Source organism: Parasteatoda tepidariorum, chromosome 2 (assembly GCF_982258835.1).
Source record: "Parasteatoda tepidariorum strain Cologne lab strain chromosome 2, Ptep-v5.0, whole genome shotgun sequence".
NCBI lineage: Eukaryota > Metazoa > Arthropoda > Arachnida > Araneae > Theridiidae > Parasteatoda > Parasteatoda tepidariorum.
The window spans coordinates 33,916,793-34,060,971 of record NC_141756.1 but is presented as its reverse complement, the minus strand read 5'-3'; the positions used below and the strand labels follow the sequence as shown (position 1 = coordinate 34,060,971).

The 144,179-nt window shown below is 27.6% G+C and overlaps 5 protein-coding genes across 7 annotated transcripts; 3 read left to right on the top strand and 2 right to left on the bottom strand.

Moving 5' to 3' along the window:
• Nucleotides 1-35,784: 35,784 nt before the first annotated feature.
• LOC107453768 (protein-lysine N-methyltransferase EEF2KMT) lies at nucleotides 35,785-44,337 on the top strand. Its single transcript, XM_016070711.5, has 8 exons — nucleotides 35,785-36,181; nucleotides 36,272-36,400; nucleotides 38,900-39,010; nucleotides 39,671-39,748; nucleotides 39,841-39,896; nucleotides 42,166-42,404; nucleotides 43,943-44,080; nucleotides 44,163-44,337. The coding sequence occupies exons 1-8, from the start codon at nucleotides 36,095-36,097 to the stop codon at nucleotides 44,264-44,266; spliced, it is 942 nt and encodes a 313-aa protein (XP_015926197.2). The 5' UTR covers nucleotides 35,785-36,094; the 3' UTR covers nucleotides 44,267-44,337.
• A 2,504-nt stretch (nucleotides 44,338-46,841) lies between these two features.
• LOC107453750 (cytochrome b-c1 complex subunit 1, mitochondrial) lies at nucleotides 46,842-69,226 on the bottom strand. Its single transcript, XM_043047483.3, has 14 exons — nucleotides 68,921-69,226; nucleotides 66,955-67,173; nucleotides 65,271-65,400; nucleotides 63,402-63,600; nucleotides 63,175-63,254; nucleotides 61,698-61,810; nucleotides 60,884-60,988; nucleotides 59,461-59,499; nucleotides 59,285-59,379; nucleotides 55,693-55,758; nucleotides 50,190-50,306; nucleotides 48,734-48,791; nucleotides 48,578-48,653; nucleotides 46,842-47,078 (listed from the first exon to the last, which is right to left on the bottom strand). Exons 1-14 carry the CDS (start codon nucleotides 68,981-68,983, stop codon nucleotides 47,014-47,016), a joined length of 1,425 nt encoding a protein of 474 aa, XP_042903417.2. The 5' UTR covers nucleotides 68,984-69,226; the 3' UTR covers nucleotides 46,842-47,013.
• A 107-nt stretch (nucleotides 69,227-69,333) lies between these two features.
• On the top strand, nucleotides 69,334-89,708 carry LOC107453762 (uncharacterized). The gene is made up of 4 exons (XM_071177911.2): nucleotides 69,334-69,395; nucleotides 76,481-76,749; nucleotides 81,892-85,127; nucleotides 86,965-89,708. Exons 1-3 carry the CDS (start codon nucleotides 69,347-69,349, stop codon nucleotides 81,952-81,954), a joined length of 381 nt encoding a protein of 126 aa, XP_071034012.1. The 5' UTR covers nucleotides 69,334-69,346; the 3' UTR covers nucleotides 81,955-85,127; nucleotides 86,965-89,708.
• On the top strand, nucleotides 85,416-115,782 carry LOC122270380 (uncharacterized). Of its 2 annotated transcripts, none has more exons than XM_087157188.1 (3): nucleotides 85,416-91,493; nucleotides 92,833-93,737; nucleotides 97,141-115,782. In XM_087157188.1, the coding sequence occupies exons 2-3, from the start codon at nucleotides 93,734-93,736 to the stop codon at nucleotides 97,524-97,526; spliced, it is 390 nt and encodes a 129-aa protein (XP_087013314.1). In that variant the 5' UTR covers nucleotides 85,416-91,493; nucleotides 92,833-93,733; the 3' UTR covers nucleotides 97,527-115,782. The 2 variants fall into 2 exon arrangements, with proteins under 2 accessions (XP_087013314.1, XP_087013315.1); XM_087157189.1 differs by lacking the exon at nucleotides 85,416-91,493 and adding an exon at nucleotides 91,504-92,581.
• A 1,582-nt stretch (nucleotides 115,783-117,364) lies between these two features.
• Nucleotides 117,365-143,976, bottom strand: hrg (poly(A) polymerase hiiragi). 2 transcript variants are annotated; one of them, XM_043047484.3, is made up of 22 exons: nucleotides 143,744-143,976; nucleotides 139,727-139,924; nucleotides 139,358-139,424; nucleotides 139,203-139,284; nucleotides 138,905-139,014; nucleotides 136,660-136,713; nucleotides 136,203-136,314; nucleotides 135,336-135,425; nucleotides 134,943-135,081; nucleotides 134,739-134,811; nucleotides 134,078-134,198; nucleotides 132,701-132,785; nucleotides 131,164-131,217; nucleotides 130,875-130,988; nucleotides 130,630-130,730; nucleotides 129,868-129,937; nucleotides 129,706-129,778; nucleotides 128,845-128,937; nucleotides 127,402-127,584; nucleotides 123,468-123,608; nucleotides 119,851-119,973; nucleotides 117,365-118,624 (listed from the first exon to the last, which is right to left on the bottom strand). In XM_043047484.3, exons 1-21 carry the CDS (start codon nucleotides 143,749-143,751, stop codon nucleotides 119,893-119,895), a joined length of 2,049 nt encoding a protein of 682 aa, XP_042903418.1. In that variant the 5' UTR covers nucleotides 143,752-143,976; the 3' UTR covers nucleotides 117,365-118,624; nucleotides 119,851-119,892. The 2 variants fall into 2 exon arrangements, with proteins under 2 accessions (XP_042903418.1, XP_042903419.1); XM_043047485.3 differs by lacking the exons at nucleotides 117,365-118,624; nucleotides 119,851-119,973 and adding an exon at nucleotides 120,156-120,344.
• Nucleotides 143,977-144,179: the final 203 nt, after the last annotated feature.

The window sequence follows — 144,179 nt, the reverse complement described above, 5'->3', positions numbered from 1 at the left end:
TTTGGGCCAGTTGTCATGGCAAAAAGTTATGCATTTTTTGGATTTTAGATTAACACCACGGTGGTGGCCTAGCTGGGTCGTTTGACTGGGGAGCCGGACTTGGGAGGTTCAGCAAATTCGGTGAGTTCACTAGATGGAAATGATTAAATGCGTATGTCTTTACTTTTATACTTCCCGAGTAAGTATAAAAGTTAAACTATATATGTAACTGCAAATGTTGTAATGCAAAATTTTAAATTTCTTAATTTTTTAGGAAATCCACATTGTTTGGATAAGGCCATGTATAAATTCAAGATACCTTTAATGCAAAGCTGAGCGATACAATTGCAAGTTTTTCAGAAATGTTATATATACTGATATTGACATTTACGTTCCATAACTATGAATTGGGCACGAAGGAAATCAATGATGGGTTAGATACACTGATCTATACAAGTTTCTTTCATGTTAAATGTTATAACATTCGGCTAATGATCGATTGATCTAATTGTTGGACACACAAGCTATAATTAAACAAAATGACAGCTTTTTTTCTTTTCAGTTAAAAGTACTGAATTAGTCATTAAGAGACTTAATTTGTACTACATAACAATTTTTAGATGCAGGAAACTACATATAATAATATTTTGAAAATAACAAGTAGATAAAAGCCGTTTTACTTATTTTGTATGTTGCCATCAATTGAGCGGGTCTCTATTTTTGAACAACGTTATTAGTAGAACGCTAGATTTCGCAGTTAAAAAAAATATATATAAAATTAAGGAATATACTCATAGAATAATATAAAAATGAACAAAGTCCTAATACCTTGACCTCAAGATCGAAAGAGTGAAGTTGTTTATATTACATTCAAATATTTTTAATAGTATGCTGTGAAGAAAAATCATGTAATTACAACAAAAAACTAACATAATTAAAACTATCAGTAAAAGGAAATCACTTACAATTTTCTTGCGAATTTCGTTGTCGATTACTATCAAGAAATCCGATGACTAAATGAAAGAGCCGTTAAGATTTAAAAACAAATATTTTCTGTATCATTATTAAAATACATGGTTACATTGTTAAAGCATACGAATATCGATACAACATATTTTGACATTTTAAACAAAAACGAATTCTGGTTGAAAAAAAGAAGCAACAATGCTTGTTCGTGTTCTTTCACTGTTTAAATAATAGTTAATTTAGCAATAAAATGTGTTGAGGTGGTTGAATAAAGACAAGGTACAAAAAAAAAATATGGAAACGATAAAATACCACAAGAAATACACATCGACTCAAAAATTTAAAAATACACTAGTTAAAATCATTTAAAATGAGGAATTCAAATGCACAGAACGTCCTCCCAATCTCTGCCCCGGAGGTAGTGTGGGGTCAACTTCAGAATCTTAAAATTATACCCCTGTTTTTTATTGCAGATTTGAATTTGCTAGAAAAAAAACAGAGGTGACTCGCAAAATAAGTAAAAGAATACAAAATATTTAATTCCACGAGTATAATAACAGAACTTTCTTTGAAAGAAACGCGCAAGGCAGCAGAAATTTTCAAAAGAAAGAATAATTGAAGCAATAAAGAAAAAAGAAAAACAATGGAAATAAAAATATGGCCACCGAAGCCGACATCATCAGGGGGTACCAGCTCCGGAAGCCATAGAACAAAACCTTTTCTGTTTAATTTTTTTAACTCTAAACAATTGAGAAAAACAGGGCGAAATTAAAGTCTTAACTGAGCAGCCCCAGTTAAGCATTATATTAATCTGTTTCGCAATACTTAACCTTCCCTATCATTTTTTTCTTCTACTGCGCATTTTAATAGAGGGCGCTGTTTTCTTTTATTTCAAATGTGTCTTTTACATTGAGTGTGTTTCAGAAAATTGCTGTTTGACCAATTTAATGTGAGTTTTCGGTTTTTCAGTTTTGTATTATATTTTCAAGATTATGTACGAAATTTCTCTTCTGATTAGATTTTATGTATTGCTTGTATTTTTCCAGGACTTTTGCAAAGCCTTCGGGGTGTTATTTCCATATATGGCAGTACTTTTACTTTCGTTACTTGTACCGCCGGTACAACTAAAAGGTACGTACTTTTACTTGTACTTCGTTACTTTTTAAATTTAGTACTTTTACTTGTAATTTCGGTACTCTTTCAGGGAAAAAGTGCAAGTATTTGTAACGGAAATGTCGAATGAAATCGTTCCTTTTTTCTAAAACTCGGTAAGCTTTCTAAAAATAAGAAAAAAATAAAAAATAAATATTTTTTTAAAAAATGCTTATGTTTTTTTAATTTTTAAAATTAATGCGCAATATATATGCATTCGCAGCTAACTTCGTGTTCAAATACCTTGACCTTTTAAAATTGTCATTCCTGAAAGGGAAAAGACGGCTCTTTTGAACTGCGAAAGGTTTCGTGATGTGAAATCGCAGGACGATTTATTGTTTGCTGCAGGTCTGGTACCTTGCATCAAATTTAATTGGTCTGAAGAAAAAGCTAGGGAGGAGGCTACAAAAAAAATTGGAAAGAATTGACCAAGCTGAACACCCTGCTATAACTAATAAAGTAACAGAAAAAAACCCAGGGAATCTTAATTTTCTAAAGCTGAAAACATCATGCCAATCACCAACGACAGAAGAATTTATGGCATACATGAGCTCAAATGTCGAAACGGAAAGCATATCAATTTTGAATCGATATTCAATCGTAAAAGAATTATACGTGAAATATAATACTGCAGTACCTTCTAGTGCTCCCGTGGAGCGCTTATTCAGCGTGGCTAAGCACGTTCTAAGAAATTCTCGCAGCAGACTCAGTGACACCACTTTCGAAATGCAATTATTTTGTAAAATGAATAAAAATATTAATTAGCAAGTTATTTTCAGTCATTTTCGAGTTTTAAGCATTTATTCCATACATTTTAAATAAAAAATGTTGGATTTTGTTATTACGTTTTTCAATTTTCTTTTTGAACTCACTAGTAATACATTTTTGTCTTAATACATTTTTTACTAAATACATTTTTACCTAGTACATTTTTTACTAAAATTATGTTTATGCCCGACCTTGTCAAACAAAGCCCAGTCAAATCTCTAAGAACTTCAGAACTATTTGTGCTATTGAAAACTATTATAATTACTATTTTAACTCTTGAAAACTCGAAGGTATTAATTTAGCCACTGATACTAAAATTCGTTAACAAATTTTAATTATTCCGTTAGGCAGAAATGTTCGGAAAATGATTTTCTCGCATGACTTCAGCATTAGCCATTGTTACAAATAAAATTGTAGACTATTCTGTTTCAACTTATACTGCACATGCAATTATTTTTTACTAGCTCAAGATCACAAAGCTATATGAAACACCGTGTTTGCTTTGTTCATGTTTGTGCTTTTAAAACGCGTTTCTATAGAGTAAAACAATTCAAATCAATGGTAATTTAAATAAATAAAAATAATAAACTAAAAATTAAAATCAATAGATAGAATTTCTTTTTCGTGCAAATCCATAAAAAGTTTGATATTAAAATTATATTTGATTTTAAAATTATATTATACGATTATATTATAAAATTATATTATAATATTCTTCCGAATTTAAATATAAATTAATGTCCATAGCTTTCAAAATTATTAAATAAATAACAACAATTTTGCAAAAACATTAAGGAACGTAAGAATATTATTCAGTAAAATTTTAGGTTACTTTGAATTTTCGATTTCCTAGAAATGTACTTTTAAATCATTACTTTTTTTGTTTAGTACTTGTACTTTTACTCGTTACTTTTTAAAAGTAACGTTGCCATGTATGTATATATATATATATATATATATATATATATATATATATATATATATATATATATATATATATATATACACTACCGGTCAAAAGTTTGCGAAAATTTTGAAATCTGCAAAAAAAAGTTCTAAATTCAAATGTTCATAGAACTGCGAAAAATCATTCAAATGGCATGAAAATTTGATATGTTCTAATGTGAACTCTTTACAGTTAGTTACATATGATCAAATTGCAATACTTTGTTTTTTGCGAACTGAATCCACCTTTTCATCATGAGTTGTTTCTATGGTGAAAAAAGTTGTTAAGTTTGAACAATTGCCAAACTTACAAAAAAAAATTTTTTTTGTACTTTCTGTTAATAGAAAATAGTTATTTGAACAGTTCTATGTAAGTCCTCAAAATTTCAAATCGATTTGATTTTTTTTGACGAAGTTATAGAATTTTGAAAAACATGTGTACTTTTCTCGATTTTTAAGCATTCCACATTTGCGGTCCTTTGGTCTATACATCTTCGACCAAAGAACTTTTTAATTTTAATGTTTTCTATATTTTCAAATAATTAATATTGATTATAAAACAAATATTCTTATTTATTATTGTAATTATTGTTACTACAAGGAACTTATTATGAATATAATTAAAACAATATCTCATAGATGTCACATTTCATCTAAAATTTGTTTGTTCTTGCAAACGATGCTCTGATATTTGAATCGAAGTCAGTTATGGGACATTTTACAACAGGAATGGAACTCTATATCACTTGAAGTGATTAATGGTTTATTAGAACGAATGCTATGCATATGTAAGGCTATAATAAAAGCAAAAGGTGGATGGTTCGAGGTATCTAAGATTTAAATGTTAATTTATTTAATTACAAAATACGAATAAGAATATGTTAAATATTTGACCTGTTGTAAATAAAATAGTTTAATAAAAATGCAAATTTTTTATACTATTGTTATTATTTTTTTAGAATTATTTATGTAATTATTGTTATAACTTTTTAATTTAATTTAATATAAAGTAAAAATATCACAACAAAACTAATACAGGTAAGCAATAAATATAAACAATAAATATAAACAATAATAATTACAATAATGAATAAGAGTATTTGTTTTATGATAAATATTAATTATTTGAAAATATAGAAACATAAAAATTAAAAAGTTCTTTGATAGAAGATGTATAGACCAGAAGACTGCATATGTGGAATGCTCAAAAATCGAGAGAAGTACACATGTTTTTCAAAATTCTATAACTTCGTCAAAAAAAATCGAATCGATTTGAAATTTTGAGGGCTTACATAGAACTGTTCAAATAACTATTTTCTATTAACAGAAAGTACAAAAAATATTTTTTGCAAGTTTGGCAAGTGTTCAAACTTAACAACTTTTTTCACCATAAAAACAATCCGTGATGAAAAGCTGGATTCAGTTCGCAAAAAACAAAGTATTGCAATTTGATCATATGTAACTAACAGTAGAGGGTTCACTTCAGAACATATCAAATTTTCATGCCATTTGAATGATTTTTCGCAGTTCTATGAACATTTGAATTTAGGCCTTTTCTTTGCAGATTTAAAAATTTTCGCAAACTTTTGACCGGTAGTGTATATATATATATATAGAAATTATTACTTGATCAAGCAATTACAATTTTATGCAGTAGATGTTTTTAAAATAACTTGAATTTGACCACTGAAATTTTTGCTTGCACTTATAAACAAGATGTAAGATGTATTTACCTAAAGTAGAAGAATTTCGGAATTCCTCTATCAATTAACTTGGTTTGAAACTCAAAACTTTACGAGATGAATTTCAAATAAATTAGTATGCCGTAAATAAATAGAAGTTGTAAACATCTTAGTAACCAAAAGAAATAGTTTTTTATTAGTCACACGTCCATCTTAAACTTATAAAGAATAAAAAATAAAAAAATTATATAAATCTTTAATGATTAAAAAATCTTTAAATTTATATATATCGTTTGCGTTTCTGTCTGAGTGTCTCTCTCTTAAAACACCAGAACGGTTTGTTCTATCATTCTGAAACTTTAAAAAAAAAAGCGCCATTGTTAGCCCTCGATCCACAAATTTTTTTGTAATTTTCAATTCAGTTCTGTGGAGAGATACGAGAAAAATCAAATTTTACTGATTGGTTCAGCATTAACCATTGTTTCAAATTAAACTGTAAACAGTTCTATTTTATTTTCTTGTTCCCTGAGAACGGGCACCAAATAATAAATAATTAAAATTGGAAACATTATTACTTTATCTATTGTGTTATGTGCATAATGTTTTGTTTTATTGATTAGGGGTGGAGCTTCTTAGCTATAATTAAATACGTTTCCACCAAAAATAGCTAGGTGATAAAGGATTTTATTTGTTTTACACCTGATGTGGTTTTGAAATGAAAAAGGAATTCCTTATTTCATTCTTACATTACCTGCTTAGTTAGTATTACAAATAACACTAAAAAATTTGCAGTTTTTTTATTTACATGCTATTGTATTACCGTTCCATATTTTATCGGAACGACAGCTTTTTTGTGAAATAACTATAATCCTTTACCAATCATCGGCAAAAGTAAATTAGCAAATATTTAAAGGAAATCTTACATTTAATAAATCTTTCGACAACAAGATCCGATATATCAGTGATTTTATTATTACTATTTTGATATTTTATATTAATAATTGTAAAATAATGAGATATATTTAATGTATTTAATGATTTTAAATATTAATGCCGCTTTTAAATTTACTCAATTTTGTACCCCTTTTCTAAATATAAGACAGAACTTGATTTTAGGTATTTGTTTGAGCCTTTTAATAAAACATCGAAAAACCTACAAATAAAATAGAAAAGTGTTTTAAAAAATGCATGAAAATGCGGTACTTTGCACACACTTCGTAAACTTTATATCTTTAGTTGAACTTCAAAAAGGAAATATTTGATTTGAACAGCCCTTCTTTGAAATGTTTAAAATGGTTTTGTTTTACGAAGCTCCAAATGTTTGCTGGTGAAAAAGCTTAAAGGAAAGTCTCAAATATCTTTTGAGACCAACTGAGCTCAGAACACGAGTCATAAAATTTTCAACATGTTGTAAGAATAAGTGATTTACGTAAATGCAAACTAATTTTTTTTTATTACGTTATTTGAGTTGAATACACACGAAGTATTTCAGAATTTCTGCCCTGCTTACTTTAAGCCCTAAGAGATGTGTAAAAGAAACGCATCCAAACATTGCTATCTCCAATGCAGTTCGACCTTCCATTTAAATTTTTATTGACACGCGCATTTCTGTTTCATTACTTACAGCAAATCTTTGCAAAGCATCAAGGTATTTGAAAAACCCCTCTAAACTACTTTTTTTAAACAGATATTCAGGTTCGATGTTTAGTTTTATTTTCCCATGAGTTTAAATACAGAAAAAAATTTTGAAAATTAGTTTTTTTTATAATGCAGTCGCGAGCGTATTAATTAAAACAAAGAAAAGCTTTTATTTTAAGAAAAGAAAGCGTTTTGGGGTCGAATTAAAGGAATTTAAGTGTTTATTTATTTCAAAGTAAAATAATTCAAATATCAATTTCATTTTTTCTTTTATTCACCGATCATCATATTTTCTCTAATCATCATGTAAGAAGTAAACATTACATAGTTTAATTGAAATGCAATGAGATAAACACTAATTCAATTGAATATGCGAGCGAAAAAGAGATATAATTCTCGTAAAAAAAATTTTTTTTAAATAAAAAAAGCTTTTGCGATACCGTTAAATTTAGAAACACATATGACATAAAAGCATTTTTAGAAAAGTATGTAAATTCGTAGCTTATTAGATTATTAATATTTAAAAGTGAAGATTTGTAAAGATCTTAAGCTTTATTTAAGAAGAGAAATAATATTTACAAAAACTTTTCCCTTCTATTTGCGTTTGTTCCTCAATTTGAATAAATAGGTACATTTTATAAATAAAGCTTTTTAATAAAAAATTTGTTTAATGCATTATCTTTTTTGTTCAGATGCATTTATGTAAATTTTTGTAATGTGGCTTCTTACCCAACAAAATCATTTAAATTAAATCAAATACATTTCTAAAATAGCAGTTTCTTCCTCACATTTTAAGATACAAATTATGTATTTTTTTCAAAGTAATTTGCAAGTTTTAGAGATCTCATAAGCGTGGAGAGAAGTTAATAACATCCCCGAGCATTCATCTTAACAGGAAATCCGATAAATACTAAGGATACAAAAACTTTAATTACATTAGCATTACTTTATGTTATTAAACTTTTTAATAAATCTCTTGGAAAATATTTTATAAAATATAATAATATGGTTTTTAAGCAAATTCAATAATGTTTACAAGGCACTAGAAAACTAGAGTGAAAAATCACCTATAAAATTAAAATGTTCTTTTCATATTAAAAAGATATTTATAAGCATTTTTATTGGACGTAATTAATTTTTTATCTTTAAACAACAATTTCTGAGTAAAGTTACATAAAAATTTATTTTAAGTATGAATTTAGATTCTAAAAAACATAGATCTTGCAAAGTTTTTTTTTCTACATAGTAAGCAATGTTACACTTGTTTCATGGATATCAAATCCAGAAATCTACCTCAGGCAACCACGCTCCTCTACATTCCAATCCATTTTCCCCACTTCTCTTAAAATGCTTCTAGCGAAAGTTATTTATGACTTTGCCATGTAACCAAGACATGAATTAAAAAATTAAGCTAAATGACTTAATAAAATCATTAACAAACGAAACATTAAAGGGAACAAATATAAAATACGATTTTTACAAATTCGATTGTTCTGAAAAAATATAAAGTACCAGGACCGGAGGTTATTGATGGAATCAGCAAATCGAGGTTGTTGTAAGCAGTTTGACTGATGCATTGCCTTGTTTTTGTTCGTTTGATTTTGGCAACTTTTTATTATTATTTATATAGAAAATATATCAATAGAAGTGTTCTTTTTTTCGTCTAAGTTTGTCTTATGTTATAATCTTTATTAAAATATTTCTTTTTCTCAAAATGATCTGTTTATTTACAATTGTAATTTAATTTCAACACGTTATCAGCACGAAGCTCTGTGTAAGTAAACATTAAAAATTCGGATGTAAGAAGATAGGCAGTAGAATAGCACAAATCGTCACCATGGAAGATTACAAATTGAAGAAGTTAAATGGTGAGAATTACCATGCATGGGCAATACGTGATCGCGCACTGATGGTGCAGAAGAAATGCTGGGAAGCAGTGGAACCCGGCTACGGCCTTACAGAGATGTCCGAAAGTGAAACAAAAAAGAATGACGAGGCATTAACCCTAATGTTTTTGATAGTAGAAGACACGTTTTTGGATGATATCGGCGACTGCGCCAAGGCGAGGGACGCATAGGTTGTGTTGAAAGATATGCATAGTAAATTTGGATTGCTTTTGTTTTGCAGTTGATGAAGGATTTCTTCAACATTTCCTTGAAGCCAGGTGAAGCAATTCAATCATATTTGACCAGATTGATTGAAATACACCGAAAATTGTCGAGTGGTGGTTACGCTTTCACCGACAGAGAAGTTGCCCTCATCATGTTAATAGGTCTGCCAAAATCATACGAAAGCTTAATCCTGAACTTAGAAAAGGACGAAGATAACTTGACAACAACCATTGTGAAGTCTAGACTATTAGTTGAAGAAAAAAGAATATATAGAAATGTGCCAAATGTTTAAGAGCAGGAAGAACGGGCACTTCACACAAGAAACTATAATCAAAAAAGACCAATGCAGACAAACACTGTGAAGAAATGGACAACAAAAAGAAACAGCGAAACAGCTGCAAATTCGAAGAAAACTGTCAGGTGTTTTAGCTGCGGAGAATGGGGTCACATCTCCAAAAATTGTGAAGAAGCACAACGAAGAAATCAAAGCAGTGCCAAGACTGCTATAGATTTAAAAACGAACTGGGCCTTCTTAACAAATAAATTTAAAGCTGAAGACTCAACAATCTGGATTCTAGACAGTGGTGCTACAGAGCACATGACGTCAGACAGAAAGAAATTCGAACCGTTAACTGATTACACCTCAGTAGTAGAAGTGGCGAATTCTGAAAAAGTTCAAGTTACCGGAACAGGAAACATCACTATTTCAGTTCAAGAAGATTCTACCAAAAGCAACATTAATCTTGCAAATGTATTGTATGTACCAGACTTGGGCGGAAATTTGCTGTCGATTGGCAGGATTGAAGAAAAAGGTTTTAAGATTGAATTTGGCCATGGTGAAGCAAAAATACAATCAGAAACTGGTGAAATTGTTTTGAGAGCTAGAAGACAGGGAAGACTATATATTATAGGAGAAGATTGTCCTGCAGCGTACATTTCAACGATCCAGTCGAATGAACTCTGGCATCGCAGGCTGGGACACCCTTCCCCAGGCACTTTGAGAAACATAATAACCACTAAAAGTAAACAAGAATCCAATCTTGAAACAAACAAGCCATGCTCTGTTTGCATTTAAGGAAAGATGAAGCGCAAGAAGTTTCCAAAATTCTCAAACACACGAGCTAATGAAACTTTAGAAATTGTGCACTCTGATGTAGTAGGAAAGATTTCACCGCCGTCACTGGGAGACTCAAATTACTTTGTTGTGTTCACCGATGATTTTTCTCGTTACTCTACAGTGTATCCAATCAAAACTAAAAATGAAGTCATAATGAAGTTTGATGAATACAAGAGAATGGCTGAAAATTTTCACAGCAAGAAGATAAAAATTTTGAGAAGTGATAATGGAGGTGAGTTCAAGTCACAAAACTTTGACAACTATCTTATTAACCATGGTATTCAAAGGCAGCTAACTGTGCCGGAATCCCCTCAACAAAATGGAATTTCAGAAAGGATGAACCAGACTTTGATCAACATAACCAGATGCCTTCTCATAGAATCAGGAGCAAAGCCAGAATTCTGGACTGAAGCTGTGTGCACAGCATCTTATCTCCGAAATAGACGCCCATCTACTGCAATTGGAAGAAGTACGCCAGAAAAGTTATGGTCAGGTAAAGAAACGAACTTGGATCACTTGAAAGTTTTTGGATGTCGGGCCTGGAGCCATACACGCTCATTTCAAAGGCGAAACAAATTTGACCCAAAGGCTATAGAATGTACCCATATGGGTACCCAAGTGGTATTAAAGGATATGAACTCTGGGATCCAGAAAGAAAAAAGTTTTTTTATCAGCAGAGATGTGCTCTTTGAAGAAGATGTGTTCCCTTTCAAATTGACCGAAGAAGGACCCTATGAAGATAAGATATCCTTATTTATTGAAAATGAAGACACAGACAATATGAACTCAAGTGATGAAAAATCAAATAAACATCCAAATTCTGAACTACATGAAACATCGCCAGAAGAAATAGATCAGAATCCAGACACAAACGCCATCAGCCAAGATGAATCCCAAAATAATGTTTGTGGAGATCAGACTTACCAACAAGTTGAAATGACAGAGGAGTCCAACCAACTAGAACATGATCAAGAAGATCCAAATATTCAAGTCTGTCGAAGTGATTCTGCCAGAAGAAGCACAAGAGCTATTAAAACCCCTGTACACTTGCAAGATTATGTACTTTACAAGTCAAAAGAAGCATGTTTTGCAAATGCAAAGCAATTCCATAGGGACCCTGTAACATTGGAAGAGGCTCTAACATCACAAGAAGCAAATTTGTGGCAAAAGGCCATAGATGAAGAAATTAAAAACTTACGTTGTGCACAAACGTGGGAGCTTGTTAGCAAACCACCAAATGTCAAGCTTATCAGTTCTAGATGGATATTTCGGAAAAAGAAAGCTGAGACAGGAGATTGTGGTAAATTTAAAGCTAGACTGGTAGCTAAAGGTTACATGCAAATTTCTGGAATTGACTTTCAAGAAACATTCTCTCCCGTGGTCAAATTAAAATCTATCAGGATCTTATTGGCACTAGCTGTGGAATGTGAAATGGATATTCATCAAATGGATATAACTGCTGCTTACCTGAATGGTACTTTAAAAGAAGACATTTACATGAAACAGCCTGATGGAGCCATAGTGCCAGGCAAAGAACATCTTGTCTGCCACCTTAAAAGAAGCCTATATGGATTGAAACAATCTGGAAGAGAGTGGAATACGTGTTTCGACACCTTTTTGAGAGATTATGGATTAACACGTTCTAAAAGTGATCCATGCATTTACTATCATCCAAATAAAACACTTTACCTTGGCATATATGTTGATGATATGCTTATTGTTGGAAATTCAGAAGCCATAGACATGTTTAAACTTAAGGTTAAACAAAAGTTTAGAGCAAGAGATTTTGGAGAAGTAGGTGAAATTTTATCGATGAAAGTGAAAAGATATGCTGATGGATCCTTAACCTTAGACCAAACATCCTATGTAGAAGAAGTATTGAAGACCTTTGATGCAATCTTACTCAGAGGAGCATCAACTCCCTTAGACCCAAGTGTTAAACACTATAAGTTAACCGATGCTGAGTGGAAGGAAACTAAAGAAACATCGAACAAAATTCCATACAGGCAGGCAATAGGCAGTTTACTGTATCTTGCCTGTGGTACTCGCCCTGACATTGCTTATAGTTCAACTTATATGAGCCAGTTTAACGAAAGACCTTCTGGAAACCATTGGCGAAGTGTCAAACACTTATTCAGGTATCTTAAACAAACAAAACATCTTTGTTTGACATATAGAAGAACTCGAAAGAAGCTAGAAGTATTTTCCGATGCAGACTGGGCAGCAGATTGCATTGACAGAAAATCATTTAGTGGTTATGTGGTCATTCTTGGGGGTGTTGCGGTGTCTTGGTCCAGTAAAAAACAACATTGCACTGCATTGTCTTCCGCAGAAGCTGAATACCTGGCGATGGCCTATGCCACCAAAGAAGTATTGTGGATAAAGAGTTTACTGTTTGAGCTCGGTAAAGAAATGTTTGTACCACCTCCAGTACTAATAAATGTTGATAACCAGGAAGCTATGTTCATAGCTAAAAATCAAACTACGTCTGATCGGAGTAAACACATAGATCTTAGGTATCATTTCATACGGGACAATGTAGATCAAAGAATTGTCGACTTTCAATATATTAATTCACGAGATAATGTAGCTGACCTCTTAACAAAAAACATTTCGAAGAAAGTACTCAATAGTTTGAGGACTCAGTTAGGTTTTATAGAATAACTGTGATATATCTTATACTATAATACGAGGAATGGTTGCCAAGTCGAAAATCGCCCCAGAATTAATAAACTCCGGTAAACTTGGGGGTCTGGGGTTTTTGGCCACGAGGAATCGATTGGCGCCGGTTTTGAAGCGCTACGGTCGAGCAGTTCGGAGTTACAGATAGGATATTTTCAAACTTTATTAGTTCGCCATAATGGCTATAGATACTTTTCTCCACTCTTATAAATGTATGCTAATGCGAACCTTACAATTGAAATATTAATTTTCGACAACTTAAATCAATAATATACGAAGGAATTAATAATTTAATTGTAAGGTTCGCATTAGTTTACATTTATCAAAGTGGAGAAAAGTTTAACTTTTGTGTTAAAATCACCGTCAACAAAGTCCAACATTTCAACATTCGTCAGATTTCGAGCTACATTTTCAACATGCAAAACGCACCTCTACATGAAATTCTTCAAGGAGCCGGAATTTTGGAACAACAAGCGATCAACTCAATTCTACCCGCAAATGGACAACTAGAAGATACCGTCATTGTCTGAATGCTTCTCCATTACGCCGAAGAAGCTTACCCGACCATCAAAGTTGCCGTACTTCACCCTGAATTTGTCGCACGCTTCTACGTTACAACAGCGGATGGCGCTTATGAAGGAATGGCTCTTCTCAACGATATCAGCGACCAGAACAAGGCTTCCAACTATCTATACGGCGTTCAACAAGGATTCGACGTGCTACTCATTCCCATTCACAAGAGAGCTCAAATGGATAGAGGTGAGCACTGGATGCTAGGAATTTACGAAGCAAGCTATGGAGAACGTCAACTATTAGTCTGCGATCCAGTCGACAACCCGCTGCCCATCGATACTGTTTTGAGAAAAATACTGCGACACGTTTTGAATACCGTTGTTACGAATGAAAAGCTGAAAGGATGCATAGTGAAACCTCGCAACGCTTACAACCACCAAGATGACGCGTCTTCCTGCGGAGTTTACATCGTCTTTTATGCTCGACAATACCTCTCTCATCGACGCCTTTTCCTGGACAAGAATTTTCAAGAAGCGGATGAACGGAAGCAAATTTACGAATTAGTTGTGAACAGTGTCTTTAATTGTATAATTTTTTGTTATCAATTACATTTTATTTCCTATGACTTTTCAAACTTTACCTTTGTATAGAATAGTTCCCTTTCCAAACTTTGTTTAGATAGTTTACAATGGTGCACTTTAACCGGTTATCTTTTCACCAATGGTTTCACAAATTTTCTTATGGCATGTATTGTTTTGATAAATCACAATTGAAAATTTAAATCTTCGAGTTAGCTTCGATACCTGTTTTCTCCGAGCGGAGCTCGGTCACCCGCTGGTTATGTTTATATGTGTAGTGATCATTCCCGTGCCCTGGTTAGGGGGAGTGAAAAAATATAAAGTACCAGGACCGGAGGTTATTGATGGAATCAGCAAATCGAGGTTGTTGTAAGCAGTTTGACTGATGCATTGCCTTGTTTTTGTTCGTTTGATTTTGGCAACTTTTTATTATTATTTATATAGAAAATATATCAATAGAAGTGTTCTTTTTTTCGTCTAAGTTTGTCTTATGTTATAATCTTTATTAAAATATTTCTTTTTCTCAAAATGATCTGTTTATTTACAATTGTAATTTAATTTCAGCATGTTCAAGTCACAATTTTCTTAAAAGTTTTTATTCAATGATAATAAACAATACAAAAATAAGTAGAAAACTGATTTGAGAAATTTTGCAGTTTCTCAAGCTTTTTCGTTTCAATTGAAAAAAAGTCGGAAAATTTTTAAAAATACCTAAAGCAAAATGTCAAAAAACTATCTAAATTAAAAATTGCTGTTAAAACTATTTTTACTCATATATTTCCTAAATACTAATACTTTATATAAGTAATTTTAACATACGTAACAAAATTCCTCTGGGCGATGCGAAGCGCTGCCTTTTTTCGAATCAGACTTACTTTGTTACTTTTTCCTAGTACTCGAAGAAGATGACTAGTTAAGAGGAACTTTCTGATATTGAAAAGCCGTAAAGCCACAAAAGTAAAATAAGTTCCGAGTTTCGGGAAATCTATATGTTGTTGCAATGACAACACATAAAGAACTTGCAAACGTGGTTAAAACATTAATTGATTTTCAACTTTTCAAACTTTAAACTGCCTAATATGTATTAGAAAAATAAACATTAATGTAAGTATAAAAATTGTATTAGTAAAGATAATGTCACTTAGTTTGAAGTGATTCTCTGTTGTTGTTTTTTGCTTTTTATTTATTTATTTTTTTTTTCAGTTTTCAAAATAATTTATTTTTATAGTACATAGTGCGAAATCCAATCATTATCAATATAAAATCTAATAAATAAATGACATTCAATCGTTAAAACTTAGCAACTTTCTTTATTCAGTAAAAATCATGGAACAAAACTGACTAATTTCTTATATATTTTCAAAAGTACAAGCAGTCGCTCACGTGTCTCGACCGATTACTGTTAGAGTTCATGTTCATTAGCACCTGAATAAATAAAATAAATGATAAACTTTTTTCACATAGTTCACATCGTTTTTTACACATAGCGTAAAATTTATGTTTTCCCACACAAGCCTACATTATAACAAAATAGCTCTATGGAAAGCTGCAAGCCTTTGAATGAGCTATAAAATATTGAAAACTATTTTTAGCTGTTGATATGATTTGTATGACAATATTATGCCATTTAATTCAAAATGTAACAAATTAAACTTTTGCCTACGTTGCTTGATGGCACCTGCTATTCTGGACCATCAGTTGTACCAACCGTAAGCGAAAGGTTAATATTTTGATTAAATTAAATCTTCGGAAATACTTTCATTTATCTGCCGGCCGGACTGGGTAGGGGTAAGGGAACTAGCCTTTCATTAGAAAGGTTCTCGGTTAGAATACCGCGCAAGGCATGGATGTTCTTTCTTTTTCTGTCCTATCTGTCCTTACTGTGGGAGCAATGTTGGCCCACCTAATATGGTGTCCCTGAAAAGTGGTCAACAAATCTGCCCTTCAGACGCCTATATGGACGAAAGGTCATTCCCCAAGTGGGCATTTGAAAAAAGAAACTTTCATTTATCTCGAAATTATAGGCAGTTTTTCATTCAGTTTCGTTTTACTTCTATCTTATTTTTAAAATTACCCGTTCGAGAATCGGTTAGTTGCAACTCGAGAAATGATAATGCCAGATTTAATTGGATACTCGTGACGCGTGTGGGTCAAACCTGATTGGCTTTTAAACAGACTAAAGGCAGTTTAAATTCTAAATAAATGCCTTTTCATTTACTCAAAACACAAATTTGCAAAAAATAAGAATTATTCTCAAAAGTTTGTCTCGTTGATCTAAATTTCACAGAAAAATTACACTAAAGTAGCTTTGTTTTTAAACTCAAATTCTTGTTTCGTGCTACTATTGAAAAAATTTAAAACAAAAGAATTCTTTAAAATAATTTATTTCGAAGTCATCTTGAAAGAAAATGGGTACTTTTCAAAATAAGTACTTCTTAAGTATCCAGAGCTTTCGCTAGATAATTACAGATTACATAGAAGCACATTTTTGCCTACGTTGAAATCGTTGTGGTTTTCAACAAAATTGTTCCTTAAACGCTATTCTCAATAACTTGAAAATATGGCTTATTATTATGTTGCCTCAAGCAACAAATAATAAGCCACTATTATACGAGACATTAAGGGAAAAGGCTAACACAAAAAGAAAGAACATTATTTCCAAAATCATTGTTAATAATTTGTCTAAAACAACTAAAGAAATATTGCATATGAGTTTTTTTCTCTACCTATTTTCAAATTAAAATTATAATGATATTTAATTTCACGAGTCATTAATTCTCTAGTTAGTTTTCAATTGCATTTTATTTATTCAATGACATTGAAAAGTAAAATTCTAAGAAATATATATCTAACCATGCAAAAAACTTGATATAATTTAATCTAAATGTTAAAAACTTAATATTAATTTCCATACATGAGGGATGCCATTGTGAAAGTAATTCAATGCATTAATATTGAAATATTACTCTGAAATTGAATTTTTCGTTAAAAAGCGTTCCTAGTAATAGGTTTAGCCAATGATGTGGGATAAAAAATTAGAATAATAGTAACAGCTCGAAAACAAGATTTGATTAGTTTTTTCCACTAAAATTAATACTTTCTCATATTACAGAAAAGCAATTTAATGCTAATTACGAAAAATATCTACTTTTCCCATTAGCATAGAAATAGCTTACTTAGCTAAATCAGTTTAGTGTCGAATATAATTTGAATTTTATAACAGTAAATTTGAATTTTTCTGACCTCTGAAATATTCCGAAACTAAAAGATAACTTAATTTCTTCAGGAAAGCATACTATAAGCATTTTCGTAATTAAGTTAACAAAACCGAAAATCTTCTACAGAAGTTAGTCTCAAATATTATTTTTTTTTTTAAATGTAAGTTGTCATATAAATAATGAATTTATTCAAATAAGGGTACATAACCTTCAGCTATTTAATGTGTTCAGTTCATGTAATGAAATATTTCTTCGTTATTATATTTTCTTTTGGTATCTTCATTCAATAAACCTGAATCATTTTAAATATATACTACATATTTTAACAACCATTAATAATCTGAAAGGCATTAACTTCAATTCTAGTGAAGAAATTTTATTCAGTGACACAATGAAATGAATCAAAAGTTTTTGTGAGTCAAAATTCTGTAGAAATCTATTTTTCCAAAGCAATGCAAATTCAAAATAGCGGCTGTACAGCTTTTTTTTATATATTAAGCTTTTTATTACAAACATTTGGATGAAAAACTATTTTTTTCCTCGATTATATAGATGAATATCTACAAAAATACATTCAATTTTTATGCCAATTTTTCAAAACTAGCACTTTTGAAAAAAATAATAACATGCATAATTCCCAAAACAAATAATCAAAAAATTGCTCATGAGTTTTTAAAAAAATCGTACAATAAAATGAAATCCTGCGTAAGGGGAGAAATTTTAAAAATGCAGTTTAACCTCTGAAGGCCCAGCGTCCAATTTATTGGATAACATTTTACTCAATTACACAACACTTAATAATATTTTATCGTTTGTTCCCTTTTATGTTTGTGTGCCTTCACAAAGCTGTTGGGTACTCAAGAAGTGAAGTGATGATGTCTAACCATGTGATTTAAATCAGAATTAATTGGATACGAGTAAGCGACGTCAGGCGTGTGCGTCGAACCTGATTGGCTTCTGAATCGACAAATGCCGCAATTTTACCAATGATGACGTCACTTGCAAGTATCCAATTGTCTGTGTAAAAATATAATTGGTTCTAACTCTCGCTGGTCGGAATCCTTTATTGCAATGAAAAATTATAAGAAAGGTAAGAAATTTTATTTAAGTAATCTTTATCAGATTTTATTTAAGTAATCTTAAGTAATCGAAGTTTTGTGCCAACTATATATCTTATTATTTGAGTTTTGTAGGTTTTGTTTTGTCAAAAATGAGAAGAAATATACTTCAATGTGAAAAAAAGGACAAAAATTACAATTTTTCATTTTTAATGCAATAATTAGACGGTAATATGTAAAATATTCTTTTTCTAAAGAATTTATGAGTTTAGTTTCTTCTAAGCTGCATGTTTAAGTAAAATTCAGATTTTTCTACATCAATTAAAGATTGGTTTTCAGCAGGTTAAATCTGTGAAAATTTGTCCGAGTTATATGTTCAAATGACTTAAAAACTGTAATAATTAGAAAGCAATATGTTAAATATTCTTTTTTAAAAGAATTCATGAGTTTACTTTCTTCTAAGCTACGTATTTAAGTAAAAATCAGATTTTTTTTTACATCAATTAAAGATTAGTTTTCAGCAGGTTAAATCTGTGAAAATTTGTCCGAGTTATATGTTCGAATGACTTAAAAACTGTAATAATTATAAAGCAATATGTTAAATATTCTTTTTTAAAAGAATTCATGAGTTTACTTTCTTCTAAGCTACGTATTTAAGTAAGAATCGGATTTTTTTTACATCAATTAAAGATTGGTTTTCAGCAGGTTAAATCTGTGAAAATTTGTCCAAGCTATATGTTCGAATGACTTAAAAGCTGTAGCATTCAAAAAAATGCTTTTAAAGTTTTTTTTTTTAAAGGTACAGGCAATGGATTAAGAGGGACTGAGCAAAAACTCAAACTAGTCATGAATATATTAAAAACAAAATATGATAAGCTTTAGAAAAATGCTAAGAATTGTTCTATATAATAGCGAGTTACACTGAAACGCTTTCTTTTAACTGTGAAATCTTTCATTTTTCAAACTTAAGGTCCAAAAGGCATTTTTTAAAAGATATTGTTGTTTATTGACGTTATTATTATAAATATTTATTCAGTCACATTCAAAAGAAGTGCATATAATTTCAATTTAAAAATACTTTGTAAGAAGAAGATACGTGCTTTCCAATTTTTATTGAATATACTACGATCTCACATTCTCATTTAAAATTGTTTTTTTTTAAACCGTATCATATTTATCCCAACAATTTCTCAATATTTTCCCCAGTTTACCTACAATAAAATACTCTGAAAAAAGAGGAATATAAATTCCAAACTTGAAAAAGCATCTTATTCCAAATTTTGTTCCGTTCCTTTTCAAAATTCTATTTACTAGCAATCTTTTTGCACTTTTCGGAGCAAAAGCGATACGTGCCCGACTATGAATAATAAAATGGTAAAAAATACATTATCGATTTCTTTTCGGATGTTGTAATATATAACCGTGAACGGAATATTTTTTCTTCGCTGCTCCTAATAAAATATCATTATATTTATCAATATTAAACCTTGAAATTAACTTACAAAGTATACTTTCAGAAAACTTAAAATGAGTATAGAATATTCTTAATATGAAAACGTGCCACCTAGGTTATTAATTATAATAAATAATTGATTTATTGTTATTAGTATTATATATTAATATATTTTCAATTAAAATAACAGATATTTTGAAATTTTGAACTTCATTTGGATGTTACTAACAGACATAGAAATTACAAATTCAGAATGGTCTTCTTAAAATTTCTATTTATATAGGTAAGTGAAAATACACTGCTGGACGGATCACAAATTGCAATGTAGCATAACATTAAGTGAGACATGAGGCCTAGTAGGATAAAATATAGTTGCCACACTGTTCAGACATTAGAATAAAGAATATTCATTGTTCTGGAAAGTACAAAAGCTATGAAACATCTGAAAGAAAGAAAAAATTTCATTTGATGCTGCGTACGGAAAAATGGAACAATGCATCCAAATGTCAGCAGGCAACTTGAAGAAAGGTGCCAGTACGGGATATGTCCACTGTGGATTGGATGCAACATTCTACACGTCGTATCATACTTTGCACAACATTATCCAGCAGCTGTCGAGGCGATTTATCCCATTCCTCTGTCAGTGCACGGATGAGGGTGTTCTTGTTTGTCGGAGGATAGTTCAGACATAGAAATTACAAATTCAGAATGGTCTTCTTAAAATTTCTATTTATATAGGTAAGTGAAAATACACTGCTGGACAATTGCTAAGGACGGATCACAAATTGCAATGTAGCATAACATTAAGGGAGACATGAGGCCTAGTAGGATAAAATATAGTTGCCACACTGTTCAGACATTAGAATAAAGAATATTCATTGTTCTGGAAAGTACAAAAGCTATGAAACAACTGAAAGAAGAAAAAAATTTCATTTGATGCTGCGTACGGAAAAATTGAACAATGCATCCAAATGTCAGCAGGCAACTTGAAGAAAGGTGTCAGTACGGGATATGTCCACTGTGGATTGAATGCAACATTCTACACGTCGTATCATACTTTGCACAACATTATCCAGCAGCTGTCGAGGCGATTTGTCCCATTCCTCTGTCAGTGCACGGATGAGGGTGTTCTTGTTTGTCGGAGGATAGTTCAGACATAGAAATTACAAATTCAGAATGGTCATCTTAAAATTTCTATTTATATAGGTAAGTGAAAATAGTAGTTACAACAGATCACAAACAATTTCACTAAAGTATTATTAATTATAACAACCTAAAATATTTTATATTTAAAGTTATGAACTGTAAAAAAATGTCAGCAAAAATTTCAAGCTGCAATATTTTATTTTTTTATAATGAAAGAAAAAGCTTTTGAATCATTAAAATTGGTACAAAATTTGAACGAAATTGGTCGAATAGTTTCTGAGCTATCAAATTTTTAAAAAGCCGTATACTTAAATTTTTATTTCTCAAGATTTATCGACCGATTTAGTACACATTTTGAAGTTTTCCATTAAAATTACATTCTTAAAAATTATATTGAAATTTGTATACCTTACAATCAAAATTTTTTCGATTACTGTTAAATAAAAGATAAATAACTATTAAAAATCATTTTTGTCTAGATAAACGAATTTTATAATTGTGAGTAAAAAATTTTCGATTCGGTGGAAATGTTCTCGAGATACAGCGAAATACGCATAAAGTAAAATTAGCATTTAGGGGTCCAAACTTTCGACAACTCTCCTGCCTAAACTGTTAGGAACATATTTTCCAGATTGCTGATACTTCTTATATTTAGAAGGTCAAGAATTCATAGGTATCGGAAGAAAGGCACAATGTTTATTCACTGAAAGAACGTATTTGTGTCTAATTTCAATGTGTCTAATTAACACAATTAAGATTAAGAACTCGAAATCTGACCATAGGATCAAAAGTTATTCAGGTTGTTCACGTTTTATTTATTTCATTTCCTCTTTTTTTTTCTTTTCTTTTTTTGCACATTGTTTATCTTGCATTATGTTTCAACACTAAGTCTTTTTTTATGAGTAAAGTATTCGTCCTTCTTCTTTTTTTCTTTTTTTTTTATGTGGGTTTGGATTATTTTTATTACTGAAACTTCCAAATCTGTTAAAATCTGTCCACTAGATAGAAAGTTATTCAGGCTGCTCAAGTTTTATTTTATTTTACTTATTTACTTTTATTTTATTTATTTATTTATTTATTTATTTATTTATTTATTTGTACATTGTTCATTTTGCATTATTTTTCAATCTTCTTAATAGGTAAAGTATTTTGCGTACAGTCCCTTTTTCTCTTCTTTTTTTCGTGGGTTTGAACCATTTTTATTACAGAACCTTTGTGCCACTTGGAAAAATTATTTTTGTGCTTATTCTATGGCAAAACCTCAAAGATTATTTATTCCAGAGCCAAATATAATTTCAAAAGTTGAAAATGTAGCTCAAAAGCTATTTATTTCAAGAACCGCATCAAATATTTCAAAATTTAAGGTTTTTAATTTCATCCTTTCAATTAATTCTATTTTATATCCCATTAAGCGAGAGTTTCCAGAAGAAACTCTAATATAATCTCTAATAACTTGATAACTCGATGAGCATTTGGATAGATTAACAAGGAAGTTTTACTTAAGTGTATTTCAAGTTCCAATTATTTATGCAAAACTCATTCTAATGTAAAATGTTTATGAAAAACTCATTCTAGAACTCACGTCTTTAAATCTAAAATTTTAGCAAAAATGAGGGGGAGTAACAGATTGATATATAAATTTCATTTTCTTTTGAATTACAAGAAACAATTGAATTAAAAAGGAATTAGCAAATAATAAATGTCTTTTTTTTAAATCATGCTTGGCAATATTTATTTCACTCCTTAAGTCTTTTATTTTCTGCCCACAATCATCTGATCTTATACTGGTCCCACATCTGATCTTATACATTTGATCGTAAAAACACGGTTCCCTGTAGAAGAACGAAATCAAGCATCACTGGTTGCGATCAGTAAGCGGGTGGGTGACCATTTTGATCAGCCTGCATAAGGACTGAAGGTGTGCGGTATCAGTCCTCGTTAAACTGTTCTACCGTAAAGTGCTCGACTTTACGCGGAGGTCTTCGGGCTACCAAAGCAGGGTAGCCATCCTCTCCTCAGAGGATCAATATTGCGACGGCATGTCTTCGGATCATCTCCATGGATGTTTCCCAGGCAGTCGCCAATAGCCCATTGTGCAGCCCCAGTTCGACTTCAATTGAGTGCCTACCTACCAGATCTTATACTGCAACTTATTTTACATTGTAAATGCATGTGTTTTTTGTTTGCTTTTTTCCCTAATGAGAAAACAAAAAAAAATGCTACTAATAATTATTATTTAAATTTTAATTGTCATTTAAAAATGTGATAAAATTTGAAGCATGAAAAACAGTTATCAAAAACTCACTGTAGCGACAATCATGAGATTATTTCTCAAAAATAAATTGCTCATGCACAGTTCTGGTAATGGACTGCGAAACATTTTTCAGAAAGATCCAAAAGCTGCTGAAAAATTTATAAGATTAGTTGCTTTTGTAGCTTATCAATTTTAATCAAACAAGAATATTTTAGTTGAGGTACCTGAATCAATCTTGTCTTCAAAGAAATTTAAATCATGAAGAAAAAAGTAATTTTTTTTCCATGATACTAAGTTGATGATCAAACAAACAAAAAAAATTTTATTCAGTAAATCTAATTTTTTAAGTAATCATATTTTATTTTGACCTTATGAAAAAATCTCAAAGTAGAGAAAATCAGGTATTGGCACTTAACGCAAAAAATATCACTGTAGGAAATATTAAACAAGTGTATATAGGGCAAATGTAATATCGGGCAGTTGTCCTTAACCTTAAAAAAACATTCGTACATGTAACAGCAGGCAATAGCACTTAACTTTAGAAAACAATGTAAGGAATACCGGATAAATGAATACCGAGCAGTGGGACCTAACATTAAAAAACATTTGTTATGGGAGTATTGGTCAGGGGCACTTAACATGAAAAAAAGAACAATTTGAGAAATACCGATCAAATATATATACCAGGCAATGATCCTGTTCCATAAATAATCATCACCGAATATGAGATAGATAACTATAGCGACGACACGGGCAAGTAAATCATGTCAAATTTGTTTATGCTGAGGCTCCTCTATATATTGGTATATATAGAGGAGCCTGTATATATATATATATATATATATATATATATATATATATATATATATATATATACAGTGAAACCTCCGTTAAGCGGACATTCATGGGACCAAAAACTTTGTCCGTTTATGAGAGTTGTCCGTTTACGGGAAGGGCACCCTAATAACGAAATTTAACACCGTGAATTGTTTTTAGAATAATCTCAAAGATGTAGAAATAATTAAATAATATCTACAACGATACTGTAAATATCTACAAGAATATTTATTTAAACAATAAGAAAGATAAAAAAGAATATATAAAGAAGTTTGATATAAATACATAATTCTGGATGTAGCTACAGATAAATAAATATAATTTTCCTATTAGCATAGATACTCAAGTTAGACATATGATACCAAATAGGAGCGTACTGTCCTCAATCCGTTTCAATTATTAAGTTCACATCCCCTTACACCAACTTATCATTTGATAGGAAACATGGTTAATACCTTCTTGGAAAATAAACCTCCCATGATTCACAGAAAAAAAAAGTAATGCATACCTGTAAGTCATGAGGACATATGGAGATGATTATTCACAATTGATCAGCTATCAAGTGTCTGAATAAATGTTTCATTTATATAAAAAACCTCAAAGATTATACTTCTGTTCTCTTTCTTTCACCCCAGTTGTGTTAAATACAGTCTTCAAATTGATAAAAAAATTAAAGAAATTTTCAATGGGGAAGAAGCATTGCAAGAAGTCATTTGAACTTGAGGGGTCTCATAACCTGTGTGGTCCAGATGAAAAGATCAAAATATGCCGATGTCAGAATTATTTCAGGAGTGCAGTACCATTTTCTCTCCTTTCTTTACTAAGATAAGGCAAGGTGACAAGAGAAAGATTGATTTTTTGGGGGTGAAATAGCTTAACAATATTTTTAGTTATGGATAAGGCAAAAAGTTTTATTTACATGCTTTAAAAATGGTGAAAAGTTGCATTTTTTTAGCTTGCAATTTATTTTGAAAAAGTAGTGTCCGGTTTGGAGAGATAGAAAACAACGTTTCAGGACCAAAATGACTGTCCGCGTCCGGTTACGGGAGTGTCCGCTTTGCGGAGAATGTACGTAATGGTTTATTCATAGAAGATTCCCGGGGAATTAGAAATATGTCCGTATTGAGAGGCGTTCGTTTTGCAGGAGTGTCCATAACAGGAGGTTTCACTGTATATATATATATATATATATATATATATATATATATATATATATATATATATATATATATATATATATATATATATATATATATATATATATATATATATATATATATATATATATATATATATATATATACAGTGGTGGTGGCCAAAAGTGTGGACACTTTTTTAAAGTTTCATGTTTTTTTGTGTGTGCTTGTAGAATAATTTACACTTAAATACAGACGTTTATAGATCAAATTGAAGGTAATTTAATGTAGAATTTAATAATAAATACAGTATTACAATATCTGTATCACAAAAAAGGTTATGCAGCAAATAATCAGACCTATCTTAGATTTGCATTTTTTTAAAGTAATACTTACACAATCAATATTTAGTAGGATAATCCTTATTTTTTAAGACAGCTTCGCAGCGTCTTTTCATCAAGTGAACGAGTGTTTGGAGTTCATCTTTCGTAAACACATGGTGCCAAGAATCAATTATAGCTTCAATAAGTTGTCCTTTATTGGATGGACGTTTTTTTCGTACAAGAATTTTCAAACGTAGCCACAAATTTTCAATTGGACTGAGATCAGGGCTGTTTCCTGGCCATTGTAATATATCTATGCCTTTATTTTGAAACCATGCTTTGCATACTTTTACTGTGTGGCATGGAGCTGAATCCTGCTTAAAAATAAATGGTGCGTTGTTGGAGAAGAGATCCCTGATTGAAGGTATCAATTTTGGTTTCAGGGCAGTTTCGATGTATTTTTTGGCATTCAGGATGCCATCAATCACTTGAATTCGGCCCACACCATCTGCAGACATACATGTCCAAATTATGACATTTGTTGGATTTTTTGTAGTTGCTTCAATGCAATCAGGATGAAGCGCTTCACCTACTTTACATCTCACGTATTTTCTACCATTTCTTCCAAACAGCGATATTTTACTCTCATCACTCCAGATTACTTGCTTCCATTGATTTTTTGACCATTTAATGTGTTCTTTCGCCAACTTAACTCGTTTTTCGCGTTGCTTTTGGTTTAAATATGATTTTTTCCTTGGAATTCTAGCTTGTAGTCTAAATCCTGATAACCTTCTTCTTATTGTTCTTGAACTTACTGCAATACCAGCTGCATTCATTTCACATCTAATGGCATCTGATGACATTTTTCTATCTTGAAGGCAAAGCCATTTAATTTTTCTATCGGTAGTAGCACTGGTGCATTTTTTTCGGCCTGATTTGGCATCCTGAGCGCCAAAAAATGCATCGAAACTGTCCTGAAACCAAAATTGATACCTTCCATCAGAGATCTCTTCCCCAACAACGCACCATTTATTTTTCAGCAGGATTCAGCTCCATGCCACACAGCAAAAGTATGCAAAGCATGCTTTCAAAATAAAGGCATAGATATATTACCATGGCCAGGAAACAGCCCTGATCTCAATCCAATTGAAAATTTGTGGCGACGTTTGAAAATTCTTGTACGAAAAAAACGTCCATCCAATAAAAGACAACTAAGTGAAGCTATAATTGATTCTTGGCACCATGTGATTACGAAAGATGAACTCCAAACACTCGCTCACTCGATGAAAAGACGCCGTGAAGCTGTCTTAAAAAATAAGGGTTATCTTACTAAATATTGATTGTATAAGTATTACTTTAAAAAAATGCAAATCTAAGATAGATCTTACTTATAGTTACATAACTTTTTTTGTAATACAGATATTGTAATACTGTATTTATTATTAAATTCTACATTAAATTACCTTCAATTTGATATATAAACGTTTATATTTAAGTGAAAATTAATATATTCTACAAGCACACAAAGTTGAAAAACATGAAACTTTCAAAAAGTGTCCACACTTTTGGCCACCACTGTACATATATATATACAGGGGCGGATCTACATAAGGGCTCTTTGGGCTGCAGCCCAGGGCCCCGTGGAAACAAAGGGACCCAGTCCCCACTGAAAACAAAGGGCCCCAGTCCCCACTGAAAACAATAGGTGATATTTTGAATTAAAAAAATATCTCATATTAAAAAAAATAATATTATAAGGTTGGCAACATTATTTTTTCGCGTCTATTACGGGGGACTTCCACAGCGTCGCCTAACGCCCGACATAATTTTGTTTTTTTTTTCCCTCACTTCTGTTCTCGTCGTCAATGACAAACTTGTTTAGTTTACTAATAACTGTCTTGACTACAATAAACTCTCTGATCCCACTGAAAACTATATTGGTGTTCAGCAAGAGGACGGTAATACCGAGGCAGAAAGAAATTTAAAGAATATTAAGTTTGAGTTTGAGAAATATGTTGACGTGGGCTTGTGGCCAGAATTGCTAAATAATGATTTTATTAATGACGTACTCTCGCATGAAATGACTGACTTTTAAAATAAAGATCCGAAAAATATATATTCAGCTTCAATAAAGAAATAGAAAGAACAAAACAGAACATTTTCAAATAGGTATTTCATTAAGAAAATGAAATTTATTGTTTGACTTGCAAACTTTTTTCTAAAATCCTTTCTCAATACACAACCAGATTTTCTGATTGGAAACACATAGGAGCTTGTTTAGAAAATCATGAAAATTCTAATGAACATAAGAAATCAATGTTAGTGTGGTTGACACGTGAGGGCAACAAGTTAATTGTATCATTAAAAGACTTCGTGAACAACATAAGGCACCAATCAGATCAGAAGCTAAAGGATTACGAAGAGAAAGCTAAAAAATTAAGTATTAGTGTGGGAATAGACTACAATGACATAAACAAGAGACGCATTACTCCAAAATTTTCAGATAAGTCTACAAATAAATTCTCAGTACATGGTGCAGAAGAATTTAAAAGAGACACGCTAAACGTTGCTTTGGATAAGCTGATTATGGATTTAAACAAAAGGAGCCAAGTTTATGAGATGTATAGCAGGAAATTCCAATTTTTAATGGATTTGCAAGACAAAAATATGGAAAACATAGATCTGGAAAGTGTACGTAATATTGTTGATTATTATCCAGATGGCGTAGACGAGCATTTAGTGAATGAGTGCATTCAGTTAAAATCTTATTTACTTCAGTCTAAGCTAGAGTCTTACACCTCTTGCAGTCAAATTTTTATGCTAATTTATGAAAAGAAATTTGTTGACGTTTTCCCAAATTGCTACACTATCTTAAGGATTTTTATAACTTTGCCAATCACTAGCTGTGAAGCTGAACGCTCTTTCTCCAGGATGTCATATATAGAAAACAAATATAGGACAACAATGTCGAACCATCGACTAAATCATTTATCACTTCTTTCCATAAATTGGGATTTAACGAAGGACTTACAATGTGATGAGCAAATAAAGAATTTGCAGCACAAAAATGCAGAAAGGTTGCTTTATAATTTATATAACATAACTACACATAGCCTGTCAATTTCTTTTGCAATAATGTTGTACAGTTGCTGTTTGTATAGACAAATAAAAATGAATAAAATTATTTTATTGTCTTATTTTTTTCTATATACTTATCTACATCACTATAGAAAACAGTTTTTTGACAAAATGGCTATTAGGGCCTCAAAGTAGTTTCAGCCCAGGGCCCCACAAATTCACGATCCGCCCATGTATATATATATATATATATATATATATATATATATATATATATATATATATATATATATATACAGTCAATTCGCTATAACTCGAAGTTCGATAACTCGAATATTACTATAACTCGATATTTTTATGAGGGCCCGACCCTTTTATCTTCAATTTCATGTTAATTATTCTCGATTACTCGAATTTTACTCCCTTTAACTCGATTTTTTTTGGATCTTTTAAAGCAAGAAAAAAAATCTAGGAGCTGATATCTTGCCCCTTCCTTTGCAACAAACACACACAATGTCTTTCGCACTCTTCATGGAGAAGCTAAAGCTGTCCCTCTTGAAGTATGTGAACAGTGGTTAAATGAAACGTTACCAAATTTACTTCAAGCATGCAGTTAAAATGATGCTTTCAATATTGATGAAATGGGCTTATTTTTTAAATGTCTTTCAAATAAGACTATGATGTTTAAGGATAAAAACTGCTCAGGGGGTAAAATGAGCAAGAAACGTTTGACTGTTCTAGTTGAAGGAAATGCGCCTCGGACAGAGAAATTGCCCTTACTTGTTATCGGAAAATACCGAAATCCCCGATGTTTCAAGAATGTAAAAACGTATCCTTTGGATTACAAGTCTAACAAAAAGTTTTGGATGACATCAGTTTTATTTCAAGACTGTGTAAGAAAATTGGATCGGAAATTCTTCGCTAAAAAAAGAAAAGTGATACTGTTTATGTATGTTCACTGCACAGCGCATAGTGATCTACCTAATTTGAAAGCAGTAAACTTGCAGTTTCTCCCGCCAAACACAACAGCAAAGTTGCAGCCGATGGACCAGGGTATCATAAAGTGCTTAAACAGTCTTATCGTAAATGTCCTGTCAGAAAAATGATCTTAAATATTGTAAGCATTTGGAAGATTTGTAATTGATAAGCATTAATTATATAATCCGACAATATTTTGAAAGTCCAAACCAAAACTAACGGTAAGTCGAACTTCCGATATGTCGAAGTTTTTCGTCAGTCCCATCAGATTCGAGTTATCGCGAATTCACTGTATATATATATATATATATATATATATATATATATATATATATATATATATATATATATATATATATATATATATATATATATATATATATATATATATATATATATATATATATATATATATATATATATATATATATATATTCCAATCAGGTTCGACACACACGCTTACTTCTCTCGCAAGTATCCAATCAAATCTGATCCGAAAATTAATTCAGCGTAATAATAAATCAAATCTGGTAGCTGTACCATTAACACGCCAAGCCCAACCACGTGATTAGGCTCAACCGTAGGATTTCAACATTGATTCTTTTTTCCGAGTTGCAAATACCAAACTCCGGGCATGTGTAAATCATCTAATTATCTTTGTCTTATTTTCCCCGATTAACACAGTTATTATTACTTAAAAACGGCCATTAATGGACACTGACTATTTTCACTGCGTTAACTTTCATGCAGCCTATGAAGAGACCAAGGGTGCGTGGTATCAGTCTTCGTTGAACTGTCTGTTCTACTATTAAGTTCTGGACTTCTCCAGGCTACTAGAGCGTCAGACTACCAGAGCAAGGCAGCCATTCCCTCAGCAGAGGATCAAAATTGTGATGTCATTTCTTCGATCATCCTTGCTCGTTGGTATCATTTTCAGGGATGTTTCCCAGAAGTACTACTAGAGAAAGTGTAAAGTACTATTTTTTTCTATTTTCAAAACTTATATTGTGTAAGTTCTGCGAAAAATATACGATTCCTATTAAACTTTTAGGTCCTACCCTTATGAAAATTTAAGGTATATTTAAGGTTGATTTGTGGTATTTTTGAGGTATTAAGGTTGTTTTGAGGTATATTTGAGGTATATTTAAGGATGCAGAGAAAACAGAAATAAAAATTATACCTCGTAAAGGTTGTAATTAAGGTGTACGAGGTTGATTTATATATACTTCAGCCTGTTTTGAGGTTGTTTAAAATTCACTTCAAATCAACCAGACTGATAAGGTGATTTTTAAAGCATACCAGGTTTATTTTCTTACACTTGTAACAAAAGAGGTATTTTTGAGGTATAAAAATTTTTACCTTATTTCAACTATCGATAAAAAGGTATTTATTGAGGTATATGAAGTCATTTTATTTATACCTAAGCTTATTTTGAGGTTGTTTTAAATTCACTTCAAATCATCCAGACTGATAAGATGATTTTTAAGGTATACGAGGTTGTTTTTCTTACACTTGTAACAAAAGAGGTATTTATGAGGTATAAAAAAATCAACCTTATTTCAACTAACGAGAGTGAGGTAATTACGAGGTATAAAAAATATACCTTTTTTCTACTAACGATATTGAGGTATTTATTGAGGTGTTGAAGTCATTTTATTTATGCCTAAGCTTGTTTTAAGGTTGCTTAAAGTACACTTCATATTAACTAGCTCACTTCCCAGAGTTCCATGCGAGCCGGCAAATGGCGTGTGTGTTGACAATCGAAAGTCTATTCGAAATTCGGTAAGTGTGCTTGACATTTATTAATTTAGTTTTATCACTTTTAATCAAATATGCTTCAATTTTGAAACTTAAATTTTATTATTTTTGTTTTAACGACGCGTCCTGATCTTAAATAATTTAAGTTGGAGGATATTCTTAGAGGCTATCGTTGTAGGCTTAGCAATAAGAGAGAATAACCGAAATATTTCTCGTCACTGTTTAGGGTAACATTACTGGTGAATCGTTACAGCAGGTTATGCACAGTATATTTTATTGTTTGTAGTTCAGTCAAATAGAACTATTCTTTTTATTTTGCTTAAATGTATATGTTTTAACGTAGCAGTATGCACGCTGATTAATTGAGAAAAATGTTCACAATTTCTCTTATAAATAAATCATTGAAAATTGAAAGATTTTTAAAATAGCAATTTTGCTTTGAAATTCTACTATAGCTGTATGCTTATCGTTTGGATATTTGTTGCAAAGTTTATATTATTGTTTATATATATACAAAGTTTATATATATATATATATATATATATATATATATATATATATATATATATATATATATATATATATATATATATATATATATATACAAAGTTTATATATATATATATATATATATATATATATATATATATATATATATATATATATATATATATATATATATATATATATATATATATATTTACAGAGCTTATCCACAGTTCCCTGATATTACTGAGATGGCCTAGGCTGTAAATAGCACATGCGCGGCGGCGCAGAAGAAGAGACAAGCAAGCTACTGCTCAGCCTTCCCCAAGGATATAGTTCTGAATTTATACCTAAAAGAAAAAGTAATCTCTCCTAATAAACTACAGAATTTGCGTAATTATTGTTGATAACAATAGTTTGCTAGATATTTGATAATTGAAAACTAGTAACTGTACTAGCTCACTTCTTCATGTTTGATCACAAAACTGCTATTTTCATTACATGTTATTTTCTAGCATTTTACCCACGTTAATTATTTACTAAGCAGATTGTTATTACTTATTAGAATATTGGGCAGAATTAAATTAAATCCGATTTCAAGTTTATATGACAATTTGTTTCAAGGTTATGAGTTTTTTCATGCAGCTGTTTATGGTTCACTACTTCAAAAATGTGCGAATTTCGGAAATCTTAAATATTTTAGAAATAAGTCAGTATAGTATGCAATTTTAATCCTGAATTGAATAAAATCAATTGCAAATAAAAACATTTATTGTTGAAAGTAATATGCATTATTTTGAGTTTCATCCTATGGGATGTGTATTTATATTTAAACAAGTGTTTGTAACAACTAACTATTAGTTTTATTCTGCTCGGTATTATAAGTTATATAGGAGATATTATACTCAACTTATTTTAAAAGTATTATTTCAAATCATTCTCTCTTAGACATTTTCCTCACATAAAATTACTCGCAACTTTAAAATAAATGCTCCTTATCAGAATGTAATTTGTTCTATTCAATTGAGTGTAAAAAAAGAATAAAAATTGGTACATAACTTTAAAATTTTAATTTATTAAACGATTGTAGATTCTTGATTACATTGATTAAAAATTATTAAAATAACTATTTTTTAAGAAACTCTGATGTGATTGACAATAACATAAGTCCTTTTCAGAATCAGCGTCAAAAATTTTTAAAAAAAACTGCTAGTTTCATGAAGTCTGACAAAAAGTTGAAAAATATAGACTAGGTTTACTGAGTTTAAAGATTTTTAAAAAAGAAAGAGAAGGAAATCTAATTATTAAACTTACAAGTACCATAATGTTACAGATGTATAGAAAAATAAAAAGTGTTAAAATTGCATAATAAGATTGGAATTATACAGGGTGTTTATAAAGTCCCGGACCCATTTTGATGTTTAATAACTTATAAAATAATAAAGATAGATTAAAATTAATAACATTAATGGTTAGATAGACTCAAAAAGTTTCATGACCCTTGTCAATGAACTTCCACGTGTGCCCCCTTCGTCGCACGGAGAATATCAAGTCGATAGTCAATTTCACGAGAGGTAGCTTTCTTTTTTACAGAAAAGACAATCTCATCAGTCGTATACTTAGACATGTTGGAAAACTTCGTATTTCCACAACTAGAAGAGCTTCAGCAACAGGATGCAACAAGATGGTGCACCACCTCATTGGGGTATCATCGTTCATAGTTCTTTGAATGACCATTTTACAGGAAGATGGATTGGGCGAGGAGGTCCAATTCCTTGGCCACCCAGATCACCTGATATAACGCCGCTGGACTTTTTTGTCTTTGGGGATTTATAAAGGACAATGTTTACAGGAGGATCGTGTCGAACATTGATGGCCTAAAAGCCAGAATTACAACCGCAATAGCTTCTGTGGATGCCGACATGCTTGCCGCTACCTGGCGTGAAATTGACTATCGACTTGATATTCTCCGTGCGACGAAGGGGGCACACGTGGAAGTTCATTGACGAGGTTCATGAAAGTTTTTGAGTCTATCTAACCATTTATGTTATTAATTTTAATCTATCTTTATTATTTTATGAGTTGTTAAACATCAAAATGGGTTCGAGACTTTATAAACGCCCTGTATATTTGAATTTCTGTAAATGTTGTTAATGGTAATACTGTCTTCAGTGTATTTTATTTTGTGGCTGTGATACATGTCATGCTTTTTAGCTACGAGGATTGAATAGAAATGGCTGAAGATATTTATCTGAAAAGGAAAATTAATTTCATCCAGTTAATTTAAATCATAAAAAAAAAAAAATACTTTCTAATATTTTAAGACCTGCCACTATTATTGTAAATATGACTTTCTTACTAATTTATATTTTTTTTCCTTTTAGGTTCCAATAATTACAAGTTTCAACATGTAGACGGAAACAGTATTTAAAATAATTTTGTTGGTTTGTAAAAAAAGTGAAATTTCAGTTTTAAATAAAAGTACTTCGAATTTGAGCTGACTAATTATTTAAATTTGTAATTTTATAGCTTTAAAAATTCAAGCACCTTAGACAACTATCTTCTAAAAATACGAGTATGAGTTCCCATAAATAATTTTTACTAACTGTGGAATTTGGATAAGTGTTATTTTAAGATGATTTAAATCAATCTATTAAAATTATAGAAGAATTATGCATTTGAAATCTTCTTTTATAGCTTAACAAAAGAAGCAATTACTGCCGAAGATTTAATATTAAAAATTTTAGGTTGATAAATGATCTCTACTAGTGAAAAAAATGTAATGTACATTATTCTTCATATAATATATATAATATCTTTATATTATATTTTTTATATAGTGAGTTTAAAAATTAATAAACTAGGTGGTCCGTATAACACCTCACCTTCGCAAGTGTTAAAAAAAAACATCTTTGATTGATAAATTAATACTTCTAAAAATACAAAAATATATACTTGAGGTTACGAAATAATAACTTAAGGTAGAACATGAAGCACATGGCGCTAATTAAAAATAACCTTTCCAATTGTTGAAAATACACTTCAGGTTGATTTATAACAACCAGAAGTGTAAAATGGCCCACCTTAGGTTGAAAATATATACCTCGACAAGCATAAAATTATATACCTGAAGTTGAAGAATAATTACCTGAGGTAAAACAAAATACACCTGAGGTTGATTTATAACAACCAGAAGTCTAAAACGACACACCACAAGTTGATAAATATATACCTCTGCAAGCATAAAATTATATACCTGAGGTTGAAAAACAATTACCTGATGTCGAACAAAATACACCTGAGGTTGATTTATAATAACCTGAAGTGTAAAATGACACACCTTAGGTTGTTGAATAAATACTTCCACAAGTGTAAAAAAATATACTTCAGGCTGAAACATATATACCTCTGGAGGTATATTTAAGGTATATTTGAGGTTGATTTTGAGGTATTCATTTGCACCCTTTTCAACCTTTACGACGTATTTAAATAACAACCTCCTTTATACCTTTAAAATATACCTCGTTTATACCTCATTTATACCTCGATTTTTTCATAAGGGTAGTTAGGCTTGATATTTGTCCCGCAGTGGACTGATCGTTAAGACACGGTTCCCAGCAGATCACCGAAGTCAAGCATCACTGACTGCGGTCAGTGTGCGGGTGGGTGACCACTTGGATCAGTTTCGCGTAGGGACCGAGGGTGTGCGGTATTGGTCCTCGTTAAACTGTGTTACCGTAAAGTGCCCGATTTCGCGCGCAGGTCGTCGGGCTGCCGAAGCGGGGGTGCCATCCCCTGCGCAGAGGATTAAAATTGTGATGGCATGTCTTCGGATCATCCACCGGGATGTTTCCCAGACCGTCGCCAATAACCCATTGTGCAGCTCCAGTGCGACGTAAATTAACAACAACAACAATAGGCTTGATATTTCAAATAATTTCTACCTTAAAGCTATAAGCAAATCTTTTTCTTTGATGAACATTCGTTTGTAACGATTCATCAATTAATCAATCATATAAACAAATTTTATCTGCATCTGAAGAATTCTCAATCTTTTATTTAGCTTTTATTCAATGCCATGATTAAGTACTGCTTTTATGATATAGCGATTTATATTACATTTCTAAGTTAATTTCGTTTCTCAAGGAAACATCAATTACATACAAAGTTAGAAACATTAAATTATCAATTTTTACAATACATTTCAGTCAATTGGTTTAAATGTATGTTGAAAAAACATGTCTGATGCTATAAATTTCATTGAAAAATTGTATCTCTCTGTTTATAATGACAGAAAAATGATAAAAAAACATTTAGAAAATGAAGTGAGTAATGATTTTTTATTATTTCAACCATAGTATAAATTTTGTTGCTTTTGTCTTTCTCAAATTCTCTTCAATTTTTTGTTATTGTAGCTCTTGGCACCTTTATGTATTTCTGTTCAAGAGCAAATTTTAAAAGCTACAATCCTGAATCCGATTTGCATCAAGTATCCTCCTCCTCATTCCTTCAGGAAAATGTTTCTTCGTATACTCATTGATACGGTATGTTCAAATTGTTATTTATGTATGTTTGGTTTTATGGCCCATAGTTTCAATAATACGAAAGTATTTCTGTATATGTTTTCATATTTCATCCTGAAAAATTAAGTGTTATTAATAACTAAAAATATCTTGTTATAGTTTTTAAAGTATGTGTAAAGTAAAGTGTATGAAAACTTAACCCAATAGCTATATTAGTTGGAAAGATTTTCCTTTGTGTACTCAATGAAATTGGATAATAATAAATAATTTCCAATAATTTTAAAACTTTAGTAGTCAAGCATTTATTAAGTTTTTCACTTGACTGTAACCAAACAAATTGATATGTGGAAGGTTTGAAAATGTCAAGTCTCAAAGGTGTTGAAAATGTGCAATTTTTTTATTGTAATTTGTTTAGTATTATTTTTAATTTTGATTTGTTTTCTTAAGTTTACCATGAAATAAAAGTTTTTAAAAATAAAATAAAATAAACTTCCCGAGGTACTACATGTAAATAACATGTTTCTGAAAGCTTGTTCTCTCAGAAACACACAAATACACGTAAATGGTGTCTTAAAAAGTCTTAATAAATATTTAAATGTTAATATATTTCCCACCAGTTTTGTTATATTAAGCAAATTATTTAGCATCACACGACTATATTTATTATTAAAATTACTCAAAAAGAGTCAAGAGATTATGTAAAACAACTGGCAAAAATATTTGTAATATGTTCTTAAATATTGTATCAATCCTCCTTCCTGTCTTGCAAAGTCTTTAAAATACTCGTGTGTCTCACATAAGTTTTATAATTTTTAAAAAAATTATTCGACATCACATCATAATATTTATTGCTAAAATAACATATAGAAATAATAAAGAAAATTTATAAAACAAATGTTTAAAATTTTTCTTATAGGCTCGCAAAACTAAAACAATTTTAAATAGTCTGACCTTATAACTGTTGGTTATTAAAATAAATTGTATTTTTAGCTTGTGCCTGAACCTATTTTATCTTCAGGGAAGTGACCATTTACATTGTTCTAGTAAGACTTGTAGTAACTTTCAGATCACAGGGTTCCAATCATTGACTTAATATGATCTTACATAAATGTCTTTTTTTTACAGTTCCAACCATTCTTTCCCAACAGCTTCTTGTTTTATAAGTTTTCCTTTTAATCACCATATTTTATTTTTATAATAATTAATAATTTCATGCTACCTCATAGGTTTCCAATATCAGTTATTCCTTACTTCTTTATACTTGCTTATTTAGATTAGATTTTAATAATTGCGTTGCTTCACATAAGTTTTCACCACTTGAATTTTCTTTACATAAATATATAGTTTCATTAAATCCCTCACTGAATAATTCTATTATTTAATATGTGTTACTTAATGCAAGAACAATCAATGTCAATGCTTGTTGAAAATTAATGTAATCAGCTAAAAAGAAACTTACCTTTTTACCTGCAAGATTAAATATAATGAAAATTTAAATAAACAATCAGAAAATAACTTTAAATGAATCCTTGCTGATAAGACGATACTTTTGTTTCAAGGGAAATATTTGTGTACCTTTGTCCTTTTGGCAAAATGATTTATAATGATGTGATTATGTATGATGATATAACTTCTAAATTTTCTTGTTTGCCAAGAAACAAGCATTTATATGTGTATACAGGAGTAGAAAAAATAATGGAAACACTTCTATACTTATACATATTTTGATATTTCTCTAGCAATGATTAGAGAATCACTTCATAACTTCAGAAGTTTTTAGATCATGCAATTTCTCATACACATCAATGAAATTTAAAGCTTTTTAGAGTTTTGAGGGACTGACAGATTTATTATTTAGTTAGACAGTTATTTAGATTATAATATGCAATAATGACATAAAATTTCATACACCTAGATTAAATATTTATGGAGATATGGTCGTTTTTATAAATTTAAAAAAAAAATTTAAAAACTACTTTTTTTTGTCTCAAGTTTTTTTGTTATAGCTTCAAAAGTATTCAACAAAATTAAACAAATTTTTCAAAAAAATATAAAATTAATTACAAAATTATTGCTTTAAAATTTGAAAAAATGTCATTTAAAACTGCGCTAGATATTAGTAATTAAAGTAGTTTTTTTATTCTATGCATACGCAGGAAAAATTTAAATTTGTTTTTCTTAATTTTATAGTGGATTTTATTTGCCAACTAAAGTGCCATTTTGAATATCTTAAAAATTTGAAAAGTTTCAAGCAATTTTCTAAGTGGTTTTCATACTTTTTAAAAGAAAGCTCAAAATGAGAAGGGTTTTTCCACATATTTCATTTTGTACTTTTAAACAAGATATATAAAAAATTTGCACAAAAAATTTAAAATATCTGAAGTTAAATTATTCTGTTATTATTTCTGGAGAAATATTTTTAAAAAATGTATTAGTATAGGTATAGAAGTGTTTTCATTATTTTGTCCACCCCCTTGTATTTATAAATATATATATATATTTCCTTATCTTACATAACAGGTTGAATATCAAAAAGAAGAGTTCTCGGAAAAACTTTTAAATGAATATACTGAAACCTTGTCTATCTCTCAGGATGATGAAAAGAATATCAGTTATAATTCTTATATAATTGTAAGTGGAAAAAGTTTTTAATAATCTACATAGAATTGGATTTTGTTAATACTTTATTATTTATTTCTGAATATTATAATACAAATTATAATGTATTTAGCATTAGAGAAAGTTGGATATTTGTAATAACTATTAAGTGCAAGTCTTTCTTTTTTTTTTTTAAAAAAAAAAAAAAAAAAAACTGTTTTTGAAATATTTTTTAAGTACAAAGGAATTATTTTTTAAATTTTAACTTTAAAGTATTATAAGCTTAATTTTCTTTTAATTTTTATTATTTCCCTTATTATCTGCATTGGCATGTATCAAGCATTCAATAAGAAAGTAGGCCTTTTTTTATTTTTAAATTTAACTAGAAATTACTTTTTTATTATTCTAGAAGGAAGAGTGCTATCTTGTGTAATTATTTATAAATTAATTTGTTAATTAATTAAGTGTTTTACTCAAGAAGTAAAAAATATTTTGTTTCCCTTAAATTATATTAACAGTATATAAGCATGAATAACCATAACCTTACTATATTTATTTTTTGAATTAATAGTTTTATACTTTTAGAGTGAATGTTCTTTAAAAATTAATTAAAACATTTTTATATAGAAATTTATTATTATTAACAAAATATTATTAAATAGAATTTGATGTATTGTTTTTAACCTATCTTAGAATCCAAACTGTGTCATCACATTGCATGAAAATACCTGTTTTGTTGCTAAAAGTACTACAGGTCTTCAAACTTGGGAAGTATGTTTTAAAAATATATGTAATGTAAAAAATTCTGCTAATGTCTTATCTAACATCATACAGTTTGATAATATTTTATTTTTAAATTCTAGGCATCAAAGTATTTAGCTGAATGGTGTATAAACAATCCATCTCTTTTTACAGACAAGTTAGTTTTATTTTTTATTAAAATAGTTTTAAATTAGAACAACTTGCTTGAAGCAATTTAATGTTTGTTTAAACCAGGGTTAGCGATTTTTCCGGGAATATCGCAGAATTCACTGGTCTCCAGATCATTGGTTTGCAGACTTCTGTGAATCGAAAACTTAAAATCCGACGAAATGTTTAAACTTGTACTAAATCCCATGAACGAGATGTTTATATACATTCTTCCGCCAATTAGGTACGTAATTACGCGAAGAATTACGTTTCCGCTATTACGAATGACGGATATCAGCCATTTTGAATATTTGGAACTGCACTGAAGTTTGCTACTATCGAGATTCTTTTTCACGTAATTTTAATATCAAACATCAATTTTCGTGTTTACCTGGTTTAAAAGCGTTGCGATTCGTATTCCCGTGATTTAAGAATCGTATATCGCGATTCCTAATCGCCCACTTGGAAGTTACTCATTTTTAAAACCCGATATCGCGATTCCTAATCGCCCACTTGGAAGTTACTCATTTTTAAAACCCGATATCGCTATTCTTATTCACGCAAGTTTAAAATCGAATATTATGATTCAAATTTACGCATTTGTTATATCAAACTTAGTTTTTGCGCATTTATAAGTAATTTAAAAACTACGCATTGCGATTCGTATTCTTTCGATCTAAAAATTATGCATCGTGGTTCGTATTTACGTGATTTAGGAATTCAGTATCACAATTTGTAGTTTAGCGTTTTTAAAATCCAATATCTTGATTCATATTCATGTGATTTTAAATTCAATGTCTTGTAAGAAGCGAGTTTTTTCTTGTATTAATTACTATAAAGGTGTGATATTCTGTATTAATAAATTTAATTCTAAACGTTAGTTCAAAAAATTATGTAAAATAGGACACATATATGGTACATAAATCGATATCTTGATATCGATTTCTTGCACATAAAATTTTCAGGGTTTTTCGCTTTGTGTCACAATTATCCTGAATCACCCCTCAATGACTCATTAAAATGTCAGAAATAATCTCATGTGTTTAATACTTCTTGTTTTTATACTGCTGTCTTTCTTTGCTAAAATACCATTTGTCAGGGTCACAATGTGTTAAGAAGGATCCGTTTATGGAAAATCTGAGAAAATCATTCTAGTAAATTTCAAGTTTCGTCATCTTAACGGTTTGCCAAAGTTGCATGTATCCCCCCCCTTTTCACGCAAATGCTAACTCTGGGGAAAATATGGACAGCAGTTAGATTTGAAATACAAAATGTTATAAATTATTACTTGTCAGCCATAAATATTCAGTCTCCAATATCAAGCTGGTGAGTGAAAATTTTGCACCCTGGTTTAAACTTCTTTTTTTAATTTTGAATCATGGAAATAAATTATTCAACTTTTGTCATACCAAGTGTCCCAATTAGTACAAAAAATTTAGAAGATTGATAAAAAAAAATTGAATAGTACCTTTTATAACTTTTTTGCTTCAGTAACCAGGAATTTATTCTCAGCGAATTTCAAAATTAGGCATAAAGTTTGATTACAGATATCACTATCATTTAGAAAAAGCAATAAAATGTTTTCTTAATAATTAACATTTGAAAAGGTGAGAAACACTCTATGGACAAAGTGTACTGATATTCCTGCAAATATTTCTGTGTGAAAGGTCTGCCAAGCAGGAAAAAAAAATTGATTTTTTTTTTTCAATCTAGTTTCTAAAGCAGCAAGCAATACACTGTAGTCTTCCGTTTCACTTTATATGATTCAAAGTGTGGAGTATTTTTGAGAGACATTTGTTACTTCTTCTGTTTTAAGTTTTAAAATGAAATTTTCTACTATTTTAATTGTTATAATCTGAAAAAAATGTCGCAAAAATATAGATGAAATATTATTCAAAATAATATCAGTTTAGAAGTGTTTTCTGAAAGAGAAATTTTTTTTTTTAGTTGCTGTGCATACAAATTGAGAAACTTAACATAAAATCAAATATTGAGTTGTAATTGAGTGCTTATAATAGAAATAAAATGCCTATTTTAATCAGTAAAAACTATTAAAAATTAAATATAGTCTACTATATTTTAAAAAAAATAATAATAAAAATAAAGTTGAATTAAAAAAATTTATATTTTATAGAAAATTTGTCTAACACACTACATTAGATTATGTTAATATATTTGTTATTAATTATATTGTAACAAATTATTAAATAAATTTTTAAACAAATAATTTTAAAGTTTTTTTTCTTTTTTTAATAATCTTTTAATTCTCAATATTCTAGAAAAATTTTAGAGCTTGGTTCCGGCATTGGACTTTTGGGTATAACAATCCTAAAACTATGTCAACCAAAACAATATATATTTACAGATAAAAGTTGGGAAGTTTTGAATGTTCTTTCATCAAACATACAAATTAATGAGCCAGATTTAAAATGTGATATTCAGCAAATTCCACTTGTATGGTCCACAACCACTGAAAATGATGCTAAGAAACTGTCATCTGATATTCTTCTTGGTGCAGGTTTGGTTTTTTATTATTATGTATTATTCTGCAATATTTAAAATGCCCTCTTTACTCATTTAACTATCTATATTGTTTCATTCAGTTACATGTTATATTTTAACACAATATATAAATTGATTCTCCCTTTTACATTGCTATTATTGGGTATACACAATCTTTTTTTGAATAACATACCACGAAAGCCCGAAAATATCATGTTGAGAGGGCAACATAAGTAATGCAAAGCTGCCGTTGTAAAAATGTATAGCAAAATAGCATTACAAAGCAATTTATTAGGCCACATTTATAGATATGAAAGAGAAAAACCAGGAAATTAAAAAAATTCATTTACCATCAAAATTAGATTTTTAAACATGTTTTGTTTATATATATATTTTCAATGCTGAAAAGTAATATTTTTATTATTTTATTTAAACAAATTTGTTAAAAATTAAAAATATTCAATTCATGGCAAAAAAAAAGTATTACAATAGATCCCAAGCTTATACAGGAGTAATAGTTTAACAGAAGGCCAGTAAAAAGCATATTAACAGCCTAGTTCAGTTAGATTTTTCATTTACTTTTTTTTTTTTTGTCAGATTTTTCCTTAACAGTAAGACCAAATCAAAAGATCGTAGCACACATTAATTTCTACAAAAATATATATATATTACAACTTTTTCTTCCAACATTAAAATTTGAAAACATGTGTCTGCTTTTTAATAAACATGCATGCTTAAATAATGTGATAAATGAGATTTTAAAATAGATATTAATTGATGTGATTTATATATTTCATGTTGGAAAAAATAATTTAGTATTTTGAAATCCAAGAAAAAATTATTTTTACAGACCTATTTTAATTTATTATTCAAAATTTATAAAACTAAAAAAAAATTAAGAAAATTTTGATGTTTTATTATCTGAACAGTTGTGTAAAAAAAATCACGGCATGATAATTTAATTTTGAAAAAAATATTTATTTTTATTATATTTTTAAGTATTTTATAAAAAAGAAATAAAGTATATGTTTTCAAAATTACATGTTTAAAATAAAACATGTAATATATAATTTATTTATCATATCTAATACTGTATTGTGAAATAAAAAAGAACTTATATAATGGAATTAAAGTTTAGAAATTATTCAACTTGTTCTGTTTTATAAAATTTAATTGAAATTAAGTGGAATACCTAATAAAATCTTTTTACATTTTTGGATTATTAATACATATTTTGAATACCACTAAGCATAATCTAACACACAATAACATGAGATACCAGATTATTTTATATTATAGTTAAGCTAACATCATTTTAAGATACTAATTTCTGATGCTGATTTTAAAATTTAGAATGACAAGCAAAATTTAACAAATAATGGCTACTACCTCTATAAAAAAAGCTGGTGTATATTTCTACTTAGCTTTTAAGATTTTTCGTAAAACTAAAAATTTTCTGATATTGATTTATTTTATTTAAGAATATTGTTTTATTGGACCTTAATTCCTTTCATTTGTCCAGAAATGTAATTAAGTGTTCATTTGTTTTTACAGATTTAGTATATGACACTTCAATGGTTGAAAGTTTAGTACATGCTCTAAAAATATTTCTATCAAAAGAATCAACTTGCGCATACATTGCATCAAAAATAAGAGATCCCAATACAGATAAAAAGTTTTTGCGCCATCTTGGTAATAAGAATAATAAATCAAATTAATAACTCAATCATTTGATTTAATATGAAATTCATTGATTTTTTTTTTTTCCTTACAGATTTAGTAGATTTAAAGTATGAGGTATTGGAAAATCATAAAAAATCCATGTTTGTTTATAACCCAGCATCATCATTTGTACTCTATAAAATAAACTGTAATTAGAAATTTATACCATATGTAAATAAGTACTAAAGAGATAAAAGAAATTGCACATTAAAATACATGTTTTATCACTTGTTTCACCACTATGATTATAAATAATTTCTTGACACAGAAGTAGAAATCCTCATCTATAAATCCCATATTATAAAAAAGTATCCCATATTTACTGTAAATCCTACATGTTGAAAATTAGTACTGTCTATTGTTTTTTATCTAGTAATAACTTTTTTCATTTTATTGTACAAAATCCGATAATCCAATAGTAAAGAATATGTAATAACTATGTTTCTAATTATCAGAACATTGTGCAACATGCTACCTAAAATCATATCTGCAACTGACTGATGAGTGGCATATATGTGCCAATTCCCAAAGAAACTGTAAATATTGATGAGTGTACTTTTGGTCTTGAAGATGAGAGAGGAAATATTAAATATGTATCCCTTTTTATCTAAACTTATAATTTTATAATACAGTTTTAACATTTTCGCTGTCAAATTTCTTTTGAACGAATATTTTCAGTCAATAAGTGAAATAAAAGTAATATAAGTTTAAGAACATCCATAGGTCTGAATATTATTAAGGGTTTTGTTTAAAATATGTAGCTGATATGAAAATTTACAAAAGAGATTATCAAACAATACAGGGCTGATTGTGCTCCGGAAAAAATCCGGATTTCCGGATTTTTCGCTAACCGTGATCCAGAAGTTTCCGGAGATCAAAGATTCAGATATTTCAAAAAATAATTGATCACAAAAGTTTTTGGAAATCAAATTTTCAAAGGTGGAACTTAAAAACACAGTTTATTTTATTTGTTTGCATGGGGAGCTACTTTATAAGCTTATATTCAAGATTAATATTCATTTTTTATCAGTAAATAGCTATTATAATCATAAACTCAAGAAAGAAAGACAGATTGGTAAATTTTAGTTACTTCTCCAGGTTATCATAGGTATGTGTAAAATTTTAAGTATATTTTACTTAAACTAAGAAATATTGAGAAAAAGAAAGAAAAAAAAATGTTTAAATTTTTTCTAATTTATCGATTTAAACTTTTTTTTTTTTACTCAAGAAATTTTCCGGAATTTTGACTTGGGCTCACAAGCCCACTGCAATACAAGGTCAAAAAAAAAAAAAAAAAAAAAAGGAAATGTTAAGAACCTAAGCTAACATTTCTTCTCAGACATGATAGAAGAGGGATGCCACAGATTAAAATAGTGATTGCTAATTGATGCTTGAAATAAACAGATAAAGGCTTTATAAAATAAACCTAAAAACAATGCAGCAATTTAACTAAATGAAATATTTATTTTGATATAAAATATAAACTATTTCAGTTATACAATACATATTGAAATCCTGTTTTTTTTTTTTTGTTAATTTTTACTGTTACTGAAAATTGAAGCAACAATAAAGTATATAAGCTTATTGTCACCATTCAGCAGTGAAAAAATTTGATATTTTAAATGTTATAGTGTTGCAGAACTCAAAATCAATAGTGGGCCGCTGATCTGAGACTTTTAAAATGAATCTTGCACCAACATTAAATAATAATTAGTTCTCCGTGCTAGTAATGAATCACTGTCGATCAATTGTAAATGTATGCTGATTTAGCTTTCCCCTTTTTGTCTTAGGTCTTTGCTTCATCACAATTTTAAATAGTTAAAATTTTCTGTAATCTTTCATTTTATTTTACTTCAATAATTTTTTTTTAAATTATATTTAGAATAATACTCTACTTATGGTAAATAATTAGTATTTAACCTACTTATGAGACATAAAACTTTAATATGGAGCTTCATTGCATTTTTAGATATTTTATTGTTTAAATTTAGTGTCTCATGCATTTTTAAGTTTTTTTTATTATTAAAAATCAAATAGGGGCGTGGAAACATACCCGTGAAAATATACTGAAATCTTTTAATTACTTGTCCTTTGATACAGTAAATAAAATTTCTTAACTCTTAAAACCGTGTTGAATGCATAATGTAGTAGTTATCTCAAAAAAAACTAATTTTTCTAACAAAATCCTTCTTCTTTTTTTTTAATTGGTTACTTAGACTCTTGCTAATACTATAAGTCCATTTAAACAAGTTCTTGGATAGTCAGTAAGAAAATTGTGTGAACAATCATATAGTTAAAAATGTAAATCTCCTCAATTAAATGTGTTCTGCAACATCTAAAATTTGTAACAAAAAACATTTAACTAACATGTTAATTATTAATACTTCTCCATTGCTCATAGATTTTTTTTTTTTTAAATTTTAAGATGCTCTTTAAGTTAATACCCTAAAATTATGCATATCAACACAAAAGACCAATCTATATGAGTAAATGAAACTATTAACAATTTTTTTAAAGAGTGTCACTTATACAATTAAGTTTCAAAACTTTTTATTTTAAGAATGTAAAAACTATTTTGAATAATGGTATTAATGTTTAAATAGCTGATTAATGTAAAATTTAAAAGCAGTTTATTAGCTTCAAAAAATTGACACCGCTTTTGAATTTTAAAGCTCATATTAGCTATTTCTTCCAATATTGGTTTTTGAATCAATGTAAAGAGACATTGGAATATAAATAAAACACTTTATTTCTCTTTCTGAAAGGAATACCATCATAATCATGTTGAACCAAATTTTTACATTCTGATTTTGAGTGATTTTGTAAAGCACAATTAATGTGTATACATCTAACTGTCTATAAAAATCTTCAAGATTGGGTTTTTATATTTCACAACTTATAAATTAATATCTTAGCCAATACATATTAGATCGAACCCTGTTATAATCTGTCAATGCTTCAATGGGACCTAAAAAAGAAATGAAAAAATATTTACTATTATATGAAACACATTATAAAAAATATAAGTGTTTAACAAGTCAATTGATTTTAATTTAATTATTAAAAACATTTTAAAGCTATTAGTACATCAATGAAAAGGACTGTGTGATGCATTGAAAAATATCAATGTGTTCAGCACTGATTTGATGTTTGGATTGGCATTTTTTCCAAAACATTGGAAATTAAGATTTACTTGCTATATGTACATAGACCTTTACACCAGCAATAAAGAGCATTGTTCCCAATAGTGATTCTCCCAATCAAACATTGATTACTGCAAGCTAGCATGAAGACCATTTTCTTCTGATTTTAAGTAAACAGCCATTGCCGTGAAAATGACTGTTTGAGTAGCATGGGAAATTACTGTAATATTTTCCCATGTTTCTTCAATTGTGACTCATCAAGCACAGATATATGTTTAGTGACACGATGAAACCTGATGTGACTGCAAATAATTGAGAATAAAACTGTTGTTGAACCTCTCAATTATCGAAACATGATTTCTTTTAATTGTGCAAATCCTCTGATGTTATTTTTTTTTTTTGTTAAAATCATTCCAGCCTTTCATCGTTTTCAACTACTATTTTGCTAAGACATCCACATCTTTCATTATTGAGAAATAATAATCATTATTATAAAATCTGAAAAATGCAATGTTTATTTTTAAAAAAATTTTAAACTTTTAGAATTTTCTTTTTATTTTCATAAAAAATATTGATAATATACTATTAACTTGTTATGGGAGGACGACTCATAAGTTACGTGAATCTTTTGGTGCCAGCTGCTCATAAATATTCAGTCTTTCTTTATCTAATAAAGTTTATAAAGATTTTTATGCATGCTGACTCAATATGCATTTTGATTTTATAATTATATTTACTTAGACATAGCCTGAGGCAGGCTTATTTCTGTTGATGAATTATAAGTCCTGGGACTTAAAATGGGGCTTCTTAATGTTATTGAAGTAAGTTTAAAAAGTCAATTTACATGAAGATTTTATTCAATCTATGTTTAACATATGGATTTACTTTTCTATTAAAATAAATATTTTTGATCGAAAAAGTGTTCAGTGAAGCTTCTGCAATTAATTGACACCGTTAACTAAATAATTAAAATATATTTTTTTGTATTTAAATGTAAGTGGCATACACATTTATCAAATAGCTTAAAAGCAATGCCTTTATGTATGCTATGTTTGCTGGGAAAGTATTTTCATTCATTCATTCATTACAATTAAATAAATAGTAAAGCTTAAAAGATCACTCAATGACAGCAAAACATTTCATTAAGGTTGATTTAATTTATGAGCAGGGGAAAATATAAAAACCTATTGAATAATAGTATCACTGAGATATTTCTAATACCTTACAAAAAAAATTAGAATGATTAATGAAAAATATGTAAGACAAAATTTAAAAGGCTAATAATCTAAGTAGATAGTGGAAAAAGAAAACACAAATTACTTACCCACAGCAGCAATTGCTGGACATCTATTATAAATATATTTTGAACAGACATCTTTCATATGTTTCAATGACACAGACTAAAAAATACAATTATTTTAGTAATATTTTGCATAATTTTAATTTCCAGTCACTAAAAAATACCTCAATATGTTCATACCTCAATATGTTCAATCTTTTCAGACAATGGTACATGGCTCTTGTAATGAAGAACACTTCTGCAAAAATAAAGTATTTTTAAGCATATTCCTATGTTATGAAAATAAAATGCAAAACAAGATATCAAAAATGTAGATTATAAATTGTTTTAATTAAAAACATTGATGTTTTATAATTTTTTTGTTTGACCCCTTGCCTTCCGAGGAAAATCTAAAGATTCATCCCCCAGTGCCACCACTGGGTTCCACAGAGGTGTGCATAGTTTTGGTTTGTATTGGAGAAAAAGAAGAGGAAAAACTGTTTACTTTTAAAACAAGAAAAAACGAAATGCAAAATTTAAAGTATAACAGTATAATAATAAAAATATTTAATCGCAATTAGAGCCCTCTTCACCTGAAGTTATGTCACATTCGAAGTTTCTGACCCCGAAGATAGTCATCTAATTCACTTTCAGGCATATTTGCACAAAAAATAAAAACTTTTATAACTTATTTAGATTATTTTTATTGCACTTTAATATGCTTAGAGGTATTGTCTATAATTATTTTTTTTAAATTTTTAACAAGAAAAATCTAAAATTGCTTGACTTTTGATACCCTTGTAACAATTTAAAGGTTAAAACTAATAAGTAACACATATTTTTTCCCCAATATGTTAGCTTGCTCAGGGTTGCCACTCAAATCTGGAAAAAAAATTCCCTGTACTATTATACACAATATATTAAAAGGAAACAACAATTACTGTGCTCTTTTGTGAGCTATATAGGGCTAACTATATTTATTAGTTTTAATTGGTGGGAAAACAGCTGAACATATTTAAATAATGTTATAGTAAGTGAAATAGTTTAGTATAGCTGAAATATCATGGCTAAATATCCCATAGATTACGCTTTGAGTGGGTACCATTTTTTAAAAGACAAAAATAAGAAACAAAATTCCCTGTATTTTCTCAGTTTGCAAGGAAAAATCAAAATTCCCTGCATTTTCCCTGTTATTTTAGGTGATTTTTAAATTCCATGTATTTTCCAGGTTTTCCCTGTTCTCCATGTAGAGTGGCAACCCTGTTGCTTAGCTAAAAATGTGCATCTTTTTTCCCTTAAACTTTATTACAAGCACAATATTTAAAAAAAAAAAAAATATTATGTAAAATACAGAATTCTTAAATGCAAAAATTATACTTATGTTTTATAAAATAATTTTTATTACTTCATTCTGCTCTCATTGGATGGAATAAATATTAACACTTTTTAGACTGGCAATTTTGCACAAAAACTATGTCATGTTACTGGCTATTATTTTGGAATTGAATAGGGAAGTTAAGTAAAATATTCTAAATATTGATTTCATGCCCAAATATTGTTGATTGATATAACTCAACACTGCAAGTGCAATTACAAGTTAACTTGTCATCAGTCAACAACAGTTTGGGTAATATTAACTTATTTAGTTCATGCTTACCTGCCAATGTCTTTACAGGTTGCTGTCGTACCATCTAGAGACTCAATTAAATTAACTTTCAATGCATTCTTGGCAATTTGTAAATCTGATTCAGTCATGCTTATACATAACCTCATCCTAAAGAAATAAATAAATTGGCAATGAAAAATCTAATTTCAACATATCTACTATACCTAAATAAAGCTTATGAGTTACAATCAGGGGTGTGTGTGCGCAGTTAACTTTAGCTCAATTAAATCGATATATTTTGTTGTCATGCATTTTAAGGATAGCCCACTTTAAAATTTTCAACTCAGACAAAATATGCACATTAAAATCTTATCACAGATTTAAATTAAATTATATTTTTCATTACATTTTTAAAAGGTATTTAGAAATTCTATAAAGAAAAAAAATGGAATTAATGACAATATTTTCTGGTGGAGTATTTTTACACAAAATATTGAATTCTAAAGAACTTTAACCTCTGGGGATCAAACTACGTTCACTGCATGTTAGAACTGATAATCAAATAAGATTAAAAATTGGTTAAGCTTATTATTATTAAATCCATCTAATAAAACGAGAATTATCATGTTTTTATTGAGTCAAGCTTTGTAATGGCCGAAAGAAGAAAAAAATTATATCATTTTTCTCAAAAATCAGAACATTTTTTGTAACAGTAAACATATATATGACAAAAAGGCAAACTAAATAAAAGTATAATTTACTCAACTTAAGTAAAGGAATAATTTCAGAATTACTTTATTTTGAACAGAAAGCTTTCCATTTTAATTTTATTAATACTGAACAACTCATAAATTCAAATCAATGCATAGAAATTTTTATATAGTACTGTATAAAACTAGTATCAATAAACTAATATTTCCTCTAACCAATATATGACTAAAACTTGTGATTGGGTTCAAAATGTAAATAATTAAATACTTTTATAGTAGGATTTCAATAATCTCAAAATGGAAACACAATTAATATGCCACTTTACATTTGTGTAAAAAAGTACTTTTCGTGGATGATCGCTCAATTTGTCATTTAAAAATTATATGACCTGATTACAATGTGATTTGAAATTATATGATCTGGTTGATCAAAATAGATTATTTGTAAAATCCCGTAAAAAAGATAAATTAATAAGTATGAAACTATAAAAGTCCACCCTACAAGATTTGTTACTGCATTTGATGAAAACAATAAATAAGTATATGACCCTTGAATTCATTACCATAAAAATTTGATGATATCAATTGCTAATAGGGTTTTTTTTTTCTTTCATAGAATGCAGCAACATACCCTCCAACTTTGCCTACCTAGCCATCAGTAGCACTCGCGCAACACACATTTACGGCATCCCGCAATATTTGCTATGCCAAGGGCACAGTGGGCACAGATGAGATGGGCACAGAGGGCCAAGGCCTACTGTGCCCATCTCAGTTTTCTTGACCTTGGGCTCTGGGGTGCAGGAGCAGATGTTCCGGTCAGGTGGTCAGCCGAACGCGGAACCCCCAGTGTTTAGTTCCCAAGCATGCTTGGTACTCATTTATCGACCCACTGAAGGGATGAAAGGCTGAGTCAACCTTGCCCGGACCGAGGATCGAACCAGGGACCTGTGGCACGACAGCGCGAAGCGCTACCGCTCAGCCACCGGGCGTCTTGCTATGCTCATATTGATACTTAATTATATTGACTTATAATTTCAAAAAGCAGTTGATAAATATACGAAAATAGATTTTGAAGCAAGCGTAAAATGTTATTTCATATTGAGAAATTTTTTAAAAAATTAAAATGCCATAGACTTTTAAAAAATCATGTTATTTAGATAGTACAATTTTAATTCACATACAGGTTGGTAAACTTTTCTAAGGATATAAAATTATTAAATTGCAAATGAAAGTTTATTGTACATTTATACAAATTTCAAAGAAAAATAATATAACATCTCAGAAAAATGCAAAAAGTGAACTCTCCACAACTTTTTCTCTACATTCATTCAATTGTTACCAAAAATTTTTTTACTTATTTTATTTAGGAAGGTCAGATTCTAAGATGTTTCCTATTAAATATTTTTTACACCAAATTTTAAAGCAATTAAATCAAGAAAACAATTTAATACCAATTTATTGAAAGAAAAATGGATTATATAAATGAGTTTCTTCCTAATAAAACTTTCAGAATTAGAAAACAATATTTAAAAACTTATATCATCTAAAGCTTACACATTAAAATTTATTCTTTAAGAGGAATGAATTTGTATAGACATTAACCAATAGCTAAATTGTTTCAAATCTTCGAATTATCTATTATAATTAAAAAGTAAAAGCATTAATTAAGAAATCTAATCTATAAGCAAATCTGATTTTAATTAAAAATACCCTTAATTACAGAAACACAGTATCTAAACCGCTCTATGCTTTTTCAGTGATGAATAACAAGCATTTTTTGCTCTTTTTAACTCATCCTCAGTAAATTGTGCATTGTAACAAACTTCCATACTTAATTTAGTGATTAGAATTGATTCTAATGTTTTGGTACTCAGACTCGAGCGATTATCAGTTTGATTTTTACGAATCATGCTAAAAATTCTCTCAGATCCAGCATTACTACGGGGAATTGACAGAATTGAAAGTATTATTTTTGGCAAAGCCACATATCTCTTTATTCCATTGTTATCCTTTAACTGGCTAATTTTATGCCATGCCTCATCTACTCTGGTATGATTTAAAATTTCAGAAGGAAAATTGTCTGCCTGATAAAAGGCAAATTCTAACTCAAGTTGATCAATGTCAATACCACAATTAAACAAATCATAAAAATACTTAAGAGACGCAAAATTTGCATTCTGCCTCTTCAAAATGTTTGCCACAGAAGCATGCTTAAGAAAATCATCCTCTAAAGGAAACTTTTTGAGAATATATTCACATGCAGTGACAAAAAGAACTCAGTTGTATCTTCTGGCGTCAGATTACTCAAAATAGATCTAGCACTTGATCCTATTATAAGAGACTCATCAGGTTTTTGATACTTACGTTTCTGAAATTTCACTTGTAACAGAGAAGACTTGGATTAGCTTATGGTAGAAGGCGAAACAAATCGTACAAGAAGCTCATAATATAAGCTCATAATATAAGCTCATTAAATCATCACACAAAGTATGGATAGAAGGTTGCTCTTTTTGCAGGGCAACATTTACCTTGGTGAATACAGGCAATATCGATGTAACAAAAACACAATATATCTTTGTTTTGTTTGATTTAAGTAACTCTTTTATTTTTTCTGAGCTAGCATTCTCTTTAACATCAGACTGTGAAAAAAAAATTAGCAATGGGTCCCACTGCTCAACTAGTCTCTTTAGAGAATTTTCTAAACTTAACCACCGAGTTGAAACATGTCTTAAAATCTTGCGAAGTTTCACATCACATTCTATCCGACAGTTTTTAAATTCATACTTTCTTTTACTACTCTTTTCAAGGTAGTAAAAAACTTTTATCACCACATTCTCCACATCAACGGGTAATGATGCTGTAGCTTTTTGAGCTGCTAGATGAACCAAATGACAAGGGCATCCAATGAATTTCATATTTGGTTGCTTCTGTTTTATATAGCTCAAAACACCTTTATTACATCCAGCCATTGTGTTAGCATTATCAGAACTGAATGCTATGCAAGTCTCCCACTTCAGTAGATATTTTTTAAACTCTCCATCAAGAAGTTGAAAAATTCCCTCACCAGTGTTGTTAGTTGATTCAGATAAAGAAACCAGTGATGATACGATTTGTCCTTTTTCTTCATCATAATAATTAAAAATTAAAGGATATAGCTTTTTATCTAATATGTCATTGCTTCCGTCAGTGGAAAGAGAAAATAATGATGTTCTGAGCTTACTTAGAGTATTCTATCCCCTCAGCTGTGGAAACAGTTATTGCCTGGGTCTTGGTATGTCCACACCCATACTTTTTTGCAATGTCGGAATCTGGGAGCATTTTTTTAAATAAGGCGCCAGAATGATCGGAAGCAGATAGAGAAATGTTGTGCTCAATTAAAAACCGTACGAACAATACTTCAGCTTTAATCACACCATTTTCTTCTAATTTTGAAGAATAAAAACTGTTAATAGGTTGCTGATGCACCTGTGCTTTTGCAGTAGCACAATGTTTAGGACCGATCACGTGTCTGCGACAATCATCCAGTCCACCGTGGACAATAGAAAATTCCGAACTACAAATAGTGCATTTCCCAAAGCCTTCTTTTCCCGATACTAAACAAGAAAACTTTTTAGTATATTCCTCTCTAAGCTTTTGATTATTCTTCCTCTTCTTTCGTAATCCATCGTCATTAGAAACTTCCCGATCCTGATTAGATCTTTTCAAATAACGATCCATCACAATAAAATTTAATAATAAATACACAACTTAAAAACTAACGCGATAAAAGCTGGATGAAAAATAATCTAAAATTTCAAACAAAAACGTATCATTCTTTTAACATCAGAGCAGCAAAATTCAAAGTTGTTTTCAAAAATTTTTATTGAAGTCACTTCACTTCACATGGTGTAAAGCAAAAAACTAACGCAGTTTCTCAAATAACAGCTGCATTCAGGCATATTACAATGGCGCCGCTGATGAGTAACCCTTCATAATTACGTGGTTTCTCCCGACCAAGGCTAACAATTCATGACGTCATTTTCGGCGATACGCAATTTGTGACGTCACCACGCTTGAGAGACGACAACAGCGGAAGCGGATAGATCAGACAGGCGCTTTCCCTTAATCCGTAGTATTTTACTATTCACCTGTAGCTCCGTAGTTTACCTCCAATTTCGTAGCAACTACGGAAATTCCATAGCAGTTGGAGGGTATGCAGCAGGTAAGGCGGATTCATTGAAAATATTGAACAAAATAAAGTTGCATCCCCCAGTTCATGTCTGAACAAGGAATGTAATTAGTACAATCATTATTAATTAAAATAAAAAAACGTTGGATCAAAAAGTCAAATATTTCAATTTTTCATATCTATATTTTAAAAAATCTGCAATTGTATTCTTTAAAATGGGAAGCGATGAATACAAAAATTGGGAATATCAAGAAATAGGACTAAAATAAAGGACAAAATATTTTTCAACAGAAATATCAAGACAACTAAAAACACTGTATAATGCCAAATTTGCAGTTTAAATCAAAAGTTTCAAATCTACAATTGAAATCAAATGTTTCTTATCTATAGTTCAAGTAAAAGTTTCATATCTTACTGGACAAAACATATTTTACAGATTGTATTTACTACAACAGTAGAGCAATAAATAAATAAAATATTATAACATAAATTAGTAAGCACACGAAATAAGCAATAGCATTCAATTCTTTTTAGGCACGTTACACCTACTCAATACAAATAAAAAAATTATCAAGTTGTATAAACGTCAAAAGGGTAATTGAATGCGACATTCTGCATTGAAATAAAAGATTTTAACATTCAAGTTATAAAAAAAAATTATTTACTCTTTACTTACCATTCATTTTGCAAATTGAACATGAAATCGTCAAGTACCATCTTATCCATAACAAAGTAGCATCCCCTAGGTAATAAAAATAATGAGTATAAAAAGCTATATAAGCAAAGGGGGAAAGGTGAATATTCCATTAGTTTATTAAAGCATCACTAATTTATTATGTAATAAATACAAATATTGGACCAATAATTATAAGTGATTTAAAAAATAAGTTTTGATATTAAAAATATACTATAATACTTACCAGACAAAATGCATGCAATTATATATTTATTTTTTGTGGTTCTAGATTACAATGGAGATCTACAGATTTTATGCTATTTGACTAAAAACTATCCACTCTGACAAAATACATTATATAAAATACATTTAAAAAAATTCTTAGCAAATTTTTAATATTTTAAAAAGAAAACTTGTAAAAACAATTATAAAAGAATTAAAACTTTTATAAAACATAACAGCTTGATATTATTCTAATAATTTGCAATGAAATTCCAAACTGTATTTAAATTACATAAACCTTAGCACAAAACTAAACATAAATTTTACAAAATGACACACTATTCACTAAACACTATTTCAAAAATGTTATTTTATTGATTAAACTAATTAAAAACTTGTCAAAGTTAAACAATTTTTAAGCCCATCTCTAAACACTCAGCTGTTTTAAAGGGTATATAATTATCATACTGCTTAAAAAGTACCATACATTATTTTTGTCCTAAATAATACCATTTTAGTTTAAGATAATACTTAAGACATTTTTATTACAAATTTGAATTAGTTTTATTTGTTAGTAAATATTGAAAACAGAATAGACTGAGAAACAGTATAAGAAGCCAAGCTTTAGCAGTTTTTATTTTCAAAAATAACTAATAAACAAAACTGACAATAAAAATTATATTTACAAAAATTTTAGCAAAACATTAAAAATAACATTAAAAAATATCTCATTAAGTTATCTTAGCAGCTTTCCCCCTATATGATTAAGATTAGAAAAAAAATTCTGGGAAAAGCATTAAAATATTTTAATAGAGTTTAAGAAATCTTTTGAAATCCATCATCCCTTAAAAACACTTGCCTTTTTACTCATTCCATTTTTTTTAAATAATAACTTACTGCTTAAATAATAATTACACTTTAGTAAAATCATCTGTGTTTATAGGTTTAATTCTGATTACTAATATTTTCTTTGTTAGGATTATTCTTATCTGGTTAAATTTTTATAAGTTCCACTTTTTCTTCAAGGGAGGTATAATTAACAAATTTTTTAAGTGATTTTAAATTGTAAAATTAGTTTTTAAATAATGCTTTTTTTTAAAAAAAAAAAATGCTATTTTAAATGTTCTTTTCTACAGAATTTTCAGTTTAAATTATAAAAAAAAAACTTTCAAATTGTTTATCAATTAATCATTTTTTTTAGTTTACTTTATTTAGAAAAAAGATTTATGCTCAGAAATTGTCTATTAGCGTGTCTTTAATTATTTTTTAAAAACTACAAATTTTTCTCAGAAGATAATGTGTGAGATAAAAAAAAAAGATAATGTGTGAGAATAACTTTTTGAAATACAGTGGAAAGTCGCATATCCGGAATCTGTGTGACTTCCGGAAGTCCGGATATTAGATTTTTCCGTATAATAGACCCCCAAGGTAAACAAAGCTTAAGACAATCTGAATCTTAGAAGCAAAAATAAACATTATTTTTTGGGCAATAATGTTTTAGTATTATAATGATATCTAATCAATCAAACACAAAATATTAGAAAAAAATTATTATTGCTTAAAGTATAGAAAACGAAAAAAATTTGAGTTATGAAAATATTAATTGCTCTCTCCGCCACTTTGAACTTGAACGATTCAAGCAATAGGGAGAGCCTGTCATTCATTAAGGTGGGTAGGTGGAGGAGAAAAATTCATTTCCTCCTTATTTGCCATTCAAGTTGAGGGCGGGGAAGTGACAGTCTTATTATCTCTGTGATCATTGGCTATCAATCAAGCGTAACAGAGCGGCATGCTCTACCCCTCCACATTAACGTTCGATGCGTTTACCCTTTTCCACAATACTTCTTCTTTCCCTAACACTCTAAGAAAAAGGCTCCAGGAAGTGCATTTTTCACTAGACAGCTGCATAGAAAAGAAAGGGGGAGGGGACTCAGTTGTGATATTATGAAAACAAATCTCCCTCCTTTCCTACATTCCAGAGGAGGAGCCTGACTAACGGTCACGGTACAGGGTTGAGAAAGAAAAAAATGAACAAAATAGTTGCTTTTAGTTGCCTAAAGCATGAAAATAGTAGCCAAAAACTAGGAAAATAGTTGTCGAGTAAGAACAAAACTTCATCAAAAAATATGACTAAAATTTTGTTAATGACTTAATTGTCATATATTATGATCCATTCAGTCAAGTTGGTGGCAAATATGATAATTTTCATATAAATGTTTATATATATATATATATATATATATATATATATATTTATATATATATATATATATATATATATATATAAATATATAAATATATATGACATATATATATATATATATATATATATATATATATATATATTTATATATATATATATATATATATATATATATATATATATATATATATATATATATATATATATATATATATATATATATATATATGAAAAGTGATTACTAAAATTCGAAATTCATGCATTGTAATACCGTTAAAAAAATTGTTTTGTTTTTTTTAAAAATAAAAAAAATCATGCAGAATTTTGCAGCAATAATCATTGAAAAGGTGATCGAGAAACGAAACAGACTTACAATGGAATTTGTGCAGATTGAACGAATTAAAAAGTGAAGACTCAAATTTGCAATTCAAAATTTTTAACATTTCTTATTTTTTAAGAAAAAAGAGTTCAGTGTGTTCAGGAACTATTTAGCGGGACGCAGATTTTTCACCAATTTATGCTTGAAAAAATAAAAAACATCTCTAGGAGTACAGAAAAGTCTCCCAATAGTCTCCTTTTCTTTAAAATAGTTGCTTTTTTAGCCTTTTCAGGCAAAAAAAGTTGCCATAGTCGCCTCATGCCAAAAATAGTTGCATTTTAGTCGCCTGTGGCAACCCTGTGGTAGATCTTTTATTCCCCTTTCTGGTGATTTATGGGTTCAATGCATAAATCACTAGAAGCTAGAAAAGGAAAAAACATGTCAAAAGACATTTTTTTTAAGAGAGGGGAAGATGAAGAGATGTTTGTTTATTTTGATAGTTAAAAAGTGTGAGGAAAATCAACCCTTCCAGAAAAGGGACGTTCGAATACGGGACGTTACACTGCATATGCATAAAATAGTATAAGAGGGTAATTTAAAAATTGTTGAAGATCAAATTCAGTTATTACATAATACTACACAATTTGATAAATTTTTACGCTGTAAAAGAGGTGCCGTTTCAAAATTCAAAGTGCCCTTTTCCAAAAGGGAACTCTGTGTACAGGGTACTAAAGAAAGTTGCAGAACACAATCATTCCTTCTATTAGTGTATTAACATCTTCTTAAATTAATTTATATGCATACAGGTAAAAAGAAGAGAAGTAAGAAAGTAGAAGAGTTTAACATACCACAAACCAGTATCTCTATATGTTATATGAAAAGTTTCAAAACTATGGCATCGCTTCTCTTTGTGAATATTATTAACCAACTTATGAACGGTATGCTACAAAGAAGAAAACAAGGTTAATCATCCAAAAAATAATATTTCCTCAATATTAAAATTGATAATAATTATAAAACTTACATCTCCAATTGAACTTGTTTTATCCCAACTGCCAACTATCTAATTAAAAAAAGAAAAATTACAAAATATGATAAAAGATAATACAAGCCACTTGTAATAATTATACCGTTGTACAAGAGCCTAATTAAAAAATAATTTAAAGTTTAAATATAAATAGTTATAATGAGCAAAATGAAAGCAAGTCATTTATTTTTTTATAGATTGATTCTAAATTTTTAGCAGGTTTCACAAGTTTTAAATTTTATGACATTTAAAAAAAATATGAAAATATCACATGAATGGCAGTATTAATTGAATCTTACAAACAAAACTCCTTAGAATAATGTGCCATTCTACTCACAAATACAACATTAATGAAGGGATATACAGCACATTTGCTCAATTTTTTTTAGCTTCAGAAAACTTGTTATTCTTTACACTCAGCTGAAAATTGATAGATAATTAAATTCTACATAGCAGTATTATTATTTAGATAAAATAATCTTACTTCCTGATTGATTACAACAATTATTATTTTCACAGTTTGGTGCAAAACAACTCTTGTTCAGCTTGTTTCATTCACATTGCTATTATTGAAAGCTAATTTCATAAATGACATCAAAATATTTTAAACTTCTTGTCTCCTGCAAATCTTGATACAAAAGATTGCTTATTGCCAAACTATTAAACAGCTTAAAATAATGCTAGATTCTCCATATTGGTAAAGAATTCAGACAGAAAGATTATAAAACAAAAAATAATTAATTAAAATTTTGTATGAACACAGAAAAAATGTCACATTTAAAAGTAAAAAATATAGACTTTAAATCAGATATTGACACTCTCAAACAATTTCTTTATTTTTCAAACATTTCTTGCCCAAATCAGTTTTGATGTCGAGGGGAAAAAAACCAACTCAATACAGAAATAGAGGAAATAATTTTTGGTTTTAAGTTTCGGTTTAGGTTTATGATAAATAGTTGAACCCCTAAAGCAGTAACTGCTTTAAAACTATAAAATATTTCACAGAACAAACCCTAATCCCATATTTTTCTTCCCCTTTTATGCTACACTGAATGATACCAAAGCTAAGTTCCCTAAACTTATAGTTAAGTTATTAGAATATTATGAAAAACTATACATACTTTAAATAATACTTATTTATGTATATGAGATTGCTATTAAGAGAAATGAGGTATTTTTACTGTATTTTATTATGCAGAGTTCAATAAAAGCTAACCTAAGCTGGCAAGTAAATAGAGTAAAATTTTGTACATTATTAAGATAGAAAGTAAAAGAAATTTAAATATCTCTGACTTTCATTTTTGAAATGAAACGCTTTATTGCAACATTAAATTACAAAACTGAATATAAAGTCAGAAGTTTCCAATTTATTTACAGATATTAAGAATTTAAAATAGGAATGTAATTTAATTTTACTTACCGTTTTTGCCAAAAGCAATGGATAAATATCCTTTGAATCATGACCACAAGTGTCAATAGCAACAGCTACATGAGCAAAAGGTAACCAATCATCTCGATCTCGAACCTATAATAAAAAAATTTTAAACAATGATAATGAAGCTAAGAGCATCAGTTGCAGCTAATATTGAAAATTATTTACTGCTTAATTTATTGGTTGAACATAGAGAAGTTAACACAGAGCTAAATATTTCAACAGAAAAGGTGAAACTTGCAGTACTGCGGTAGAAATAATTACATTTGAATGCTATGAACAAAGAACATTCTACCTCCGTTGATACGAGACAAATTTAGATAATGCCAACTATAATTTACAGGCAAATCATCATAGTTATCTAAAATTACAGCAATCACTATTTAACCATGTTTCAATTTTGCAAGACAATAAGACATCACACAATCGTTGTTTTTAAAAATGCAATAAAACATTGATTTTATCAAAAGAAATGAGAAATATACCTACTTTAGATAATAAAAATAAATTTTTGGATAGTAAAAATTTTCTTTTCAACAGTTAAATTGGAACTATCAACCTAATAAACAAAACATAATCTACTCTACTTCTTCTATTTATGCAACAAACTAGGAAATTTCAGACACATTTTTGAAAGAAATAAACAATTAAAAATACATTAAAATAAATAAAGTAAATACATAATATAAAAATTAAAAAAACGTCTTTATAAGTGTCTAGAACTAAAGTTATGTAAATTTACTCCCTTATAGCTAGAGTTAAACTACAAAAAAAAATAGAACATTAAAAATAAAATACTTACCTCACTACCAGTATATCTGCATCTAGTTACAAGAGGAATTTCTGCGGTATAAGTATTGGGTTGAGCACTGAAATGTTTCTCGGCTAACTTCACGAGATCATTATGATTTATGTCTAAAAGAAGTTAATGAAATAAAGAAATCAGTTATAAAACAAAATATTCTAATGAGAAAATTTTGTGATTCATGCTTACTTATAAAAGTTATAAATTTTAACACTATTTCAAATAACATTGATAATAAAACCTACATACAAAACACTTAAAAAAAATTTGTATAGCAAGCATAAGAAAACAAAATTAAGATTTTCACTTCATTAAATTAAAAAAAAGAACATATTGCAAGTTTTAAAAAAAATAATTAAGAAATGAAAACAAGTGAAAAAAACTATATCTTATACTTTTTATTTTATATTTTAATTTTATAACCAGTGTTGAACAGTCGACCTAATTCTGCATTTACAACTAACACTGTCAACTCCATACCATTTTAATTTTGCGACAAACTAGCCTTCGTGGAGAACTTTTTGATGGAAGAACCCACATTTGCATACATTGAAAGGAAAACCTTCTATGGCTATACAGACATGGTGATTCTAACCCATGATTCATCTACCCCTGAGATACTTCATGTACGTACAGTGGTCGTATCAACCAGCCGCGGCTGAGTTTTGAACTTAGGTACCTCAATGAGCTACTTTGGCTCTGTGTCTAATATTTTATGACCATCGTTGAACAGTCAAACCAATTTTTTGGGTTTACGACAACTAATGTTTAACTCTGTAGCCTTGTAATTTTGAACCAATCCAGAAGACAAGGAAACTCCTAGTTTCGTACCCCCAGTGGTATGATTTGTCATGGGAACATGGAGTACTTTGTGACTCGACAGATTTAACATGCATCAGTCACCATTTACTACACGGGGAGTCTTCGGCCGGTAGGGATCGAACCCACAATCTCTTGAACATGGGATCAGTGCCCTACCAACCAGGCTATCCCGGCCCCTGCATCTTATATTTTATTTCATTTTATAACCATTGTTGAACAGCTAACTCAATTTTTGGGTTTATGACTACTAATATTCAATGCCATACAGCCTTGCAATTTTTAACCCAATCCAGAGGACAAGGGAACTCCTGGATCAAGTATTGGAAGAAATTTGCCTTTGTGGAGGACTGTTTGATGGAATTAACCCGCATTTGCGTTAGATGGAGAGGAAGACCACGAGAACCTCCCACGGTTAGCCTGTCGGCAAGGGGACTCTAACTCATGATCCTTCTACCACTGAGGATATTTCACGGTAGCGCTGTGGTCGGTGCAAGCCGGATGCAGAATTCTTATCGACCAGCCATCGCTGATTGGAAGGTGAACACTATCCCATTGAGCCATCAAGACTCCCTGTATCTTATATTGTAACTATCTTGAACAGATATTTTGAACTTAATTCATTAAATTAATAATTTCATAATTTAATACTTACTTCCTGATCCAACTAGGGCCATTCGAGATGACAAAAAATTATTTCGAACATAAAAGGTCAGATCATCAGCAGTAATTTTTCTAAAGGAAAAAGAAATTTAGTTAAAGATGATTTCACACTTTTAACAATATTCTCTTGGCTAAAAAGAAAAATTGTTCAATTAATTTAATAAATAGAATATTTTATTCGGTAAGAAAAAGAATTTAGGATCTTTAGATGAAACATACTTAATATTTTCACTGGGTCCAAGGATGGATTTACCAAGTGGAGTTCCTTGATATGCAGTCAAATGTAAATAGTCAAAAGTTACTAATCTGTAATCTGTTTCAGCTTCTTCCAAAGTATTCAAAATATCTTTTCGAACTTCTTCCATTTGTTGGGAATCAAATTTTGAGTTTTGCACGCAATCAGATAAGATATCCACAACTAGAAAACATTAACTCATGTACTGTAATGATAACATTTATGATCAGGTAATCAAGATCAGTAAATGACAAGTTTAGGTAGACAACACTTAAAAAATGATAAATAAAATACAGTACCTCATGATAAATAAAATTGAAGATATAAAATAAGAAATTTTTGACTGCAATAATTGTAAATTTGTTACAATTTTTTAACTAAACAAATAACTTTAGCATTATTAAATACATTTAAGCAAAAAAAGAGAGAAGAGTATATGTTCAACTTATACATCTAAGAACGCTCCATACTCAGGTGTTTTCCTAAAAATCATGAAGTACAGTAGGGAACCGATTATCCGGAACGAACGGGACCATTGCCATTCCGGATAACTGATTTTTCCGATTTTCTGAATCGCTACAAAAAGAAGTTTTTTTATTATTAAACCAAACTAAAAAAAAATATTTGGAAATAATCTTAAAAAGAAGAAAAAACGATGAAGGAATACACTAATGATTATTTCCAAAATGATGGTAAGGTAAACATCTATCAAAAAAGAAAGAAAAATCCTAAAATCTTATGAGAAAAAAAACATTTGTTTTAAAAATGGCAGGAAAATTTATCGAATTTCATTCCGGTTTTTTGGTTTTCCGGTTTCTGATTTCCGGATAATGGGTTCTGTACTGTATCTGTAATTATCTTGTGTAAGAATGGTAAATAACTATACAAAAAAAAAAATTTCAAAAACTAGCAGTAGTAATTGCTTTCAAAAACAGAATAAAATTTAAAATCAACTAATACAGAAAAACAAATTAAACTTGAGTAATTTTTCTAATTGTTGAACAACAAAACTGAATATTTGAAATAAAATTATTGATTTAATCTGTGCCTATAAACTACTCTTAATTTCTATTTAAAGTCTAGCTTTAAAATAATTGTTATCTTTGTAGAGTGCATCAGTTAGAGATTACCACCAATTTATAGTAACGCAAACCTCCAATTTAAGGTTAGGTATCAAGTCTCAAAAATTTTTCCAGTGCTCACTAGCTACTAAATGTAATAAAAGTAATGGCCATTCTTTAAAATGTCAAAAAATCTTGAAATATTTAACCATTTTAAAAACAATTAAAATTATTAACAGTAAAATTGTAAAGATTATTGTAAACAGATGTGAACAGCAATTTTTAGATGAAATGAAACTGAAAGGGTTAAGAAACTTATTTCAGCATTTGGAGAAACTATCTTTTTCCGTTAAAATTTTATATGACTATTTTTTAAATTAATTCTTAAAAACATATCTTTACAAGTTTTTATAAGCAAAATCAAGAATAAAAATATTAATGTGAAAATGCAAATAATTTAATGCAAAAAATTTCTAACCAATCAGCCTTGATAAAATATACTCTTTCATAAATTGTTAAATATCATTAAACCTAAAATATAGTTTTAAACTATGTTATCTGCATAAGCTAATAAGCATTATTAAAACAAAAATATTTACTCATATAACTAGATAAGTTTACTTTAAACTATTTGTTTCTGCCAAACTTATAACTTAGTTTGTTTCAGCTTTTCATTGCCAAAATGAGAAAAGAGGTTTCATCAGTTTAGTAACAATCAGTATATTACGCATTAGTACTTAATATGACAAATAACAAAACAGGGTAAATATTCTAAATATAATAGTCTCATACCTTTACTTATATCTCCAGGAAGACATTTTGCAAAAATGGCTGTTTCCTCTCTATCTGTGTATGAACTGACCTGTGCACCTAAGTTTGAGATTTCTGCAGCAATATCTTTTTCTGACCTTTGTTTTGTACCCTAAAATTATGTTAGACAACATTAATCCCTAAAATTTATTAAAATTCTTTAAAAAATTTTTATGTATTTAGAAGCACTTAATTTGTCTTTGCATGAAACATAATTTATCATAGAGCATATTTAATCCTATTGGTAGCTAAAAGTTAAGACATAAAAACACTATACGTAAATTTTCTATTTCTTTTCCGTAGAAGTTTTTAATCAATGATTTTTTTGTTTCATTTTAAAATGTTAATTGAAAAAAAGTATTAGGCAGTATATTTTAACTGACATTCTTTTTTTACTCCACTTTTTTTATAATTCCCACTTTCTTTTTTAATATGTGCTTGCTTTATTTTATTTCAATTATACATTTCACATTGTAAAATTGTGGTTATGATGGTAAAAGAAAACCACGTATAACAATTAAATTGTAAATAAACTAAATTGTGATTAATTACTAAATTACTACTATGAATTGAACTAAATTGTAGTAAGGTTTTTAGAATGCAAAAACATTTTAATTCAGTTGCAGAAATATCTAAGGCCAGGTCTAACCAGGCCTAATATCTAAACCAGGGGAAAAGAAACAAGGTTGCACTTGATTGCAAATGCTTTGAAATGATACACAGGGAAAAATAATAAAATAATTATTTATTTATTTTTACCCAAGCTTATACAAAGTAATGCAAAATTATGTGATAAAAACTTGAAGAACGCTATTTTTTTCTTCCTTTTTTAAATTACACACGCCATTGTCTTCTCAGACATAAGGCGTCTAGCAGTCCAATACAATAGGGAGAGGGCATGAAAGTAGTCACAGGAATGAATGTCAACAAGAGAGGGGCAATCAAATAGATGCTCCCTAGTCATAGGCGAAGTGTTACAGAGCACACAAAGAGGTGAATTGACTAGGTTAATTTTAAATAGATGGGACTGCAAGTAGTCATGTCCAGTAATTATTCTAAGACAAGCAACTCCCTCAGCCCTGGGAAGGAGGGAAAGATGAGAGTGCTGCCAGCCATCCAGAAGGCTAGACTAGAATTTTCCATCCACTAAGTCCCTAAGAGCAGATATATATATATAAACACTATAACAGATATATAAGCTGTTGTAGCAGTGCTACCTAGTGATTAAAGAATAGAGTTTGTAAGTGTGTGGTCAGAGCTGACAGTGTTGAGTTCTTAATGGAAAATTAAAGAATGAGTAACAGTCCATTTTGGAAAATTGTGTCAGCCTTTATATTTTATCAATGATAATTCAGTTTTGGAGAAAAAACTAAAAAGATATTTGTACATCTTTTATTGACTGTTATGCAACTATCTACTAAACTAAAAGCTAAATCTTGCATTTGTTTGTTTTATAGCTTGTTTTATTTTAGCAGATCTTTAATATTTACTCTCAGTGTTATGTTCAACATTTTTAATTAAAAGTTAAAGCCATGTAAATAGTTTATAACAGATAAATTAAGACAGATTGAGTTTAATAATAAAAAATACTAATAAAAATTTTTGAATGTCATTCATATCATTTTTTTTTTCATTTATTAAATTTATATGTTAGACAATAGTTTACCTTTAAAAGCATTTTTTCAAAAAAGTTTCCAACTCCATTAGTTTCAGGGGATTCAAAACGGCTTCCAGCATCAATCCAAAGACCAACCGTAGCACTACCAGAATCAGAAGACTGTGTTGCAACTTTAAACCCATTATCAAGTTCTGTGACTTTTGTTTCTGGTAAATTTAAAAGGGTTTGTGCAAAAGTAGCTCTTGTTAGTTGATGAGCTTTTCTCACCTAAAAATATCAAAATTTTTGAAATATATTTATAGTAAATATAATTTTCAATTTGATAACATGGATGAAAAGTTTTAAAAAATTACATTTATGATTCCACCTTTCTGATAATCTTTCAAAATAGGAACAGCAGGGTTGGCATGATTTAAATCACCTGATTTTTAAAAAAATTAAATTAACTGTAATTTTTTAAAAGCCTTCAATTTACATTGATTTTTTTTTTAAAAAATTAATAGGTTAAGAATTAAATATTTGTATACAATATAATCAATAAATACATTCTTCAGGGTACAATACAATATCATTCATTCATCAAGATTTTTTACAAAGCAATAAAAAAAAGGATATGCATGCAAATTATTATATTTATATGCATATCCCTTTCATTTCAATATTTTAAAAATATCAACAATTTGAAATGTTTTTTTTTTTTCAAAACATTTTTAAGTATAGTATTTTTTATACAATATAATAAATAAATATATTGCTCAAAATAAGATTTTTTTAAAGTCTTATTTCATTTAAAATGAAGGATTTTTACTAACAATGAAAGGGATATGCATATAAATAAGTTTCTTTCTTCTTTGTAGTAGACTAAAAAAAAAGGAAGAGTAAACATGAATAAGAGTAGTAAGAAAGTTTTAAATTATTTTTCATTGAATTTGTATAAAATAATATGGCAAAAAGCATATTTCAATTATGCCAATTTAGTTTTAAGCTTATTTCATGCTTTAAAAACTTATTAAATATAGAGTTAGTGTGAATCAAGACTTACTCCACCCAGAATAACTTAGAATCAAAATGTTTCAATAATATGTTTTAATCTAAATTAATTTTCTCGTCATTAGATATCCAATGGAAAAAATAATCTCTAATCATTTCATTTAATAGTAATGTAAGTATGAGTAAGGGGATATTTCCATATTGGCACTTGTCAGCAATTGATTAAAAAGTTATACATTTTGCCTTGAAGAAAGGTGGTACAAACAATGCTCCTTTTCTGGGCTTTTTTTTTTTTTTCTTTTTAAATTTCTTGCTTGCCATTGCCTAGGTTGGCACCAAAATTTGGTACAGGTACAAATCTTCCATGGGTAATTTAATCAAACATAATTTACAAATTCTAAGAGAAGACTTCCATGTTGGTAAAGATATTCAAGTAATCACCAAAAATTAGTGACCCCTAAGAGCCGAAAAATACATCACAGAAGTAAGTGAACTAAAAGGGTAGAAGATTTCAAATTTTTTTAAACAAAAATTGCAAGTTTTAAATGCTTCTGGCGATAGTAGCTAGTGCGAACAAGTGCCGGTAAGTTTTAGGTACATATAGAGTACAGTGTAGTAAATCAAGAGACAAAAACAAATTACTTTGTTATGGATACAAAACTAAAACAAATAGAATAATAAAGTGTAGTTTCAAAGAAATTATGATATTTCAAAGGCTACAAAGTAAGAGATGGATAAGATTTTAGTAATAAAGTTAACATTTTTTATAATCTTAGAAAATGGGAATTGTAAACAAACTCGTCAGTCCCGGTACTGATCAATATTGTCACAAATTTCAATTGATTTTCCACGGATAACTCCACAAAAACGCATTAATAAAACTTGGACACTCAGAAAAGTTATAAATAAGGTATTGAAATTTCATGTCGATATTTCCCATGTTTAAATGAACGAAGTATCTATGTACTTCGTGCAGAAACAAAATTTTAGAAAAAGCCCTATAAATAGGAAAAAAAATTCTTACTGAGCAAGATCTCAGGAGAGAACATAGAGGTGTAGATATTTTCAAAATATTCATTGTCGCCATCAACTAACAACAGACGATTTTTTCGATCTTCAAGTCTTCAACCTTGGACGAAGTCAAAAAGATGGAAGTTACATTACATTGGATATTTTTAAAAAATAATGTTAGATTATTACAATAAAATTTCCAACTTTTCAGTTTCTCTCGTTGGAGAGTTCGTCGTTGTTAATACCTGACGTTTTCGAATTTAGAAACGAAACCAGTTTCAACTTCTTGAAGAAATCCTTGTGACATTATTTCAAAAGACTCATAGTTTCAGTTCACTTCATTTAAAGCATTTTATAATCGAGACAAGCTATAAGCTAAAGAAAAATAAAATCAAGACAAATATTATATTCATTTTTTTTGTTTTATTTGTTATTGAGTATGTGTACTAGAAAAGCTGCAAAGGCTATTTATTTTGTTACTTTAAAATGTTTGTAATATTCTGTCAAATTATCGATGACTACGTTTAGCAACATATTCAACTATCATTTTATTTCAAGAAATACGTTGAATTAGGAAGTCTATTTCTTTTTGTTCTTAAACCCAGAACTGCTACCTCTATTTCCATAATATAAATTAACCTTACTTCTATCTCGAAAAACATTTTTCTCTATAATTTGTTGCAGTTTGCTTAATAGAACAAGCTTTTCGATTTGTTTTACAGGATATATTTCCATGAAATTTGATTTACATTTTTTTTTTCCTCCAGGTCACTCTAGAGTTGAATGGCCTCTACTAAACTTACCACGCATAACTAAGATCCATCGTCAAAACTATAAATCACTTTATCATAGTTTATAATTTATCCTTAAAGAATTATAAAATTCTTACTTATCTTCTTTGCCAATTGTTAAAAAATGTTTGTCTAATGCTTCCAAAAGCTTGTGCGTTAATATCGATGGTAACTTAAGCATTTCTTAGCTGTCAAATTTTAGCTCTCTTATAATATCGTGAGAATATAATTTAAGTTCCCTTGCATATTTAATCTAAGTAGCATATTTACAAGCTTTCATATGCTTGCACATCTATTTTGTATATCTATTAATTAAACTTAACCTCTTATTATGATTTGTAAAATTTGTGTATTATGGTTCACTGATCATTATATAAAAATGCTTTTATTTTTATTTATTTTTTTTACTTTCATTGGTAGTAATCAATAGCAGTTTTTACATTTCTCAGTTGGCAGATTTAAACTTTTTGCAAGACTTTTATTTTATTCTGTTACAATTTGTAATATTATGCAGGATTGCATTCATTGCAAAAGAATAATCCTACATTTAAGCAATCATTTGTTGGGGTGTTATTTACAGTATATAGTAATTGTATCCAACATTATTCACTTAATGGGAGATTTTATAGAATTTCAAAGTGTTTTGATGCTAAACCTAAAATTGTACTTTATATGATAATTTATTACAAAAATTCTGTATACTTTACTTAATATATCCAACAATTTTATGAATCTGTGTAGGATTGTTCTTGGTTTATTTAGTAAAATCTGTTCAGTTTTGCTGATATTTTTATACATATAATTTGCATTGCCTTTTTTTCTACAGATTGTTACTGGAACAAATATTGCCAAAAATGTTCCTAGAATGTATCTTATCGATCTTTAATATCTACTTATTTCCAATTTAACTCCTGTCTAAGTTTACCTTTTAAGAGTTTTTTTTAAGTCACTAGTAGTCTAAATGTGATGTTCTTCTTTATAGAGAATAAAAGTATGTTGTACACTTTTCAAATTGTAAAAAGCTTCTTTTATTTCTCTTAATTTTGTCCTTATGACAAAAAATTACTTTATAAAGTATTCTTTTTTAAATTTCTTTTTAATGACCTTATCCAATATCTTTAGATGATTACTATTTCTAATAAATATTTTTATAATCATATTATTGTGGTGTGGATTGGTAAGATTTTGATGTTTTTGAAGAAGGGGTTGTGAATTTTACTAAAGTTTTCAAAGATTGTAACAAAACTCTCACATGTTCATTATTGATTTCATTATTATTGTAGGAAACTTTAGAATTAAATACTTTTTAAAACAACTTTCATGCTGTCAGCTAATATCACATTAAAAGTTTAATATAAGTTTTTCATATATTTAACTCGTTTATGAAAGACTTAGTCTCAGAAAATTAAAGAATTAATTTTTATTAATTTGATCATTCTCTACAAGTAGGCTATTTTCAGGTAAGGCAAAAACACAAAAGCAAATTGTGGCAAAAATTTATAATTTTTTTTTAATTAAAATATGGGGAAAAGTGCTATACAAAAAAAACATAAGTCACGCCTAGTATTTAAAAAATACTAAAATTATAATTTTTAAAGTGATTGAATGACAACATGCTGTGAAACTAATAACTTTAATGAATATCTTTAAGTATGTGTCAGTCCTTAACTGCTTTAAAAATAACAATTGAAACAAAAATATTTTTTCAACTATTCTTTAAAGCCACAAAAATCAATCTTGCATAAAAGTGCTAATTTTTCACTGTGAGGGAATGATAATGATGAAGGAATGAAAAAATAACATTATTTGCTTTTGACGTTTATAAGAACCTACATACATAAATTGCAAAAATGTCATTCTCTGACAATGAGGGAATGAGAAAATAAACATTTTCTGCTTCTGAAGTATATTCATATCAATAAAATTATGCAATCTTTAAGTGTCCCATTAAAGGAAATGAAAACATTAATCAATACATTTTTAGTAAATAAATTAACTTCATAAATTTAAATGAGGGCTGACATCTTGACAATTATTTAATTTGCTTATTCAGTTTCTTTCCACAAGCTGATGAACTTCTTCCAATTTACTAAAATTTGCATGGAAAATTTATCAGAAAATGTGCAATGTTTCTACCAAAATTATAATTATTTGAAAATTTTGAATTACAGTGAGGGAGTGAATATTATGAATTATAATTTCCCACTTTTTATGCTAAATAAAAAGAAAAAAAACATTTAAAGACCAAAAAATTAATCTCTAAAAACAATATTATCAGTGTTAAATGCAGCTAGTAAGAGTTGCTGAGTGAGAGAATGAGATTTTATAGGTTGGAAAACTAATAAAGAATATTTTTTTCAAATAATGTTTCAAACTTGTGAGATAATATAATATAGACATCAACAAACTATATCTTGAACAAATAACTTAATTTTTCTGCAAAAAGAACTGAAAATCCTTTATTTACATCATTTTAACCAGTTGAATTAAACTATGAAAAATAAAATACCTCTTTTTTTATCATTATCAATTTTATTTATTTTTTATATGAGCTATTAAATGAGTAATAGCAACACAATTTAATTCAAAAATATTAAAAAATAAAATGCATTTATATAATAAATGTGCATATTTTAACATCTATGTGCTTTATCTAGTAAATAAGTGTACAATATAAATTTACTAAAAAATGAAGATAAAATCAAATAATTTAAAAGCTTTAAAAATAAAAAGTCTTGTTTAATATGAGCTTTTGAGTAGTAGGTAGTTTAGAAAATAAATTAAATTTACAAAACTAGGAAGTTTACTTTAAAACACAAGCTTAGCTACCTCTAGAAAAAAGTTTATCCAAAAATCGTAGAAAGTTGGCATCTTGTTATATATATGTGTGTATACATACACACAAACTATATTAAATGCTTAAATAATTGATATTAATAGGGCAGATTGAATTTGAAGTAAGGCTACGTTTTTAAAATGAAATATCTATTGCTAATAGAGCATTTATAGGTAATATGTATTTAGCTAAATGATTGGTAATAATGACTCTTATTTACTTTTTCTTACAAATCTTATATCTTACATTATGATCATCTTGTTTATTTTTAGATTATATTCTATTAATTTTTTCCTTTCATTTATTTAACTATTGTTATTAATATTGCACCTAATGTTGCCCAATTTTTTGTTGTTGTTTTTTAAAAAAAACTGACACATTAAGCTTTGCTGTTGGACAAAAATGCTAACAGGTAATATTAAAAAATAACTATATACTGTGTGCCAAAAAAATGTTAGTTTTCTACTATGTCAATATAAATTGATTGTCAATTTTTTACCAACATTCTTTCAATCAATGCAAATCGTATAATTTATGATTTTTTTTTCACCAAATTTAAATCTTATTGAATCTTTGTCTTGCTTATTCTAATCATATTTTATTTAATTCAGCATTTGCAAGTCTAAAATTTCTTGCTTTAAAAAAAACTCTTAGTCTGAATAAACAGTTTTAAAATTATATTTTTATGGTATTAATATCTCAATCCCACTATATTTTTAGTTAAATTAATTACAATTTTAATTATTCTTATCAAGTGTGATTAAATCTGTAATATTTCTCTTAATAGGTTTATTGATGGAATATTCCATTGAAGCTAGTCTAATATCTTGCTGTGAAGATGATGAAAAAACTGAACCTAATAATTTCTTAAATCTTTCTTCCAAAAATTCTAATCGATTTTATTGCTCAGTGTGTGGAAAAACATTTGGAAAAAACTGCCATTTGGTAGAACATTTTCGTACACACACTGGAGAAAAGCCTTTCCAATGTGAAATCTGTTCTTTTCGTAGTGCTACGAAATCAAATTTAAAAACACATTTTGTTTTAAAACATAAACAAAAAAAATATAAATAGTTCTTCAAATAATTTTTGAAAGATCGTTGGGCAATTGCACCATGTCATATTTGTAGGCTTTAAAAGTAGCATATTACTCATTTTTAAAAAATAAGCAGTTCTAAAAAACTTTGTTACATAACTCTAATTAATTGTTAATAGTATTCTGAGAAAATGCATTTGTTCCACTTATAAAATGTTTTACTACATGTGCATTCTAGTATATATATGTGTTTTAAGTAGTAATTTTCTACCTGCAACTCTAGAGCTCAAATGCGCCATCTAGTTCAAAGTACAGTAAGCTTGCTAAAGTTGGTTATTTCCATCAATCATCATCCGACACATTCTACTTTTTGTTCTAGAAACTTTTTTTAAACTAGTGATAACATTAGTTTGCATATATTATTTACCACATTAAATCGAATTTCCAACTTTTATTTTAAGACTGACCATTTTTTCAGAGGATGTGTTAAAAATATTAGTTTTTACGTAAGAACATGCTTATTAGAAGAACATATTTTATGTAAAAAAAAAAAAGAAAAATAATTAAATATGCTTTATAAATATTTCAACATCCTTTGCAAAATGGTTTCTTTGGAGAAAATGTAGATTAATATTAGGATTTGTAGTAATATTTTTTTAAGGGCTTTAAAATTTAAATTCTAAGATCCTTAAAAAAACAAAATTAATTTTTTGTTATGTAGCTTCTCTTCATTATATATTAGTATTTTAAAACAGAAGATATTTATTAAAAATTCTTGTAGCTAATATAAAATGGGCAATATTCAGGTTTTAATCATTTATTGATTTTAAGAATTATTGAAAAAAAAAAGGGTATTTATTTTTCTGTCTAATACAAGAATATATTTTGTTTATTAGTGTATTTTTCTCTCTCAGCTGTTTTTCCCTGGTTTTTCTTATGTGATAAATGTAAAAAGACTTATTAATCATTTAAGTGATTTATTGTTTAAATTGCTTTCCAGTACTTTTTCTATGTCTTTTATGCTTATTATATTATTATATATATGCTTACTAAAAATTTAAACTTAGGTGTCATTTTCTCTGAAAAAAATTACATTTGATCTTTCTGTAATAAAATAAGTTTGGATAAAAAAATTTACTATTTATTAATATAATTATTAATACTATACTAAAGTTTAATATAATTGTTGATACTAGATTAAAGTTTAATATTTTAAGTTGTTCCAAAATCTGAAGCATTTTTATTTGAATTGAGCATATTTACACGGTTATTATCCTATTTAGTTATGAGAATTGTTCATGTATACATCTTAGAATTTTCATTTTTAACATTACGAGTTATAACAAAGGATTTATTAACTACGTCTCTGCATTTAGTATTTCTTAACCCTGTAAGCTTTCAAAAAGAGTAGTATTATTAAAACAAATAATTCCTTTGTAAACTCAATTTTAAAGAATGGAGGTTATATGGAGAAACCCTGTAAAATGACTGATTTGAGGCACAAATTTTAAAGAAAGAAATAGACTTTTTAACTGAGATAATATTTAAATTCTTTTAACTTAAGCGAATATTTTGACGCTATTCACAGTTTCGGTTTTAAAATAAGTAACCCATTTTAACTTGACTTTTTATATTGAAGTGACATAAAAAGTGACTTCCTAGAAAAGTTGATTTATTATCTGATGTTAAACTAAATGGCTATATTCTGCTGTAACTCCTCTTTTTTTCCAAGAAGTTCCAACTCCTTATTGTCTTAAAAATAGTGACAGACACCTAAATCATAAAAAAATTATGGTAATTAAGAAGCTTTTGATTATCCTAAACAAATGATAATCCTTTAACAAGTGTCCTATCACAATATATGATTTTTTGAAAAAAAAACTGTCTTATAAATATGACACTGGGTGCTAATTAATTAAATTTACCATTCAAAAAACTGATTGGAATAACATTTAAAAAAAATAACTTTATTGTATAATAAAAGTTAAATTTTCCATTCAAAATCTGATAGCAAAAAATAATTTAATTATGAAGTGAAGATAGTCACAATCATTAGTGTTTTTTTTTTTATGTATATATATCACAGTACAAGAAAGCATCTTGATGTTTTGACAATCTTGAAAGTAATCATAAATGTTAGTTTTCACCTGTTAACAGTTTAGATGTTCCCTTTATATTTGTTGTGTTAAATTTTGACTACATTAGTAAAAGCACTTTTGAGCTCTTACTAACTAGTAAAATTTAATATGAAACAGTAATGGTTTTGTGTGTGTAATTTTTTCCTTGACATTATTTTTTGTTTGATTCTGAGCCTTAAAACTTAAATATTTTTGTTAATTACTAGCATCCATTATAACTTTTTTTTTTTTCAAAGTAAATTTTATATAAAAATTTATCATTATTTTTTAAAAGTCTTGATAATAAAATGTATAGAATTATTCTTGAAAATGTTAGGAATTAATGTAGTATATTCTCAAGAATATTCTAAGTTGAGATTCTGTTGAATAATTTTTAAGTGACGATTTTATGCATTAGTTAGATTTTCTATTAACTTTAACTTTTTCTCGTTTCTAGATTTGTTGTGTATTTTTATTTGCAACCTGCCGTATTTTGTTATGTCTAAAAAATTATCTGTCTCTTATGTGTGTGTCATTAGTAAAATTAAAACTTCAAACACTTATTATTATTTTTTTCTTAACACATTAATCTGTCCATTATGTGACAAACTCTAAGTAGACCTGCTGGGCTCACTTTTCGAGGTTAATCTTTTTTCTTTCTTTTTTTTAAGTATAAATAATAAGAAACTTGACTTTCCTTTGATGTGTCAATTTCTAACTCAGACTTACTTCTTACACACATTACTTATTTTTCTATATTTTACTTTGTATAACATTTTTGTTTATTTTCCAGGGAGCCCTTATTCTGGTGTTTGTGAAGCAAAGTTTTTTTCTATCTCACTTCCCTGTAATTTACAAAGATGTGGTGGTGACACTTTATATCGTTTCAGTGATCTTCTTTCTTCTAGAAGTCATCGTGGATCTCAAAATTTGCTAAAAACTGATCTTGCAGCAAATAAATTAATTGACTGTAAAATATGTGGTATGAAGTTCAAGAAAAAATCAAATTTAAGGGTTCATGTCTTAAAACACAGATTCAGTGAAAATTTTGTCACACATATGGTAAATGTTCTTGGAAGAATTGGAGCAGCATGTGTTTAATGTTATCACTGTTTCCTATTTATATTTCAGATTTATCTATACTACGCAATTAGCTCTACAAAAATTTTAATAGCTAGGTTACTAACACTAGAATATTCAAATTATCACTTGTTGATTAAATACTACTAGTATTCCAATTACTATACTAGCAACTTGTTGAAGTTTTACTTGAAAGAAATTTAATATACTAATGTTATACCACTAGTTGTAGAAAAGTTATATTAATCATATGTTAAACATTAAAGAAATATTTTTAATAATGAGGAATATATATTTTTTACTTGATGATGAGTTGTAGAATGTTTCAATTATATTTTTGAGTTCTCAATTAAAAGTTAAAGTTAACTGAAATATATTAGCAACAAAAAGATATGATTATTTGCAGTTTTTAAAATGCTACATTTTGAAAGAATAACCAAATCCTCTCTTTTATTTATTTGTATCTTTGTTTTTCAGTGAACTATTATACCATTCCTTAAACTAGTATTAAGAATAGCTTTATTTGTGCCATTTTTCTTGTATGTGTAGTTTTACCAAAACTATGTTACGAATAATTTTTTCTATACTTTATAAAATTATTTCAAAATGTAATTTTATTTTATTTATTTGTTATGTTTAGGTGTATTTATTTTAATTTATAACTGATTAATTAATTAAAAAATAAACATAGTACAGTCTTGGTGCTAAATTGTTAGTAAATGTAGTAAAGTTAGACAAAAAATGTACAAGGGCTTCTGCTCATATCTAGTTCTAAGTTTTCAATTATTAAAATCTTAAAAATATTATATAAATTCAAATATTATAATGTTTTATACATAAAAGTCGGTTGAAAGACAAATGTTTGTTATTTTACTGTTGTCATACTTAGATTTCGTCATTATAACCTTATCTATATATATATATATTGCAAACATAATTATTTATTTATTTATTTTAAAATTTCATAGTAAAGTGCTGTTCTAGGAATTCATCTTTATCTTCTTTCAAAATCTTCTGCATCTAGCATTTAATATCCTTCTATTTTTTTAGTTGCGGGTATTGCAAAACAAATCTTTCAGTAGTAAGTTTAAATTGTTTGAACCATTTCGAACTTGAAAATATATCTATTCCTATGTAAATTTAAAATTGTACTATAAATGACTATCTTCCTCTTTCACATAATACTTTTATATGTTCCCTGTAAAAAAATTTCATATTGTAAAAGTTTTTCATGTATTTGTTTTAAGTATTTATTGTAAGTATTTCAATTTTCTACTATTATATTGACCTAAACATTGTCAATCCATTGAAATTAGGGGGATGGGTATTATTCCGCTCTTTAAATATTTTGCTTTCCATTGCTATGAAGGTAAATATACCAATGTATGTTTTTATATTTTGCCCTTGTATAGCTGTTAATCTGTCCTACGCTTTTTCATTTTACATTAATTCAAATCAACATGTATTTTTTTTAACTTGAAATAATTTTACTTTTCACTGTTAATTAAAGAAGTAGTATTGTTTTAAATATTTCTTTATCACTTATTAGCCTTTAAAAAACATTGTTTCTTTATTTTGAAGTTATTTTTCATTGGCTCAAAATTTCTTGAGCAAATTATCAATTGTGCATCTTAATTTTTGAATGAGTAGAAACACCAAAATAGAATTTTGAAAGTAGTGTTTATAATGAACTTTACAACTTAGCATTAAACCCGAAATGTTAAATATTACCCAAGTAAGAATAAAGGGTTTATTCTTCTAGCTTGATAAAAAAAAATATCTTGAGTAAATTTTGTACTTAAAAAGCATATTTGATTTTAACAAAAGTAAAAGACGTTGAAGTAAATTTTTATTTGTAGCAGTATTATCAAGTATTTCAGCTTGTAAATTTTAAATTAAAACTTCGTAAAGAATTTTTTTTTGTTTGGTAACCTAAAATATGTTTTAAGATTTGGAATGTATATCTATTCAGTTCATTGTCTTAGGTGACAAATAAAGTTTTAAAGCAACTTTCAGAATGACATAAACAAAATACTTGTTACATAACTATAATTAATACACTTTTAGATTTCATTTAATCTTACTTTTGCCCTTAATATTTTAAAACAGTTTTAACAGTTTCAATAATTATTGGGGTAGCAATATCTACAAATGTTAAATAAGTTTCCAAATTTATGTAATTACTAGTTTGATATAATGCTAAGTTCAATCTAAGTAAGTTAATGCTTAATAATTTTCATTTTATTTATCACATAGCTTGTTATTGCCATTAAATTTTTTCTAATATCTTCACCACAAAAAAATTTAATTTCATGTTGTTGTTTTTTTTAACTTTTTACAGCTTGCTTGTAAGATTCTTTTTAATTTTTTGCATTAAATTAATTACATATAATTTTTTACTTGTGTGGCTATTCTCTAAATTCGCATACGATTCAAAAGTTGTAAATTCAATTTGCATACTAATTTAAATTGCTTTTTTTTCTAATATTTTACTTAAAGAAAATATACTACAATTCAGAACTGCATCTGTTATTAATGAACACAATTAAGAAAACTTACCTATTGTTTTTTATGTTTGTTGTAAAAAAAATATTTTAATGTGTATATATATATACATATAATGACAAGTACAGGAGAATAAAATTTTATAATAAATCAAATTTTGAATTAACTGATTAGCATGAGTAATCTAAAAGTAAATTTGTTTATGTAAAATCATCTACATCTGACTCTGGTGAAAATGTTAAAATTCTTCTTTCTCTAACTTTATGCATGAGTAGTTGGATTTAACTTTGTACATATTTTCTGTAATTTTGCATATTCTTTTTAATATCCTTAAGCATCTGCTATGTTTTTGTCATATTTTTAAAAAGGAAGCTTTTTTTTTATTTCTTAGTTGTAGATTAATTAGCAAATTATTTTAAAAGTATAGCTTTTAAATTAATTAGGTATATATCTTAAATTAACATTTTTAATTTAAGTCACAGTTCTGTCCTTTATTTTCTAGTGCTCATATATTTATAAATTAAAAAAGTTTCTAGAATTTATAACTAACTGGTTTATTTAGCATCTTAGACAATAGTGTTCATATTCTAAGAATAATTGTCATTGGTTAAATTATTTTTTAGAAACTGTGTCTGTGTTTAATTTTCAGATGGTCTTATTACATAGTAAAATTTTTTTTTTTAATAATTAGTGTAACTTACTAAAAAGCAGTTAAATTCAATTATTTGGGTAATTTAATTTGAACTTTAAATTATTTACATGCATGGAAAAACCACTTTCTTATCATGATTTGATAAACAAAAAACATTCTCAAAGAGGATTTCATTATTTTCTGTTAATTTTTGATCTTGGAATTTTATATTTCGTTTTTTTAACAATAGGAAATTTAAATTACTTTTTTAGTTTAGATAGAAAGTCAAATAAATATATCTTAGTAAAATCTACAAAATAAAAATAATTTGATGAGAATATACTAATTATATTATATTTTCATCAGTTTATATTATTTTTGTAATGATTCTTTTTATTTTGTTATCTCTGTGTAGGTTTGAAAAATTTTATAATTTATTAATGTTAACAATTTCAGTAAAATAGCTAAAAAATATTATGACATTCATTCTTTATTGTAGCTTCTTTTTTATGTTATAGTTTATTAAATATAGAAGGATTTGCCAAACTAGATTTTGTAAGAAGTTTTTAAATTTCTAGTGCAACAAATTCTGCAGATAAAAAATTTATTAATTATCAGAAATATTACTTATAAATAGTTTCTTAAATATTTAGTTCAGTGTTTTCCCAAAGTGGTTCCATTCCATGTATACTTTTTACATTCTTAGTAGTAAGATTGAAGTAAGACACAAAAGTAAGACTGCTGTGTCATCTAAGCTACATAGTTTTTTAACGGCTGATCCACGAACCGGTACCAGTCCCTTTTTTTTTCCTACTTATTAGCAGAAAGAATTATTTTTATTAACTTTATTTGTTTCTTTTGCTACCTAAACATTGTTACATTATATAATTCAACTTTTTTGTTATTTAAATAGCAAAATTAATATTTATATTATTATTAATATAAATTTTATTTATTTTAAAATAGGTTCAGGCTCAAAATATTTTTCATTGTCAAAACTATGTGAATGATCTAAAACAAACTGACCAAAAATTGTTTTAAGTTCCACTATATAGCATTTATACAAATTATGTGAGTTGTCTTAATTACTCATTTTACCAGTTCACGATAAAATACTTTACCGGTTGTTTGAGTAAATTGGGTAACGAAATGCTAGGTTTTATCCCATTATAACTATCCTTCACACAATTTGTTTAATTGTAATTAGTATATATTTAACTTATTTTGGAATAAATTCAATATTTATTTAGTATAGCATTAAATAATTAAACGCATCTGTAATAAAGTGTACTGTATAAATTAATTTATTAAAAATTTTACCTCTTAATTGTGTCAACTTTGAAAGAAGTAAAGTGTATCAATTTAGTTCTTTTTATCAATTATTTGAATTAAAGCTATAAAATAACTTTGCAATACTGTAATTTATTAGAGCAGCATTTTCCATTTTAAACTAAAGGAAAAAAATTTACTGTGTTATAGTATGAAATAAACTATTCAGTTTCTTTTTACATGCAAGACCTAAACATTAATATTTTTAATAATGGATTTCAACTTAATTTTTAGCAACTTTTGCACTTCTAATTATACCAAAAATTTAAGAGAAAGGATCCTTTGACATAGTCATGATAAAATTACACAAGGGTATCTAAAACTATATCTTTATATTCTTTTTTCCCCTCTTCCATTGTTGATTTATAGTTTTCTATATACGTAAGCGGGAGGGAAAAAAACATAACATGCAGTGTAGTATTTAAATTTATATTAAATGTAAAACTATATTAAGTACCTGAACAGAACAATTAACTTTTAATTTTGCTTATAATTCTCGCATTATGTTAAACAATGTTATTTATCTTAAATTCCTTTGTACAAATTTTAAGATTTGTCATGCCTTTTCTAAAACAAAACTTTTAATGAATGCTGCTCTAATATTATTGTTATAAATTTTATTCAAGCTTTGAATTATTTCTCTAAAATTGCTTTTTCAGGTTTATTTGACGGATATTACTGCAAAATATGTTGGAAGCATTTTTCTTCAAAGACCTTGTTAAAAAGGCATACAAAAACTCATGAGAAACATCGTCCTTTTAAATGTCAATATTGTTCATATTCAGCTATTTCTTTATCACATTTAAAGCGACATTTTCTTACACATACTCAGCAGCGTCCTTTTCGTTGCACCACTTGTGGAAAATCTTTTAATCATAAGGATACTTTAAAAAATCACCTCTACATTCATACCGGTAACAAACCTTATCAATGTGATCTTTGTAGTACTCAATTTACTCGATATGCTCTTTTAAAACAACATAAAATGCGTCATCATTATGCATTACATTAATTTATGCTCTCTATTTGTATTCCTTTTGTCTATTCATATCCTTAAAAAATAAAATTAAAATGACACTTGAATATTTATTATGGCTATTTAGGACACAATACACTTGAAAATTATATATTTCAGGAAGAGCTAGCTTCTCTTCATCAGGCATCAACTGTCTGGTGTAGTGAAGCTTGTTCTTCCCAAAACCTGCAGATTTATTTTTATGTGTATGGAACACTTAAGAAGTCTTAATAAATAATCATGTGTTTCACACCTGTTTTGATTCTTCAATGAAATGACACACTTTTGCTTTGTAATTATACTCAAATTATTTTCTTATACCTTTTAATTTCAAAAAAAATATTTAAATGTATTTCTTTATTGTATATATTATTTTTGTTTAAATACTCTCTCCTTTTTCTCATCTTGTAAAGACATAAGTCATGCCTTTTTTATATTTTTCAAAAAATTCCTTAATTCATCACATCTTTCTTCTTTTTTTTTAAAGTGGGATTCTCAAAACGAAATCTAAATTACTCCTGTATGGATTAATTTGCAACATCAAGCATATACTTTTTCTATTTGTAATTTTAAATATTTTTGATAAATTATGCTTTTCCTCTCTATCATCTGTTGTTGTTGTTTCTCATCCCCACTGGTCTAGCAGAGCTAGACGAGGTCCATGAACCCATTCACCCTCAGGAAATCAAAAAATAAGACCGGGTCGCGCAGAAAATCCTCCTTTTCAAAATCCACACAGCTAAGGAGGTGGGCCTTGCTGGCTGCACTGGAGAAACATTTGCTGCAGGTGGGATAGACCTTTCATTGCTGTTCGTACCTCATGCACCTTATGTGACCACTGATGAATCTAGTGAACACGGTCTGATCGCCTCTATTACCTCTTAAGGTCAAAGCACGACCCACCTTATCCCCAGAGTACCAGATATGTACTGGGGGAGTATTCCAGACTAGCTGGGCACCTTTCTTTCTAATGGAGTTCTCTATCTTATCTGGCTATGTTGATAGCTTTGTTTTTCGCTCTTCCATAGAAACTTATTTTTATGTAAAAAAGTTCTTGCTAATTAAAATTTTCTCATAAAAGAATTTTAAAATTATCTTCCTTACTTACATTTTAATCATTTTGATTTCAAAGAACAATTTTAGGCATTTGATAAATTTCACTTTGTTAACTCATTGGTAAAGCATCAACATTATCTTAAGTTAGAAAATGGAGAAAAAAATTAGTCCTCCTTGTATATTTTGCACTAAAACCATAAGTCTCAATAAAAATCATAAAATGGCGCCATTTTTAATTTGTTGCTAAGGTTACCTATAAAAAATCAATTCAGTGTATTTATAAAAGGGTGTGAGATAATGTTTTATAACTCTATGCTTCTATTTACCATTTTCTGAATTTATACATTGTGTTATTTATATGTAAAAGGAAACTATAGTATTACTTAAATTTAAAGTTCATTTTTTACTCCATTTTAATTCTGTACAAAGATAAAGAATATCTATATCTAAGTTTAATTTGAAATTTCTAATTTTTGTAAAAATTTGTTTAAGGAGACAAAATGCAAACTTTTACTAGATAGAAAAGGTAGAGAGTCATGAAGGCAAAATATTTTTTGACAAATAAATATTTGGTCATACAGTGGCTGGTGGTGTTTTTATTTATGTATTGTACGTCATATATTCTTTAAAATTGTATGTTTACATATCCACTTTCCATAATTTCCTATTTCATTTGTTTGTAAATTTTATTTTAGAAAAACTTATAAAGTTTTTTTAAAGCTTATTTCTGTAATACTTTAAAGTAATGTCTAAAAGTATGTGCTATTTTTCATTCAACTATACAAATATGTAAAAGCATTTATTAAAAATAATTATTCTTTGTTATGTATATTCATATATTTTAATTTGTTTCAAAAAAAAAAATTCTTTTTAAAATATCAATTTGTTTTGTGTGTGTTAAATTATACACAATGCAATTCAGAATTATTTATTATTATTTTGTTGAGCTTACTTTTATTTATGTTCTTTTTTTTTTTTTTTTTTTTTTTTTTTAAAAAAAAGAAAAGAAAACTTTTCTTTTGCTGAAATGGTCCATTCTTATTTTTTAATATTGTTTTATGTTTAAATGTTTTTTTTAAAGTGAAATATTGAAAAATATTTTTTTTTCTTTTCATATTTGTACTTACATTTGTTTATTTATTCTGCCATTCTATTTCATTTCATTTTAGCTATTGAACTATTATTTATCCATTTTTAAATAAATTATTTTTGTATTTTATTATAAACATATTTCAGTGAATAATGAAGTAAACTAATTAACTTATAAAGTAAAACTTGAAATGTGAAAACTCCTTAGGTTATTTTCATTTGGGAGTTGTGATTTAGTGAAAGTGTTAATGAATTATATTTTTTTGATCTTACTATGCATGTAAGTTAAAGAATGTATTCAAAGTGATTTGACTGACCTGATTGCATTGTAAAAATTAAAAAAATAATAAGCCCGGTTAGAGGTTTTATGGAAGGCTATGACTTAAAATTTTATTTACCTCAATTTTTTTGTGCAATAAATATTGGCAATGTGTTTAAGTATTTCTTCTTTTGGAAATATGTGGGACTTTATTTCTGTTTATAGCTTATTGCCACACATTTTTATTTTCATTTGTCAACAAAAAAGATATTTGTTAGTAATGTTACAAAGTAAAGCCAATAAATCAATTTCTCTTGAAGATGTTTTTATTATTGATTTCAAAATATTTAAATGTTTAATTTCCATGTAAAGAAAAGTAAATCTGGCAAATTTTTTACCCTAAAATTATATGTAGAAATAATAAAATGTACTTTTTTTACAAAGCTGTCAAATGGAATGACTTGAAAGTTCTACTGGTAATATAAATCTTGATACTTATATATTGATTTCTGAATCAATATTTTTGATCTTGTATCTTAATCTAGAATATATGTTTATTATTAATGTTAAATGTATCCGTATTTTTTTTATTTTATATCTTATTTAATTAATTACTATGTATTTTATTTTTCAACAATTTACTTTTTGAAATTATAATGTGTATTTTTTCAATAAGTTTTTCATTGCTCTATATAGTTTAATCATAATTTATTGTAATAAGAAAATTGTTTAATATTAAGGTTTGTTTTTATTTCATTTGAATGTAAAAATTTTTTCCATTTTCACTTAAGCTCTGTTTCTTATTTTTTTTTTTTTTAAATGCTTAATTTATTTTTGATGAATATTTAACAAAATAATTAAGGATATGAAATTTTTTTTCAGTGCTAAATAGTGATAGTGATATTTTTAAAATAATTGTTGGAATAATTTTTTTTTAATGAAATTAAGAATATCCATAAGTCATTGTTTATATTTTCCTATCAAGCTTTGTTTTCTATCCTAATTTTACAGTTTGTTTTATGCATTAGTTTTAATTACTATTGGGCTATTATAAAATCAAGTTTCATGTTTTAATCTAGTCACTTTGGTTAATGTTTTTCTCATTTATTTTAATAAGAAGCATTTGTTAGCTTATTTAATTACACTCTATTAGTGTCCAGAGTCAGTTTTAAAAAATGATTTTTAAAATCTTTCCTAATATTAGATTTTGAACTTTTTGGCAAAATCTAAATTTTTTGCATTTTGTCTAAGTTAATATGAATTTTTTTGACTTTTTCTAATGAAACAAAAGTTTTATGGCAGTTTTTTTTTCTGAAATGTTCCAGTTCGTTACAAGACATTTAATATTAATGAACAAAATATTGCTAAAGAATTGTAGTAATTAAGGTATTAATGGAAAAAAGGGAGTTTTTCTTAACGTTCTTACATTTCTTAATTGTAATTTCTTAACATTTGGATATTCTTTACATTTTTGTTCCATTTAGTATTCCTTGTCTGAATTATTGATTTCAATTAGGCTTCTAAAAAAATATTATCAGAAACACTTTACTATTTTTTCTATAGTATCTTTTCAAATTTTATTTGATTATCTATTCTCATTAGTTGAGTGCTTAACATTCTTTTGCTGCAGATTAAAGCCTTTTATAAAAGATATTTATACTATCAGAAAGCTCTCTCAGCATACATTTTTAAAAATTTTTGTTTTATTTTGTCAAACAAATTTCTCATTCTTTGTGTGCTTTTACTTTGTCAGAAATAAAAAAATTTTTGTTAACTGTTTATTTAACAAAAGGTGTTTTTTTACAGGTATTGACAAAAAATTTTAATGTTTGATTTTCTCCAAGCTAACCATATTTTTTATTTAGTAAGCTTAAAGTAAGCTCTGAAATTATGCTAGAATTTTCTTCAACGATCTTTAAATTGAACTTCTACCCAAGGTAGCTATAGGTGTTTATGGTAGCTATATAGCTTTGGGTGAGAGAGAATTTATACTTTCTTTATAGCAAGCTAGAAAGAATATATACCATTTTTAAAATTTTTTTGTTTCTCTTTTTGGCCGATATGTTGGTCCTTGATATATAGCTGGATTGCTATTTCTTGTAATATGGTGCAAAGTATCTATTGCTTAATTAGTTCACTTCATATAGACTTAACATCATAATGTGAGCATTAAAAAATTTTATGTACAGACAAAGTTTTAATAAGTATTTAACGTCTTGAATAGTAATATTTAAGTTGCTTGTTGAAGTCTTTTAATTTTATTATAGTTCTTATCTAAAAAATACGTGTATTTATTTACATTTTGATTTTTAGGATCGAAGAAGAGTAAGGACAAGAGTTTGGACAATACTTTATCTACTAATTTAAGGCTCTTCAATTACTTTAATTATGGCAATAGCAATGAAAACTCTAATAACTCTAATTTCTTATGCTCTTTTTGTTCATACACTACTGACAAATATCATCAAATGAAACGTCATTATGCAAAGCATAGTGACGAACGACCATTTACTTGTGATACATGTGGTAAAAGCTTCACAAAGAAGTGGCATCATAAAATTCATGTCAGGGTTCATACTGGAGAAAAACCTTATGCCTGTCATCTCTGCCCATCCAGATTTTCCGACCCAAGTGCCTTTCGAAGACATCAAACTCTTCACCGACCTTCAGCCCCTTCTTCTTTAGTCGTAAGTGGAAGTTCCTTGATGAATTCTACAAAAAGCAAAAAAAATCTTATTTCGACAAATGTCATTTCCTCAGAAAAAATCAAAGATGAAAATTCTAACTAATAAATCATGACTGTTAATTAAATAATGAGGAAAAAAACAGTTTGTAAAGCTTCTCATACTTTATTTTCACTGAAAGAGTATTTCTTCAATTTATTCCAGACATATTTGAGTAAGTGTATGTATAATTATTTAATTTCACTTATGTTAAACAGAAACTTCTATTTAGTTCTTTATATAAAGTGTTTCAATTTTTTTTTCTCAATTTCATTTGTATTGTTAGTTATTTGTTATATATTAGTCATAAATATTTTTACACAGTTATTTAAAAGATGTTGCTGTTCAGACTGACAATTTTCCTTTCAAAATGTGGAAAGTTATAAAAACATAAGAAAGTCTTGAGAAATCAAATTCATTTAGGTACAAACATCTGAATTCTTTGGAAAATATCTAGACTTTTTTGCATGTTAATTGTATTATAATGTAATGAAAATGTAAACAAGACCTTCTATTTACCAATCTTGTACATTTGTGATTTTTTTTAAAAATAGATGTAATTTTTGCCTTTAAAAGTTTTACAGTTAAAGAATTTTTTTTTTTTTCCATGAAAAAGTTCTTATGCGCGTATTACCGTGTACATTTTTAATATTTAACGAAAAATATATCATTTTTACTTTTTTTCAGCTAGTTATTTATAAAGTTTATTTTTTCTTTCTTAAATTTAACCGTAAATAATATAATTATAGTATCTATTAATAAATGATATAGCTTGAATACTATTACTCTACTCGTGTATCATATAATTATTTTTTGTATCAAAATTAAACTTATTCTTCTGCAGTTTTTTTTTTATTTATTTATTAAATCTGTAAAAATGCAATGTCAAATCTATAAAAATATTTTAAAATTAGTTGATATAACTTGTTTAACTAAAATATTACATTCTTTTTATTTGAATTGATAACTTTTTGACTTATTATTTATTTTGTAAATAAATATAATTTTAAATACTTCAAGTTATATTTATATAAGTCCAAGTTTTTTGTAGTAATAGTTGCGACTATTACTACATTATTTCAAGTAAAGAATCTTGCTTCTGTCTATTAATACTTTGCGAAAGATATCTTGTTATGACTATTACAATGTTTGTATTATTCCTGTAAATATCAAAATATATATCGTTTGTTACATTTCTTTAGTCAATCACTGCTGATAAAAAGCGGTGAACGAAAACCATGAAAGGGTGCATTGACTATTTAAAAAAATTATTTCTTTGTGCAATTTTTAATTTAATTGAAAATTGTTTTGTAATTATTAGTGAGGAAAAGTACTGTAAAAAAAAGTTACTGCTGTACGAGACTTTTTTTTTTTTTTGTAAAAGTATTTTGTTTCTAATTTTCTGTTAATTCATAGACTTATTTAGAAGAATCCTAAATTTAATTCTCACTGGTTATGTTTGTGAACCATTAGTACTTTAGTTGATTAAAAATATATGTGCAATTAGATAATCAAATGTCTTGTTAGTTTGTTTTTGAAGTGAACTCTTTTCTTAGTGTTAAGATTATTCGTATATTGTGTATTTCCATTTCTTAATCATATTTATTTCTATTAATTAAAATGCAATGAAAAAATCAAATTAAATGCAGATTTTGTGTGGGTCTCTTTTTGTTGGTATTTTTTCCGATGATATGTGGGCAGTTTTTTTAATCACTCTTAAAAATTCTTAAATGTAAGTCCTAATAATTAAAATTTAACCAACAGTGATCTTTTGATATTTAATTAATATCCTTATATGTGTCATTACATAATAATCAGATTAATTTAAAAACATTTTATCCTTTCAATGTTTGTGTTATATGTATTAATTAAAAACTATTAAGTGCCTGAGACTATATTTAGGAATATAGTGAGTTAATTTTTCTTAAACTGGTTAATTTACAGATTGACACCTGAGCATTCTTTTTGTTTCATTTTCAAAATTTTTGTTTAAAATACATAGAAAATTTGTCTTTACTGTACAATAGTTTCAATATTACTAAAACTGGATTATGATAATTATGATGTTTAAGCCTCATATTAATGAGCTTCAAAAAAAATTCTGCTGGCAGAATATATTTTAGTACATTTGCTAATGAAAGGAATATTCCGTAGTACATTCTTTTTCATTAACTTATGACAAATGTAAATGAATAGAAAATAAAAACTTAAAATTGTTAAGTTTCATAGGTTTGTTTTTCTTAAAATTTGTATTAATTAATTGGAATGTAAACATTGCATATCTTTTGGATTTAAATATATAACTACTAATAAATTGTTTAAATTTACAATTGACTTGCAGTCATCCTTTGTCTGAGATTATTTATATTATTATTATTAGTAACTAATCATTTTTATGCTTATTTATGTCTTACAAATGGATACTTTTTTATTTTTATAAAATATCAAGTTGTGGTATTATCAGTAATCTAGAATTTAAAAAAGAACATATCTATTTCATATCTATCACTTTCATAAATAAACTATCCATGCATCATCTATTTCATATGCATCAATAAACTATCTGTTTCATATGCACTTTAATTTTTTATTAAATATTTATTTTCAGCTTTTCTATTCTGTTTCTTATTTTAAAGTACAAATCGTGCTTTTTTCCAGCTTTTGAAATGGTTTGGTAGTTACAATTATCATTGTATATTCAGTATTTCATTATAGATGTTTAATAGCTCTCAACACACTACAAACCTAAACTTGTTTATCATTAAGGACCTGGATACTGATTGGTAGCGTTATTTCAAGAGTGTAAGTAAAATCTTAGTATTTTTCATTGTAAGCTCAAGGGGTATAGTTTTTCTTTTATTATTGTTACACATTATGTAATTAGTTATAGCTTTTAAAAGAATTAGTTTCGCATAATTCATTAAAGGTTAGTTTTTATAATAATGAAAAATGCAGCATCAATTAATTGTAAACAGGAATTATAAAAACTACTGCTGTATATTATTATCAGAATTTCTTTTATTTAATTATAAAAAGCTTTATTATTCTTGTTAGACATTTTTTTTTGTCTTTTAACTTTAAATATAATACTTGTGGGATGGTATTGGTTTTATTTGCTGTTATACTTACATTCTGTATGCTATATTTTATGAAGAAGTATTTAATCATTTCTTTTAATTTACTAATTTTGACAGAGAGATTAAAAATAGATGTGCTTAAATGTATGATCATTCAAACATTGAAGTTTCTTCATGAAATGTAAAAGTTGTTTTGTATAATGCAAGTGTATTGTATTTTTGCAGAGTAAACAACTTCATTAAAAAGATATAATTAGTGAATCTTTTGTGACTTGGACGGGTGGTAGGGAGGGTTCCAAGTCTTTTATTTATTTATTTTTTTCCTTAAGTTTTTTATTCTTACATTAAGTTTTATTTGATAAAATTGTTTCTTGATCATTCCTCAATGCGTGATATTTCATTATAAAATTTCACTGTGAAAATACAAATGGAAAAACAATGTTTTGATTTGCTTAATACTTTCTGCACTTCTTTAGGTACATTGCTGCTACAATACTACTTCAGTTACACATAAAAAAATATTTTAAAAGAGAAGGAAAGAAAACATTTTATTGTATGCAGAATATAACAAGTCCAATACTTTAGAATAATACTTCTAAGCTTCCACCAAATATTTTTATCAAAAGTTTCTTTTTTTTGCTAGTGGAAAAGCTGTATATTTAATATGATATACAATTAATTCCTAAAATTCCATGCATTAACATTATTTTAAAAAAAAAAGTCAGTTTTTGTATATTTCCCAATTGTTTTTTGTAGGGTTAATTAGTGTGTATAATCAAGTTTTTAAACAAAAAATGAAGGAACTACAATGTGATCAGTGCTTATATTCTAATAGATGTAGATGGAAAATGGAACGTCATTATCAAACACATACTGGAGTAAAGCCTTTTATGTGTGATATTTGTTTTAAAAAGTTTTATGATAAGGATAGTTGGAAACATCATATGGCCTGTGTACATATTTAGTACTTGCTGTTCATAGAATTTTTTAATATCTATTTCCTGAAAATATCTGGCATATTTTTTCAAGTATGATATTCTAGGTGTGTGCCTTTCTTATATATATATATATATTTTTTTTTTTTTTTATTCTCTTTACTTTTAATCAGCTTTTTTAAACATTTGTTATTATTAAATTCTATTTTATCAAAATTTTCTTTTAATTGATTTCAATTTTTATTAATTATTTTTAAATGTTAATAATCTTTTTAATTATTAACATTTTTGCAAATTTTAACAATACAAGTGATTTTTCTTGCTCAAGGGGAAGAGTTCTAAAAATTATTTGCCAATAAGCAAAAAGTTGCTATTGGAAAATTGAATTGGATTGTAAACTATCAAAGAATAAATTTTTGAATTCTGAAATTGTATAATTATTAATGAATATTAATTATTGTATGAAATATGTTCTTAGTAAACAAAGATTTATTTTAAAAAAAAGGTATGTAAATCAAATATTTTTTATTTTTGTAGTAAATCTGGTTAATAATCAAAATAACAATTTCAATTTGGGTTGTTAATAAAGTTTGTCATTTGTTAGAATTAAAAAATTTCTTTTTTTACCTTCTTTACTGTAGAAATATGATTCATCTTTAAAATGTTATCAGTATTTTTTTACTTTAATACATTAATATTTTCATCATGCATTTAAGAATAATTTTTAATGAACTCATAAGTTCACAAAATTATTGATCCTACAACTAAGCTTTTGAATTTATTCTTCTGGAATAGCTTGAAATAAATATTTTTATATTTTGCATCAGAAATAAATTAAGTATTATATTTTTACGAATGTTACTACTATAAATATTTTTATAATTTTACTATTTCAACAAAAATCAGAATTTTATAAAATTAATTGCACTGATCTCAGAAAGTGAAATAGATATGCGGTAAATAAATGTTTTTGTTTTATTTTACTTAAGTAATTTCAGCTTTTAAATGGCTAATACAAGATTTTGCATCTTAGAGAAACAAAAAAGTAAATTGAGAATCTGAAGAAATGCAAGTATATGTGTCTTAAAAACAAATATAGAACAGAGGTCCATTTGTTCAAGACCATTAAATTGTGATTCAGATTATCATAAAATAATTATCAGTGATCCTGTCCAGCTATCTATGTAAAAGGATGGTATGCTATTTTAGTTTTTTGTTCAGTTTTATGCTTTAATTATTGATTTTAAGTTAAAATTTATTCAATGATCCAAAGGATATCACTGACTAAATTTTTTTTAATTTCTAATTCTGTACATGATATGAAAATGCTCATTTAAGAACATTCTTATCCACTTATTTTTGTGAATTAATTGTATCTTACATTATAAAAAAATAACTGCATTCCATTTTATTTTTTTTTTTAATATTTTCCAATTATTTTTGTAGGATTATGTAGTGTGTATAATCAAGTTTTTAAACAAACAGTAAAGTGGCTACAATGTGATCAATGCTCTTACTCTAATAGTTGCAGGTGGAAAATGGATCGGCATTATCGAAAGCATACTGGAATAAAGCCTTTTGTGTGTGATATTTGTTTTAAAAAATTTTCAGTTAAGGATGCTTTGAAACGTCACATGGCATGTGTGCATAATTAGTACTTACAGTTGATTGAATTAAGTGACTCTTTCAGAAAAATATTACATTTTGTTAGTAGTCATAAAAAAAAAATTTAACTTGTAATTTATTAATGAGGTTAATCATTTGTAAGGTTTAATATTGTCTTTTATAATCTTTACTATAAAAAAAATTATTTCTTGTTTAAATGCATCGTAATGAAAAAATACTTATTTTCTATATCACTACTGTAAAAATAAAATTAAGGCATTCAATATTTTTATAGTTTTTTTTTTTAAACTTATGGTAATATTTGAAATAAATTGAATATATAAATTTGATATGTGATGTTTTGATTTTTATTTAGTTGTTCAAAATTTGATTTCCTTTGTAACACAGATATTGTTCTACTCGCTCTAATTGCATTAGAAGCTATAATTTGTTTTTAAACCTTATTTTCTGGATGTAAATTCTGGTGTGTTCAATCCTGAATGATTAGAAATTTCTGCTTTATTGTTTATTAAAAATAAACAAGATATACAACTCTTGGGAATATGGCTGTTGTAATATTTTACTTTTTCAGGCAATAAATATGAATGATCTCTGAATTTTATAAAGTTTTATATAACATATCAAATTCAAACTTTGAATAAGCTAAAGCTTGGGAATACATCGTAAAAAAAGTGAAGAACTTGGAGTAAATAACTTGAATTTAGTCCACAAACTCTGGGGAATGGGTAAGCTGTTAAAACTAATATTTTGTTATTTGCTACTTTTGAAAGAATTTTAAAGATCGTGTATAACTAAAATGTTATATACTTTGGTAATAATTTATTTTAATCTGAATCTACTTTTTAACTCATAATCTCAACCAATAATAATCATTGATTATTAATTTTCTAATTATCATTTAAATATGAAACATTATAGTTTAAATATTTTTTGTATTTACAGTTCTGCACTTACTAAGGTTATTAAGAGATTTCTATCTATTGAAAATACTATTAATGTAATTATTTTATTTATTAAACATTTTATCCAACTCTCCTGTACTATTTTTTTCTGGCTGTACATAATTTTTTTTCGTAGTATTTTAATTTTATAATTTCTTATTTGCGCAGCATAGAAATAATGCTGTTAGCATTACTTTAATATTTTATGTAACGTCATTTAAAATTTTAAATATATATAACATTTTAATTTGTTTACTATACTGTACTTGGTTTTACTGCTATCTTTTTTCTTATCTCTAAAATTATTTTTTGACCTAGTGTATTTCATAACATGTTTTCTAAATAATGTATTTTATGATACTAACCTGTCTTAACAATTTCTTAAACTGTTTTCTTCCTTTTTCTTGCAGCTTTTCCTTCTCTGAATAGACTTTCCTGCTCATCTAACTATTCTTCTTTTAACTATAAACGTGTTTTTCATTGTGATGAATGTAGTTATAAAACAAATTTGCGAGCAAATTTCAAGAGACATTATCGCATTCATACTAAGGAGCGGCCGTACAGTTGTCTCATGTGTGGTTTGTCATTTAGTTTGAAAGCTATTCTAGACAATCACATTAGAGTTCATACTGGTGAGAAACCTTATGTATGCAAAATATGTGCCCGCAGTTTTGCCCAAAAAAATAATCTCCTCAGACATTATCGAACTATACACCGTTCATATACTGCTTAAATTTATTTTTTACGATATTCTTTTTATATCTCCGGCAGAATATACCAAATTATTTTCTTTTATATGTACTTATTACTTGTTAAATATCATTTTAGAACTTACTGGAATAAATTTTTAATTATGTTGATGTTTTCATTTTCATCTATGTTTAAAATATTTCTTTTACGAAAAATCTATCTTTGCATATTTCTCTAGTGTAAAAGGTAATTGTCTGTAACAGGTATGAATTATATTTTCAACTTTCATTTATTTTATATAATTTTTTTTATAATTCGATAAATAGTGTTTGATATATTGAATTTATTTGTTCTAATTTATTTTAAGTTTTTAAAATGTTTTCAATAATTATATTAGTTAATAAATAAGTTAACAAACTAAAAAAAGTATTGATATTTATAAATATTGATAAAAATATTGTTTCCAGATTAAGTACAGAAAATTGTTTAAAAAAATTCATATTGTTTCTAAGTTTCTTCCAATTTAATTTTACAGTACTTAAGATATGAATGGTCTGTTGCATATTATTTCATATATATTCATATCATATCATATATATTCATAATCATTTATTAATTTTATGTGTGAATTTAATTTGTAATTATAAAAAAAATTATTTGAATTGAGACTTTTTATGAATTGCTTTCATGCTGAATTTTCTTTCAATGCTAATTTCTTTTTATTAAGTTTTGATCTATGATATATGAATATAATTTATGCTGAAAAAGTGTTCATAAAACAGTATTGTATCTATTTCTGTCTACAGTTACAGGTCTGTACTTATTGGAGGTAAATGTTTTTTTATTATTCTATTCTTCAATAGTTTTAATTTTATTTCACTAAATTTACAGCTTCTATTAAAATAAGTTATCAAATTAAGTTATTAATCATCATCACTTTATTATATTTTGTTAAAACTTATGTTCATGAACTTGCATCAATGCAAAAGCCTTAGTTTATTAATTTATTTAGTTATAGATTTTAATTTTATTATTTATTTTTATGCTTTCCACTTGTTTTTTTCTTTTTTTCTATGCTTCATATTTATAATTTTAAAGCAGTTATTTTTTATTGCATGATTTGTTACATGAATTATTATTTAATTAGATTTTTTTATTCAATTTTTATTTATCCTTTGTATCATTAATAACTGATGTGGTTAGTAAAAGAACATTATAAATGGCAGTCTTAAAAAATCTACTTTTGAATTTTCAGAAAGGTCGGTAAATCGTTCCATTTATAGACACCATATTTAATAACTTGTCAGAAAAAATTCATTTTCCTTATCTACAGATCGTGTATTCATAAAATCTTAAATTTTAAAAATATCAATATGTATGTTCTTCTACTAAGCTCTTCAATTATCAAACTACAGAAGAAATCTGAACCATTTTTCATGTTTCAAAATGAAATTTCAAAGCTAAAGTTTAAAAACTTAAAAGGCAGTTTAAATTTATGAAAACTTTTTGATTGAAAATGCCTAATCAAAACTATTAGTGTTTAAGTTTGAGAAACTAAGTTTTGATTTTTTATTTCTTTCTATGGCTTACAGTAAAAACAAATTATTATAATATTTTTCATTGATTTATTCAAATTACCAGTTGTTCTCTTATTACCCTTTTCATATTCATTTTGTTCCTTAATCATTGACCGTATAAAATATTTTTAAAATCTTTGTCGAAAATGAAGTTAAAAAAAGTTACACCTTAAGTGTCACAATTTAAATATAAAAAAAATTCTTTTGTAAGCTTAAAAAAAGCAGTTTGGTTAGTGTTTCTAATACTTATCATCCATCTCTTCGATTTCTTCAATCAATCAAACAGGTTTTGATGTTTTCAGTCTTTCCTTTCTCAATTACAGATTTTGATTAATTTCTTGTTTTTTCGTGACTTAAATTACCATTTATGACCACTGATGTATACTTTTTTTTAAATATGTATTAAGAGTAGACATTACAGAATATCCTTCATATATTTTGAGAATCCTTATAAAAATCTGAATAAATGGTGTTATACCTATATTAAAGTAGTTAACATAAAAAACCATTTAAATGAGAAAAAATTATCAATCTCTCCACTCACTGCCATGATCATTTGCAATTGAGGTTGAGTGATATTCTTCAAAAATACTTTTTTAGTTAAAATCAATAAGTAATACCGTTATATACTGTTCATAATTAAGTATTAGAGATGTGAGATAATGATTGTGCTTATTATTTGGAAATTTTAAAAGCCAGATTCAGTTAACTTCAGCTATTTATCTACTTCAAAATTTTACAAAAAAAATATTTGTTTGTTTCCCCTAAATATTAGTTACTCTTGATTCATTTTTGACAAGGAATTCTGAAAAGTAAATTAGTTAATCTTGAAAATTCATTTTGAAAGATGCGTTGTTGTTTCACATTTATTGTGTGTTACAATTGAATAAAATTCTGAATAATTGTCTTTTATCTTTCAGCAGCGCAATTCTGCTTTTTCATGGGTCCTCCTAAAAGAGATTATCGAAATCTGCGCTACAAGTGTCAGTACTGTTTTTATGCCACAAATCGACCATCACATCTAAAAAGGCACTACTTAACTCATACACAAGAACGTCCCTTTTCTTGTACAGTGTGTGGTAAATCATTCAATCAAAAAGTTAGTTTGCAGGAGCATTTGCGTATACACACTGGGGAGAAACCCTTTCAGTGTGAGTATTGCAAAGTTCGATTCACGCAAAGGTCAAGTTTAAAAAATCACAGACGTTTACATTTAAAAGATGATGGAGCTGCAGCTAATAATGCATTGACATTAGAAATGGGTCAGGTTCAAGCGGTGCAAGATTTAAATTATACTGTAAAATAATTATATTTTTGTATATTTGTTATATTTTTACTGATTTGTAGAGTCTATTTAATTGGTTATAGTGGAAGTATATGCTTTGGTAATTATTTTAATTTGGTGATTGTGTATTATTTATTTTCATTTGTATGAAAATTTTATTTAATATTTGTGTTTCATGACAAACAATTTTTTAAAATAATATATAAGTGAGATTTTTCTCAGTATTTTTTTTTTATTATTATTTATTACTTAAATATTTTAAATTCATTTTGGCAATATTACTTAGTTTTATTATATCTCACTTTCATTGCTTTTGTGTTTTATGTGCAATTCTCTTTAAGCTTGATGTTTTGAAAATATATTGAGAAGTTTAATTTGTGTTGTTATTTGTCATTCAAATTTTTTATTTACAATTTCTGTTAATTGAAATCAAAATATTTGGTTATTACAACTGTCCCTTGTCTTGATACAGGTTTTAAAAAAGAAAAGTATAATCTTGAAACATAACTATCACAACTACGTCATATGCATAAAAAAAATTCCTGTTACATCTACAAGGAGGACTCATGAGCTCTAAACTTTAATCAAAGTCATTAATATTTTCAAAAATATCAACATTTTACTGTGAAAAAAATATTTTTATTTTCAAAAATATCAACAAGAATTAGCAATTCTTCTTCTTCATTGGCTTGACAGCCCAGGATGGGCTCTTTCCTTCTGCAAAGTTGAACTCCAGGCTCTTCTACACTTGGCCACAGACATCCAATTTGTGACTTTTAGAATATTTAAATCACTTTCGAGGCAGTCGAGCCATCTAAGTCTAGGTCTTCCTCTTTTTCGAGTGCCTTATGGTCTAGCAGAGAAGATCTTTTTTGTAACGCGATTATTATCCATTCTTGATAGGTGTCCCGCCCATTTGATTCTCTGAATTGCAATGTATTTGACTATGTCAGGTTCTTTAAATAGTATGTAAAGTTCGGAGTTAGTTCTTCTTCTCCAGATATTGTTACATTTAAGGCCACCATATATGCTTCTTAAAATTTTTCTTTCAAACACAGAAATAATGTGCTTACTCTTTTCTGTCATTGTCCAAGTCTCAGAAAAGTAAGTAAGAATGGGTCTTATCAAACTTTTGTATATCAGAATCTTTCTTTTTCTGCTGATGAAGTTAGATTTCAGATACTTTTTAAGGCTGAAAAAACATTGATTAGCTGCTGTGACTCTACTACGGATCTCAGGCAGGATGCAATTGACTTTGCAATTAGTTTTAATTTATCTTATATGACAACATGACCTCCAACAACTATGGAATTTCCATAGTTTTAGAAAGTATTTTCCCAAGTGTTTGCAAATATTAATATTTTATAAATTTAAATAAAAAATATTTTGTTCTGATTGATCGAAATTCTATTGTTTTTAAAAAGTTCTGCTTTAATTTACTACCATTGAATGAAATATGTTGCATGTTACAAAAGCAGGCTATGTACCCTCCCTTCATATTGTGTATCTCTCTCTGATGTGCAAACCTATTTAACGTGATTAGTACTGTGTTATTGTTTTCCCTTTCTAAAAGAAGTTGAGAAATTAACTTATATATAGTGCTGGCTCAAAGAAATAAAAGTGCTAACGAATTTAAGCCATTTTAATCAAGGTTATTTTATTTTAAGAAGCTTATAATTTCACTCAAAAATAAAGAATGATATCACAGTTATAAAGAATAGGTTTTTGGCAATTTCAGATCCCTCTTCTCCCTTATCTGCAAAAGTTTCGAAAATTACACCTCCACTTATGTAAGAACACCTCTCTATTGTCTTTTGCTCTGACTCTTGTTGCAGTAATCTAATTTTAATATTTATTTCAAGTGTAAGATGTCCCGCAGTGGACTGATCATTAAGACGCGGTTCCCAGCAGATCACCGAAGTCAAGCATCACTGGCTGCGGTCAGTGTGCGGGTGGATGACCCACTTAGATCAGTCTGCGTAGGGACCGAGGGTGTGCGGTATTGGTCCACGTTAAACTGTGCTACCGTGAAGTGCTCGACTTCGCGCGCAGGTCGTTGGGCTACCAAAGCGGGGGTGCCATCCCCTCTGCAGAGGATCAAAATTGTGATGGCATGTCTTCGGATCATCCTCAGGGATTTTTCCCAGACCGTCGCCAATAGCCCATTGTGCAGCTCTAGTGCGACGTAAATGAACTACAACAACAGCAGATCAAGTGTAAGATGTAATTTTACATTAAACAAAATCTTTGTCATTAATTTTATAAAATTTCGAGAAGATATTTTATAGGAATCTTGTGTTTTTCTTTTACAGTTATAATTCTTGACCTCTAAGCTCCTTAATTTTTTTTTGCAATTTAAAAAATTATAAAAAGATTTTGATGTCTCATGTAAGCATTGCTCATACCTCTCCACAAAAATAAGCAAATCGTAAGCCCCAACACTTTTTCTTAAAAGTAACATGATGATGATATTAGGGATGTAATGAATATTCATCCATTATTCGATATTCGGCCTTTTTGCCAAATATTTGGTTGGCCGAAGTTTCAGCCTATTATTTGGCAGCATATTTTTTTAAAAAAGTATTTTTCGGCAACGTTTTTTATTTATTTAATTTGAACAGATTTAATAAGGAGTAATCTAAATTGTTATTTTAAGCTATAAACTATTCAAAATAATTTTTATATACATTTGTTAAGGTCTAAAACTTGCACACGGCTTGCAAATTTATGTCCTGAAAGACAAATAGAAAAGCGAAATTTGAAAAATTATTACTAGATTTGCAAGTTTTGTAATGCTGTTTTTTTTATTTACATTTTTTGTTTTAAGAATTGAGAAGGTTTTTTCATTTTGGCCATTTTTTGTTATAGCACAGCTTTTTAATAAAGCATTTCTCGTGGGCCTTATTATTGTATTGTCACTTTTTCCCTATATGGTATTCGAGATTGCCAGTACCATAGAAACCTGTGATTTTAAATGCTAGAGTTATATTTTGAGAATTAAGAACAATTTTTTTCTGTTTTTCTTTTGAATTTTTTATTAACTTTTCATTTTATTAGTGTTTTTATGATGACACAGCATTTTCTAAAAAAACATTTTTAGTAAACTTTATTCTTTTATTGTCACTTTTTCCTGAATGTAGCGCAAAAAAAAATATTACATTTAGATTTTCAGCATAATTTTCTTTTTTTAAATAAGAAAGTTTTTTGTTTTGGTTTCTATCTAGCTTTTTCTTTTTTTTAAAAAAAAAAAAAACATGTTTTATTGAAGTTCTTATTATGATGTGGCAATTAAGAGGGTTCCTGTTAAACTTTCTTCTTCACTTTTCCTTGAAAATACTGAAATAAGAAACTAAGATGTTCAGCAACTGAAATTATTTATGTATAAAAAATAATATTTATTAATGATTTTTAAGACAACGTTGCTATTTAGCAAGCAACCGAATAATTGGTATTCTACCGATTATTGGGCAGAATATTTGGTTTTCGTCCAAATCACTATTCGTTATATCCCAACTACCTATCTTCAAGTCAGCACTTATATAATTTTGTCTTGATTCTGTTCCTATATATATATATATATATTAAAAATTTTAATCTGTTTTTAAATTTCTTGTAGTAAACAATTTACAAATATATATTTATCACTTTTTATAGTTACACTGCCAACATTTATTTTTTAAGTAATTAAAGTACTGACCACTTTTTAGCTTTGCGAATTTTTATATATAATCCAGTGGTTTCAAACTGGGGTTCTGTGATCTAAGTGAAAGTGCTGTGCTAGAATTTTAAAAAAAATAGTTGTATTAAGATTGTTAACAAAGTTCAAGAAAGGTTAACAAAGATTTTTTATATATATTTTATGAATTAAGGTTTTAAAAGCTTGAGAACATTTTTATTTTTACGTATGATAGAGCTGTGAGACTAGAGTTATCTCTTCAGTGAGGACTTGAAACCCACTCGCAACAAATAATAGGGTATCAGAAAGTCTAAGAAATAAAGGTGGTGGTGCACAGTTGCACAATTTCACCCGATAAAGAATGACAATATTTTTTTTTTTCATTTATCTTGAACAATTGTGAGTGTTCTACAAATCTGAAGTAACTTGAAACTATTGGTGAAGCCAAATATTTTCTGTTATGTAACATAACAAATGCAATATTATACAAGTTCGCAATTATGTTCTTCTAAAACTTAAACAATGTTATATTAAAAAATAACTGCATTGATTAGTAATTTCTTATTGCAGTGTGGATTAAATGTGTATATATATTTTTAGCATGTAACACTAAAACTGTTTTCTAATGGTTGGAAAAATGTGTTAAAAAGGTAATTGAAACAACAATCTTGTTTATTTATTCTTGTCAGTTGTTAATAAGAGTGGCTTTTTTTAATTTCTTATGTTTAAAGTGTTTCTTATATTATAGATTGTTTATTGTATTTATTTTTCATGATTTCTAAATGTAAATTAGATGAACTACTTAATTCTGAAACTTCATAGATATTAGTTTAATTTGAGGGCACTACTTTTTAATAAAAGCAACTCTGTAAAATTATAATAATACCTTAATAAAGTTACTGAACATTTATTGTCCAATTTTTGCTTTTGCATAAAAGGCTTGTTTTCTGTATACATAAAAATAAATCTATTTTTCCTAATTTTACATTTTGTGTTCATTTTTAATCTACAAATATTAAACCTATTTTATAAAAAAAAAATTTATATATATTTATACTATAAACAGCAGAACCCCTTTCATCCTAATGCCTCTGTTAGCCAAAATCGATTTAAAAGTTTGTTTTTTGCATATACAGTTAGTTTTCTCTTTTCCCAATTCGATTTCTTTACTATAATTTTGTCGCTGTTTAGCTATGCATGATACCTTGAAAATTAGAAATGCCTTTTGTACTATATGATTTCATAGAATTGTTAAATTTTATGTTAGTAAAGGAAGCCAAAATAGAACCATAGTTATTGCACTGCGCTAAGCTAGCATTACATTGTGAAGAACTATTTTCTATCTTCAGTATATGCTTGAAGCTCATCCAGCTTCAGATCAATAGGTATCAGCTTGTCTGGGAAGTAAAGGCAGAACATGTGCAATACTGATTACGTTGGTTTTAAAATTGTGGACTTTTTACTTGCAGCACCCCTCAGACCTACATGTTGCTGTTGCAAAAATGCTCACTATGTCTGTGTAGCCAATAAATGTTAAATTAGTTGCTGTGGTTTTGCTAGAGAAATTTGAAAATTGAAATTTTTGTTATTTCATCCATTTTTTATTACTACTATAGTTTACTTAACTACAAGACTTCCACTTTTACTAAAAAGGAATATGTTATCTATGCAAAAGATATTTAATATTGTAGTGTAAAAAAGCTTTGCAAAGGAATGTAGAGCAATAAAATTAACTTCCAAAACTAATTGAATCAGCTTGCAATTCAAAACAGATGCTGCTTTTTACTAATGGATGCTTTTTACTACAGAATTTTTATTTTTTTAAAAATAGAACTGCTCTACAATCGTGCGATTAAATTTTAAAATAAAACATCTTAAATACCTATTTGGCAAAAAAAATATTTTTTAAATAGTTATTCTAAAATTAAATTTACTTTTTTGATGAAAATTATTGCATATTCTTAATTTGAATATTTCGGTTATTCAAAATGGGTTTAGTCTTAATTACTTCAAATAATCAAGGTCCTACTGTGTATATAAATATATAGTAGTATAACTTTTTTTATATATAAGTATACATAGCAGATTGACTAAGTTTTATGTAGTGATAGAACTATTTAAAACAAAATCTTTTCAGATTGATGTTCTATTATATTTATATGATTGAATGAACTAAAAGAGCACTTTAATTACCTTATCACACAGTCTTAGAAATATACTTAACTGCAAGGTCTGTGATGTGTGGTGCTGAAGAAGTTTTCTATTTTCTGAAGTGCTTCTTTACACAATTAAACTCATTCGGTTTGTAAGTTAATATATGAAGGTCTTATTTGAACAGCTCCACTTTTGTTCATTTCAAAATACAGATCTTAGAAATCTAGTGAGTGTATTGCTTTTCTTATCTTGTCTGATTTTGGTACCTTCAGTTTGGCTGTAAAAATAAGTTCAAGTGTACTAGTTGAGAAATAAGTTATAAATATCTTGCACAAACAAGAAAGTAAACAAACCCATTTTTTACTAAGTGGTAATTGGACTAGCATTAAATAGGAGCTTCACATGTATGTGTAAGGAAATTGTTTTTATTATATCATAACTAGTTTAAATTTTCTCGCCTAAAAACAAAGTATTTATAAATTTGTATTTTCTGTTTAAGTTACTTCTTAGAGTTTGGATTAACTGAATTTATCTAAATTGTGTTATTTTGTTACTGATTTAAATATTAAAATTTGCATTTACTTTTTTAAATTTTCAGAAATACATATGGTAATATCCTGATTTATCTATAATTGAAATTTATTGAAAAAAATTAATATATATATGCTGTTAACAGCAAAATTTATCCTTTAACTTGTTATTTAGTATCAAATTTGTATGTTGTTGTTTTTTTTCTTTTTTCGTGTTGCATTGATTTATTTAATTTGTTACAAAATGAAATGTATTAAATTCTATTTACTTTTTAAAGAAGAAAACTATTTTATGTTTTGAAACTTAATTGTATAAAAAACATATTTAAAATAAACAAATTTTAATGCCCTGTTTTTATCTTTCTTTTTAAAAAATTCATCAAACAATAGTTTAAACAATTTAATTTTTTTTATTTCTGTCAAATTATAAATTAATAGTATCTCTTTATAAATTTAGTTTATATTTTAATATTTATTTCCTAAAGATTAATTAAGTTTTACATTATATGGTCCAGTTTTTAAGAATTTTGTTTTGCCCAAAATGTTTTATTTGAAATTTTCTTCTATTCTGTACTTAATATTGTCAACTTTTATCCATTTATAATACCTTAAACTATTTCTTGTTTGCTTTCATTCTTTATTTCAATTTTAAATCTCCCATCTAGGGCAATATGTTAAAACATGTTTCTCAAGCTTGTTTTTTGGCTTTTTCTTTGTAATGTTATAATAAATACCAGTTTTTGCTACAAACATGTGTTACCTAATTATGTCATTTCGTTAAACACAGTTATTTTTGAAATGATGTAAATAACAGCTCAGTCTTAAAATTTGCAATTTTTATTTCAATTAAATTAAAAAATTTAATTAAATTTAAAAAAATTTATTTCACTTTAAATTTGACTGTGAAGTAAATATTATTTTAACTCAAATTTAACAGAATATCAGTACATAATTCTTTCAGTAGCTATATTACTAAGTTGTGTTATTAAAAAAAATTTTAATTACAGAACAATAAGCATTAAAAAGTAAAAAGACATTAAGATTGTACTTATGGTGATATACTGCTATCAGGAAGTAAATGCTGTACTTATGGTGATATACTGCTATCAAAAAGTAAATGTTACTGTTAATATAATGAAGCAGCCGGATGATATGGTGGGTCGAGTCTTTGCTTTCCATAACTCTATCAAAGTTTTGATATTCTTTGTCTAATTTGATTAAAATTTCAATTGATTAAAATTCACATTGCCTCTGAATCAATTTTAATATAATAAGACTCTCAGTAGTTTCACAGCCAATGGAATCCACGCATGGTTGGGTGGTTGGGGAGCGTGGTACAAAGACTATGTGTATTTACTACCGCTATCTACTATCCATTCAAAATTGTGGTAGTAAAAATAATGCTTGTACATATCATTGTCTCCAAGGATAAATCTTAGATCATTTCCAAAACTTATTTGTGTTGCTCTAATATACATCTAAAAATCAAATTAATATGATAAAATTGGTGGACATAAATATTTACTGGTCTAAAAACTCTTTTAGTGGTCAAATTTCAATTCATATAAACATTGGGTTAAATTTTAGTAACAAAATATTTTTACACTTTTTTTTCTTCGTTGAAACTACAAAGAGAGAACAAAATAATATGAATACTGCAATTTTAATGTTATAGGTACAGTACTTTTTCTGCATCAACTCAAAAATTATGTTGCTAGTTAGAGAAAGAAGCTAAAGATTGAGTTTTTTCTTAAATAAGCATATTTTTATATCATTATGCAGAATTAAAATGGGCAAATTATAATGCAAACTTCATTTGCCTTTTATAAAGTAACCTTGGTATTTAAGTGGTTAATCTTGAAATAAAAATTTGTGGTAGGTCATCTGATTTCTGTAATTAATGTAAGGTCCATATTGATACATACAGTATGTAAATACTTTGATGAAACATGCTGATAATTTTGTCTTATTAAGTTTTAATAGAATGCTGCATTAAGAAACATGTCTGTTTTGTAAAATTAATATAAAATATTTTATGGAAATAAAATGACAATATTTAACACCTTAAAAGCAGCTATGTTTTTTTTTTTTTTTTTGCCCTTTCAATCATTTTTTATTTTAATTGATAAGTTTTCGCATAACTACATGGCACAAATGTTGCTGTGAATGACTGCAATTATCACATAAAAGAAAAGAATAACTTCTTAATTTTGAAATGTGTAAATATTTTGATACATTCTGATATTTAGGTACATAATTAAAAATGTCAAATTATGTAAAACTCCTAATAAACAATGTTTTCTTACAAGTGAATTAATATATGCAGTTACTTAGTGATATAGATCAAATCCAAAAGTGCTTTGTATATTTATTATTTTTTTAACTGTAGTTTTGTATTGAAATATTTTTTAATTAATTCTAATAAAAATGAATTTACAAGAAATTTTATCTTGATATTGTAGAAAAATTTATCTAGATTCAAGTCCGACGTTCAAAATAATTCAAGCTACATTTAAAGAAACAAACACTTATAATATAATACTGCCTTTTATCAAATTTGAGAATGTCTAAAAAAATTCAAAAATTATTTTTTTTAAACTTGTAAAAAGTTATTAGAACCATTCCAAAAAGGAATCTTAGACATTAACCTTTGAAAGCAGAAATTTCATCAAACATATTTTTCATACTTTTATTTTGTATTAAATTAGGTCAAAATACGTGGAAAATATTAGATTTAGCATTTTAATAATTTTTGGGTATGAAATACAGTATCGAGCACTGATTAGAATTAATAGATTTAAGCAAAACAGTTTTTCATATTTAAAATTTCTTTCATTTACAAAATCAGTTGGTAAATAATATGAATTTTAATTGTGACTAATCATGAGTAACTATTTTTTTATATTTTTGAACAAATATAATTAAGAGAATCTGGGAGATTTTAGACTGTTTTTCATAATTAAAAATCCAAAATATATTTTGACTTATAATTAGAGTATAAGAAAAAAAAATCCATAAAAAGGACACCGGTGTCCCTGCTGCGTCAAAGGGTTAATTGAAGTAAACTTTCTTAATCAAGATATTTTCGTAAACTTACAGATACTTAAAGATATTTTTCTTGTTATAGTAAAAAATCTCAAAATTGTTGTAAACTTCAATATAAAAATCTTTTTTACAAAATTCTATTTATCTAGAATTAAACTATTTTTAAAAATTAAGATGACAAAAAAAATAACATCTAAAAAAATGTAACTAAAGTGAAAATAATAGAGTGAAAGAAATTTTCTTTATAATAATTTTTCTTTATGTTAATGAAAAAATATTTAGAAAAATTAAAACTTTCTGATGATGGTAATTAAGACAAAAACCAATGTTTAAATTTACAGATATGTATATAAAAAAAAAATTTTAAAAATGGTGATGCTCTATTGTAGCATTAAAATTTGTAAGCTGTTTTAATGTAGTATATTTATAATTTTTAACATTGGTTTTTGTCTCTTTCTATAAATAAAATAGTTTTTTGTATTTATTAAAATAGTTTGTCTTATTTATCATTGTAAATTCTAACAAATATTTTAACATTCCAGATCCTATTGTCTTTGCATCTTATCAGATGAAATCATTTCAGTCTACTAAACAATATCGTCACAAGTGCAAGGAATGTTCATACGCAACTGATTATACCTCATCTTTGCGGTGCCATATGAGAGTACACACAAATGAAAAACCTTTCATTTGTAATCATTGTGGAAAATCTTTCACTCAGAAAGGCAACCTTAAAGCTCACCAACTCACGCATATGAAAATTTTTTAATTTTTGTATACATTTTCTTTGTTCCATTAAAGTTTGTTTTATGAAATAGTTATCACATCTCTCAAAATTCTAAAATTCAGTCAATGTGAACCATTCCCTCCAAATTTAAGGTTCGTTCTAAATAATTTTTCAAATGGTAGTGAACTAAAGCAAAAAATTTTACACCAAATGAAATTTTTACATACCTTATCGGGATTTAAGAGCATGACTGTTTGTCGACTTGACCTTTTTAAGTGGTGGGCAAGATACTTTTAATTTATTAAAATACTATTGCTTTAGGACAAATATCTTTTAAAGCTATGGGAATTCTGTAGTTGATGGAGGGTATGATGTGAACTTGAACTAATATTTATTTTTGTTTTACATCTCAAAAAGTTATGGTGATTAATTAAATTTATGCTAGCCATTGGATAGGCTCTGATATTGACTTGTTTGGTAGCAAATCAGTCCTTTTGATTCGTCATCTTATGGGTATTAGCAGTACAGTATATGCAACAACAGGTTGAATAAGGTCAACGTTAAAGTCTCCAATAATTTATGAAAAATGACACATTTAGACTCGTTTTAATCAGTAGGAAAACATGACACAACACCATGTTTTCTTTCTGATGAAGATTCGTCTAAGCATGTACATGCTGTAAAAAATTTGTGATTTGAACGTCGTCCTCATGCAACCTAATCACATTGCATTATTTATTCTATATTTTTCTTAATATAGAATATGTCATAAATTGGGTTCTTTAATTTCCTTTTTTGCAACTACTGTTTTTAGACCCAATAAATTACTAGTGCTACAACATGTTTGTTATGAATTATTCTTACTTATTAGTTTGGTGTATGAAAATAGTAAAGATTTTTCATTTGTTAACTTAAATGATGATTTTTCACTTATTAACTAAAAATTTGAACAAGTATTCGATTATTTAAATTTTTTTTCCAATGGTATTTGCTTTAAATGGCTTTATGATTCTATAAAAGACTTTATAGTAATCAGTTTAGGTTTGAAATATTTTTTTAAATATCTTTATTTTTTACATAGCATTAGAATTATGAATTTGAAGAAACATCTGCATCATTTTATAATAATTATTTTCTCAAAATTTTGTGTTCATTTTCTTGTTTTAAAATATTTTTAAGACATTTTTCTTTGGTAACAACTAATTGTACATTAGTTGTTCTCAATCTGAAAGGTTACTATAACTGATATCTTCTAGAAATGTAAATCTAGAGTTTTCCCATAGTTATTTAAAGATAGGAAAAATCAACCAAATTGTTAAAAGAAGGTATGTATGAACCTGACTTTAAAACATTTTTTATAGAAAAGGGTTATATTTTTATATGCCCAGATGTAATGGTGTATCGTTCCAAATCGTGCAAATTTGTGTCTATGTTATAAAATATCCCCAAAATGCTTGATTTTCCTCATATTCTTCATTGTTTCACATATTCAACACGTTTACTTTTTTTAAATATCTCTTATTCCAAAAATGTTTGAATAACTAGATATGCTTCAAAAGTACACTCAATTAAATAAAAATAAAAAGATTAGTAATTGTTTAACAATCATTTAGTTTGTCATAAACCTTCTTATCCCATTAACAATGATAAAAGCGACTTTTGATACTATATTCGTTTCGTGTTCTTTGGCTGTTCTTCAAAGCTTCTACATCTTGTGAAATAATTCTTAACAAATAATATGCTATTTTAATAACACAACTGACAGGTTAAGCTATGTATATTTTTAACCAGCGCATTCTATTTAGATTAAGATAAGTTTGTGAAAGCAGGAAGCATAATCGAAAGAAAAAAAATTATTATTATTTAAGCTATTTGCCCATTTTTAAGTCCCTTAGATTCTGTTACGTACTTTTAAAAAATATATATTTACTTCAAATCTATGGTACTGAAATTTTAAATTTTTTTTCTTATCAAAATAGCTTTGAAAAATACCCTAAATTAATTACAATATTATGTTTAATGATGATACTGCAGTTTTGCAAATGAACGAATTCCTATCAGTATTAGATACTCCCTCATACACCAGCCTGATAACATGAAAAAGACTTTCTACCTAAATGGTTGTGTATTTAATATTTCACAATTTCTGATGTGGACCTTTTTTCTTTTACACTTTTTATTTCTAATTTGTGGACCTACTTTTTCAACATCTAAAAACAATAAAATTATAAAATAGAAATAATGGCACTGTTTTAATTTTCATTATTTATTTCATGCATAAGAAGATTTGTAAGTTTTTCTATTTTATTGCTTTTATGTAAATTAAATAATATGTTGTTAAATACTTGGCTTTTCTGTTCTCTAACATTTATCGGTCTATTGTTCTTTAGCTTAAAATATTTTCTAAAAAATTACTTTAATTAAAATATTCCTGTTTAAAAAATTTGTGATTCGGTTTAAAATGTATTCTAACTCGCACTTTCCTTACTTGGAATGAACTGTTGACAGTTATTTTTTCTCTCTTTTTATTTCAAGATTAATTTTTTTTATATAAAAAGAAATAAGCATACTGGTTCTTGAATTATTTTAATCCTATGGCTGATTATAGAACAATGCTATGTAACTATAAAATTATCACGTTTTAGAACCGTAGTTAAGTTTGAAATTACCTATTATAAATATAACAAGTTTAATTTTTTTTTATCGATTGAACCGAACTCAACCAGCCCTGCTATTAAGAAATTAACTTTATTTGCTACCAAAAGACTTATCACTCAATGATAATTATTATAGAATTTTTTCCTTTTAAGTATTTTATTGTAAAAAACACTAATGTCCTCACAAATATTCTATTAGTAAAATAGTAATTATCTGTAATGTTTCTTTTTCATAAGAATATTTTTTATTTCTTTTCTTTTTTATAGGGTATAATGATATAAATTTCAGTTATGATGCTAGCAATCCAACATTGAAATCAGTAAACATTTATCAGTGTGATCTTTGTTCCTATGCATCACCATTCCGTTCGAAGCTTACAAGACATTACAGACGTCATACTGGAGAAAAACCTTTTATATGTACCATCTGTAGTAAAGGCTTTACTCAGAAAGAAAGCATGAATTTCCATCGCCGGACTGTCCATGAATGCTGAATAATATAATAATATTTCTTGTACTGAGTAATTTTATCAAAACTATAATTAATAAATTTTATTAGAAACATTCTATTTTAAAATCAATTGATGCGAGTTCTTTTCGTGCCTGTAACAAACTTGTGTTCAAATTTTTCTTATTTTAAAGGCATTCATATTGTTAGATATTGATATTTTCCCCTTACATTTCACTTAAAATTTGTTTAAAAAAAAACACAGTAGAACTTCAATTTTTTACAAACCCTTTCATTTAAATACTTCTGCTATCCTAAATAAATCTTATCACACACACTTCATTTATTTTTTCTTGTATTTGTTATTTCTAATGGCATAAGTATTACAACCAGAGTACTGATTATAGTCATAAGAGATTGCACAGCTACATGACTAGCTAACTGATTTAATGAATCAATGGTGGCGGAAGCTATGTCATTGAGATATACATCAATGTGATCTTAAAAAACACTCTTTCGTATTACAATATTGTATATGCTACAAAATGTTTCTTAAAAATAAGTTAAAAAGTAACTTTTTTATAGAAATTTTAAAAGAAAAAAAGAATTAACTTAACATGCAAATAAAATAAATGCATTATGCAAAATACTGAAATTCCACCCAAAATGTTAACCCTTTATGTTACTGTGTTACATCTCTGCAACAAACGCAGATAGCATTTTTAATTTCATTAGAAAGTCTTGGAGGAGGATTTCAGAAATTAGAAATTTGTAACATTACTGTTGACCCATATTGTTCAACTTTTTTCTTCTGCATGGTGATTCTTACAATTTGTTGCTTACAAAGTCGCTCACATTTAAGGAATATTACTCAAATTGAAATTTTTGAATCTTGGTCAATTTTTACAATGGTGCTGAAAGGCAACTATCAATGTTTTGTCAATTTGCATAATGTTAGGGAAAAACAGCAAATAATTTTTTCAATACATTTTTACTTATGTAGATTTTTTTATTTGTTTAAATTTATGTATTCAAATGAATTGGCAATTTTTTTTCCAAATTGGTGGTATTGAATTATAATAGGTTATGTTTCTGAAATCTTGTATAGGTGTGGCCTCTATGTTCTATAGGAAACCTTGCAAGAATGGAATACAAAATTCAATATAAGTAATTGGTAGTTTTACAACTTTATTTTGTTTTCTACAAAAAAAAATATTTTTACCTGTTTAACGCTTTGTATGGGTTACACCTTTTGTTCATTTTTCTGAATGAAAATAAATTTTTACATACAGACATAAAATTCTGTTGTCTTTTTAACAGGAATTGAAGAAGCTTCTATTGCAGAAACTAAGTACTTTAAGTTACAAATTTATCATCCATTGAATATTGTCCTATTTTGAAATGTACATACAGAATGTAAATCTACAATTTACCAATTCGGTTACAATACATAAAGAGTAAAAATTCAATTAGTTTGTTATAAAAAAAATTTTAAAAAGCTTGTATGAATTTTTTCAGTAGTTTTTGACATACCCAAGTCTAATCAAAATAATTAATGAAATATATTCTTGCTTTTTCAATTATATATATATTATTACTGTTGTACCAAAAAGAAACATGTTTTATTTAAATTCCCCCAAAAATATATTTAATTATCAAAATTATATTATTTCTAACCTATTCTTACATATTTTCTGTTTACGTAAATAGTTTGACTATAGAAAAAACTCCCTTCGCCGTGAAGTCTAAGGCTGCCTTGTGCTATGGAAACAAGAATTGGCATATTTCAAAAAGGGGAGCTTCTCTCTCGGATTCCTTTTATCTTGCCGATCCGAGCAAAAATCTGTCTTATATTGACTCAACACCTCTATGAATGGCAAGGATAGTTCTCTCTATAGATAGACTATAAAGTGTTCATCATTTTTTTATAGTAGTATTAAAAAAAAATTATGAATTTTTACTGTATAATCTAATAATTTAGATTTTTTTTATTTTTGTACATAGGTTTTAGTTCAGTTTATTCACATGTAAATAGTCCTGCAAATTTTCATGATGGACCTGTGTATGATGCTGCTTATTTGGAAATGAAGAAATTGAAACAAATTTATAAATGTAACCAATGCTCTTATACTTCTAGAGTAGCTGGGAATGTTAAAAGACATTACTTAATCCATACTGGTGTGAAACCATATATTTGCAACTTTTGCGGAAAGTCTTTCAACCAAAATGTGACCTTAAAATGTCATGTGCGATCACATACTGGCGAAACGCCGTATCACTGTGATAGATGTCCCCAACAGTTTAAAAATAGATCTGGTTTAATCACTCATTTAACTACAAAACATATTACTAATTAAATTTTATGTGAAATTAGAATGTCAATAGGCTCACCGGACAAAAAATTACACACCCCAAAAGAAATGGACCATATGCCTGAGCTAGAAGTAGATCTTGGGTTGGTTCTCTGAGGCGACTACTTGCATGAATCAACATGTAAACTTTAATATTCTGGATTATCAGTGTTCTTTCAATCATCAACTTCATGATGAAAACGCTACAGATACCATCATTTTTGGGGACGACCACTATGAAGTTTATCTGGAAGCATATATGTCTGATTTTATAAACAATTAAATCTCAATTCACCTGCATTATCTGCAGTAATCTTGAACCCTTTAGAAAATTTGTGGGATAAGTTGGAACATTAACTAAAATGCCAAAATCTGCATTCCTACAATTAAGTAGATTTTTGTGATCAAATTCACAATTGGCTTAAACTGATTGTGATAAACGTACAAGATCTTGTGGACTTGCACTCTAACTGTATTCTGGCAGTTATCACTTCCAGAGGCTGAGTTACACATTAAATTATGTTTTTCTTGATTTCTATTAAGTGACTTATAATTTTTTGTCCAGTGATCTTAGTGTTGATAATTTTATTGTACATTTACTTTGTGATAATAATTACTATACTTTTGGACTGTTGCAAAAGCAACTTCTGCTTCTTAAATGCTTAAAGATAGCACCCAAACATATAAACTTTGTTGGGTTGTTTGGAACTTTTATGAAAATAAAAGACTATTTTATTTCAGTCTGATGCAATAGCTTTTGCTATCTTTCTGGCAGTCATAAGACCCCATGCACAAAAAACTGATCCAAATTATTTTTGACCTCCTTATTTGAAGTAAAGGATTTACTAAACTTTGTAGACAGCCCATTTCTCATCCCGTGATGACATTTGAGAAGCAAATCACGGATAGTCAAATCTAATCTCTCAATTATCTCAAGAGTTGCACTTTTTGTGCATGATGTGGTGCATCTTAATTACCCAATCGAAATTTAGCAAACCAGTTTTAGTACTGGTACCACACGTTCTCCATGCACATTGAATACATTTTTTATCTTTTTGATAGCAAAATATGCAGAAAATGTTGCTTTTCAGTTTCCATGTTTAAAAGGGCACCAAACAAAATCTACAACATAGAATCTATCAAACTATTTTTCACAAGCAAGCCTTCCCAATAAGCTATCAAAAGAGTGAAGTTGGGTGAGTAAAATGTAACTAAGTTTCCTGTTGAGAAAAAGCTAAATTACTTTTTGAACAACCCAAAAAAAAAACACGAACATTTTTATATTTTCTTCATTTCTATTAAAAGCAACATAGGATATAAACTAAATATATTCATTAAATTTTTTATTAGCACAAGCAAATGATAAAATTTAACATTTGAAGTCTATGAAAATGTTAAGTCTTTCAATAGCATCTCAAATTTCCAAAACTGACAATAATCGATAATTTAATCTTAAAAAAAAGAACATGTAGGTCCCTATATCCTTTAATAACCAATTTTATAGTTACATTACTTTCAAAAAATTAACTGTGTGATTATAATTGTCCAAAACTAAACAGGCTTTCAATTTAAATTTTGAAAAGAGAAATATATATTTTCTGGAAACTGAAATGTACTTGTGTTTATTTAGATATCTTTACAGTTCAGAAAATTCTGTAGTGAGCAAGAGAGACAGAAATTACTATTGCAACAGTCCTGTATCTTGTTTTGCATATTTTATATGGACCATCCATTTTTTTTTTGACAGCTTTATATGCATATGTATAATAATTTAAAAGTGTGGTTCAAATATTGGAAGTTTTAAATGAATACATTAAATTAGATATAAGTGCTATTTAAGTTACACAGCATTAAAAACAAAAATGTTTTTTAACTTATTAGTCTTGGTTTCATAGTTTTATTGACAAAAAAAAAATCTTCAAGCATACTATAGTGTTATCCTTACCTGCTTGTTTTATTAATTTTTGCTGAAAACTAATCACATTTATCTTTTTTTAAATAAAAAACACTCCATTTTTTTTTTTGTAGGAAACAAAAATCTTTGAACGGATGCTTCTTCCCACCTTGAGTTTGCTATTGCTTACTATAATAATTTTAAAATATTCATTCTGAATTGCATTAATCTAATAAGCATTACATTTAGAGGAATAAAAATGCATTTAAAATTTTTTTTGTTTTGTGCCTTTTCTATCGTCCCTAGCTCATCTGGTGTAATGTACTGTATAAATGATTAAATAAAGCTAAGTATTACCTATCTTGAAATTTTAATTGTTTTATAGCAAAGTGTATGCTTGTATTTGTTTCATGAATAAATATTATTTCAGTTAGCTGTAAATTCAATTCTCATTTATTATATTTTTGTGATTCTATATTGAGTTAAACAAATTTATGTAACCATAGTTATAACATTTTATATTTCAGACTGTTTCACAAGTAACATAAGGCCTAAGTACAGTCGGAGCTCCTTATTTCTTCGTGATAAAGAAGTAGATAGATTTAAATGCAGTTCTTGTTCATATTCTACTAATTATATATCTAACTTTAAAAGACATCAAGTAATTCACACTGGTCTGTGTCCATTTTCCTGCAATATTTGCGGACGAGCATTTAATCAAAGAGATTCTCTGAAACGACATTGTATCACTGTACATTTTAAAGTTGGTGTTTAATAAATGGTTTAAATTCAAAATATGTCTCTCTTAATTCTGTTAATCATATATTCACTCATTTATAGCCCAGATTTAACAAGATCATTATCAAGGAAATTTTAAATAAATGGTTTGTTAAAATGACAATTTTTTACAAAGCAGCAACACATTAACCACTGCAGCTACTTAAATTCTCATTCAACAGATATACATATTTAAACTATGTTCTTAAAAAATGGCTGTTGCTAAAAACCTGAGGAGTTTTAGAAGCAAATAGTCTTACATTTTAAGTATTTTGAAATAACTGTTGCAAGACTGGCATCATTGTGCCAAAAAGGATTCACGAAACTGATAAATCTATCAATATGATGCTGAATTGTATAAAATCTCCTGTTAGACTGTTTAAACATTTTTTGACATTAAAATGGTTATTAAACAATCAATTTTACTATATCAGTAAAAAATAATTGCTTCAAATCAATTTCTAAGGGCCAGAATAGCCTGGTTGGTAGGAAGTTTGAATCCAGTTGGCCAAAGAATCCCAGTGTATATATGGGGCACATTAAATCTGTCAAGGTAAAGTCCTCCAAGTTCCCATAACAAATCAATACCTTTGGGGGGGGGGATTACCACAGGAGTTCCCTTGTCTTCCGAATTGGGTTAAAAATTACAAGGCTACAATGTTTAACATTGGTATTTGCAAACTCAAATTTGGGTCCGCTGAATGGCTGTTTAATGACGGTCATAAAATCTACTCAATTTCTTATTCTGGACAGCTCTTTTTGAACAAAAGATAATAAACTGCTTATATATAACATGATTTAATGAATATTGTGAAATTAAATTTAATTTGTGTTATCTTACACAATGGCTGAACATTGGCGAAGCCTGATGAGCTTCAGGGCCAATTGAACTCATTTTTTTTTTAAATATGTATTGCTAAAGTCTTAGAATAAGTTAATTTCTTCAGATAAATTTTGAAAGTGAGAAATAAGAGTGTTGGCATACATCAATTCAGTATAAAAAATACAAAGTTGACAGGACTGTTTACTTACGCATTTATCTCAAAATTCTAGGTCGAATGGAATAAGCAAATTTATTGCGTGGGTTTCATTTATTTTCATAAAAAAATAATGCCTGTCAGTTTCGTGAAGTCAAGATGTCTTGTATTCTTTATTATATACTCGCAATTAAAGATAGTTGTGGAAGTTATAGTTAGTTATACAGAAATTATAGTAGTTATGCAGAGGTCTTTGTGTTCAGATTGAGTTTTTTCCTTATGGAAAAAGCGTGTGGCAAGCTTATTCTACTATTTAACACTGTACCATAGATGTGTCACACGGGCATGATAACAGATTGCTAAGATGAACAATTATATCTTTTCTAAATTTAAATAGAAAAATATTTCTGTTAATTAATTAGAACTACCAAATTTCACCACTGTAAATGTTAAATGAAACCATAATTACTAATAATTTTAAATAAATATTACATAGTTTCAACTAAAACTACGTAATATTTATTAACCTTCATCACAACTATGATGAAAATTGTAATTATAAATCTTTCGCGTTTTATTAAAAAAAAAGTAAATGAAACAGTACACAAAAATACAAAACACAGTTTGCTAATTAAAAAAAAAAAACTTTATTATTATTTTCAAGACATACACTGAAAGGTTAGATGAGAGCTGATGAATTTTGAGGAAATATTTGAAAGAAAAAAAAAGTTCATGAATTTTTGAGCTTGTCTGGCAAATTCTTTCCAACATTTCAGACATGAAAACTACTATAAGGCTTATAAAAATCTAATTTTGGTTGGATAACTTCCTGATGGCACAAAAGAGAGAGAAAAAAAGAAAAAAAAAAGACTGAAAATTTCTACTCAAAGCCAATCTACACTAATATATTTCCCCTGACCCTGCAAAATAAATACATTTACAGAATATCACTATATACAAAACATGTATATTTGGACTTCATATGAATACGCTACTATTTTTTGTACATGCTTAAGATGCGTGCCCATGGCTAAATAAACCCAACTTTACTAAAGACAAGATTGACAAATATTTGAAAGAAAGGCCATTCAAAGATAACCTACCTATATGTTTCCATTAAATATAAATTGTACTTAAAAATATTAATAGCATGGAACAGATTTGTTATAAGTCTACAGCTGTTAGGTGATACCAACTAGAATTTCCCCCTCAAATATAGGTCAACATTGAAAATAATGCCTTAAAAAAAGTGGCTTTGAAAACTAAATAATGTTCAAATTTATGTTTGGTATAGTCAAAAAATAATAAATACATTAAGACAAAGTTATAGACATTAAAGATTACTTAATCCAAATTATGGTACAATTTTGATAGGAAAGATGCTGTAGACATAACACATGCTTAGCTATAAATCATGAAATAATTAAAATGGCAAATAGCAAAAATATTAAATTGCCATTATGCTTCTAATTTTTAAAACTATAAAAAAAAAATCAAATATATACAAAATAAAAAAAAAGACTGGGTAATCTCCATTTATTTACAATACTTAAAAAAAAAAGTAATAAGTACTTATTTAAATTATTCTCCTAATAAATTTCCACATAATTGGTAAGTCGTCTTTGAAAATCCCCATTTGAACCACAGAATTAACCAAAGTAAATGAATCAAAACACACATCAATCACGGCACGCATTCATCTAATGACCCCTTTCAAAAGAGCCAAAATGTGACCACATCAGCACAACTTACACGGAATGAGTTTGGATTTAAAAAAAGAAACGAAAATATACATAAATTTTGGGTATGCCTTTTGTAGTCTCCAAGTTTCGTTCAAGAAGAGCAGGGCCTCACACCATCCACACATTTGGCTTTGAGGAACCCTAGAGAAAATGGATATACACAATATGCTTGATGTTAAAATAAAATATATTTCAGCACAAGTAATATAGCAGTTGAGGCATTTAGTTTTTTTTTTAATTAAAATTTTACCCCAAATAACTCGGTTGCTTTCCTGCATAACATACTGATTTCTTCCCATGCTATTCAATTAAAGAAGGTATTTAGAAAAACTTTTTATATGACAAGCTTTTCTAAATACTGTGAAGGTTAAAAATTTATGAAAGTGAAAAACTAAATGCCATGTGTGTATAAATATATGAATTACTTATGATAAAAATAACAAAATAGATTTTACACAAATTAAAGCTAACAATTCAATTTATGATGCATTTTCAAAACACTTTTCTATAGTATAACATTACAAAGATTTTAGATCTACAATCAGAATAGACAACTATAATATTGAATACCGGCCTAAAAGTGAACTTACCTAGTCTTTCATTCAATTTATCAGCATCAGGATGTTTTTTTTTTCTTCAAAAAAAGCTAGAAAGAACTTTTTTAAAGAACATCAAAATTATTGCTGACAAATTAATGCCTCTTATTAAAGCAAAAATTTCTGTCAAGATCCTAATGCTGAAATTCTAACTGAAGTAGAGGGAAAACAGATAAATTTTAAAATTCTTATAGTTATTTCTAATTCTTTAATGGATAGTAACCAAATAGTTTAACTTTGAACTTTGCGCCCCTTTCATAAAATACACATTTATTAGTTCAAATAAAAAATATTTGATTTTTTTTTTTTTTAAAGAAAGCAAAACGTTTTAAAAAACTTTTTTGTAATTCCACTGACATAACTAAAATCTAAAAAGTTATAATAGTTGGCGCTTTTGTAAACAATATTTTGAGCTTAATACTGTAAATAATGTTCATTTATAATCTATTTTAAAAGCAAAAAAGAGATTACAAGAATTTATAAAATCCATAATAACATGTTAGTTTATTTAATTTTAAATTACAAACTCCCGGTAGATTAGTTACCTTTTTGTTATCCTTGTTAATACTTAGTTCTTTCCTGTTGTGTCTTGACAATTCTTTTAGTTTAAAGATAAACTTATTATTTAAACCTTAAAAATTTGTTGAAGCGTTTTATTGAACCCCTATTAATGCATATTTTCCATTCTGGATCATCACTGCATGAATATTTGTGAGTATACGACTTGGTTAACAGTAGATAAGGTGACTTTAAAATCTCAAAAATCAATACCTGTATACAGTTGATCATCAGCAATTCTACCATGCCACAAGCTCATGAATTAACAATAAGTTCTTCTTTAGTATTTTCAATTAAGCAAGGTACTCCATCACAGGAACTGCTTTCAGTATTTATCTAAAATAACACACCTAGTATCATTTTTCTTCAAGAAATGCAAATATATTTAAACACTACAACATATGGTTCAATTAAAAAAATAAGCCTATTTACTATTTATCACACATGTCTCATATATGCCCCCAGAGAAAGGAGGGTCTGAAATATCAAAATCAGTTTAACTGCTAAAGGGGGAAAAAAGTTCAATTTTTTTAAAAATTTAGTTTTATCATGCAATCAGACTGGTTTTTATGCTTTTCATTCAGTGTTTCTCATAAGTGATAAGCGGATTTGAATAGAGTTTGACACTTAAAAGTGCATTAAAGTTCTTCTTTAGTATTTTCAATTAAGCAAGGTACTCCATCACAGGAACTGCTTTCAGTATTTATCTAAAATAACACACCTAGTATCATTTTTCTTCAAGAAATGCAAATATATTTAAACACTACAACATATGGTTCAATTAAAAAAATAAGCCTATTTACTATTTATCACACATGTCTCATATATGCCCCCAGAGAAAGGAGGGTCTGAAATATCAAAATCAGTTTAACTGCTAAAGGGGGAAAAAAGTTCAATTTTTTTAAAAATTTAGTTTTATCATGCAATCAGACTGGTTTTTATGCTTTTCATTCAGTGTTTCTCATAAGTGATAAGCGGATTTGAATAGAGTTTGACACTTAAAAGTGCATACATTTACAGGCATCTTATACGTTACAGATTTTGTCATGCTGATTTTCCAATAATTATTGTTTTTGTTTCTTGCTTTAAATAAACGAAAACTATTTTTTCATTAATTTTATAGATGTAATCTTTAATGCGTTTATTTTTTATAATTATTTTTTAAAAAGGACAACTTTTAAAGTAATGCATATATTTTAATGAAGTAAAATACAAAGTTTTATACCTGAGAACTGCATGTGTATATATCACGAATTATACTTGCTTTTAAGTCATAACTAATTAGCAGAGAGAAATTAAATTTTTCACGCAAAAGAAGTCTATCACTAGAGAAAGAAATGAGTGATACTTCAAAAAGACGTATTGGCCGGGGAATGTATCCTGTGTCAAAGAAATAGTTACAATTATCATATAATGAGATAGGAGAGTACAATTTATGTTTCGTTAGCCGTAATTCCTTAGTTAACTCTAAAAGTATCTGTTCGTCTACACGTACAAATGAAACAAAATATTTCTCCTTCAATCATGGTCTTTGAAATTGCTCAGGCACATTTCTCTTTTAGGAATTTAGTTATCTTCTCTCGTGTTTAGGACTGGGCTATAAATCGATGAATTGCGAAATATCGTTTTAAAGCATATATTGGCAGGTCGATATAAAGACCTTCGTTTAAGGCGATGCATCAGAAATCTGATTTAAGCCGCCAATAGTGACTTTCGTTTTAAGCGATGCATCAGAATTAAGCTGCCGACAGTGACACTCGTCTTAGGTGATGCACCAGAAATGCGGATTTAAGCCGTAGGTACAATACAACACTCGCGCTTTAACGATCTAACATGTGATGATCCTGCGCATTGACGAAGACAATTTTGATTTCGTCTAACTGCAGAGATGTTGATAGCGCCTGACTACGAAGACTATGTAAGTTTCGCGATGTTTTGAATGACGAAGAGTGAATTGAATCGGTACTCCCGGTTTCGTGTGAGGATCAGCATTGAAATAGCTTCTATGCATAGCTTCTTTATGCGCCATTTTTGTCTCTCGGATTTTACTTTTCTTGAAGATTATTTAAATACAATCAGCATTGAAATAGCTTCTATGCATAGCTTCTTTATGCGCCATTTTTGTCTCTCGGATTTTACTTTTCTTGAAGATTATTTTCCGCTGGACTTTCGTTATTTTGTGATCGCTGTGCACTTTAATTCACCGGATTTAACGATTCTTGTAAATTATTTTCAGTAAGACTTTTGCTACTTAGCAATTGTTTCGTTGTGCATTAATTTGTCACTTTTTTTCTTTTCTGATTTTTTTTTTTTTTGTCTATCGGGATTAATTTATTCTTGTCAATTATTTTTAGTAGACCTACTGTCATTTTGCGATCGTTGCACAACCACTGTTATCTTAAATTTTCGTTCTGAATTCAATCTATAATGAAAAGAAAATATGAATATAAAAGATTCCTCATTGTTTTTTTATTGTTTTTAATTTTAAGTGATAAAATTTAATAGCGGTATTTTGTATTTAACTTTGTTATAAAAAGTTAGCTTTTTAAATTTATTTGATGCATGAAGTATGATAATTTGATAGAATTCGATTATTTTTAAACCAATAAATCATCAGTCATTTTAATTATAAAAAAATTTGGCTATAAGTTAACACAAATATATTTTTTTTAATTGAATAATAAGTTAAGCAATTTTTTGATAATTTAACAATAGTACTCAAAAGTATTTTTTAAATTTTTCTTAAAATTTCTTCAATACTTGTTTGTTTCATAATTTGTTAGACAGTCAGTATCATTTTTAAACAAATTAATCCTTAGTTGATTTTACTTTCAAAAAAGAAAATACAATGAATAATAGAAGAAAATAATGAAGGAATGAAGAAAATAAAATGAAATTACTTTCATAAAAGAAAATCTTAAAGAATGTAAATAATAAATACATTATTTATTATTTACATTCTTTAAGTATTGAATTTGACCCTTAGTTAATACAGCTTATTTCAAATAAATAAATAAAAGAAGATTTAACGATGCTTCAAAAGCACAGTTTTTTTTCAATAAATAATTTAAAAAATGTTTTACTAAAGTGAACATTTCTTTAGTTTGCTTTTTACTTCTTTTTTTTTCTTTTAATTTTTAATGCATTAATGAAAATTATTATGTTAGTTTTATTATTTTTAAACCAATAAATCTTAAGTTATTTTTAATTTTAAAAAGAAATTTAAATTAAGCTCGGGTTTGTTTTTACTTAGGAAATTTTCTTTTGTAATGGATTCACTCCTTTTATTTATTTTTGAATAATTTAAAGATTTTTGATAGATAATTTTTGAACATATGCTAGCATTTTGAACATGCACGATACATCGCTATATCGCGATGTCTAACAGACAATATAAAATTTTTTACATTGCCCAGTCCTAAACGTGTTATAGAGGAAAAAAAGAAACAAATCTGCACTACATTGTATTTAGTTCTCAAAAATCATCATTCTATCCAAGAATAAGGATGGGAAGTAGATATTGACTGGGGGGGGGGGGGACAGGTTGAGTCTCTTGCCAAGAAACAGTTTCCAGCAGGTTCAGGGTGCCGAAAAAGGAATTCCCACTTACTGTGACCTCATTCCCTGATGGATCTCATTGTAAGGTACCTTACCTGGATGGAAATCTAACATTTAGAAAGTTTTAATCAAATGTTTTCCACTTCCCAGAAACTTTAAAATAAACCATTGCCATAATTTCTTTAGGTTTCATTTGTTTCGATATAAGTAGGCAAATTCTGTAGAAAACAAAAATTTATAATTAGCACAAAAACTGATTAAATGCATTTTACTTTTGTTTCTTCTGTGTCCACTGCATTATCAGAGCAAGAATCCATAATGATTGTGGGAGAGTTTGTGTCCATATTTTCGGGATCATGCTGCTTTGTAGTTGAAAAGGAGCTATTGTTATCATTTGGAAGTATTATTGAGGTCTGAAAATGAACATTTCAAACACATTTTAAATCAAAATTTATGTTTGAACCAGGAGTTGGAAAATTCTTCTTTATCCTGGCTCTGAAAAAGAATCTATATACATGCAACTTTGAGTAATTACTAAAACCATTATTAATCAAGTAAATATTACTTTGCAATTGTTATTATAATGCTCAAATATAGTTTTCCCCAATAGAAAAACTCATTTAAAATAGCAGAAACACACTATGTAATTTTTTAGAAAACAATATTTATATAATTAGAGATGAAAATATTGTTAAAAAATATATACAATTCTTTTTTCCCTTTCAATGTAGGCAGATAATTTTTAAACTCAAAACGCATTTTGCAAAATTAAGTTCCTTTTGAAAATTTTGAATAAAATTAAACTTTAACAAAAATCATTGCATTTTTTCCTTGCTGTGGCTAAATTTATCTCAAAATGTACAAATTTAACAGGAATTCTTTAACATATTTATAAGAATAGCATGAATCAACAAAAATCATTTAAAATTCTTTTAAAAGAAGTCTGCAATTATCTTAAAATTAATTAATTGCATATGTCACATCTGTAAAACTTTTGTTTAGGTAGAAATATAAATTTAAACTTATACAATTTATTTTATTTACCATTCACAATTTAACCCAGTTTTTCAGTTATCCATGGTCTTGCAGAAACTTGGTTATTTCAGATTCTCTGTAATTGCAAATATCTGAAATGGTAAAGCTTTTACTTGCACGGCAATTCCTACCTATTTGTTCGGTGTAAAGATCTTCTTAAGATTTAGATTCAAATGCAAATTTTTGATTCCTAGTTGGCATAATAGCCTAATGGAACTTGTTACATGGAAGGTACTTTTACAATTTATCACAGTAAAACTCAAAATAATTGGCAATATCATACAGTAAACCACCTTTTATATTACAGGTAGTTTTTTTTCCCTCCCTCTCTCAGTGCTTAATATTTATATTATCTAAAATGATAGAATAAGTTTAAATTTAATTGACATACAAATTAAATGTGCAATACCAAAGTAAATATGAAAATTGCATTAAAACAGAAATGTTTCTTTCAAGGAAAAATATGCTAGTAGGATGTGCAGTTATTTTTCAAGATCACTTGTTAAAATCATTCAAAAAGTAAAATGCTCCAAATCTGCCTTCTGCAGCGAACAGAAGTTTTGTGCATATGATGAAAAATTTGATATTACTGGGTTGAAATATAAGAGTACCCCACATTAACCCACAAAATAACTCTGACATTGTTATAGACTTGAGAAAAATCTTCAATGGAAAAATAGATAGCAGAAATTTCATCTCCTTTCTACAAATAGTTTCTCAAAATATTCAAGTTAACCCCTTAACTGTGATGCCTTGTAAAACAAATTTTCCTCACCAGCACAAGTAAATAATGAAATGAGAAAATATTAGTTTTCCTTTCACAGTCAAAAGTAGTTCTTCAAAATAGCAAGAAAGCAAACATGTTCAACTTTGGAACTCAGTTAAAGGGTTAAAATTTGACACTTAATAATTAAAAAGCAATAAACACACAAATGTTTGCAATTAAAAAAAAATACACAACAATTTTTAATGTTTGTTTATTTATCACTAAAACATCTTATTCCTATAAGACATACAAATAAAAATAAATGATTTCTTAAAATTCAAAGAGTACAATTATTAAAAAAGATTTTAATTTTTCAATAGCAATAAGAAAATCAATTTCTTTACTAGATTTTATCACTAACTAAAACTTATATAGAACAAGGTATAAATTATAATCATGCAAAATGAATTAGATTTTTTTTCATGCAGAAGCATGAATGTAAAAAATAGCATGCTTGAAAGCAATATAAAGTTTCCAGTTAGCTCCTGATTATATATTAATATTTACAACAATTATTTTTTCAACTTTGTATTAAGATTTGTTTCAAATGATTCACTACACAAACCTATATCTGTTTTACTAACTTTATGAAAAAGTATTAGCAATTGTTGTATTGACCATTTTCAAAAACGAAAAAAAAATATTACCATTTAACTTGAAACATTAATACTTAAGAACTTACATACATATAAACTTAGAAGTTTCTAAAATAAATTTTATGAAATAGATTCACTAGCTATAAATAACAGAGTGGGGCAAACATTTAGCAATAAACCCTAATTTTTACATATTCATCCAATTAGAGATTATTATTTAATATTGTGTATACTTAAATATTTCTTTTAAATTATGAATAGAGAAAACAAACATATATATATATATGAAGTAAGCATATATGTATAAATTAACTTTCTAAATTTAAGTTTCGACAATTAATATATAGCTGAATAAACATTGCCAATAGATAAATAATTAATAAAATCTATCGCTTTTAAGTGGAAATGCACAACTATTGGGTAGCGGGTCACAAAAACTACAGAATACAATGTTGGTTATACAAATGGGGTATTGGGTGTACAAATGAGATATTGACTACAGCATTTGATTACAAACTTATAATTAATCTTTGGCCCTGGTGCCAAAAAATAAAAAATAATTTAAGTCAATTGAATCAGATATACTTATTAGAATACTGGGGAAAAGATGGTAAATTTATAGGTAACTTAAAGTCACATTTATCATAAAAATTAACGAATACAAAATTAGATAAATACGATAATTGTCATTGCAAGTTAGAAAGAAAAAAATGTATTCATCCTATCGATTTAAGATTTTTTTTTTCTTTCATTTTCCTGTATAGTTTATTAACACAAATTTGTAGGCAATTACATACCAATGCAGACACTAAACATATTGCATAAACAGAATTTTCATAACGAAATTGTCCTATTCAGATATTTTAAGAAAGGCTGTGAACTAAATAAGTATCAAGCATGAATAACAAAAATTCTGCTGTATTTTTCTAAAATATTTTTATTATTATTTAGATAGTTCATGAGCCAATTTATAAGGCTTTGTTGGACACTTCTGGTGCGTGGGCTGTAGATTGACCAACCCTGCAAGTATCTTAATTTGTTTTAAATTAGGATTTAACTAGGTATAATTCATTTACAAAATCACTGGTAATTTCATATTGAGCTGCTATCAAAATTGCTAACAAGCAATACAAATTTTAGCTAATTAGAGATTTTACAAGATTAGATACATCAAGACCATAGTAAACATTATCAAGAAAAAAAAATATGAGCAATTCTTACTCACAAATAAAAAAAACTAGATTTTTTATCAAGCATTAATGGAATTTTAAACTTACAAAACAAGAAAATATGCACAAACGATTTAAAAAATTAACTCTATAAGTAAAAAAGTAAAAGCAATTTTTTTTTTAAATATTATAAGCACAAATATGTCACAAATAATGTAATACACAACAAAAATAATATATAAAACAGTAAATGAAAGATTGCAAGCAGTAAAAAGTAAAACAAAATGTCAAGAGAAATCATTTTTACTATTCAATCTATAGTTGAAAGAAAATCAAAATAAAGTAATAAAAAGATTTTAACACATGCATTTTAAAAAAGAGCATAAATTTTATGATTAGCAAAAAGAGAAAAATGTCCCACAAAAATAAAATATGCAAAATAAAAAATTGCACACAAAATGAAATAGTTCAAGCAAAGAGAAAAAGAAAAGAATATTTTCCAGATAATTCATGCAAAAAGAGATATATGAGCAAAGCGTTAAAGTAAAGATTTGCAAGACCAATTTTAATAGCCAACTTTTTCTTATTAATAGGCAGCATTTGTAAGCCACAAGATAGATGGTAAAAGCAGGCGGTCTACCTGAGAATCTTCAGTAGCAGAGTCATTCCCAGGACTTTCTTCTAAAAATGGGAGCTGTACATCACGCTGAGACAAAATGGTAGATGAATCTGCTTCCAAAGACATTCTCTTAGATTTTGGACTTCTGTCCTCCTCTAGAGGCCGCTTTTTTGTACCATTATTGGGAGAATCTTCATCGCTTACCTATAAAATAGATACAATTCAATTCAGACATCTAGGTGCCCAGATTCAATCAATAGCTGAGTGAACAAATATTAACTAGTCATTCTTTGTAAAAGAAGGTATACATGCAAATAATTATTCTTTTTATACTATTAAATCAAGAATTCTAAAAATTCAAGAACCCTTAGTTTTCACAAGAATCGGGATATTGGATTTTAAAATCGCATAAATAAATCGCAATATTGGACTTTAAGAACGTGAAAATACAAACCGTGATTCTGGATTTTTAAATTATGCAGATCAATGGACTTAGGTTAGCGGAAAATCCACAAAAAGATCACATACCTTACTCCTAGTATAGGTATGTTCTCCTAAACATAGTCATTTCTGTGATGAGTATGGTGCCAAAATTGATGAGGGATTTAATATCTTCTTCACTTAGTTCTCTTAACATTAGGGAAGAATATAACACACAAGAATTCCATTTCATAAAAAGGCATGATATCTTCAAGTTTTTATTATGTTTTCAGTACAATGTGAGAATAGAAGATATTAACTAATTTAAAAATTTCTCATGCTGTTTTTATTCTTATTACAACAGAACACTTTTCTATACTAAAGTACTACTTTCTATATTAAAGTAAAGTTTCTATACACCACTGTATTTCATAAGAAAATTATAATCACGAATAAATGGTTTACGTTGCTTTTAAAAATGGGATTTTTGTAACTAAATCAATGCTCCAATAAAAATATAATTCTTGGAAGCTTTTAAGATATGTTTTAAAAATATATAAATTAAAAATAAATCAATTGCAGAAAGAGAGAAAAAAAGTAAAATTTGTATAGTTCCAAAATTGAATTTAAAAAAAAAAAACCATGTGAAAAACCACTAAAACTAAATAAAAATGGAAAATCTGTCATAAGTAGATTCAATAAAAATAAACTGCGGACATAACAGTTACTTTAGCTTTAAGTAAATTTGTTAACTTTATCTTTGAATTTTATTTTCTCTAAGTGTAGAAATTCCGATTTATAAACTCAATCGCGTTATAAAATCAAATGTTCTCAAAACAGATGTAATTTTTAATAGGCGGTGGGCACTGTACTTGTTTTCCATTTTAATAAACAAAGAGGCCCCAAAATATAACTAGCAAAAACACTACTACACTAAAAAATCTTACAAATTTGTTTTTAAAGACAACAAAATCAAAGATGGCATAATAAGAAAAACTTGTATAAAACTAAAAGTAAATAAAATATGCATAAAAATAATCTTACCTTATTGTCTGGTTTCTGAGTAGGGCTACTATTTTCATTATTTACATTTGCATTCTTACCATCACCAGACACTGAATTTACATTGTTAGCTGCCTAAAAAAATAAACAATACTGCAATTTTATTACATATTACACAAATCAAAGAAATAAAAACGAAGGTTATAAAATTAAAACATACTAACAATTAAATGCATAAAATTACACATCGTAGCTGGAGGGAAAATGTATACGACCACTACTACAATTAACCTTTCTACATCGTCATGTGAAGTTCTATTACAAATTATTGCAATTCAATCTAATCTTGCTAAATCTAAATCTTTGCAATATATACTCATATTGTAAAGTAAAAGAATCGATAGACAACATTTTATACATTTTGAGTATCATAGTAGTAAATAACCCGATACATTATTCACTGTAACAATGCTAAGGACAGCTGTGAGTAATCTTGGGGAGATAAGAAAAGCTGTTTCTCAGATTTATCTTATGCATAATTGTGTTTATATTGGTAAGTTATTTATTTTTAATAATATTAGCTAATTCTTTAAGTTGTTATATTTTATGTAATATCGTTGTCTTGGGTAATGATACGTACCCCAAATCTGTAATATGTAAGTTCATTACTTTTCAAGCCATTACTTGATATTTAATTTTTCCCCACACTCATTGTTTGCCTGTATCTAGCTTTCGCAATAAATAGTCCTATGATAAATGACTAAGGTTCTATTTATATAATGCTTGGAGTCTCTGAGTATCTGGTGTTTTTGTCAATGAGTCTTGAAAATATTTAAAATACTTCATCTCATCAATACTCAAAAATATTTAAAGATCGAAAATAATACAAATTTATGATATTACCATCCGTTCCTTTTTCTTGGATCTTGTTTGGGTTGGAATAAGATGGCTGGGAATGTATTTTGAAAGCTCTTTCCTGAATAAAATAAGGAATACACTAAGTTAGTTTGAAATATAAGAAATTTAATTAATCAAGAAATAATGCTGTAACAACAGTAAACATACCTCCTTACATGCTTTGTGTCTAATTTCATACCCTTTTTAAATGCATTATTCAGGGCAGCTGAGTTGGCAACTAAAGAAAATAAATATTAAGATAGTAAATATCACTTACAAAAATGACTTTAAAATTGAAAGAAACATAAATTTTATGTTAAAAATAACACTTTTTAACTTCATGAATATATCTTTTGGAAAGTGTCAAGCCTATGTAATTCTGCTTATCAAATTATTACAACTTCGATTCTGTAAAGCAATAATTTTAGTAACCCTTAGACAAAATTATTGAATAGTAGAAAAAACAAGGCTCTTAACAGTTTTTAAACAAAAAAGAATTGGGAAAAAAGGACATATTTTAATAATTCGTTTCTAGTAAAAAAATAACTTAACATGAATATATTTTAGAAGAAATTATTTTATTGAAAATTTTTCAAGAATACTAAGAACAATGTGCACTGCAAGTGTTCAGCATGTGATTGATTATACTGCATCAAATAACTTCAATCAAAGAAACTTCATTTTATCATTTTTTAGTGATGATAGTATTTAATAAAAATACTGTAAAATAGTTTACGGATAGAAATTAAAAGTAAAGTGGTGAAATATTTTGTTGCCAGTTAGATTTCCCAAGCAAACCATCATTTCCTTATCAAAATGAAATTGAACACTTGAGGCCCACATGATTTCTGATCGCAACCTAACATAACTTGTTACAATGATCAAGAATAATAATATAATAATTAAAACTAAAGAAATAGTCTACATTACCAGAATCTGTGAAATTCTGGATGTCACGTGTGAGATCTACATTAACATTTTCTGTCTTGGTAAATTGAAGTCCCATGAACCACATGCATGCAAATTTGTCACTGAAAAGACAAGTTATTTTGAAAAATATAAATGGAAAAACAAATCAAAAAGATTTATGCATAAAAATTATATCACAAGACTTTTACAAATAGATTTAAAACAAAAGCAAGGAGACACCAAAGAGAAAAAATACTTCTACTTACGGATCTGCACCTATTGGAGTATAAGTTTCAGGGTTTACATGTGCTAAGTGAATATTTGGATGTCTTTCTAAATGTGAGATCAAAATCCTGATTTTTGATTCCACCAATCCATACCTTTAAAAAAAAATAATTGTGATATGCATTTCTGCACCATAAGTTTAACAAATGCTAATAATAAAAATATTAAAACAGCCAAATCAATGAAAAGTACTAAACAAAAAAAAATTCTTCAGATAATTAAGCAGCTACTAATAACTATATATTTAAATAATGAATACTATTCACTTACCATTCCAAATGATCTTTTTTGGAGAGTGCAGAGGCTACAAGCACTATAAAATGCCTGAAATATAAAATATTTTTCAGAAAACATTCTGTAATGATTAAAAATTTAAAATCGCATAAATAAATTGCTTGTATATTGGAAACTTATTAAAAATAATAATAGTAGCTTACTAGTTTTTAATTATAAAAAAAAGAAATTTAGAAAATTGTTTTAATGATGAATAACAAAATATCTGCATTTTTACCTTACAACTAAATTTAAATCACATTACAAAACACTGTATTATCATCATTTTTATATTTAATGGTAAAGAAAAGTCGTATTAAATTTTAAAAAACAGTTTTAATATTAGACTGGCTTGAATGTAGTTTCATGGCACGAACAGAAGCTGAAAAAACAACACAAATATGCATATTAAATGTTAAGAAATAAAACATTTTATGATGTAAAAACCAAAGACTGAAAAACTAAAAAAAAAGGAGAAATTGAACTCATATGTTCAAATACCAGGTATAAAAACAAAACAATCACAAAAAGCAATTAAATTTTTGGGGATTTATTAAGTTTAAGAATTTACTATGTATCAAATGACACGAAACCTTTTTTTTGTGTTTAAAAACTTTTGTATTTTGCCTATAAAGCAAATATATATACACACACAGTCGGGCCTCTATTTAACGAAGTCGCTAAATCCCAATAATAAGTTAGTTACATAGAAAATTCGTTAAATAGAAAATCATCTTTTGAAATACTTCAGCAATACAAAACAAGTTTCAAACTCATAAACACTAGACATAATTAAAATTGCTATGGATACACCTTTATATCATAAAGTAGTATCTAATATTTATTTTATAAATCTTAATCATAAAAGAAATCTGCATGGAAAGCAAGAATAGAGCAAAACATCATCCAGTGTTACACAATCATGCTGCTTACATTTTCAACTAAAGAAAGCTAAACTTATGCAGAAAATTATAGCTGCATTTATTAAAAAAGTAATTTTAAACATACATTATCACAGGTGTTCTTAAGTTTAATTACTACTGATAAAATTCGTTCATTTTGTCTGAGTTTTTCGTTTGAAATGCAAACAAAAAGGGAAAGGGATATTACTACTTTCTCTAGAAAGTTAAGTGGCTTCAAAAATCAATTCAAGGTTATTTCCCCATAAAATGCTTTAGCAAGTTTGAAATGTTCTGAAATATTTTGGGAAATAGGGAAAGTGGATCTCAAAGAAAAGTTCGTTAAATAGAAAATTCACCTTGCTATTTGGAAGTTATTTTACGAAGAAATTACCAATATATTCTTGGTTCCTCGAAAAAATTTGCAAAATAGAGAAATTCGCAAAACTGAAGTTCATTATATATATAGATTTCAAAAGCCAAAAAAAACATTATCTGGTAATAGAAAAGTATTATCTTTTCAAAAAAGTGTTATTTTGTACCTTCATCTTAATAAAAAATTGCTTTAACTTATTTACATGAATAAAACAAAAATATGTGTATAACTTAACAAAAGAAAGAAAAGAACTGCTTACTTATACTGGGAAAAGAAGTTAGAAGGTTCAAAAAGTTTCGCCCATCCAGCCTTTCCTGTCATGATTTCATCCACTATTGCAAGCCCTAAATAATTTACAATTCAAATATATATATATGTATAAAACAATTATTTATGCTTTAAATATTTATGTATTCTTTCAAAATTAAAAGTGCATATGACAAACTACTTCAAAGGGAAAGTCTTGCAAGAAAGACTTAATAGAAAAGTCATAAAATATAATTCTTGCTGTAAATAAAAACAATGTCTGATACAAATCAAAATAAGATAAGTTTTTTTTTCTTCCAGATAATTTTAAAAAGACTCTTGACAAATTAATCTTCAAAAATAAATTTCTACTGCATTAACACTCACATATTTGAGTACCAAAATTTTATATTACCCTATAACAAAGAGCAGACATGCCAACCTGGCAAAATTAGATTCAGGTGTTTCGTCAGCAAGAATTAAAGAGGTTTTAGGTAGGGTAAAATAAGTATGATATGCAACATATATACCTCTAATGAAATATTTTAAATAAAAAATTATATAAATGAAAGACTGCAAGACATTTTACAAGCTAAAAGAGAACAAATTGTAGAAGGAATCTAACTTATAACAAAGTATGTTGTAAAAAGAAGTTTTAACATAAAATTGAATATTTACAATAAGAAGTCATTATTATCATTATTTAATCAACAGCAAGATTACAAAAAAAAAATAATAATTCGAAAATACTAGTCGCTATTCCTAAAATTGGATTTCTTTTAAATTCAAAAACAAATATCATTGCCTCATTAAAACATTACGGAGAAATCTTTGACACTGTAATAAAAAAAGGACAAAAAACTTTTAAAAAATAAACAAATTGAAGAACCATTTTATTTTCAATTAATTTAAATCATTTAATTCATTCATTTTTTTAATTATTTTTTTTCTTCTTTTATTCATTGTGATTCGTGCTTTAAATCAAATCAAAGAACCATTTTAAATTCAATTATATTACAAATATATAAAAAAATTTAATTAAGTATAAAAATGATTTTCAGCAAACAAAAAAAAAATTCTAATTGTAAAGTGTTTTTTTTTTAATTATTTAAGAAAAAATTATCTGGCGCAAAATATCATTCTTGTCTCTGTCAAAATATCACAAACTCAATCTGAAGAAAAAGCATACGCTACACCTTTTCTTGAACCTACACTGGAATTCATTGGTATGTGATTAATTCAAATTGATTGCATATTTTTGGGCATATTTTGGTTATTTGGACAGAATTAAAAGGAGAAAAGTATTTTGAAAATATGTTCCACTTTGAGCTTTATAAGTAATTTTATTGCAAAATAAAATTTAAAAGAAAAAAAAACAATAAAAAAATACCATTTTTGAAATTGTCTTGCATAATAGTTCTAGTAGAGTAAGAAACATTGAATGTAGAATTCTGATGAGGATAAGCCGGAGTTATGATAGGCATGAGATGAAATCTATCACCAACATTTACCTGGAAAGGAAAAAAATTAAACTTTTAACATCGTTGTTCAGAAGGTTGAGATAAATTGATATTCAAAATAAATTGTTACAGGCTCAGACAATTTTGATGGTTCATTTGCTAAAAATTAAATATATTCATATCAAAGGAAGCACTTATAATTATTGATGCTAAATTATATAAATTTCAGAATGCAGTTTTCCATTATCTGGAGTTTCGAACGAAAATTTCCTCTTGCGTTGCAATTCCTTTTAATACCAAAATATACCTTGAAAATAAATCCACACTATTAAAATATTGATAATAACATTGTTATTATCAAATACAAAGAGAAAAAATTTCAATTTTATAGGGATCTAAAAACAGCATTTAGAATAAAGTAATTAAATTTTACGTTAACTATTATACTAACATTAAGAATAAACAAATTTAGCCCAACTACTGCATAGCAAAAATAAAATTTATCAGAAATAGTTTTCAAAAAATACTTTTTAAGTCTATTATAAACACAAATAATTAAATACAGAAGAATTTTTATTAATATAAACCTACCCTAGGATCCCACACTTCAAAGTTTAGTTTATTTTCTTCAGGTTGTTTAAGAAGCACAGGTTTTGGCCACGGCCTAAAAAAGAAAAATTATGGACTGATGATCTAGGAAAATAGAATTACATATTGACATCAATAACTCAAATATAACAAAAATGCTTTGAAAGTAAAAATTGAATAAAACTTGATTAACAAAAAATAAATTACCATTGTGAAAAAACTAAGAAAAACTTATGAACTAAAGTAGCTGCTGCAGCATTAGGATATAGCTGGCAGGTTCTTGCGACAAGCATAGCCCACGACACACCACCTAAGTATCCTAGAACATTTGAATATACACCACGTCCTAGAAGAAATTTAATTATAAATTGCACTACAAGAAAAATAAAAACATAATGTCTACAATTAAAAATTAAGATATTAGTCATGATAATTTATCTGACCACTAAATTTTTTTAAGTGAATAAATACTGAAAAATTTTAAGGAAATTTTAATGTAAAATTTTGTACAATTAAAGTTTAACAAAAAATATAATCATTATTTTTTCCTAACTATTTTTAGAAGAAACTTAACTTCAAACGAGAAAATTAGATACATACTTTTAGCCCAAAGCTTAATTGAACGAAGAGCCAATCTAAAATTTTCTCGATTTGGAACAAGGTGCAATATTTCATCAGTCACTCGGCAACCTAAAATATATAAACAAAATTAAATTGGCAAAATATGTAAATAAAGTCATTTTTTATTTCAAAAGTATTAATTATTAACATATAGGTAAATCTAAAGAAAAACTGACTAAGATTGTAGGCTAATAAGTGGTAGTCATACATTAGTTATTTATAAATATGGATAAATTTGACATTCTAAGAACTCTCATCAAAATTATGAAATTCTTGCAAAGAAAGTTTGAATGATTCACTGTACAAGAACCTCCTCACTAGTTTTCAGTCAAAATTGTGGCTAAATATTTTTCTTTCAATTTATTTATTGGTGTTTGGGATAAAAAATGAAGGCTAAAAGTTAGAATATATAAAATATTAATTTAAAAAAAAAAAAAAAACATCCAAAATGAATAAGTTTGCAATAAAATTATGTTCAACTATTCTTCTAATTTGTAAGAGCGAATCTCCTAGAATTATTTGTTTTAGATTTCAAACCATCAGGATTAATATAATTAATTTTCTAACAATTATTGTAAGGCATAAAATAATTACTAGAAAATTAATGAAACATGGAGAAGAAGTTTATTTCCCACCAGTTTATTTCCATAAACTGGTGGGTGATGTTTGAAAGTAGTTTAAAACAAAAAATTTTTAAACGCTTTATTTAGAGCATAACTCCTTACTTGCTAAATTTCGATTTAAAAAAGAAGTTATATTGAAAAGTAAGCTGTATTGTTTGTAAAACATAGCAAATATAATAACAGTATATAATAGCAGATGTAAAATTCAAAATGTTCAAATTACCATTTAGACTTCTAACACATTTAAAATCCAAATTTTTCAAAAGGCTCACATCCCTTAAGTCTTGATCTTCAGGAATGTCTTTTAAAGCTAACCGAGCAAATAGTACATCTAACTGTAAAGGGTTGAGGGAAAAAAAATGAATTGTTTTTAATACAAATTATTATTTAAAAAACGATGAAATGATTATTTTTAAACTAAAAATAATTACTCTAATACAAAGGACAATTAATAACACATTTTTAAAAACAAATAAAATTAAATATTACATTAGAAAGCTTAAAATCATTGTGTTAACCAAAAAGTTCAATGCAAAAGCATTTTTAAATAAAAAAATTAAATTAGAAGAAGGAAAAACATACAAAACAATAATGGGGTATAATTAAAATGTTGCTGAATTCTACATATATTCACTGAAAAATAAAGAGTCATAAAATAAATTTTGGAACTTTCAACTTACTTCAATACCATCAAATGTCATTTTGATTACAGGTACAAATGCTTCTTCTACAGCCTAAAAAGTACAAATTTTAAATTTAATGCATAGCTTTATATGGAACATGAAGTTATTAACTTAATATTAAAAGAGGTTTGGAAAAAAATTTATCTTAGAAGAAATAGAAGATTGAATGTGCATCTTAGAAGTAATAGATAATGCATCCTAGCAAAATACAAAAAGAAATTATCTTCTGTTATCAATCAACTACACTGACACACAACATTATATCAACAAAACAAAAAAAATTACAGCAAAACACGTTCTTGTATTTGTAAGCAGCAGATGTAAGTAGTTTAAGTACTTAAAAAATTTTGCTAGGCATTTATTGAAGATTAACATTATTAAAGATGAAGATAAACAACACAGAAAAAATTGCTTTATCTAGAATAATACCTAGATTAGTTAAGTCTCTCAAACTGATTAAACTTCTTATGTAGCAACTCAGTAAATGGCGATTGTAAAATTAATTTTATGAAAAAGTCCCATACAGTAAAGTGCATGAAAAAAGATTTTTAGAGCCGATACACAGATTTTAATAAAAATATTCTACTTCATTTTTTTTTTTTAAAAATATATAATTGATTAGTTTATCAATACAAATTTCTTCTTTAATATTTCATAGCTTTTTAATCTTTCAATAAAAACAGGATATAAAGATATCAGGAAGAGTGAAAGCACAATTGCATAAAATAAAAATGTCTTTAAAGCAGGAATCAAAATTATCAACTAATTTAGTGATTTACATTTATCAAACCAGAATGATCCCTAAGAGCAAACTTCATAATTTAAAAATTTTAATAGAATTATATCTTTATTTAATCAAATGATTAAAAGTGAGATGAAAATTATGAAGTGATGAGGCTTTGTTGTAAAACTGTCCTATATAAGAACCTATTGATAAAAAAGTGCACCAACACCACTGGCTATGTTAAAGTGCACAAAACAGTAAAGGAAAATTTTATTCGTTTGGAGGGGGGAAACCAATCTTGCTTCTTCAAAATTTCCTGGCATTCCCGATGTTCCAGGTGCAGATAAATAAGCTCTGTATTTCCCATTAATATAGTTAGATAATACAGGCGCGCACACATGCACCAATCTTTGGTAGCAATTCTACAGTTTTGCAGATACTTTAATATTCATTGTAATATAAAAAAAAAAGTATCTGCACTTTCAAAAAAAGTTTGCAGTGTCGGGGGATGTGAAGCACATGACGTAATCATGATTTATGCAAGATAGAAGAAAGTCAGTGTTTAGTTGTATGCATGATGCTCCAGAGGAGAAAAAAAAGATTATTTCAAACACTTTTGTAAATTTTTGTGGATAATCCTTCCTAAATGTTTGCAATTTCAGAATTGTTAATTATGTTTTATAATGGCAGAAACAAATTCAAGAAAAATTAGCTGAAACGGAAAACAGTCTTGAGATAGACTAGCTGATCACCAAAAACAACTGGTATTACATAAATACATCTCATCAGATCTATTCAAACTACAGTATGGAACCGATTATGCGGAACGATTGGGATCATCGCTATTCCGAATAACTGATTTTTCCGGTTTTCTGAATCGCTACAAAAAGCCGTTTTTTTTATTGCTAAACCCAACAAAAAAAAATTTTTTTTTTTGGAAATAATCTTAAAAAGAAGAAAAGTCGATAAAGGAATACACTAATGATTATTTCCAAAATGATGGTAAGGTAAACATCTTTCAAAAAAGAAAGAAAAATCCCAAAATCTTATGAGGAAAAAAAAAAATTTTTTTAAAAATGGCGGAAAAATTTATTGAATTTCGTTCCGGTTTTTTGGTTTTCCGATTTCCGGATAACGGGTTCTGTGCTGTAGTATTAAAGTAAACTAAAACACATTAACTATGCAATTTACTTTTCAGGGGTCTGTCTAGGTTTTTCTGAAAGGTACCTATTTTGTGAAAATTGAGACATATTTTGTGAAAATTTAGGCATAATTTGAGAAAATTAAAAATTATATTAAAAAATCCAAAAAAAAAAAATGGATTTATCGTTTCTTTCAGGATACAAAAATAAAATTTAAGAAAAAGTATTGTGAAGGTACCGCTAAACGGTAGTAAATTCGGTCTAGACAGACCCCTGCTTTTTCATGTTTTATTTTAATTAATCCAAATTAACACTATTGTGACTTATTCATCCACGCAAATAAAATGTTAAAAAAAAGTAAATTAATATTACTCACTCGTAGATCTTCAACTTCAGGCTGATTTCTTAGTAATTCAACAAATGAAGAAAAGAAGTCTGTCCTCTCTACATGTCTTGGTGCTACACATAAGGTATCAATATCAGCTCCTATTGAATTGAAAAGAAATATCAAAACACATTTATGTTGTAAAAATTTTTTGATGTTGTAAAAAGTGTTATAATTTCACACATTTGTTTAACAGAATAATTTCTTATAATTAATGAAATGATTTCTTAAATGATTTAAGTATTGTCATTTTTATAAATTTCATGAAAAATGATTGCAACACACTTACCTTTAGTGTGAACACCTAATCTGTAGGACCCAAACGTGTAGATTTTACCACCCACTGTTTCAGCTATATTTGGAGGCATATTCTGAAAATAATTAATCATAATAAGTAAACATTTAGACAGTTGGTAAAAAAATGAATTTAAAAAATGTATTTACTTTTTTTAAGCTTATTTCTTTAATCCATTGCCTGACGAGCTGATTGATTTTGCTTAATACTTCCATACTAAAATAAAGTATGCATCAATATTCAATACATAAATATAAAATACAAGAAAACTTAGATATGTGTCACTTTTAGTAATACTCAAAAATAATTCTGGTATTAAATTTTAGGAATACAAACAGAAACATCTATAATTAGTACACCCTGGCACATGTAACCTTTTTCAAGGTACCAGAGAATATTTCATGTCATATTATTTATTGAAAGAAAAAGAAATCTAGCACTTCTTGTGCTCTTATCAAACATTTAATAACTCATACTTAAATGTTAAAAGAGGAAAAATTACAAAAATAAAATCTTACCGATGAGCAAGTTCTTCATTAGACTCAAATAGCCCAAACTCTCGAAGGACCTTCTCTAATTCATTTGTACGAACAATATCTTCAGGCTTTGGCATAGCTGTACTAATAGGAGAAGTAACCCCCAACATGGCTGTGGAATTTTGCTTTGCCACATTGTTCACAATACTTGTACTAGTTTTCAGATTATTCAAATGTGTACTAATAGAAAGAAAAAAATTATTGCTTGTCATTACATTGCTTACAATCAAAAATTTCTTATTTGTTAGTATGTAACATAGATATAAATTTAGTTAATGAAATATTTTTATGTTATATTTCTTACACTTAAGTATTTTACAAATAAAATTGTTATATAATTTGTTATTTGAGTAAAAGAGTTAGATACATTGAAGTTTCTCTTGTAGATTTAAATTGTATCAATTATAAAGTGTTAGATCATGCCACATAATTCTTACACATAAGCATTATAAGGTTAAAAAAAATTTCTATAATTCAATTATTTGAATAAATTCTGTCCTAAAACTTGCAAACTCTGAATATATTCAATTTAACTAGAAAGTTGCTAAGAAATAAATAAGTTACCTTACATTTTGTTAATATATAAACAGCTACAGTTGTTTTAAAAAAAAAAGCTATTAATATATTGAATAAAACATTCTTTGAATATTTGTAGCTTTGCATATAATAGCATTTGCATATTGCAAATAGAAGCATATAATTAGTTAAAACTAAACAATTTGTTAAATGAATTACTACTATACAATAACAATTTATCTAGTATTAATCTTTTTTCTGGAAAAAAAAATACTACAGACAACACATGTTGTTGGGTAGAATCAAGGCTGGATTTACGTATAAGCTAAATAAGCTGTAGCTTGGGGCCCCAAGATGACAAGGGCCCCAGATCCTACTCCCCCCCCCCTCCCTCTTTTTTTAGAGTTTTATTCGGAGCTGGGGCTCTCAGAAGACCAAAATGCATTTTTTATCCTTTTTACATTGTCACACATAATAAATATTAATAAATGACTGAATAAAACAAAAAACTTCGTTGTCATTAGAATGGAACATATCATCCTTCACGCAATTTGAGTGTTAATAAATTATTTATAAATTAACAATTTTTTAGTTTAAAAGGTAAAAAAGTTTTTTTTTTGCCCCATCATTCGATCATCAGACTATTTAATATCTGTTTCTAAGGATCAGAATTCCCTTTTATTTTACTTTAAAATTGTACAAATGATATATTTAATGCTTTCATGTGATATGCAGCAATTTTAAATAGCACTTTAAAATATCTAAAAAAGGACAGAAATTGTCAGTTCAAAAAAAAAATTAACTACCGTATATTCCGGCGCATAACGCGCCCCGGCGCATAACGCGCCCCGGCGTTTAACGCGCACCCGTAATTTCTAATATCTTTTTTTAAATTTTAAGATATACTCTTCGTATAACGCGCACGAATATTTGGATTGTACATGTGCAATATCTCGTCTAGTATCAATAGAAAACCAGAAAGCCTTTTATTGTGGGACATGTTTAGGTCCCACCTTACAGATAATACAAAAAAATTGTTGAAGGCATGTAACACCGATATGGCAGTTATTCCAGGCGGATTGACACCATTAGTTCAGCCATTGGACGTCTGCTTTAACAAACCATTTAAAGCCAATTTTAAAAAACAGTGGAACACTTGGATGTTGGAGGGCGAGAAAACCTTTACGAAAGGAGGACATATGCGTCATGCAAGTTTGGAAACAGTGTGCTAATGGATATTAAAAGTATGGGATGAAATTAAGCCTGAGATGGTTAGAAAATCATTCAAAAAATGCATCATTTCAAATAATCTGGACGGATCAGAAGATGACTGTTTATTTATGGATGAGGGTAACGCAGATGATGAAGACGAAACAGATTGTTATGGCGTGCCTGAAGAAATAACGGAAGACGAATATAATGAACTATTTATGTAATAACGAAAATCAATAAAGTATATAGGTAAAGGTATGTTATTTCTTTAAAATAAAAGTATTTTTCTATATTTAAATTTTTTTAATCTATAATTTTTTACATTCGGCGTATACCGCGCACCCGTAAATTCCAATGTTAATTTTTGTATTAAAAGTGCGCGTTATACGCCTGAATATATGGTAATACTTTTAAATAAGAATTTAAATAACTACACAAGTTTGTTTTACTATCTCATTTTATAAAGCATTATTTAGTGTAGACAGTTGCGTGTGGGTGTGATGATGAGGTAATAAAAGAGGCATACAAAAAAGTTCAAATCCTCAATATTATATTTTTAAACTCCTCCAAAATGTAGTAAAAGAGGTATACAATTAACTGTCGCAAACAAATTAATAAAGTAAGAATGAAACAAAAATGATATTGAAATATGCTGAATCAAATGAGACCGGGATGAAAGACATCGAAACCTATTTGATTGTAATAGTATAAAGGCGTTTCTAAATTTCTGAAATCTATCAGGCTTTAATTTTTTTATCTGTCACAAACTTTATCAGTAATAAAAAATAAATTCGCTAGATTTCAATATTGGTTCTGTTTTTTCGTTGATTAAATGTTCAAAATTAACAGATATTTGTCTTTTAAAACATTACATTCTATAATAAGATAATTATTCTACAATTGTAATTATCTAAAACTAATTGCTAATTGATATAAAGCTTTAATGTGCTCCATTGATATGTTGAACGCTCGTTTTGGCTGGATGCCCGGGACTGTTGCTCTTTCACATCCTAGCCACAATACACCATCAAAAGCAGAGCTGATACTTTAAACCCGTATGACATTTATTCTCTCTGATATTTAATAGACCCTTTAATAAATCCTTAAAAATATAAGCCAAAAATTTACATAAATCATGACAATTTTTTTTCTTGCACTAAAATTTAACGAATGTACTTTATATAATTAAAAAGAAAGCAAAAATAATGAAGAAATATTTTCAATATAAACATCAATTAAATAATATCAGCTTACGAAATGTTCCTTTTATTTATACAAACTGTATTAATATAACAGCCCTCACCTGCTCCAGGGACTGCTGGATTGGGTTCAAAATTACAAGGCTACGGGGTTGAATATTAGTAGTCGTAAATTCGAAAATTGGGTCGGCTGTGCAATGACTGTTATAAAATAAACTAATAAATTTGGCCGGAATAGCATGGTTGATAGGGCGTTGGACTCGTGAGAGTGGGAGTTTGAATCCAGCCGGCAGAAGAATACCCATGTATAAAATAATGACTGGTGCATGTTAAATCTGTCGGGGTCACAAAGTCCTCCAAGTTCTCATAACAAATAAATACCTCTGGTTACTAATCTAGCAGTTCAATTGTTTTCTGGATTAGGTTCAAAATTACAAGGCTACGGAGTTAAACATCGGTAGCCGTAAACTCAAAATTGAGTCGGTTGTTCAACCGCGGTTATAAAAAAAAAAAATTAATAATCAAATTGTATTTTCTTGTTTTCTTTCTAACTCTTTGCATATTTCTACGCACATTCAAAATTTCATGTTTCTCAGTCTTATAGATTTTGTAACGTAAAGAAATAACAATTATCTTAATCCAATTATTTTATCTTTAAGCCAATTAATCATTTTCACTACTAATTCTATTATTTAAGAATTTGTAAAGCGATTTTGAGTTCTGACATAACCTAAATTTTCCATTTTCACATTCTGTTTACATAGTAACAAAACGAACTAAATATAGCACAAAGTTATTTCACAAAGTTAGGAAAATTATTATTCATAACTGTCTAATGGATAACATACTATAAAAAATAAAAATATGAGAACTATATTAGAGAATGCATTGTAAATGTTTAACCACATTCTTAAAAACACGGCACAAGATTTCAAAATTTATTTATCTTTTACTGAACTAAGCATTGAAAACTTTGATTAAAACTAGAATAAGGTAAAAATATGATACAATGTTTCGTATTTTTCATTTCAAGAAGAAAATCGTTGATATTAAGACACATAAACAAACTTACCTAGTCATAACGTCATGAAATGTTTACTTCGATTTACAAGATATATATATTAGAAAGAGTATAAATGGTCTTTTAAATAAAAATAAACAATGTTAAAATATAACATGGATTTACAAAATGATCAAAAAAAGCTTAAAATGGAATTATAAGGTATGAAATTTTTTGACTTGTACACTTATTAACATGGCGTTGGATCAAAGAACTCTCGTTTCTTTGTATTTTTTAAGTAACTCATGTTATTGCCAGATTTATATATGAAGTTCTAGTATTTTTACGTTATTATCGCAGTAAGGATAATTCTGAGACGAATCGTGCACATGCGTCATTGAACAAAGGAAATTGAATTCATTGCAACGAAAATGGTCTCTTAGCTAGTTTTTAAACTAATCATGGTTAAATGGTATGCAGCTCAGCTCTATTATAAATAAGGGCCCGC

Excerpts from the sequence above, each read along its gene's own strand:
- hrg (XM_043047484.3), bottom strand. Across the intron at positions 136,714-138,904 it reads CTGAAGTTGAAGATCTACGA|GCTGTAGAAGAAGCATTTGT; the intron begins GTGAGTAATATT and ends TGTACTTTTTAG. Across the intron at positions 129,938-130,629 it reads CCAGAATTTCACAGATTCTG|TTGCCAACTCAGCTGCCCTG; the intron begins GTAATGTAGACT and ends TATTTTCTTTAG.
- LOC107453768 (XM_016070711.5), top strand. The coding sequence starts at position 36,095 with ATGTCTGATGCTATAAATTTCATTGAAAAATTGTATCTCTCTGTTTAT. Across the intron at positions 39,749-39,840 it reads CAGGTCTTCAAACTTGGGAA|GCATCAAAGTATTTAGCTGA; the intron begins GTATGTTTTAAA and ends TTTAAATTCTAG. Across the intron at positions 44,081-44,162 it reads AAAGTTTTTGCGCCATCTTG|ATTTAGTAGATTTAAAGTAT; the intron begins GTAATAAGAATA and ends TTTTCCTTACAG.
- LOC107453762 (XM_071177911.2), top strand. The coding sequence starts at position 69,347 with ATGTGTACTAGAAAAGCTGCAAAGGCTATTTATTTTGTTACTTTAAAA. Across the intron at positions 69,396-76,480 it reads TTATTTTGTTACTTTAAAAT|GGAGCCCTTATTCTGGTGTT; the intron begins GTTTGTAATATT and ends TTTATTTTCCAG. Across the intron at positions 76,750-81,891 it reads AAAATTTTGTCACACATATG|GTTTATTTGACGGATATTAC; the intron begins GTAAATGTTCTT and ends TTGCTTTTTCAG.
- LOC107453750 (XM_043047483.3), bottom strand. The coding sequence starts at position 68,983 with ATGGCGACAATGAATATTTTGAAAATATCTACACCTCTATGTTCTCTC. Across the intron at positions 61,811-63,174 it reads GGCCCTAGTTGGATCAGGAA|ACATAAATCATAATGATCTC; the intron begins GTAAGTATTAAA and ends AACTTCTTTTAG. Across the intron at positions 55,759-59,284 it reads TATAGAGATACTGGTTTGTG|GGGATGCTACTTTGTTATGG; the intron begins GTATGTTAAACT and ends TTTATTACCTAG.